A 144,179-nucleotide genomic window follows, 5' to 3' on the forward strand; every position below is an offset into this window, starting at 1 on the left:
GCAGCACGGGATTAGAGAAATATACACAGATTAAAGACAAACATCCAAACTGTTAAGATACGTAAGTGGGCTTGGCTGGAGCACATCACTAGCAGGTACGATGGCCGGTCGTCAAGAGTAATGACGGGGTGACAGCCGACCGATGGAATCCGTCTGGGAGGACGTACACAGAGGAGATGGAGCGATGACACCAGCTCGCGTGTAAGTGCTGGGTGGATTATTACATCTTAGGATCGCGAGAGGTGTTGACAACTTGGGGAGGGGGGATGTCTTCAGCCAGCGGTCGACTACTCATGGATAACCGATGATTAGCACGGTTTGGCTACGTATGATGCGAAACAGGTTCAAATATACATACATACAATATAATTCAGGATCTATGAGGTGCCACGGCTTTTGAGCGCCTGACTAATGCACATCCTTATTTCTGCAAGTCGCTTGCCCGATCCTTTCTTGAAATGCCTGGCATCCTCCACATGCACATATTTTCAAAGGTCAAAACATTATATATATATTTTAGTTGCTCTGTTAAAAGTCTGACTCCGTGACCCGTACGGTAACACGTGCATTACTGCTGCATCAAACACTCGTCTTTTAACGCCAACGGTGACCTCCTTTACTCCAAAGTAATGTTCACGTAGCCCGTCAACAAACAAAAAAACCTTCCCTGCGAACACACCCCACCCACCCCCCCCCCCCGGCATTACGTACATTGCCACCAAAACACTCACACGTAATCTTCTCTACACACCACCCCCACGTGGCAAAAAAAACGCAATAATATTATTGTAATGGGCGATTACAATCGGCCACGATTTATCCTCCGCTGGATGAAGGCCTCCCATCCCCACGCCGTCTCCATGTCTCGCGATCTTGCGATGACACAAACCCGTCCGTGCTGCTGCTCGCGAGCGGGTCTCATCGCCTCCATCTCTCACGGCCAACGTTGTCCTCGTGGGCGTGTTCACAGCGCACGTGAATTGAAAAACACACAAATGTTTCTCGCCAGGTAAGGTCCACAGAGCTGCTACGTAGTTCTTTTTCTAGAAGCGACCTAGGGCCCACAAACGATAGCTCTACGAAGTGACTTATCTTCTTGGTTCTTTCGGTAAAGTCACGTAGAAGGGAAGTAATAAAATAATAAAAATAAAACATAATAAAATAATTCTCACGACGTTTCGGCCACAACGCAAGCAGCTGCTTTTGTGTGTGTGTTATGATTTTATTACTTCCCTTCTACCGAAAGAAGCAAGAAGATGAATCCCTGCAGTCACGAAAGCTTTAAATGGAAAAAAAGAAGTGGCTTATCTTCACGTGAAAAATGTATTGTCAGCCAAATACGGAGGGAAATCCACGCGACTGACGGGTGGAGCGCATGCAAACTTCAAATATACAGCAGGCGTACAGGGTCGGGATCGAACCCACGACCTCATGCATACCAGGGCGAGGCAGTGAACATCTGACCACCACGGCGCCAATTGCTTTTTGTTTGTTACGACCCGTGTTTGGAGGGTAAGATCTGTGGACAATCACCCAACAGATCACACAATCAGAACGCTCTGTTTTTTTTTACATCGACTCCACCCGACAAGATATCATCCTCGAGTCGTTGAACCGTGTTGGCCGGATCGCCATTAAAAAAAAACGACCTCCCTGGTTGTGCCTTACCCAAAATAAACTGACCGCCTCACCGATGTGACTTGTATCCGATGTGACTTGTATCCCATGGATCGTTTGCATTGAAGGATTGCGGAGCATGGCGGCAACTTTGGGCAGGGCGTCGTCATTCAGCAGTTGATTTATGATGGCTGATTGTCATGATGATGATTAATAAAATGAATCGCCATACAGCAGCTGGATATAAGCACAACCTTTGGGAGCAAGGCCACGTGCGCTTGGATCAAGAGTCGGTTGCCCTTCAAATAGCATTGCAAAGACGCGTCGCTTATATCAGAACTGTGCGTATATCCAGCGACTACCGTAACTCCGCAAATCAAGCCCCGCTCGTTTTCGGGCGGTTGTTTAATGAAAGCTAAATCGTTACAAAACAAGCCGCGGTTTTTTGTTGTTTTTCCTGTCACAGGCAAGACGGGCAGAGGCGGGAGAGAAGCTTCCTGCCCGCGTGTATCTCTTAGAAGGTTTGTTTTGATGATGTCGCGGGATACCTGGTCGGGAGCAGAGCCCGTTGACAACTCAAAACACAGCAATCACACGGCCCCACCTCTCGTCGCACCTTTGCACGCGGGGGCTGCTGCTGATGCAGCGTGCGGCTGAGAATCTCACCCGTGTCACCCCCCCTCCACTCCACACCCCCAGCCACCTCCACCTGCAGTCCGCTTGACAGGAGAACCTTCAACCTGGCTGCTGCAGCAGCAGCGGCCGCGGCGGCAGCCCGCCTTTGAAGTCCTGCATCAGCCGGAATGCGCCCGATCTCGTCAGATCTCGTAAGCTAAGCAGGCGCTGAGCCTGGATAATAGTGCTTAAGGATGGGCGTAACAGGCATTGAGGGCAGTACAGCGCTCCCCCCTCCTCTCCCCCACCGCCGCCACCCAACAACCACTTTCACCAAACCGCATTGACTCGCGCGGTGAAGTATGTCCGGTCAAACATCCCGTACGGCCTGCAGGCGTGCATGGGGATGCCCTCACTCCAGCAGGGGGTTGCCAACGCGGGCTGGGTGGAGACGTCTGCGGGCTGCCTGCAGGGCCCGGGTACGTGTCCCCCCTCCCCCCCCCACTTAGGGCTGAACTATTTTGGGGAAATATCTAATTGCGATTTTTCTGGCAGATATTGCGATTTTATTTGCGATAAAAAATTTGAAGTCAAGCTTCAGTTCAATATTCACGGTGTAATAGATTTAAAACATGTGATGAAGCATTACCACATATGAACTGCTCTATATATTCTAATGCAAGGATGAGAACTTAAAAGATTAATTGCCTCCAACATGTATTTATTAAAAATTTTAATTGGAATAGAACAATCAAACATGGAACAATTAAGTTAAATAAATAAAGTTATAATAATACAAAATAAAACAATTACAATAAGTAACAGGCCTTTTCAAATCGCAAAAAATCGCAGCATGCTGAACAGAATCAGAATCTGTATTACACTGGAAGAATCCGATGTGCTCTCAAGCTCTTTCTTCACAGATGCCCAGTAACAGGGTAGAGAGGTGCAGCCCTGCAACTGCTCGCTCACAGACACTGTTTGCAGAAAGGCTTTCACCGGGGAAGGCGCTCCAGAGAGTATTTGGCCTCCTCTTCCACGCCGGCGAGACATCTGGGAAGAGGTGAGAGTACTCACGCTTTATCCCACCACACACGACCTGCTCATCGACTGTGGTTGTACCCAGTTACAGGATCGTGCTGAGTGGACGGAGGTGGTCCAATTGAAGAAACTAGACTTTTGGGAGACAAAGGTGATGTGGCTTTTAAGCAGAATTTTTGTCATTTTCTAGAAGTCTGCAGTGCCTTTGCTGTCGATTTAACGGATTAAGTGGACTTGTGCAGGTCTGTCGCCGTCACATTACCGGATAAGTTTAAAAGAAAAATCTTGTTTAGGCTGAACATTTCCAAAAGCTTCTAAAGAAGCGAGTGACCTGTGTATCGTATCCTGATGCACTCTGCAGATGCAAGCATGAAAAAACATGGAATGATTTTTTAAATGGTGACATTTAAACATTCGCTATATATATACGCTGTGCAGGTGCTCTATATTATTGTAGCAATTGTTTTTTCATTTTGAAGGGCATCTTTGAAACTGGAGCTCCAGCTTAAGAGACACACTTTGCGTGCCAGTTCAGCTGATGAGACTCAATATGCTTGACTTGACCTATCGTGGGATTTTAGACAGGGCACGTGGATTACGACTCGACGGACCTGTTATGTTCAAGAGACTGAAACGTTCCCGAGTAATATTTTGCCAGCATTTAGCGTTGAACTTTGACCCACGGGGTCACATTGTCTTGTACATAACAATACCGATTAGTCTCATGCGGCTTATGTAGGCGATTATTATTATTGGCACCTACGATTAGAACGGTTGACTATGTACGGTGCGAAAGAATTTCAGCGTACATACGAAAACCTTACGCAAGCAGGAAAAGAGCATTTGGGGCAGCGAAGTGCGACGGGGGAGAGAGGCCAACGGGACAGGGCCAAGCAGGCGACTTAACGACGCCATTTCGATTTAAAGTTTTCGTGACTGCAGGGATTCATCTTCTTGGTTCTTTCGGTAACGTCACGTAGAAGGAAAATAATAAAATAATATAAATAAAACATAAAATAATTCTCACGACGTTTCGGCCGTCCTCACCTGAGGACGGCTGCTTGCGTTGTGGCCGAAACGTCGTGAGAATTATTTTATTATGTTTTATTTGTATTATTTTCCTTCTACGTGACTTTACCGAAAGAACCATTGAAGATTAACGACGCCACTCAATTTCAGGAATTGTCCAAAAATCCAGATGCTGGATCCGCGTCGAAGCCTTCAGACTCAAGAGACGCTTTTCCGGTAAAACAAAATGACATTATTTTTCATTTTGTATCGTATTTACCATCTTGATGTATTGTCGAATATTTCACTGTTTGAATAGTTGTGGTTGCCGCATGAGCATTTCATGCGCACAGATCGTCAGAGCAGTAATCGATACTTACACGAACAACGCAATCGATACATTGTGTGCATAGTAATTGGCGAATCGATGCATCCTTGGATGACTCGCGAAAACTGGCCACAAACATGAGCAGAAAGTCAAGGATTTCACTTCACGATTAAATCAACTGGACACGTTATTTTTTTCAGTTCTTTATTAAATGCCTCATTCTTGAACACACAATCAGGACATCACTCCACTATGTCACTGCTAACAATAAAGGATCAGCATTCTGGTAAGCAGTTTGTCTCAAATTCTATCTAATGTGTTTACTCCAGTAACAAGTTTCCAAATAAACAAAAAATGGTAAATGGGAATATGGCCTCATAGAAATATAATTTCTATGGTAATTACACAAGGTTTCCAAGTTAGCTTTAACAGGTCGGTGGCTCAATACAACAGTGGGACAATACATTGTTAAAGCAAAACATCAAATTCTGTAAACACAAATATAAAAAAAAATGCAATTTGGTTCTTGCAGGATTGTACCAAACTATACCGTGTTACTGTTTCCTATGGTTGTTTGCCGTCTGCTGCACACACAACTGATCGGACACACGCGCCTGCTTCCACACGTACGCATGCAAGCATGCCCACTCTCATTCATCGCGCAGTCGCAAACAAAGACAAAGATCCCCCGTATAGCCTTAACAGACTGTTGGGGCAAGTGCTGTTAGCGAGCACCTATGAAGGCCAGCACGGCACACGAGGGGGTGGGTGGCCAGCACCACGCCCGACCACCTTTGTCTCCCAAGTGGCGATGTTTATGCATCGGACCAGGTACTCATTTGAGGCTGAGTCGACCTAGGGGAGGCCAAGGACCGGTTCATACATTCGTCACTGGTGTAGGCCGTGAGCGGGTAATCGAACCCGCTGGGTTCGTAGCGAAACGCGCTAACCACAGTGCCACCGCTCCCCACATGTTTGCAGTCACAAATACGCACGTACACACACACTTGAAAGAATGCTCACACACACACACGTGCAAACACACGACGTACCTACATACACACGCACACACGCACGCGCATTTCAAACCCGCGCTCTCACACTCGCTTGCACACTCGCTTGCACACTCACACTCGCTTGCCCATACCTGCAGACATGGCACGCGACGAGAAAAAAAAGAAATGAGTACAAATTTTTATCATCTTGTACAAATACACCTGGAAAGGCTACATCAATGTACATTTTTTACATTTCTCCCAAGTCAGCGTTACTGTGTCGACTTCCAACGAGTCTAAATCGCATAAGTATAAAAATACCGTCGGAGGGACATTTTAAAGTCTTCACCTAGTTTCAGCTCATGTACATACCCCAAGCGTATAACAGCAAACAGTGTGAAACGCTAAACTCGACGCGATATATGAACGGAGTTAATAATTAATTGCAATATCGACAAAAACACATGAGGTTTGCACAGGCGACTTGATCGAACCTATGCGAGCGGGCTTAGTCTGCCAGTATTTTTGTTTTTTTTACAATTTGAATTCTGGGAAGTATAATTTTAAGAGCTCGAATGTTAGCCTGACGTTTGCGACTCCATCGGGTGGGGTGCTCAGCGAGCCCACTGAACGACGTGTCTCACTCAATGCGCTCACTGCTTCGCGCGTTTTCAGATGCGCTTCTGCGGCCGTCTGGAACGCCTCTTGCTTCGGATATTAGAAAGCCACTATGGAGCTGCGCACTTTTAAATCATCTAGATTGAAAAACTAATTTCTCCAGAACTGCTGTTTGCGTTTAGTTTGTTGTCCTTCCCCTTGCAACCTCCAATGATCACGGTTGGCTACGTACGGTGCAAAAGAAGTTCAACATACACACTCCATACAATGCAATGCTGACATGGGCTACGGGAATGATATGCACGGTTGCTGTTTTGCACGTAAAATTTTACGACGTACGTTTTGTTCAACTGGTGGTAGCGGCTCATTGTGAACGCCCACACACACGCACTCAGTTACAGCCGGGAGGAGTTTCGCATCAACGATGCTTTATAGCGTTTACATCAAAATGACGGATGTCACCCAAAATGCCAAGGCCCCGAACGTGAAGCGAGCAGATGATGCGCTCATTGGTACACGGATCAATCTCTTTACGCTGAGAATGCAACAATTATCCAGATTAAGCGAACCATCTTTAAACGAGGTGTAACAGCCTGCATAATAATACAATAACAAGTAAATTTAGAGTCCTAACGTCCGCGCTAAATTATCTTATAACTGTAAACTGCTACCCGATGAGTGGTAGTACGTTATGCACCACTGAGAGAGCATACCTCTGCAACTGGATCTCTTAAGAAACCTATAATTAAAAATTTGAATAGTTTACTTGAAGGTGTAGATATATACATCTTAAATTTGTTTAACACTTTTTTTTCATTCATATAATACATTACTTTGCCAAAATTCTCAGTTTATCAGTTTTGGATAGTCACAAAAGATCATACTGCACTTCAAATCCAAACGTAAGTCGGCGAAATAAAGTTTATGTGCAGCAGCACATCTCCCACAAACGCCGTTGCTATCTCACATTATCGCGAAAGGCCAGCCAAAACAAATGTGACCCGGATGGAGACTCTGCGACAATTGCTTTTGTAAGATCCCTATCCGATGTTGATTCTATGGGGCCCAACAACAAAAGGGGGAGATAGGTCCCCACTGCTTATCTAATAATCCTGTCAGTGTTAAAGACACATCAAACTGTGAAATCAAACGCCCACCGAGGGGCTCTACGCTGTCCAGCAGGACAGCCGTGCGGCCTCCGAAGCTGCGTCGCGTCTGTGCGACTTGAAGACGTCATTCCATTCACAGAAGTTTGTCCACTTTTAAAAAAAAAATACAAAACCCCAGCGCCAAGTGTTCTGTATCCTTAGCATGTCGTCGTCGTACTAAAACGGCGTAGAGGTGGCAGCGAAAAGCTCGGGCACGGCTCCAGGAACCTGGCGACCTGAGTTGACTCCTGCCCCAGGCTAACCGCGAGTGGCCAGTGGACATCGGAACGGGTCCCGGACCCTCTCCCGTCAATTGACCAATCAGCACCGATCCTTAGCACGGTGAAATATGCTCAACCAATGCCCATAAAAGACGCGGCATGGGGACGCCTTCATCCGGCAGTGGATTGAATAAGAAATAACTACAATTACATTATCCCATTCAAAACATCACAAACCACATTATGCTGGGCGATGGTAATGGAGCTAACGTTGAACCTTTCCCATGAGGCTGAAGGCTTGTGTTTGTGCGTTAAAGCTGTTCGTTTGGCAGACGTGCTCCCCACTTGATTAAGGTTTGTAAGACAAAGTTGCACTCCATCAGCCAGCAACAACCCTCGAAGTTTGAGTTTAATTTTGGGAAGAGACTGCTCGCAGCTGAAATCCATGTCGGTGTTTGTATTGTCAGGCTTATTGACTCACCCATTCATCTGTTACGCCAGCCAATAGCCATTTGGTGAGCACACATTTTCCACTTATTTTAATTCGTATAGATGTATTCTCGAGCATAAGTGTGGTTCCAGATCAGGTGTTCATGGAGTGGAGCATCTTGTATTTCTCAAATGAGGAATGTCCTGGAAAATCTAGATAAACCCACCAAAACCTCATTGCCCAGGACACAGCCTTTTGTTGAGAGTAGGCAGATTAAGAGGATAAAAAGTGAAATATTAAGTTCACTGTGCAGATGTGACAATAAAACTATTACAGATGGCTTGTAAGGTGTTCCAATGAAGTCAGCATTGGTTATCTTGAAAATAAATGTGCTTTATAAACTTGTTAATGTACCTCTCAAAAGATAAAACAGAGGCTGCACTCACTAAACTGGGGGTGTCGACACGGCAGGTAGAGGGTACAAAGACAAAGATCCCCTGTGTAGCCCTTACAGACTGCAGGGGCAAGTGCTGTTAGCGAGCACCTATGAAGGCCGGCACAGCACCATGAGACGGTGGATGGCCAGGACCACGCCCGACCGTCTTTGTCTTCCCAGTGGTCGATGTTTACACACCGCACCAGGTACTCATTTGAGGCTGACTCGACCTAGTGGAGGCCCAAGACCGGTTCAGATAATCGTCACTGGTGTTGGCCGTGAGCGGGAATCTAACTCGGGTCGCCAGGTTCGTAGCATAGCGGCGCTAACCACTACACTACCGCTCTCCCAGTAGGTACACACACACACACACTCAAGCGCGTACATGAGAACTCATTCAGAGGGGGCTCGCGTGAACATATTATGCTGCCCGCTGACTTAATTAGGCCAACTTGTCCGCTTGGAACACATGGGCAAAACTAAAGTTGCACTTCTCTGAGATTTCGGGAATGATTCGGAGAATGCGAAAACAAGTGGGCTGCGTGCGTCCGCACCTAATGACCCAGCGTCGTGTGCTCCATGTGGGTGCCTTGCCAAAACAAGGCTCTCCCCTATACAGCGCATGCTGTGAACGCGTCCACGGGGGGAGACGGGACACTTGGCGCGCACGAGATATCGCATCGTTTTGTTTCCAAATCTCTTGAGCCGCTGGTTTGGCAGGCACGGCACCCGGAATCGTACCAAAAGAAAATATATCAAGTCGCCGCAACTTCTAAACTGAGCGTTTTTTTGTTTTGTTCGTGAATGCTGTTGATAGCAATTGATAAGTGTATTTACCGTCTGATTTTTTTTAAAAAGTCGAGTATCACCGCGGAGCTTTATTAGGGGGCGTGCAATGTGCATAATGCGGCAGTGAAAAAGACAAAGAGAGTAAAGAAAACACTGACATAGCAAATCTGTTCGGCATGGTTTCCTCCAGTAAAATGTTCGCATTGTCGATTGTCGCTTTTTGCTAGACTGTCGCCTTCCTTTAGTTTTTAATTCATGCTGAGATCGTTAAAAACAACAGTCAACTTCTCAGCCAAGCAGACTTCGCCCGGATGGCAAGCGGGTGGGTTGCTCATTTCTTCTCCACGAGCACATGGGTCCACTATGTAAGCTATGACAAAACACTGATAGACCTTGAAATAAATGTAGTTTTAAAATGACTGACACGAGCCTGTTTTTCCCCGACTCAATTCCATCACATGTGCACGGAGTGGCCAGCAAAATGGGGTTTCACAAGCCACCACACGCTGTTTGGTAAAAATTACACATCCGAGACTCTGGACGATCGGACAGGACCAACTGAGCCAAGAGACGCTGACGTTGTCATCACTCAGAACGAGACCAAGATGCTCACAAAATAAAAACAAAAACCACTCCACTTTGGTCCAGCATCAAAGGCTTGCCAATCAATGCAAAGGTGGGGGGGGGGGGCAACCGATGCACTAGAACTCATGAGATTACCAGGATCGCTTAAAGTTGTTTTCATCATTTATTTTTAGTGTCCTTTACAACTAGGCTTTCTGTATTGTTTGTCAGGGGGGGGCAGGTGACGAACTCTGGAAGCTTTGACTTGCTCGCTGAACGGCGGACCCCTGAGCTCAAACCAGGCCAAGAGGCTGAAAAAAGATTCCCCTAACACCCTCCTCCCTCCCACTTCCGCCCTTGCCCCCAAACCCAAAACCCGTGACAGTCAGTCACCCTTGTAGGCAGATGACCTCAGCTCATCATGTCCACACTGTTGGCTGCAAACGGTGACATAGATTTGAGCGAGTCGTTGACATCTCTCCTGAAGATGGCCAGGTTCTGCGTGAACCTGGGGACACAAGGACAGCAGCTGTTATCTTTAGATTCGTTTCACCCCGTATCTTTCAAACACTCCGTGTGCATCTTCTTGGTTCTTTCGGTAAAGTCACATAGAATGGAAATAATAAAATAACAAAAATAAAACATTATAAAATAATTCTCACGACGTTTCGGCCACAATGCAAGCAGCCGTCACATTCAGACTCTGTCTTCTCAACAGACCTGTTCTTCACCTGAGGAAGGCTGCTTGCGTTGTGGCTGAAACGTCGTGAGAATCATTTTATTATGTTTTAATTTTATTATTTTATTATTTCCATTCTACGTGACTTTACCGAAAGAACCAAGAAGATGAATCCCTGCAGTCACGAAAGCTTTAAATCGAAACTCCGTGTGCATACAAGTGTCCAGGTAAAGTAAGGGGTAATCAAGTCGTTTTGGGAGTGGATATAAGATTGCAAGTCATCAGAAAAGTCTTTTAGATAGGAAACTAATTTCTTTACAACTGCTTTTTGGGTTTAGTTTGTTGTCCTTCCTCGGCACCTCCGATTAGCACAGTTAGCTACGTATGGTGTGAAAGAAGTTCAACATACATCAATACATATGTAAATATGGCGAATACTGTTACATTTACCAACTACTGTACAATGTCTCGGTGGAAGAATTCACCTTCCTCAGCGATTGAATAAATTCTAACAATTGGGATTCATGATTCGAATCGAAAATTGATTCTATCTTTAACATTTCTGTGCATGGCAGTGTGCCTCTTAATAGCTGGTAAGGATGATGTGAACTCATTACATACAACATGGAAGAATTATAAAAACATCTGATTCTTAAAGAGACAACTTTATGCATGTATCTAATAATCGATGAATGAATGCATTGTTTGACTCCTTGTGCACAAATATTCTTTAAAATGTTGTAGCACTTCTGAATTAAATACAGACAAGTCTTGGGTTTTACATTTATATGAACTGTCAGAGCTGAGACCATGAAACTGGAGAGATATGGACTTGCTCGTGCATTATGGGACCATAATCCACGCAAACATGGGCTCAGCAGGATAACGTGCTGTATTAATGTCAAAAGACACATGCATGGTCGGGACGCATATCAAATGGTAAAATGTAACTTGTAATATGTAACAAATTTGTATAATTTTACACGTCGTTGTGCTAACAAAGTAAAATCACACGATGCACGAAAAGCAACTTTTCGGACGCGAAGTCACCTTGCAGTGATGGCAAATTTTCAGATCAATCGAAGACAATTATATTTACGAATTATCTGAAATTTCCTATTGGATTTTTCCCAATTAATCTGAATATGAAAAACAACGCCCCTAGTGTGCGCTATCGCCCTAACCCACACGGCTCTCCGTTCGTGCAGGATGCCGTGTTCACGCCATCGGTCGCACGTATGTATGTTGAACTTCTTTCGCACCGTACGTAGCCAACCGTGCCAATCGGAGGTGCGTCGCCACAGTGAAGGAAATGTTTAAACGTGGTAATTAAAAAAAAAAATATTATTTGTCCACGAACCATAACCCGATTGCGTAATCGTGCGCACGCAGGCCATATATGAACTTGGGTCACCTGAGTTCGATTCCCAGCCAGGGCTAAACATTGCCAGTGTTGAGGAGAACGTGCTGGGTCAGAGGCCCTCACCTGTCACGGTTCTTGGTGAGCAGGTTTCGTTCGATGGCCTCCATGAGGTTCTCAAAGCACAGGTGCATGGCCTGTTGCTTCTCCGGGGCCTGGCTGCTCACGATGTTGTTACGCAGCTCCGTAAAATACTGCACACGCCAAGACAGCATCGCACCAGGGGGGAGGGGGGGGGTACTAAGTTTTGCTGCAGATCTCCCCTCGAAATCGAAACTCCAATCCTCAGTGCAGCCTTATTTTTAAATCCTTTATATTAAGTTCACTTGCTTGCTTGCTTTCTTGCTTGCGCTTACGACCGTGCAAATCTTTCGGTCGTTTTTTAACCCACTTCCCGTGATCCAATCGAGCTGACATTTTGCACACAGACTCGTTGTGTGTGACAATTTATTTTCGAGAATTTTTTTTTCCAAAATGTTACACTTTTTAGGATTTTTTTTTTATATTTAATTACCAATTGCTTAATGGTGGCAGGCAATCATCTGACCCATAGGTGGCAGCCATCTCAAGCCAGAGGACGAAAGGACTCTAGCCACCACGCATATAAAGGATTTATAGTGAAAAACTTTGTTTTTACGGTTTAATTTTTTTACAGAGTCCTATGGTAATCCACTGCTGGAGTAAGCCCCCCTACCGCCCCCGATGCATTGTCCATCGTAGGGGGCTGTAAGAACATACTTTAAGCATGCTGTGGGCTGATGAACGGTGAGCAATCACTTACTTCTGAAGTTATCCATGGTGAGGAATCCCTTATACGTGGTCAAAATATCTATCTATCTAGAAACCTACCATTCCTTATGTTTTGCAATTTCTGGAATGCAATTATTTTCCCATGAACTTAAAATGCCGCACGAACCAAAGCCATTTTCTCAGTATTACTCATTTGCTGCGTCGGAAGAAGGTCCGGTGAAATCTCCCGCAGCGCTGCCACCCCCTTGCTTACCTTCTCGTTGAGGAGAATGAGGCCGAGTAGCGGGCGGGACATGGACCATTGGTTCCTGCAGTCCTCGAACATGATGATGTTCAGCACCGTGGAGAGCATCTGCGACGTGGAAAAGGCAGACGCGCGGTCCTATCATTCAAATGAGCACTTCCTCTGCAAGCGGAGCTTTTGCGAAGAACCCTTCTGACTGAGAGAAGTGCGTGGAAACTTCATCACATCGATACACACACACATGACAATCGATACAAAGCAAATCAATCGTATGTTAACAATTGTTCTGCTTCAAAAACCAAGGCCCTCCGGAAGGGTCATTCTCGTAAACCCGCGAAAAAAAATGCAATCAATTAAAAACAGGTTCAAGGAGAGAGTTTATGAATTGTAAATGTTAAATTATACTGCCGAGTGGTTTCAAGTATTTCGCATGTACATGTAGCAACCGGTTTGTGCACTGTTGAAGCATAATCAAGTATTAATGATGACATTATTAATGCTTAATATATGACCATAACACGTTTAAACAAATCCACTGCTGCTTCCTGACTGAGAGCTTTCATCTCATGTTTCAGCTTTTAGGAAACATCAAGAATATTTACCGTACATGCATTATACCCCAACATATTGTATATTTATGTTTGACTGAACATAGTTTCAATATGAACTTGCACGTTAAGTAACATATTTGACACTTGCAAATATGCATTATGTGCCAGAGTAGAGATTTGTGGGCAATGCATTAGTATAGACAATTCTGCGTGCAACAATAAAATATAAAATAACCATCCGGATGAAAACTGGGGCTGATGACCGAAACTGTTATTTTTGTGTGAAGAAACTTATTGCATTTACTAACATGGCAACTTATCAATAAAATAAACAGAAAAATAAATGTGTCATTTGCTTTGTTTTATATATACCGTATTTTGAACTATACACATGATTTTTGGAACTTGTAATTTAAGAGCCGACTTAATAATTGAATACCAAAACGCCTTATTCGCAAGCCGGCAGTTGAGTCCACGTCAGTTTAACATCATGTTCACAAACAAGTCAACTTCGATCATGCTCGCAGCGGCTTTTGGCGAGCCATCGAACAAATACGGTCACTGCATCGTGTGCTTTAAGATCCGCGCTTCTGCGGCGGTGTTGGACAACGCTTCCTTCCGATACCAGGAAACCACTCCAGCTATGCACTTTTAAATCTAGGTTGAAAACTAAACTTTTGTTTGGGTTTAGTTTGCTGTCCTTTCCCCTTCACACCTGCGATTAGCACGGTTGGCTATGTAAGGTGTGAGAGAAGTTCAACATACATAAGCACACGGTGCCCTAATGCATCACTACCGCAGCTTTCCTGTGGAAAAGGCCACACCTTCCAAACAAATGCTCTGACAACAGACTAAAGTGGGCCACCTGGATACATCCAAACATTTTCATTCTTAAAACGAGCAAGAAAGTTTAAGAGATGCGAAATATGAAACAAAAAAATATGTTGAGGGTACATTTGTACGAGGTTCAGTGGAAGAAAGTGCCACTTGGAAAATGTCGCTCGTTATTTTAGCCCTCAAACCAAACACAAAACAACATGCACAAACTGACTGAATCAAAGGACGAAAACGAGCATAAAGAGACAGGCACATGCGTGCGATAGGCACGAGCGTGGCTCAACAGATCCCACACACGGGGGACTAATCAGTCTGCGGAGGAGGATCTACCGAGTGGCCGAATCAGGGACACAGTGGTGCAACTGCAACAAATGACACTGGCGCCTTCCCCGAACAAACGTGTGCAAAGTATACGAATAATGAACAAAGCACACGTCGAGTCAGCGCAGTGATCCGACAAGAGTGGAGGGCGCGACCGCCCCAAACGCAGCCGAGTGCGCCTCTCAAACTCTCCCTCCTCTACCTGCGTGTCGAGGAGCAACGTCCGCATGGATCCCGTCAGTCGGCGACATGAGCGCCGCTTGCACGCACGTGTGCACGCGCGCTCCTGGTGGGGCTCTGATGAGCGTGAACTTTACTCGCCCTCTGAGTTACTGGCGGCGAAGTGGCTACTGTCAACGAAGCCCCCAAAAATTGTCAAGTAGAGAGAAATAAAAAACCCCACGGTGTGCGATTCACGTGTTGGCGGAGCCCCATCTCGTCCCGATCAATCTCTCCGTCTTGGCAGAACCAGTTTTGCAGATGGGCACCAGACAGAAGTCATCAGCCAGGCTTAAGGAGCGTTTTGTCAACTTGTGGCATAACAGCCACCCAGTCCTTAAATAAGGACAGACAATGAGATAAATATGTAAGAAATAACACACACCCCCACCTGCAACAAAATCCACTGGAATTGAAGATTCGCAAGGGAGGATGTTTTTCTGAATCTGCCAACGACAAGTTGACAATGTGCAAGGGGTGCGCAGTGCGGGAACGGAATGTTAAATGCTCCACAATGACAACTCACTTGACACCTGTCATGCAATCAGATGGGTGTGGTTCCCAATATAAGAAACAAACCTCAACTTTTCTCTCACAAGCGGGACAAATGCAGCCCTTCGCTCGTTAACGATGCGGCTACAGTCGGCGGAGCACTGACCCAGGTCAAATTGTAAGTGTGGTTATCAGTAACGTCAAACAAATGCCGCTGCCGCTGCGTGTCTACATTACTCGTTTAACCTGCAGCGAGGCCAATGTGCACGGGGGGTGTCGCGTTTGGACTGCGATCCGACTCGGCGGTAATAAGCGTAAAGAAACCGCACAAAACAAACGAGAGGAAGAAACAAATAAATAATTTAGCGGTGCAGGGGCGCGAGCGAGCCTTGCCGGTGCTGGTGTGGGTGAAACGGGGTGCGGGCCTGCTGGGAGGCAGGCAGCGTGGCGCCAGGCAAGTGAACTCCAGCATTCCGACACAGCGGTTCACGGCCGCCCTCTTTACCATCAACAAGACGCAGCTATCCGTCTCTTTCTGGGAACCGCGCTTTTGGAGGGGGTGGATGGCCGGGGAACTGGGGTGGGGGGCGCTTGCGAGGGCTCCCGCTCATCTTAGGGGGGGGGGGGTGGCAGTCCCGTGACGGTGATGACGAGGAAGGAGCTCTGACGAAGGCCAGCTGCCACTGCCCCAGGGATCAAAGGTCAGACACATTTAGGGTGAGGAGTCTCCTCGGCCTGTCTCTTTTGCTGCCAGCCCCTCCCCTTCCTCCATCTCCAAACCTCCTCCTTGCTCTCCCAAGTTCCTGCTAGCTGGCTCGCCGCCACGCGGGGACCCTGGCTGTACGTATCACCTCTGGCTTTCCTCACTCACAGCGACTCTGTCTCTTCACGCTCACACTGTCCCCTAGGTGCTGCCGCTCTTTGTGGGGTGAATGCTGAAGAAAAATTATTTGCCCAGGCTCCACGTGGCCTAAGTGCCCGCATACCAAAGAGCAGGTAAAATGTGTTGAACACAAGCCGCTAACAGATTGTGCAGAGTAATACACACGCGGACTTCATCATTTGCATTACCTTTCAAAATACCATTCCCTGCTGTAATATACCTCTTTGGCCAGAACACATCACATGCGCAATTGCACGTTAATTGTAAACCGCTGCACGGTTCACGGGAGGGAGTAATTTTATCAGCAGTCGAACCCTGGAAACACTGACGCTTATCTTCACTATAGGTTGGCAGGCAAGCCTGCAGCTGGTATAAGTCATAAGTAATTATATGCCGTGTGTGTGTGTGCATGTATCGAAGGTGCTCGCTAACAGCACTTGTCGCAACAGTCTGATAAGGCTGTACGGGGGACGTTTGTCTTTAAAATAATAATGATCTAGTTTTATAGTGCTGTACATTTTAACATGTCGTTTTGTGCACGCTACAACCAAAGTGCGGCGATACTTCATAAACTGTCTCTCTTGGCGTCTCCATTAGGCTGCGTGGTAAGGCACCAGCGTTTTTCATTTGCCGATTCCTTCCCAGCGGCGCATGCGGTCGCCGCAACTATGGGAAGGGGGGGGGGAGATGACACCGCCTCTGTCACGCAAACGCGGGCAGACCTGCGGTGTCGCAACCGGGTCAGGCGGCGGTCCCGACAAGCTCGCGCAACGACGGCAAACAAGCAGCGGCAGACGCACAAAGGCGCAAGCCAGGTGTCATGACCAGGTAAATCACGCTCTGCTCGCATACAAAGACCCGTTGATTTGTTGCAACAACTCCTCTGCTGAAAATCCCGCCATATCTCCCTTCAGCGATAGTTTACCCTCTAGAGGATAAGCAGGGGAAAAATTAAATCAACTTAAAACAACAAAAAACTGCCGCCAGTTCTAAAATGGCAAGGCAAGTCGGCCCTACGCCTGTCTGGCAGTGACGTTGAGGAAGGCTTCTTCCTCGCACCCTCCCCTTCGAATATTTGATAATCCCGGGTAGCCCTAATGGTTCGCTATCTCAAACGCCGCTGCCGTGCATCACAGTACGGGGAGACGGATAGGTCAAATGCAACCTGTCCCGTGGTTTAATCAGAGGCACCCAGGTCTGAGGACGCGGCACTTTGATCGGCCCGCCGAACCTGGCAGCAGCTGCCGCCCCAGCGGATCCAGAGACGGCGGAGCTGCAGATAACGATCTTGGGCGGTGAATTTCTTTTCTCATTCTAGCAGAACGAAAACCCCCCTCCCAACACCACCCCCACCTCCCTCCTCTCCCGGGAAATGGGCCAAAAGAGAGTTTTTCGAATTATTCTTGTGACTTGTAAGCCACGTATAGGTACATTACACTGTGATGGAAGCCCAAGGCATACACGGACAGGCCCTGGAACACGTGTGGCGTAGGAGTGGCTTGGTACTCATCACATCAAAGTGCTGCCCCCCTAGGGACTTTTCTGATAAGCAGTCCCTTTTTTTTCATTGCAAATTCCATATTCCTTAAAGAACATAGGTATAATGCAGCTCATGAACACTAAATGGCTCATTCCAAGTTTGATTATATATCGCGGTTTGGAAACATGGTGCAGAAGGCAAGACATTTCTTTATTCTGCTTTTTTACAATCGAGTCGCAAATATCGGTGCCTCACGTGAGCGCACGGACCACTTTCAATTCCGCAACAAAGGCTCGCCCAACGTTATTTGCCAATGCGCGCCGTGGGGAGTGGCGAAGACGCGAAGACGTGGCAATAATCCCGTGCCCTCCCCCTGTTCATCGGCTTAATAACGCCGACAAAACCGACCATTACGCGCCTCATTTGCCTCACTTACAGTAAGCAGCCCCCCAAAAGGCAAGCTGGGTGCCAGGGCCGCCGTCTTTCTCACACATTCCACGGTGCGCCGGCACACACACACACGCCTGTAACATGTATCCGATTCCAGCGCGCTGGATTCCTCGCTTCTGCTGTTTTTTTTGTCGTTGCACTCGGCGTGTGACGGCCGCTTCACCTGGCGCCCCCACACGTTCCCTCAATGTGAAAGTCTGCAAAACCAGTCCGACTTCATCAATAAGTTATCATTATCGCAAAAGGGTGCACGGCAAAAGGGGAGGGCGAGGAGGGTGGAGGTGGGGGTGGTTTCTGGTGGGGAAAGAGGAACAGGATTAGGGAGGGGGCGGCGGGGGGGGGGTGATGGGAGCTGCGCAGTGGGGAGATCGCTGGGACGTGTCGGGTGGGGGGGACGAGGGAGAAGAGGGGAGGGAGGGGGGCAGCGTCAAAGAGGAGGTGCTGTCTCCGTCCCCAGACAAGGCAGGCTCCAGTGCTGACAGCCACAGGGAACGAAGCCATTACTCAGCCACGTTATTGGACAGGAAACAAGCATTAATGCCAGCACAACAAACCATTAAAGAAGGGGCCCCAGTAATTCGATGGCCAACTTGTCTATACATCTGATACTCTTTGAGGGACATTTAAAAGTAATTCACCTTCCCGAAATGTTACCGTAAGGAGCGAAACGAGTCATATCGGCCAGACGGAGAGGCTCTGTGCGCGCGTGGAAAGGAAGCAGCTTTCAGAAGATGGGCTACCGTTCAGACGTGGAGCCGCGCGGGCATTAGTACTGCTTACCTAATTCCTTTATGAAAAACAGAGATGATAAAAGTAATTGATCTGGTTTAAACAGGCTCCACTGTCAATTGGACCTCCTATTTATCGTGATGCATTGTTCAGTTACTTACCAGTTAAGAGTTCATTATATTTTTTCGATATCGTTATTCACCAACGCAAGGAAAGAATGCCAACATCGTTGTACTGTAAACGTAAGGCATTTGTTTATAGCAACTAAGACGTATCTGTTTATAGCAACTGAAAAACCCGCAATAAAATAGCAGCTGGGTGGGCTTGCGTTTAGCGTGCTTTATTCTGAGCTGAGGGCTCACTGGATCCGATCTGATCACGTCCCCTGATAAAAACACTGCGGGGGACAAACTCAAGCGCACAGGTGATGGCCATTAAAACCCAACGGCAGGTCGGCGCGTGTCTATAAATTTACTACGTGCGAATAAAACTACCCCGTGCAATTGTTAAAATCACCGGCGCTGACCCCCCCCCCTCCTCCTTAACGAACGCATGCTGGCGGGGTTGACGCACCGGCCGTGGCGATTTGGTTGGGTGGAGAGCTAGGAGGCGCTGCTTTGCCTCGGCCACATTACCAAGGGCTAGCGCCAGGCGTGTGAGCGATGATGATATATTAACAAGCGCCATCGTCGCCGCTACCGTCGACGCCGCTGCGGGTATGCAACGTACAGTGCGACGTCGGCGCAGTTTAACCTCTAGGCCACAAGCCGTAAAGGGGTCGTGACCTCCGTTGCTGGGGGAAACTGTCAGCGCGTGGGCTCACAGGTAAGACGTGCCCATCTGACGGATGGCGAGGCGCTTTGCCGGAGGGAACGCGAGCGCAATCCAGGGCTTGCCGCCGTGTTTCTGTTTGTTTTATGGCGGGTTGGCGCTGCGTTGACCTGTCACCTGGCTCCAGGCTGGGACGCAAGTTGCCATTCCTTGTAAATAACTGCGAGGGCAAGCTATCAATGGCATTTCCAACTGTTCAAAAAAACCACAAGTGCCTGAGAATTCTTTTCACTGTAAGATACTCATCTGTGACAACAATTCACTTCTTGAGATATCCTTTTCCTGACAATTTCTTTCTGTTTGGTACAAACGACGGTGATCAGGTTATTTACAGAGTATGACACAAATTGATTGCTTACAAAGATAACCAACACCTTTAACAAAGTAACAAAAGAAAGAGACAGCAAGCATGACACATTGTAAAGGACAAGCGGTATTAACATAGTTTTCTGCCTCACCTTTACAGCCTCGCTTCTATTGAACTTCATCAAAGCGGCAAATGGTGACATCAGGAGGACTTCTTGTGTTGACAGGGTACAGCGATTAAGCATGAAGCCGTTTGTAAGGAAGCCAATGCGAGCTCAGTACATATATGGCACCTCTTGACAGATCCGATTTCTCCAGATCCGTCCACACCCACGCGTTAAAAATAACACCCTGCCGAAGGACTGCTTCCTTTCATAACGGTGCTGAATCGCAACAATCAGAAGGAATAATTTATTTTAACAAAGCTGCAGTTCAAAGGCCATCCCATTGTTACAGCGGGACTTTCCTCCTACATAAAAGGTGGCAGACACTTTCATTTTGAGCGCTGTCGGTGCTGCTCTCAACTGTCAGCCACGCGGATAAGAACGACCTGTTGACGGAACACCCACAGGTTACGGATTTCTGATCGACCGATACTGTTTATCAAAGGCCTCTCACCTGGTTCGAGACAAAACCCGCCCGAGTTCATTACCAAGTCTCCCAGTGCAAGCGATCTCACACCTCCCAAACAGAAACTCATTCATTACTAACCCATGCCTTGAGGGGATTAAGGAGCCCGCATGCATGAGTGTGTGCGTGCGTGCACACAAAAGTGCAGAACCTTTGCACCGATGTTTTGCACAACCAGATAAATCCCAGCGACCCGGAGTCAATACTTGGGCGGACAAACGTCAGTGGCAAGAGGCATCAAGGTCTGTCCCAGGCCTCCCGTAGGTTGATAAAAGAATAACACGAAGAATGTAAAACATATGTAAATTGAGCTTTGAAAAGATATTCTTACCTATGTAGAATGGGGGTGAAGATATGACATAATCTGTGTCCATTGTTCATCATCTCTGTTCATCGTGGATGTTTTTAAGTAATAACTTTTTCTGCTGGTATGGGTTGCGGTCACATGGGCACTGAGTCACTGACTGACTCTCGACGAGTGAGAAGCAGCTCATAATTAAGCCAGACCATGGTGAAGAACCAAAAGAGGATGGTTCATCTGCAACCATACGAATCGTGGATAATGATTGGATTTGTGGAAGACACAAATAACCAAAGCTAGGGCTTCATGAAGTCATTTGTTTAACTCTCCTATACTTTGCACTCTTATCGTGTTTTTGTATCGTTTACTGTTGTAACGTTCTGACCTGCCTCTACTGGACATCTGTGAAAAAGAACTTCATAACTCATCGGTTCCTCCAGCAAAAATAGAGCATTCTGTGATTCTGTTAATTGAGGTGGGTCTCTGTCCAGGCCAGCGACCTAGAAAACATTTCCACCTCTGACACACCACATCGAGAAAACCTTTCATTATGGCAGTGACAACTAGTCATGTGTCTACTCCATTCTACTCAAATATATTCAGGAAGAAAATGAAGCACTAACCATAGGTGCTTGCCACCCATAGCTCTCGTCTCCCCCCCCACAAAGCCCAAAAGGAGATTCAATTGAGGGCGCACCTGCTGCATGATGTCCGGCCGCTGCTGCAGGATGTGGAGGAGGCGGTCGCGATCCTGCGGCACGGCGGATGCGGGCCGCTTCTTGCCGTTGCGGGAGAGCTGCTTGAAGAGGTACGTGACCATGTGGTCGAGGCTTGCGCAGCAGCTGGTGCACACCATGGTGTCTGTGCGCGCCGACAGCAACAGCAAAAGCAACTGTTATCATCATCCTCCGCTAAAACGCGGGGCATCGCCGCGATTAAGATACCAGTGATGGCGTTTAAGAATGCTGCTATTATTTCACGCGACCTGGCTTATATTGGTTGCTTCGTATTTTGGCAATTTTACTTTTTTTTTTTAGATTCCGGCTCAAAGTACACAGTGACATCAAATGGCAACGCGCAATGCATATATGGACAACGTGCGGCGTTAAGCAAAGGCGCGGGGGGGACCAGCGTTTACAATAAATTTAAAAACCGAATACAAAAACATGCCACCGTAGAAACGAGCGGAGATCAAACAGTGAGCATAGCATGCGTACGCAAACAATCTTCCAAACACAAGACACTGAGACCCACAAATCTTGCAGAGGGCCCTTTTGCCTTGTGCCGCGAAACTGGTGGAGGCTGGAGGGGTCTAGGCCCCATCGGTCCACCTTCTAACGGAGCGGTCTTTTTTTTTGGTTTCAACCCTGGAGCCAGCCGCCAGTAAATATTCCAGAAAACTCAACAAAGCATGAACAAACACTGACAGAATCTTCTAGTTTTCCTTTTGTTGTTTTCTCTTTGTTCTTCTTTCAAGTCTCTCTAATGTCAGGACCTTGCCACTGACAATGTAATCATCCACCCCACTGTCCAAGCTTTAGGAAAGTCGAAATGCTGAGGCCACTCAATGCTGCACGTCCAAAGGGAGGGATTTACATTTTTATTCCCAGCTGAAAATGTCTCTTTCTTAAGGAGGCATGAAACAATGCACCATTTAACCAATTAAAATAGATTCAGATTCTGATGGAACGGTGCATTCCCGGATACGTATTTGCGATTTGTAAACGTTGTATGTCATGGGTTCATGTGACCCTGCGAAGCCACAATGACTGAAGCGATTCTTCAATTGAATTGTGACAATCACATTGCGAGCGAGGCGAATCGCTACATGTCTAGTTTTTGGCGTTCAAGTAGAACCCTACAACAAATCATAAAACCACTTTCAGAGCCCTCTTCTCAAAATTCGTGGGTTTGTGCAAAGCACTCCAGGAACCTCCAAAACACAAATGTGGCCCACTATCTCAAACAGCACCCGCATAAAAACATTTAATTAATATTTCTATATCCGATAATTATTCAACCAGGGTGGCACTTCACACCGGCTGTGTGATATCTATATTAATAAAATGCAATAAAGTCGGTAATGTTATTTAATGCATTTTAAATTACATTTTTTTACAAACATGTTCCACGGGTAGGGCTATTAATGTTTTTTTGTTGATAATTAATAGCGAGGAAGGGGATTTTTTATGGCTTTCTAAACGCTTTACAGCCGCCAAAGAAATCTTATAAGTTCTCAATTGATGCAATTCATCCGTGCATTACAGAGCAAATCCAATTAGGCTCCTGCCTTTTCCTATTAAAATCCAAGGCAGGCATCTCCCATTACAAGGAGCTCAGTGCAAAACTATCAGATAAAGAGCTGTCAAGTGAAGACTGTTTCTATTTTTGAAACAATGATCTGCGACAGCGATAAGAGTGACATGAAAACTCTACGGTACTTTAAAAAAGACGGAAAAGTAGTATTTGTCTGCAAGTTACAACACAATTTAAATTGCGTGATATATGGTTTTTTTCATTATGACTAAGACAGCTAACGGGAGGAGGCTTATACCTGCTGGGTCAGCGACTGGCAGGTCACACGCAATGATGCGCTCCGAATCAATTCAACCGCAGAGGCCGGGCCCCGGTAATTTACAATCGACTCCAAGGGACCGTTGCCACTGCTTTCTGCCGAGACCCATTGTCTACAACCCTCCTCCTTGCGACAAATTTCCGGCAAACTGGTTGCGCACAAGAGTAGTCGGCTGTGTCGAGGTGCTGCGTTTCTGGATGCTGTTACCCGTGATATTTAATTAATTGCTATTATGCGACCACTTTGCGAAGTGTATGTTTTAAGGGGGTTTAGTGCAATGAACCCAGCAATTTTGATTTCCGGCTAGACCTAACATCAGTGGCGAGCAATATTTGAACTGTATCTGAACTAACCATCCACCAACCCGCACTGACCGGTTTGTTCAAGTATGGTCAAAAGTTCCCAGGAGCGACACTGCGTGCCCAGGCCTTCATCCAGCAGTGGATTGCAAAGTGTTGTAATTTGTTTTTAATTAAATGTTTTAAAAAACGCAATGCACGTCAATAATTTTATTATGGATGAATCAATACACTCGCTAAATGAGAATGAAACAATTTCAAATGGAAAAGTATTGAAATGCAAATGGCAAAGCCAATGTCAAACCTAACCTCCCTACTCAGCAATTATTCCATTGATAATGCCCACGAGTGCACATTACAGCTCGCAGCTAAACTGAAATGTAAAATGCAAGCGAAAGCATCAAGTTTAAAATAAAAAAAAAACCGCTAAAGAAGGATCAGACAAATTCGTAAACTCAAGGGCCCTTTTTACAGCAGGGCACATCCAAGTCTCTCTCCGCGGAGAACAAGCGCGCAATTCTTGCAGCGTAGTTTCTGAAGGTCTCAGCGTGCCCACAGTTCTCCTCGGCCATGCTGGAAAGCCAGGCCCACCTGACCGCGCTAAGTGTGACAGATTGCATTTCGATGGGGCAGGGGATGTTTGGTGGAAAGTTGAAACTCCCGCCTTTCATCTGCCGTGATTAACGACGGCGGCATGAACGCTGTTTATACTGGCCGAAATCTGTTCCCTTTTCTCGTTTCTCCCTATTCCTCCGCTGTAACCCCCCAACCCACCGCCCCCGTCACCCCCACACCGTCTCCAAGCCACCACGGAAAAGAGACCTTTTTCAGCCACCGACTATGTTACAGCTGTCATAGCTGGCTGCACATTCCTGCGCTGTGTTCTACTTTAGATGCCTTGCTGCCTTGGGTAGCTGGCGGGCTTTTCAGCACGGAGCCCACAGCCGAGCCATCACACAGGATACAGTATGTCATCCCGCCTTCATGAGATTCGCTTAGACTAAACAGGTTTTTGTTACTCGCTCGTGCTCATGCAGGTAGGCCAGCTCTCAGGGGACTGTGGCTTCAAAGGAAAAAGAACTGTATCTTTTTTTCCCCATTTGTTTTTACAATCCTTTCACGTTCGTCTGCTGAATTTGTACCAAGGCTCACGTTTATATTTTGATTGCAGCTTCGCGCGAGCGTCAAACAAAAAATGGCGACTCTAGCGAGTTGTTCAACGGGTACACGACCGTCCATTATTCGTGTCAGAGTCCAAGGGTCAAGTTCAAATTTAATTGAGCGAGAAAAACTACACAAGCATACCACTTGAAATGAGTTATCTTCCATAAATGATGCCAACTCTGGTAAATATGTCCCCTTTACTGAAAATTAATTTTCGGAGGGCTTATTTTTTTTACTTCACCCTACCCACTGACAAGACGCTTAGCCTCACGTCATGCGCTCTCAAAACCGCGGAATAAATAACCGCAGCGCGAAATGGAATTTTCAACCTAATCCGTTATACTTTAACTACGACCAAGGACTGTAACTAAATATCAAAAACGTGGAGGGAATCAAATCGGCCTTGACATTCATCGCATATTCCATCACGTGGCGCTGTCACGTCTTGTTTTTTGGGGCGGTGGGCACAGCAACGATGCATCATCTTTACGACGCTATCGATTCGCTTCACTGCAGCCAGTGTTGCAGCCACGGGGCGACCGTAATTGCCGCACAGGGTGGTGTCCACTTTCAAGTTTGTTTAGCATCGGCTTGTTAGGCATGGGGCCAAATTGTCTGGCCCTCCCGCGACTGCTATCCACGAACAGTTTTCCCCGACGTGAACCCGATCCCGTTTGTAGGTAGTTTAGCCACGAGATGTCTGCCTCCACTTTGAACCCACAATCAGAGCGAGGGCTGACAAAGAGAACAGATTGGATGGGAGCAGGGAGGAATAATAACGAGTAAAAAAACTAGAGGATAAGGCAACTGTTAAAAGATTTTGAACAGGAGGCGGTACACCGAAGTGGGCTCGGATTCCTTAGATAGACTTCACAGGACGGGCACGCAAGTTGAGCAAGATGGCCTTTCGTAAGAGAGGTGGGATTGGTAAAATATCATCGATCGCAAGAGGGGTAACAACGAAACCTGTGGAAGCCACAGAGGTGGAAAAATGCTGTACACATGGGGGGAGGGGCAGAATAAAAAAAACATGAAAACTACCTCATTATAAATCCATTAATAATAAAAAATTTGATCACGAAACTAAGTAAGCTTTAATGTGTATACGGCGACCATTAATTATTTTAATCAAATCTGCATAAAAATTCCATTTTATTTAGGTAGGCGAATGTATTTCTCAAATGTAATTGCATCATAGCAGCTCTTTTGTCTGACCACAGGATATGAATTTTTTAATTGTAAATCATCAACGTTAAAATCCATTTACACAGCCCTGCTAATTTTATTGAAAGTTTAAAACTTCAACTTTGAAAATGTTAAAGATGTTATATTGCAATTGACTGAGATTGCATTTGGTATTTTAAAACACAGATGATTAAAGCAGACATTTACAGAAAAAATACATCTAACATTTAAGGGAAAAACAATGTTAAGTGGCTCCAATTTGGTTCAGGTAAAACATCATTACTTTGAACATTTAACCTCAGAATCGATTTAGAATATAATAATGCTTACTATATAACTTTTGTTCGAAGATTAAGCTACTCATTAATGTAGGATATTATTAGAAAAACTTTACAGTATTTAGAATTTACACCCCTTTGTCAATTCACCGCAGGATGAAAGCCGCACATTGTTGCTAATGGGGTTGTGTTGACCATATTTCACCACAATGGTCAGTGTAGGTTGCTGACGCGGGGGGGGGGGGGAGACGGCAGTGGGGAGCAAGTCAGGACCAGTTCACACGTCAGATCATTGGGTCCACAACACCATGTGCCAACACACTGCTCCAATTTTAAATATGTACATATTTGTGAAATAGACAAAGGGCACCCCCCCACCCTTCAACCCAAACTGGCACAGCACCACGCTGGGCCACCTTTTTCTCCCCAAATAATTATTTTTACAAGCTCAGGGAGCCCACCCCCCCCCCCCCCCCCAGCACTGGTTTAAATATTTACCACCGAGGTTGATTGTGAGTGGGAATCGAACTCAAGTTGCTGGGTTCGTAGAGCAGGTTATCCTGCGGCGTGACCGACGCCATTGAGCGACGCATGTCATTATTTCTGGCGAAGCTTTAAAACACGAAGGTACGCGCACAGACAGAGCTTCTGGTCACATATGAGCAAACTTAAGCACATTCAAAGACACATCAGCACGTGGAATTTGTACCCAGAATAAGAAGGAATGCTTCATAAAACAATTCTCCAGACTTTGGGTCAGGTGTTTGGTGCCAGGTAGCTTTGGGAAGGCCATAGGGCCGATTAGCCTCATTAACCCCCGGCAGGCCGCCTATTGCTGTGTTTTGCATACAAGGGATTGAGCCGCGACCAGCCGCTCTGCCCAACCGCACCATCGGACCTTTGTACTTGCCATGATGGCGCGCAGTAATGCACAGAGCCTGAAAGAGCGCAGGACTCAACTCAGCAGAGCAGTGAAGGCATCTCTCAGCAAATGTAATCTCTCCCAAGGCCGAATGACCTAACCTGCAAATCCCCCTGGCTAATCACGATGCCATTTCGCGGTATTTGGACTTGTGTGTGCGGGGTTTTTTTCCTTGTTTATAGTAAGGTTACAATTTCACTCTCGTGATTAGGTGGTACAGCTGCCCTGCCTTGGCCCCGATCAACAGAATCATAATTCTTGGCCACTGAGCTTGCAAACGATTCGCCGCCCTCGTGAATCAATGAATTGTGGTTTGATTCAGCACCACTAGTTTCTGCAGGTGGTGATGTAAACAAAATATGTACGATAGTAATAATATATACTACATATATATTGATCAATCAGGCTATATTGTTGTACTGTACTGTGCTCCAACATCTGTATCCCTCCTTCACCAACCGGCCCTGCCTAGCATGGTAACATAACCCCCATGACCCGCATGGCGTGGGCCAGGCATCTTATCCAGCAGTGGATTGATCAAATAGGCTGTACGTGTATTCATGAACTGCAAATACATTGTTATCACAAGTTTGATCTAATGCACATCGTATTAAAGTAAGAAATGGTGTTTCATCACTTCGCTCAAGACCCAGCAAGATGAAATGTGCATCTAACGCTGTACGGCTGCCACCCACGGGAGGAGATACCAATGCCAACCTCTGCGCAGCCACATCACATATTGAGCCACCGTGTTCTACAGGAATTGACCATTTTAATTACGTGTTGCATCTGCATGCAACATGTCATCATAGTTGTCCAAGCATATAGTTCCTTGCATCACCAAGTTCCTACCAGCCATTCACAAGAAGGCCTTAAAGGAACAGCCATTTATCAAGGTTGCACTCTACTTAGCTCAGATTGAGTTAAAGTGACAGGGCTGGCTTACCTCTGCAGCCAACAGCGCTCTATACTGGGGCAATTGATGAAAGTTTATGAAATAAGATCCCATCACATAATTCAGACAGAGGCCTTTATTTAAACCAGGTGAGAGCCCATTTACAGTGACACAACTGCATTGAATCCCACACACGTTTTTCAACCATGCTTACAAATAATAAAACATACGCATCTGGCCAGCATGAAAGAGAAGGCCAAAAAGCATTTGAGAGGGGCCTTCTAGAGCTCCCAGAAGTGGGCACTGTTCTGCCAGCAGTGAAGGAGGCAAGAAATTGGAGGACTGCATATTTTTAAATCCTTTATATTAAGTTCACTTGCTTGCTTGCTTGCGTGCTTACGACCGTGCAAATCTTTCGGTCGTTTTTTAACCCACTTCCTGTGATCCAATCGAGCTGACATTTTGCACACAGACTCGTTGTGCTGTGACAATTTATTTTCGTGAAAAAAAATTCCGTAACTTTACACTTTTTAGGAAAAAAAAAATTATATTTAATTACCAATTGCTTAATGGTGGCAGGCAATCATCTGACCCATAGGTGGCAGCCATCTCAAGCCAGAGGACGAGAGGACTCTAGCCGCCACGCATATAAAGGATTTATAGTGAAAGACTTTGTTTTTACGGGTAAATTTTTTCGGTATCCTTTCATATAGTGCTGCTTAGAGCACAAATGATTAACCTTATAAAACAACCTCAAATTAACATGATTCAGACCATACAATAATTGGGTGAGCAATGACTTTAAAGTGTACAGGGTGGCTGTAAATCAACTTTATTGTCTGACACTTGTAAAAGACTGACCACGAAGACGTTTAGGCGCCCACATCTAGGAAAATTGAGCGAGCGCTTTTCCTGCATGCGGTTTGACGTGAGAAGTTTACCAAGGGTCCTTTCTCAAGCAACGGTGGGTTTGTTATTGTACCATGGAAAACAACCTGACCAGCCAACGTAAAGGTTAAATGTTGTATTTTTAGAATATCCGATCAGGCGGAACAATAGTTAAGAATACCTACGCCAAAAATGGAACCATACTGCCTGCCTGCACTGACGATGGTCTTGGTCGTTTCTTACATTTTCTGGTAAATAAACATCACATTGCTAAGCAATGTGGAATTTCTGTCGTCGTCCGCCTTCTTTCCTGCTTGACGAATACCTGGCCAATGCTAACCGTGCAACGGCTCCGAAAACGTTAACGCGCTCGGAAACAATGAATTGTGCTACCGCGAGTTCCTTTTGTTTTTTTTGGAACCAGTGGCAGAAAAGGGGAAGCCACGCCATGTGAAGGTCCGCATCGTGAGCCACCTGCCCCCGTCCGCAGAGGTTTTTCAGGGAAAAGCTGTGGTTTGGCAAAACACCGAGCCATTCCCCGAAGTCTAGCGAGTGCGCAATACCCGCCTGGGCCTGGAAGAGGACGCCAGCTCCGCCTACATGAAATCGTTTCCCCATTTCCCAGGCTTCTCCGCACTTTGGCGATGACCCGACAACTGTCCTGGCATTTGGAGCCTTGCCTCGGAAAGCTGGCTTCTGCCAGGCGTAACACTCAGACTGTGCGTGCGAGAGTTCCCGCCGACGCTCATTTATTGCCACGTCTGTTCGTGGATGCGGTAATTGTGCGCAAATGTGCTCCTGCGTCTCAGGGCATTACATAAGTAGCAGGCATCCAACCTCGCAGTGCTATGTGGCAGCAGGTGCTATTCTTCACAAGGAATAATTCAACTATTTTAATGAGCAGCGTATGCTCAATGAAAACCATAACTTCTTTTTAACGAGAAGGGACATTACATGCAACACAACCATTCATTTTAGGAACCCTCTGCGAGAAAGCATTTGACAACAAAGAGCTTTAAGGTAACAAAAAAGCACAAACACACAATGGACAAGAGGTAGCAGATAACCCACAACTGCAGTGGCAGAGGAAGATGCTGCTAAGGAACTAGGGTTTCCAAGAATTCCTTTCCCTGCTGACAATGACATGTCCGCACAGCAGCCATCCCCACAGCGTGACCAACCACATGGCCAAACAGAGGAGCACGTGTCACCACAATGCTTAATATACCACCCCATGTTCGTTTTATGTGCGCGCAGATGCAGACACGTCGATTATTTATTTAGTTTACTTTGCCCGACTGCTCAAGTGACTTAATTTATTTCTCGAAAATGTATGTGTGTTTTTTATTTGAAATCCTTTGTCAAACCACGGTTCAACAAAGGACTTCGCATACTGGGTGGGTCATGGAGGTTGTTCCATAATACTTCACCATACTGGTGAAGAAGGGGGGGGGGTAGGTGGGGGGGGGCGAGTAGGACCAGTTGAAATATTACTCGCCACTGATGTTAGCCATCGTCAGGAGTCAAACTCGGCTGACCAAGCTCATAACGCAGTGTGTGAACCACCGCTCCCCAACCCCTAAATTTAGCTGCCAGTTTCGTTCACATTACACATCTGGCTAAAATGTAAGCCACTACAGTAATTTTTTTTCTTAATTTCCTGGTGAGGTTGGGCAATATGACCAAAAACTTCTTGTAAATTTAGATTCGCTACTAAAAAAATACAATGGTCTATTCTTGCCAGCGTCATGGGATCCCTGGCATGTACAAGGAGACGCAGCAGGGGGCTTAACAACCCAACCAAACAGGACATAATTATAATTATATATAGTTTCAAATCTATATAGTTTCCTAAGCTTCCGAAGCTTAACTGCTCCTGTTAAATTATGTGTACATCCTGTGCAAAAAAATAACGATGCAAAATAATCATGTACAGTCTTTCTGTCGTTTCACTGCTGGTCTGCCACGGGGACTGTTTGACCATATTTCACCAAGCCGACCAGTGTGGGTTGGTGAAGGGGGAGGTGTCCAATACCGTAACAGATATCACTCGCCACCGATGTTAGCCGTGGCCGGGAATCACTCGGGTAGCTGGTTTCATTGCACAGTACGCTAACGGCTTTGCTTCACCATGTGTACCGACACTGATGTACTTTATGTTCTTGATCATGCTTTTGTTGGATATTCATGATGATGATGGCATTATGCTCAAAGACATGGGACAAATCAAACTATTATATAAAGGTGTGTGACATTTATAATAGCTGTTTAGTTTTGTTTGTATATTTGTTCTTTGTTTGAAAACAGCTACAATGTTCATCTTTTGATCACTGAGATATTCCTGTCATATGTACTGCACATCCCGTGTCTCTTTTTCATAGAACACTTTTGACCGAATAAAAATGAAGTTCACGAATGATGAAGATCCACTACACGACAGCAAATTCAAATGATCACGGTCCGTTGAAACACTATGAACAATGCCGTTTATTTATCCATAAAAGCTTCACTCAGTCTTAAGACTCTTTCAGGAGGTTCCTGCATTAGGATGTTTGGGCAAATCCATTACTATTGGCCTTCTTGGCCCAGGGCCACACTATAATGTTGTTCTCTCTCCCCTCTCCCATGATCCGCTTGCCCTTACACCCACCACCCCCTTCCCATTCACCTTCCTCCCCAACTTTGCCCCCCACTTCTGCAAAGCGTCTACAGACACCGCTGCATTTTAGATGTATGCCGAACTTCTTTCGCACTGAACAAAGCCAACCGTGATAAACGGACACGCAACATACTTTGAAATTGTTGCTACTTTATCACGAATGCCTACTTTATCACGAATGCCTCACAGACCCAGGGGCCTTGGCGACACAGAGGTTGGGTCCTCGATGCCCCGGTTCATGCGAGCAACTCTCAACTCACCCAGCGCGGAGAGGCCCTCGGAGACGGAGGTGAGGATGTAGAGCAGCACCGAGGGCTCCAGGCCGACCAGGAAATTCATGTGGTCCTGAGTGAGGCACTCCAGCAGCGGGGAGTAGTACGACTGGCTCAGCTTCGGGTAGTTCTGCGAAGTGGGGGGGGGGGGGGGTACACGTGACCGCTTTTCCGATTACTACTACCGGTTTCACTTGCGGGAGAATGAGAAAATCACTTTGTCTTGATCGGCGCTAATACGCGAGCGACGACCGCAAAGTTAATTGGGAGCGACTAATGCACCATGCTGTAAACAAGGTGATGTTGCTCTGCGCTCGCTCACCAATTCCTGGAGGTAAAATATTTATAATGAATATTTAATCAAACGGCGAGACCTGGTATATTTTGAATGTACATAACATCTCGAATAAAGGTGTATATCCAAACACTGGGGGAATTAGTAGATTAATGGGTTTGAGAGAGGTGAAAAAAACTAAAACAACACAAGACACTATGGGATAAATGGACAACACAATGCCGACACGATAGCTTTCAAAAGTGATCGAGAACGGGACGTTGTTCTTTGCAGTGGCCATTACCACTGTAGTGTTTATCATGTAACACAAATTGGAATGGAAATGTTGCTTGCATTCATTTGCTTGAATGAATGAGTCGTGAGCGCAAAGGCAATGATGAAGTGAGTTCAAGAGAGATGGCCTCACTCTTGCTAACGTTAAACATTATTTGTATTGCCAACACCTGGGGAAAGCCCATTCATTATACACCACACGTAAACATAGTGCTCTAAGTAATGCTAATAATTACACACGAACCGGCACGGGAAAATAAACACGCACTCCAAGAGAAACGCGATACAAGCATTAGGCTCGCATCCAAATACAGTACATAATTAAAGGATTTAATTATTCTCCGGTTAACATAATGCACGCAAACAGTTTGGACTTACAAATTTAAAATGAAATTATCGGACAAAAGTGATCCTTCAGTTACATGACAAATAATGGAGAACTTTTAAAATGACAAGAAGCAGGCTACATGGGCAGGAGATGGCAAAAGAGTTATAAGAATGGGCAAAACACGCAAGTATGTATATTGAACTTCTTTCGCATCCTATGTAGCCAACTGCGCAAATCGGAGGTGCAGGGGAAGGACAACAAACTAAACACACACAAAAAACGCAACCAAGGGAGAGCAAAGCTGCAGAAGATGGAGCAGATGCAATTAAATCAAGGCTCATCTTCATGCATATGGTATATGAAAAGCAAGGGCGCAAGTTGAAAACTGCGTTGAGTTTGGGGAGGCCATTTTGTGGCATCTGGGATTGTCAGGCGGATGCCATTAATACCTCCTGCACTCGCGTGCAGTGTGCAATGGTCGGTGGGTGACGTGACGGACCGCACTTCACCGCAGTCGCAATCAGGCATCTCCTTTACTGCCCCACTTTACGGAGGAGGTAGCCGCACCTCGTACATGTTGATCAAGGCTCACATTGGCAGAGGACGGGTTGCAACGGGAAACACGTTGCACAAGCAAGGGGGAGGCCCTCAAGAAAACAGCGGTGAGTTTCTCGAATGCTCGACGACGAATCGCAAAAGGCGGTGGAAGCAACCCAGAGCAGAGCGTCGTCTGGACGTCGTGTGACCCAGCCACAGGACATCTCTGTGTACACACGCGGCGGGCCGGGTGGACGCCCCCATTGTGCGCCAGCATTCGGGAGGAAGGGCAGCGAGCCTCCCTCGGTGGGCTCGTCGCGTCGGCAGAGGAAGCCGCCGGCATTTTCGACGCGATTTTTGGCAAGGGAGGAGGGGGGGTCGGTGGTGGCCGAAGGCAGTCGGGGGTGGAGTAGTATAGTGGGAATGAGGATGGGCACGGGGGACCTGAGGGGCTAAACGCACAGGATGTGTACGGGCAAAGGTGCTGCACCCTCGGAAAACGCAGCGATGCAACGACGTGGGAGGGTCCTGGCTACGCGCCGCGCACTTAGAACCCAAGGTGTCCTACATTTAAGTAGGACACTTGTAAAAATGTAGTATATATTCCGCGTCGGTTTTTTTTATTAAACGCGGTTTTCGAGGTTGTGCTGAGCAGCCCTCTGATGCAACAATATGCGGTATGAACACTACTCAACATTGTAACTTCTTTTCGAGCAATGGTTTAGGTTTTGCTCTCCCTTCGTTTGAGTGAAATGGGTGAATCTTTAGGAAAATGTTTAATGCATTACCATGTTATTCTTATGTTAGCCTATGAAAGAACAAGACAAACTACATTCATAAGGCATGCATTCGTGATTTTCGTGAAAACGTGAATGTATTGATGTGGCTATTGATGCACAAATTGACATCTTAATGTCTTCCATGGACATATGTGCATGATGATTACATTAGTTTTTCTATCTAATCAGGATGCTATGATTCACCCCATACAGATGTTATGAATTATCAAGATTCATTGTCACAATTTAAAGATCGATTATTTTTGTCTCATTTTCACCATTTCATTGTTTGTTCCATCTCATTTGGACAGTTTTGTTCTCGATATTACCCTAAAATAAGTAAGTGGCATATCAATTGCACATCGTTTACCGAAATCGTAAACAATCTCCTCTCCCATTTATGATGCAACGCTTGTACCGCGAGCACGCGACTCCACTTTAATCAACGAATCGATGCCTTTAGTGATAAGATCTAACAAGGACGCAACAATTCACCGCCTGGGGAATCTGACAAATGAGCAAGAACTCATCATCAAAACTCAATTCACGCCCAATGTCTGACGGAAAAAAAACCCCGAGGCCAATTTGAATTTCACTTTAGATTTTTCTTCTCTTGTTTACATTTCTCAATAACTGCACCCACACCACCCCCCTCAAACACACACGCAAAAAAAACTGACGGCGCCGGTTTCTGTGGACCGGCATGGCGCCCCCCCCTTGGGCGAGACGGGAGGCCGGCCGTACGAACGGAGGGACGCCTCCACTCACCAGCAGGTCTGCGTGCGGGATGGTGAGGAGAAGCTTGACGGCCGTCTGCAGGGCGTTGTCCAGGGCGCTGTCGCCGTACAGGCGGAAGACGCCGAAGTTGACATAGTTGCCGCACAGCGCCGCTTTCAGGATCGAGAAGCAGATGGAGATCCCCTTGAGCTTGAGCGGGTAGAGCTGGTCCTTGGGAATCTCGCCCAGAGACAGAATCAGGTTCCCTGCAGGTTGGATAAGGATATGGAAAGAGACAGAGAGAGAGAAAGAGTTGTTGGGCAGCGTGGGGAAAAGTGGTGCACCCCGCACGTCACCGTGGTCATGTTGGGACTATTTGATCAACTGTTGAGGGAGGCACGAGTGTGCACTGGGACAGAAAATGTAAATACTTTATATGAAAACAGTTTATCGCAAGGACACATTAATTAATTCTAGATTTGAAGCTTTCGTGACTGCAAATGTCAACAATTACATGTTTTAAAAAGCAAGTGGTATACACGGCAATGTCTCATATCCGTGTTTCCAGTATCCGTGGCCCCGAAGCAATCCACAAAGATACTGTAATGTGTTTTTGGAAATACGAGGTGGTGCAGTGAATTCACCCAACTGCACATTTACCATGACTGACAATGATTCCGCACAGCCTAAATGGATCCTAGTCGCCACATGTTCCCGCATACAGTTATTTGCATGTATCCGTAGATAACCGCAGATATTAGGGGATATGCTATAGCATTCCCCCCATCATCAACTGGAAATGAGGCGTTTGGCTATACCTCCAACATTCTAGATTTGAAACTTTCGTGACTGCAAGGATTCATATTCTTAGGTTTTTTCGGTAAAGTCACGTATGTAAAAAATTAAAATTTAAATTAATAAAAGTAAAATAAAAATAAAAATCACGACGTTTCGGAGGCAACACAAGCTTCCGTCTTGATACAGCTATCGTGCTGTGACGGTTCCACCTGAAGAATTTTTTACCTACGTGACTTTACCGAAAAAACCTAAGAATATGACCTCCAACATTGTTTTCAACTGCGCAGCAATATGAATGACATACATGTTTATTAAATATGCAACCACGTGTGGATTCAACAATTAAAATAAGTTAAAATGCTCAACGCGTACAGGATATGATTGTGAAAAATTAGGGATTAGAGACTGAACAAAACGACAAAGGAGACCAAAGAGAAACCGCACAATGTCTAACATTTTCACAACAAATGTTGATTCGGAATAACTGAGGTCGAATCATTCGAGTTCTAATATTAAGCATCACTAATTATATGCAACCCACTGCGTTACTACCATCAGTTAAGACAACCTAGCAGCCTGCAGAAAGTTGGCACTAAAGTGTTATAGTTTACGTAAAGATTTACACGTGAATAGTGTTAAAAGCCCCCACCAATTGAGTATTTGAACCTTTAAGCAAATTCCCGCCGTGCAAAGTTATGAGATAATGAAGTGCCGGGCGCAACTACCGGACGACGAATCGTTGCGCGCGCGCGCACACGAGCGGGCAGATGAGAGAGTGGCTTTAAATTCGTTTCACCGCCTGTTTTGTCTGCTGGTCGCTGCAGACAACTCGCATTTTACGGGCGGACGCTGCGCAGTGGCGAAGGCCGAGCCCTGCCTTTGTCGACGTCCCTCCGAGAAAAGAAAAAAAACCTCACCCCCGAAACGGTGTGATGACACATGCACAAGGCGAATGACAGGTGATATGTTCTACTACCAGAGCTCAACGTGTAAACAAAGATCTAATGGAGCACCCTTTTTTTGTGTCGTGGGATTTTTTTTTTTTAAGCGCCAGAGATTCTCAACACGCACTGCCAAGTTACACATGTAGCTTGTCTAAATAAGAGTTGGTCAAAATGTTTCGCGAATGGAATGTTAGACGTGCACGTTGACTTGGTTTTCATGACTTCTCCTCATGATTACTTTTAACGCTTAGAACAAATTATTTTATTTGTGTGAAAAAAAAAATATTCACGGGACTTTTTGTCAAAAAAACTGCTGGATGAAGGTCTCCTCACCTCATGACGGACGTCAGGCTTATTTGACCATATTCTTAGGTTTTTTCGGTAAAGTCATGTAGGTAAAACATTAAAATTAATAAAAGTAAAATAAAATAAAAATCACGACGTTTCAGAGGCAACACAAGCTTCCGTCTTCAGGTGGAACCGTCACAGCCACGACAGCTGTATCAAGTAAATGAGAGATTGCAAGAGCTACCAGCTGTGACTGTTCCACCTGAAGATGGAAGCTTGTGTTGCCTCCGAAACGTCGTGATTTTTATTTTATTTTACTTATATTAATTTTAATGTTTTACCTACGTGACTTTACCGAAAAAACCTAAGAATATGAATCCTTGCAGTCACGAAAGCTTCAAATCTAGAATTATTTGACCATACTTCACCACACAGGTCAGTGTGGGTTGGTGAAGGGGCCCAGCAACGGCTCCCACCATCACTCACCGCTTACGTTAACCGTGGGCGGGAAGTGAACCCAGGTCGCCGGGTTGAGAGCGCAATGCGCTAAAAAAGCTGCGCTACCAACCCCCCCCCTTGTTTTAGAAGAGTTCATTGTATAAACATTGGTCTATGTGGTAGAAAGTCGAGCAATATGAATTTCTGTGCTGTACTTCTATGGTCCCAGATCTATACTCTCTATGGTCATCAAACAGCACTGACCAGTGTGGTGAAGTATGGCCAAATAACTCCACGACCTACATGGTGTGGGGAGGCCGTTATCCAGCAGTGGATCGAGAAAGGGCTGTACACGTGCAATATATATATGGGGCTTCAAAACAAGTCTAAAACAGGGTTGATAAAAATTGCGTTTCGTGTCAATCTCAATATAATTTATTTTACTTTCATTAATTTTTATTTTATTTTTTACCTACGTGACTTTACCAAAAAAACCTAAGAGTATGAATCCTTGCAGTCACGAAAGCTTCAAATCTAGAATCTCAATATAGTTTGGCTTCTCCTTGTGCATGCGTGTGTATATAGAAGTATTTTATTTTCACACCTCTGACAAATTCTCACCTACCTAAACCCAGTTTATAGATGGTCAACACTTGTATTGCTCCGGTGTACTATTGTTAATCTCGGGGCAGAATTCAAGAGGCTCTTGTTTTCCCACCGACTCATCGTTGGGCAGAAACACACGACGAGGCGGAATGATGGCTGGCGGTCAAGACTAACGGTGGAGTGGCAGCCAAGGGAGGAGACAGGCCTGAGAGGAAGTCCCCCGCAGATACGTGCAGGTGCTATGTTAATTGGAACATTGCAGTCGCAGAACCATGAGTAATGGTGACGGGCTTGGGGAGGGAGCCTTCCTACAGCAGTGAATTGATTCATCATTATTGGAATAAAAACCGTCTTTTGAATATAACTGCGGCCAATTTGCATCTTACTCTCGCACAGATACCGGAGCGGGAGTGTCGTGGTGACCGGGCGCCGCCCCCCTTCCCCCCCTCCACCCACACGACGCTCCCGAGTTCTCGCAGGTTTCCCCCGTCACAGCGGCCGTGAGCGATGGTCGTAAAGCGCCCATAAGCTGCGGGGCAGGCGGGGTCAGGCCGTGACAGACGAATGACTGGACATCGATCACCCGTGGCCGCCACCAGGCGGGTCACACAGGCCCCGCGGGTGAAAACTCCTTTCACCGACAGCAGGCGCGCTCCAAACGTACCACCGGGCTCCCGTTTTCACTTTGACCCCTTTTTCGTTTTTTTTTTCTTTTCTGCGTATGTATGTGTGTGTTACTGCTACCCTTCCTCCAATCACCACCCCCAATTTATTTAGCTTTTCCACACCACGTGCCCCCACCTATGGCGACGACCCGCGCACGCAGGCGGCCTGACCCTGGGATTTGTTACAGCTTCACTGTCTGTCGTCTCTCAGGTGTGGCAGAGCAGTAAGGCACTGTGTACAGATTTGTGGGTCATTCCTGAGTCTCTGGGTTGAGTCAATAGACCGTGACCAGTATGTATGCTTTGCACTCTCCGTAAAACCAAACTCTATACTGTGTGAGAGAGTGCCTGTGTAAAGATATGGTCATCATTCCCGTTAAGGCAAAAAAATTGCCCTGCGGCAGTATGGCAACAACTACATACCAAGCTTCACGTCTTCTTTGCTGCTCGTCTCATAATAATAAAGAGCTTTATTTTAGAATATTTATACCGTACGTAAACAGTTCCACTGGTTAATACAATCAAATTTTTACGTGAACGTCCTTTATACCCTCACGAGATGGACATCATCATCAGCCATGATCAATCTACTGCTGAATGATGGTCACCCCCACGCTATCACAATCCCACATACTTCCATGATGCCATACTCAATCGCGCTCTTGCACATGAGCAGATATCGTCCCTCCATCTGGACGGCGGTCATCCTCTTGGGCATGTTTCTCCTATCAGTCTCGACCACTGACCATCAACCCTTCTCGCGATGTGACCTGCCCAAGCCGGCTTACATTTCTAAACTGTCAATATGACGTCTCTTACTTGTGTTGGTTCGCATGGGTTCCTCCGTCTCCCTCAGTGAAAACTCCAAGCACGCACCTCTCCACGGTTCTTTGCGTACTTTTCAGATTTTTGTAAAATCTCCGTGAACATCAATGTTTCTTATTTACGTCTAGGTGGGTAATATGCACCGATTTAAAACTTTCTTCTTCAGGCACATATTGACATTGCTTGTTATCAAATTTTATTTTCTAAAAGGAATCCATCCCGATCTCTTTAACCTCTTCTTACGTCATCATTTTGATCACAATTCATCTTCATCAATTGCCCCAGCGATACACGGTCCGCACTGTTTTCAAACTGTGTTCCTCCAACAATTATTTTCACTTGATCAGCAAACGTGTTTTTTGTTTTGCTCATGTTGATCTTGAACAAAACTTTATAGTTCTCTTTAAGTTATTCAAAATTTCTCTACTTCATTTCAAACGGTTGCTATTACATTAACTCGGTCATCCGCAAATCAGAGGATTAATAATTGTTACATTCCTGTATACGGCTTTATTTCTTGCATACAATTTTCAGAAAGCATCTTCTAAAGTCGATGTGAATGTCTTCGGTTAGAGTATCTCATATATCCGACTCCTCTACTAATTTGTAGAAATTGCTGTTTCACTAATATTGATCCCAGTGTTTTTACTGTGTTTTGATTATAACACAAATACTTCCAAAGATCATTCTGGGCTCACGCGACCACAACAAATGGGCCACGTGGGACCGTGACGGACAGACGTTTAGCAAGTTAAAATGACAGCACACCTCATTTAAAAGAAGTCCAAGTGTGTTTAAACTAGAATGAAAACACCACTAAAGCCTTCTCTTCACGGTAAAGTGTCCTCGACGCAGACAGCTTTTGAAGAGCTCAGCCGCAACAGAGCAGAAGGCAGGGCCCACACGGTGGCATGAAAGGGGCAAGCAAAACAGATTCTCATTTTAAAGCACCTGGGCCCCAAGACCCCCTTTGATTATTTATTTAACGAGAGAAAAAACAACAAATCTCGGCACGGGCCACTCTTAAATGACCCCTTTGTGCTCCAGAAAGTGGCAACAACCGACAACGTGGGAGGGGGGGGGGCAGCTGAATCAAAACACGGCCCAATACCTGCATGCACGCGGCGTGGTCTCATGACCTCATCCATCCCCTCGCGATGCGCATCTGCGAGCAGGTGATGGTCCTGCGGAGTTTTTGCGTTTCACACAGCGCTGCTTAACAGTGGCTACCAGTTAACCGTGTGTGTGTGTGTTGTGAACCACGTTGCTCAACCCTGCCTCTGCTCGGCAAGGAAACCTGTGCGGACGCACGCGCGCATGTGTGTGTGTTTACGTGCCAACAGCACTTGCCCCTAATGTCCGATAAGGCTATACTGGGAGATATGTCTTTACGTGCTGTTGACTGACGGAGCCTCCCCACGCAGGTTCACTCCCTGACCGCTGTGCTCCCAGGGCCAGCACGCATGCCAACACGGTAAGTCCGCAGCGTTTCTGTACAATCTTTAATAAAAACCACGTTTCTTTAAGCCCATGCAGGTTTTTCTGCTGCAAATGGATTTGACACTGCAGCTACATGCAGAAGATTATTAATGTTCATTAATAAATGTAGCTAAGCGAGGAAGCTTTGATTTACAACGTGTTAATCTGACGGGTTTGCGAGCCAAAAAAGTAATAACTTATTTTACGATCGGGAGAACATTTATTTGTTTTTTTTTTACTCAAGTGCGGCGTCTACCCGGCGGGTGGTGCAATGCTTAGATGCGCGTGTCTCACAATACAAAGGTTGAGAGTTCAAATCCCAGTCAGGGGTCACTGCGCCCCTTTATCCCTTCAGGCTCTATGAGATGAGCACCACTTTGTGAAGATTCAAAACTTTATTATTTATGGATATACTTGCTCCTGCCATATGAATGTGGAATTTCCACCATTAGCTTAAGGGCTGTAAACATGACACGAGCCACCATGCTGTTTTCACTTGAACGGCAAATCACTTTTTTGACCGAGTAGGCACAGTTTGTATAAAATCTTGGACGTGCTCAATAAAGCTGCTTGTGGAAACGATGCACACACGAGTTTGAGATTTTAATTAAAACGGCATTATTCCACAAACAGCCACACACTATTAAATGATGCATCAAAGTGGACAGATGTACTGTGCATGGAGATGGAGACGAATGGGGCAGTGCGGACATGGAGACAAATTGATAGCACACGCTGATGGACGGATGTGAGCTGCCTGCATGGCTAAGTGCCAAGGCTCTCTCTCTCTCTCCCCATTCTCATCGCTAATTGCTGCAAACGTGAACATCAATATGTTTACATGCGTAGAGTGCTCCCCTTTGCACTGTATGCCACTTTTTAAAAGTTTTTTTTGCTAAAATAGTAAGCGTGTCGATGATCCTACAGTATTCTCTCCCGGAATACATATTTGTATGCCAGTGTCTTCGGCCTCATTCAAAGATATTTGCAATAAAATAACCACATTGTTGTACCTTATATGTACGGTGTTTCTGCCATGCCTGTTTACAGCACACTGCTCAGGTGCACCTATTTATTATGACGAAAACTCGCCAAGAATATTGCGAATACACTGGAACAAATTCAATCTGTGCATTAGGAGCAATAACGGCGCTACCGCCACCATCGCCGATGCAATGTTAAATTCAATAACATCTCAAATACAATACTCGCGCAATCGCCCCGCTATGCTTTTACATCCAGTGCCATCCTAATGGCATTTTCTCTATTTTCCAAACATGCGGCATATGTAGAAGATCAAATCGCGTAGTTCGCACGGATGGAAGCCAGCGCAAACGTTGAGATATTTATGGCAACCGTAGTCAAGTCGAGGTAATACATCTCGCTGTTCCACCTGTTTGAATATTTCAAACTCTCATTCGACCTGAAACTGCCACTTGTAACTCGATCGAAACCACTGCATCAAGCACACCTATGATCGGCTGTGATGTTCTCTTTAAATCCTCGTAAATAACAACCGACTTACCGTCGTAAAAACCGGACGTGCACAGGTGCCCGTAAACAACCGTTACGTTTGACGGATGATTATTTGCAAATAAACATGCACTGAAAATCAATTTAAGCAAAAACAATCGTTTCAACGTTTAGGGTTTTTTGTGTGTGCGTAGTGCGAGTTTGCTTTTATCTATCCACTCTTATTTGTATTGCTTTTGTTCTCACAATCAGAACAACACCTGGACCCCACCCCCCTCCCCACTTTGGTTAACCAGTGCGCGACAGGGACGGCAGGTAGTAGCACCACATACCACACACGTCTTATCAGACTGTCCTGCAATTTTCTCTGCATCTCCGCCATCATTGCGTGCTGCTCCCTCGACAGATGGCAGACACCCCTTCGATTAGGGCCGGGTATCTCCACGGACTATCAGCGTGTTCGCTTCCTGCCTCCCCCGCCCGGGCCTGCCCTGTACCCCCCACCCCCCCCACCACACTCCCCGTGCCGCAAAGACCCCTGCTGCCCCCCTCCCCTTCCTCTCTCCCGCTAGGGTCGTCCCAGCCGGCAGGCTCCTAATGGTAGGACATTAGGCCTGTCTAATTGACTCCGGCTGCCGCGCCCCATTGTCTGCACAGAGCAAACAGCCCCGGGCAGGTAAGGCGATCCGGGAGGCGAGGGACTGGTGGGGCGGGTGGCTGCCTGGTGGGGCGGGTGGCTGCCTGGTGGGGCGGTGAGCAGCAGCAGTGCTGGGGTTAGCCTCCTCTCGTCCCCAGGCGTAGGGATCCACCACCGACAGCGGCCGGATTAGCGGCGGAGAAACACTATCTGTTTGTTTTGGCAGCCGCGACCACGCTGGGAGCGCACACGGCAGCCTTCAGACAAGGGGGCCGCGCTGCCGTTTGTTTGCGTATTTACGCTTTTATCAGATGGTCCACACACCACCGGGCGATGGCGAGCAAAAACAGGAGAAGAAGCTTGACAACCTGGCTGCTTCTTCTCAGCGAGCAATTAAAGGAAGCCGTTACCCCCTCCTTCAGTTTGACCGCTACATTTTTTTTCTTGTTTTTGCACAAGCACCCGGGTAATTGCAGGCGATTAATCCAAGCGTGTGATACTTATACGACCTTTGGCTCGCCAGGCTCTGTGAATGTAGCTGTGAGTGGGGGGGGGGGGCTCTCCCTGAGAGAAGTCAAGTGCAGATGTGACGTCTAAAAGGTGCCTAGTTCCTTCCTACCACTGATCGCGCTGCTGATAGGCAATAATATTTAAGCACGGTTTGGCTCCCCCATTTCGACCCGCACTCAAATGGGTAAAACACATACCGGATGTTGTCTTAACGCATCACGTGTAATGGATGTCGGACAAAATCTCCAATCTAATGGCACCGACATAGGCAAACTAAATTATTATAGCAATAACATCTAAAGTTATCCAACATATTCATCCACTAGCAAGCACACCCACATGTACATAATAAGGCTTACGCACATATACAGCCACGCATAAGCCAAAATACCATAAAATTATATGGTACTCTTACAGCCAATGCAATGAACACATTTTAAAATGCAGTTATAACCGTGCAATGCAAACACGGTCCATTTGTGCACTATTTAATTTACCACCGCACGTTAATGTTCGCAACAAAATACAATAACTGCAATGGACTGTATGCAAGGGAGAAAATGTGTGCTGCAACGACTGCATGGTTTTCTGTGAGATAGATTTTTATGGGTAGCTCTAGACGGGCATCACCAAGTCAATTTCTGCAGCGCAAGTGTTCACATCCTTCCTGCCGTCGATGCACAAATTAAATTTTGATACTCATAACGCTGTAACCAGCACTCACAGTCACAGCCTTCCTCATAAGGTCACAGACAAACTGTGGCAAAAATGCTAAGAGCCCAAAGGGCTCTGCATAATAAACCCAGTTAGTTATTTATAACATTGCTTTAAAAAGAGAGAAAAAAAAACAGTTACTACATTCTTAATGGGTTTACTGGTAAGAGAGTGCAAAAGTGGCTGTAAAACTGCTTTCGGGACAATGTGGCCGGGTGCTGTTAGCTCAATTAAAGCAATTATAGCAGACTGGCGATTAGCAAAGGGTAGTATACGCGATGGCAACAAAAGCGCCGACGACATCTGTTCCTCCACGCAGCATCATGGGGTTATTTCTGTTTTTCTGGAGGGTATATTGGGCCAAGTGTGCCATCACTTGGTGGAAGTTAAGTGAAGGCCCGTGGCTGCTAAAATATCCCACGCGAGTTCTTGCAAAAGCCGGCCATTGTGTGTGCCCATGCCGGGGCAAAATTTATTACCTGCCCAGAGTTGAAATTGCTTGCGAATACAAAGAGTGGCTCTTTGTAAATAAGCTCTGGGACATTAACAGAGCTGCCTTGTTTGAACAAAAAACTAAACTCTACATGAATTAAAAGAAGTTTAATAAATTGAAAGCGACCATATTATTCACGTTGAGTATAAAAAGAAATCAAATATGCAGAAACATGACAATGTAATCAACTCAATTTTACTGCCAAAATGTAAATTATAATTATTTGTTTTCCCAAACGGACGCCTGTTGCAGGAAAATCGTCCCACGCTGTGGATTTTTGGAATGGATTGGCAATGAGAACTGAAAGGCTGCGCAAACATGCCAAGATCCACGCGGCCACCGCTTAGTCTGCTTTGAATACGGCAGAAACACAGTGAAATCCCTCCCCATTAATCAGCGTGGTGGTAATGAATTTCATATTAACCTTATGAAAACACTCCAATAGGCTTTTAAGTGAAGGGTTTAGTGTCCGCGATACAGGATAGCCACTGATGCACGAAGTCTGAAACCCAAAAGGCAATGCTGATTATAGATTTGTTCCTTGTATGGATTTCAAAGCAAATTAATGTCGAAGGTTCTACATCGGAAACTGTTTGCCTATACGAGTTATATTTGACGAGTGCGGAAAATGATTTTCTTTTAAATGAAATAGTGCTCCATATTTTGCTACCGGGCATGCATTTGCAGTGTTCTAACATTATTAATCAACTTAATGGATAATCATCATTTGATGAATCCATTAATGTGAAACTGCGCTGAAGATAAATGTCAGACCACCCATTTCTCATTAAGTTAACTTAATGGACAGAGTCCATGAGAAAGTAAAAAAAAAAACCCATAAAAAATGAAATCTGCTAAAAACAGAAACTGAATCCTCGGTGCAAAGGGGTTTGTGTCCATCTGCTCCCTTCGAAAGAGCATATGTCACGGACATTACGGCCAAAGGACAGCTCATCCTGCTGACACCAGACATCGGCACACAAGGTCATGTTACCACCATGGCAATCGGGACAGATTGTGCCAAAGTGCACTTCTGATTGCACGTACACTGAACATATAATTCGAATGTTTTTTATTTAATACATTTTGCATACGTTTTTAATGCATCAAATACCCTAAAATAATCCACACTAAATGTAATTTCTCCTTTTGTTTATACCTCCTCACTCTTCATGAATTATAAACTTAATGCGACACCATTATTGCATTCTCGCAAAATCATCAATTTGAGGAGGCACGCCCAGAGCCGTTAGAGGACGTTTATATATTTATTTTAAAACGTGAAATAATTTTTGCAATATCGGAAGCGAGCCGGACTACAATGGGGCACCGGTGAAAACCATCGTTTGTTTTAAAACGTCCCTCCACTCTTTTTCGCTCTTTCATTTCAAGAGCCCCGGATGAAACGCCCTGGGGCGGGATGGAATGGCCCTGAAAATCGTGTGAGCGCACGTGGATGTTATTCCTGTAAACGGTGCTCGCGTCCCTCCTGCACGGCACGCGCCGGCTTACCGTACGTGGTGATCATTTTGCTGGCCTCCCTGAAGAGCAAGATGCCGTTGGGCGAGATCACATCAAACTGTAACCTCTGGGACCTGCCGGAACACACGCCATTCGTTGGCGCAATTTATTGGACGCATTGATCATCAAAATTACTACTAAATGTCAATCTGTCCAGCTGTAAGCAACAAACGGCGTGAGCACACACACACACAGCCTGGCCCACCGGCAAACCAGAGCGCATCAGCAGCAATGGATGTGTATACCGGGGGAGGGGTGGAAAACATGCCATGACCAATGCATCGGATATTTCTTTTTAGTCTATTTTTTAATAAACTGCTTTTTTCTCACTGAAGTTAATCCATCATACTTTGGGCCCATGTGTCTGGAAGCCTTTTTTTTATCAGCCGTAACTTAAAACCTACATCGCATTAACGAACGCTGTACCTATGCTCAAAATACGAAACGCCAATGAATCTTTAATTCGTTCATTTATTTTTATTATTTTTCTTCTTTCCGAAGAAACATACAATCTCAACGCAAATCACTTCGCTTAATCACGCACCATTTTACTTCGGCCACAGCTTTACATTCAAACAACACGAGGGCACGCGTCTTAGGACGGACGGGCTTTCAACTGCCCTCCCTTCTCGGTGTCCTCTCTCATAACCCTGCCAAACACTGGGGCGCCCTACGACGCGCACGCATCGAGGCCTCTGCCCGCAACACTGAACGCCCCTTGCGGTGTGTGCACGCACGCGTGTGTGCCCGTGTGTTTTGAGGCCTCCAGTCCGTCTCCCCGCAGGAGGTCCCCCCCCCACCCCTTACCTGTTCTGCACAAGCTCGGCGACTAACTTGAGGATGGGGGTCGTGCAGGCCGGCTCCAGGTACCAGAGCTCGATGGCTCGCAGGAAAACGGGCATGTACGTCGGGTAGCTGCATGCGCGCGAGACAGCGTCGGGCTCCGCTAAGGAAATCAGCGTGGGGCACCGGCCACCTTACACCAAGACGTGCATGGGGACCAAGGCACGGGGAGGTACAATCCAACTAATGCAGGTTTCTGTGGACTACTCCAGCCCTGGATACTGTTATACCGCTTGCTTTTGGCAACCACAATAAAAGCTAAAAAAAAATATTACTAAAAGCGGCTCAGTTTACCCACTTCAATATACATTCCCTAATAGAGCAGAACCAGTCCAACAACGAGGCCAGAACCGCACGGTGCACACCACAATGTGTTTGGTTGTAAAGTGAGGGAGAATTAATTACGAATTTGTTTTTTAAAGCACGAGAAATTTTTAGAAATCGCATTACCAGCTGCAAAAGCAGCGCATTCATCAGAAAACGGATCAAATGAGGCTGCTGGGACCGCTTTTTTGAGGAGTTAAAACCGGCTGTAAAGAGCCAACGCCATTTCCTTACCAAATTGAATCAGGCCACATCAAGCACAACAGGACACCCTTTAATTAAGCAATATAAGGCCAAGCATGTGCACATTATAGGTAATTTGAGGATAGCTGCCGTGTTAGAGGTTGCCTGTGCCAAGAGCTGCAGTTGCAGCAGCTTTGCCCACATCACAATAACAGCCTTTTATTGCATTATTGCAAACACACATTACCCTTAAAATGCATTAAATAGCCATTTAGTGGGGCTCCTGTTCGTTGAAAGCCTAAAATCACGTCAAGTAATTAAAATCTTTCAAAATTAATAATGTACCCTATAAGTAAACCCTGAAGTGAATCAGATTTGCTAAGTAAAGGGCCTTTGCGCATCAAGCACATTCTTGCGTCATGTAAAAAAAAAAACCTATATGGAGTTTCACTGGGTTCCCTTTTTGCTACTGCGATTTAATCATCAATATTGGGCACAGCCTTTTTGGGACCAGGTTTCCGATGAAAATAAACTCTTAGGTAGCCAACCTAAACATTCGTAGATTCGTCTGGAAAACATTACGTCTGGCGCTGCTGCCTACTGTATTTTCCTGGCAGAGGGTATGCACAGTTGTCCGACCTGAAGGCCATAGGACCTGGGACATGGGGGAGTAGCCCACCATGTAAATGCTCTGTTTGGCATGTGTGGCGGGTCCAATCTTCAGACTTACGGTAGGCAATGCAAACTTGTGCTGGATATTAACGAAACAATGTAAATAACCTCAGACAATGCATTTCTTTGTAACTGCCGAAATCGCTAGATGTTAATTAATTGAAAATGTTTGCATTTCCGAGAGCATTGTACCTGCCATGAATCGGTGAGTAAAGAAATTATCGAAGTAAAATATCTCACTCAAAGACGCCCACTGACAATTGTTTGGCACGGCTTCTTGAGTGGCAACTACTGGACCAGCGCTAAAATCTTGAACCGTTACAGCATTGGCAGGGGGTCGCAATGAGCAGCTGCAACTCAGGGCATAGGCAGTTGGTGTTCAAGGCTCAATGTACACAGGTGTTGTGCTTGCTTCTATAGGTAAGCACCCACTCAGTCGCTTCAGCACAAAAACATGTTTTTGTCAAAGTACGCTCTCTACTGCCATCTTCTGCTGCATACTAAATTATCTACGTTGGCATAAGCCACCTTGAAACGCCTAATAATATTGCTGTTGCAGTCTTTGCTTTTTGCAAACTCATCTGAACAACACGTACAAGTTTTGATTGTTATACCTAAACAAAAAAATAGAACGTGTATCACGCAAAGGGTTAGTCTGCTGCGAAATGACACCTGGCGAAAATAACCTATCTGCACACATTAAGGCGATTAAGCATCCCGATTTTACTTTTTGATGTGGCATTTGTTACGCAAAGTCGAGACTCAACGCGGCGGACAGTGCAAACAAAAGCCAAGGCTGAGGGGAGGAGAGGCATAGAGCACCAGCAGCGTGTAATCCCCAGTAATCCCCATCACTGAATCAGTTAAACGCAGACGTGCGTTGTGTGCGCACCTCTGGCAAACAGAGGTGAGCGTCCCATTTCATTGGCGGGAGGAGCAGTGCGTTTACGTTGTGCGAAGGATACAGCCAGTCAAACAGCATCATGTAGCTGGTCTTGCTGTTGAAAGCGAACGCTATTCCTCTTAAGTCCCGCGCGAGTCCGACGAGTGTCCTCTGTTTAAATAGCACAGAACATGGGAACAAGTCAACAAATCAATTTTTTTTTTTTTACGAGTAAACGGTTAAACGCGGACTTTTTAAGTATACATTCGTCATGAGCCCTGTGCAAACTCTGTTACGGCATTAATCCAGTGATCGAGTGGTGATGCGTTGATTCGTCGGCCAAAATCGATTATTACGATCGCGATGAATGTATAAAATACATGTAAGAATCGTTTTGACCAATTAACACAAATTACATATACATGTTACACTAATGTTACATTTAAAACAAAGGCTTGAGCAACATTGTACACTCAAAACAGAACACGTCAGAAACAATACAAATGAGACGACAAAAATAATTGATTCTTTAATCAAATCGCTACCCTGAATCTTAACATTTCTCCAAATCCCTGGAGCAGTGGGGGGATGAACGATAAGACGCCCAATCATCAGACATTATCTACTGCTGCATACATTTGTTAGTTAATAGAGGCTCTTCAGCTCATGATACATCAGTCGAATTGTAAATGCAAGGTTGAATATTTTTGATTTGTATGTCTTATATGTAATGGGTTCACATCACTTCTGCAGCCATTTTCAGCAGTATATAAAACAATTGATCGATTCTGTGATTGAATCTGGAGTCTAAATAGCAACAATTCCTGAACTTGGTACTCAGCTGATAGTACCCTAGTTGGATTCTCTACAGACGAAGTGAGAATATTACATCTGTAAATGTTTAATGATTAATGCCGAAACAATCTATTGATGAAGTACAGCCTTGACATATCATTCAATCATCACTTACGTTTTCTGCTGCCATTGCATTGCAGTGCCATTGCTTGAGACTGTTAAATGTAAATACTGTGAGTGTTAGACTTCATTAACAATTTTTTTTTAGCTTGATATGCTTCTGCAATGGGTCCTAATTATCACGGTTGGCTACATACGGTGCGGAAGTTCAACATACATACAAAAAAATTGCGTTATTATATTATAATAACAATTGTGATTCCTTAGTACGCCGGCCCTGTTAGCTGAGGCAACAGGAGTTTGCCCATAGTTTCGTACGCGGCACCATGCGCTGAGCCATAATAAGGGACATTCCGCGCGATCCGGAATCGTTTGCTGCTCCGCACTTCAGCCAACTTGAAAGCAGTTGATGCATTGGCCATCGTCAATCAGTAGGAGCAGCAACCCGTGTCCTGGTGGCTGCGCTGCAGCGCGATGAGTGCGCCCTGACTAAGCGCTAAGAATGGATTGGTGGAACGTCATACATTTTCGGATGCTTTTTTTGTTTAACCCCGACCAGGTGTCATATATCATGGTAAAACAAGCAAAGTTCTGATGCTAACGCTGAATGAAATGCATTGCAAGGTCTGGCTTGAATGCCGGTGGCAATGACAGCTAAGCGAGATTGAAACGCTTCTCTAGGGTGTCGTGAGAAGGGGGGGTTCAGTGGTCGAGACGAGAGACGGAGCGGCAGCCGAAGGTAGGAACGTGCCGTAGGGGCTGTCCACCGCCTAAAACAGGTGATTACATTTGTGCAAGTGCACGGTGGATTTCTCCATCGCTAAACCATGAGATGGTGATGGCATCGAGATGTCTTCGTGCAGCATCGATCATGGCTGATGACGATGGCAGCAAATGGATGGATGGCAGGGTCTTGCCATTTCTTGTGTTCGGTTTGTTTTTTGGTATGTGGCAGTTACGTGGATTTTGACATAAATCTATCCAACTAGCATTGAGCCAGAAGTAAAAAAAAAACATTTTTGTAAAAAGGAACAAAAAAAAAGCATCGGACGAAAAAAAAAAACATCAAACAAAAAAAAGATGGATTGAAATTTGAGTCCGGTTAAGCATTTTGCAAAGTTGGCACTCAGTGTCGCGTGTAACGTTACCCGTCGCTTGTGCGCAAATCTCCGCACGAACGCACTTTCACCATTCCTCACCCCGCCGCACTGCGAGTGCACCTGGCTCCGTCAGGTGTACTCGGTCTGATGCTCCCGACATTGCTTTATTAGCATGTCTAACAACATTTAATTACCTGAATATTTACAACCCTTTTTGTTAGCCTATTAAAGAGAGCAGACCTCCAAGTCAATGGCGATGCGCTGACACACGCAGTAATTGACGCGCGGCTCCAAATAATAAATACAATAACGCCACCGCCAACCAAAATAAATAAATTATTCGGACAGGGCACGGGTGCAATGAAAGAAGGAAATTGCTGCGACTAGTTCTGCAAAAGAAAAGCACCGTGGAAACAGGTGAGGACCTGGCCTGTAATTAATCACACGGTGTAACAAAGGGGTCCGACAGGCCCGCGAGGCCTCCGACTCGGAATTTACACGCGCTTTTATTAACTGCAGCTAAAAGGGAGAGCGCAACAAATAAATTTCAAATACATTATTCATGCACGGCAGAGCCCGCGGGCCAGGCCTAGAGGGGCGGGTGCCCAATCAAACAGCTGCTCCTGCACGATACGCCTGCCAATCAAGCAAACAAACAAACAGCCGACGATGACGACGACAGCCCCCCCGAGCGCATCGCCACCAACGCGCACACACTGCCACACACACTGCGCGAAAAGCCGCGCGAGCCCACGAAGCCACACTGGGTGGCAGGCCCTCCATCAACTGGCGAGCCTGTGATGACGACATCTGCACAAAAGCGAGGCTACAGCAGGTCTCGTGGGCCGGGCAGGGTGCATCATCCCACATTAACCGATCGATGAATGGACACGATGGTTGTTGCACAATTTACAAATGAATGGGGATTGGTTCAACGTAGAAAAATGATCTGCGGCTGAAGCACGAGGCCTGATCTAAACACGCTTATTAATAATGATGCTTGACTTTTATTTAGAATGTCAAGAGAATGATCAAATGGTACTATATCATAGGCTCGGTTTCTTCACTCACATGACTGCTCGTATGGCCAGCTACAGTGATCTGCCATCTAAATTTCATCCGTTTATCAGGGTCAGCCTCGCTGAGTCTCAAAACTCTTCTTAAAGAGGGTCTTCCACTGCGATGCTCAGCCAATTAATTTTTTAAGCAGGCTTTACACTTGGGAAGAATATAAAGGACCCAGAAATTACCCACACATACCATGATGACATAATACTCAATAGTTCAACACAGATGAGTTCACAAACTCACTTACTCTACTGCCATCTCCTGACCAACTTGTAGGCCAGTTAATTTGAGAGTTTAACAAACCTACGGGATCCACCAAAAATTGCCTCCACTATGCGTGTGTGCCACCATGACCAGCACTTATGGCAGGGGTAAAAACCCTTATCCTTACCGATGGCCAAGAAGGACTTTAAATTACCATTAGCAGGCCACACATTAATCCACACCTTAGTCAGTGACTGAGCGCACTAATATTAGGAACATAGTGTTGCCAGGTTGAAAATAGTCCCGTCTAGTACACAATGAGTGCGGCTACGATACATGCAGTGATGGATTAATATCGTGTGCCTGTTCCAAGTGGCAGACCTCATGTGACCATGGCTCATGTGACATGATACTAAGTGGATGTGCTGGGTGGTAGGTTCCCACCCCTGGCTTATGGCATACACACCTTAACAAAGGTGGTTAGATGCCACTATGATGTGCAGGGAAAGCCATGGAGCAAGAGCCATTACCTTGGCCTCTTCCTGGTTGAAGTTGCTGGAGTTGAACATTCGTACCACGACTTCGAATGCTGCCGTCAGCGGGAGGATGAATTGTTCAAACTGGTCTTCGTCCTCGCCTGAGTGAAAAAACATTTTACGTTTCAACGAGAGGCAGAGACAGTGGTTCTGATTAACAGATACGCAGGGCCGTTAAAAAGACACGTGCGTACTTTTCAATTACCACAAAGTACGAATTTGTACCTGAAAATTGGTAATTGCTATGCAGATGAAAAAATAAGTTAATGATTGCAGCAATGAAATCCATGACAATTTCGCACCCCCCGCCGGTGATGAATTGTCACAATTCAGGATCGTGATTTAATTAAATAGATAATTTTTTTAACAGTGGTGTGTTGTAGCGCCTCTAGTGGCCGCACGGGTCATGTGAAACTATACCGTACAATCGCTGAAGTGGGCAATTGCTGAAGTGGGCAATTGTTTCTCACTGTGGTTGTCCCACCTGATGACGGACGCTTGTGTTGCGCCCGAAACGTCGTGATTTAATTTATTTTATACCTATGTGACTTTACAGAAAGAACCAAAGAGTATGGATCCCTGCAGTCACAAAAACTTCAAATCTAGATTATAACGTACAATGTATATCATGCATGTATTATATACGCTAAAATATTTTTAAGCGATGAATCATTACAACAATGTGGCTTTACTGGACCAACTTTCAAAATGTATAAAATATGAAGTCAAATATATTGAAATTACATTTGTCTATTGAAAAGCACATTGTATCGCCAGAGGTCGTATTTTCTTTAGCAACTCGTCTCACGGATGATTCCTCATGAGAGCAAACTGGTGCAAGCGGTGCCGTGGAAAGTTGGGACCAGCACTGGCGAGTAGACCATTCTAACTTACCCAGATCGACGATGAGCAATCGTCCCAGTGCAGTGTAGAAGGTGGTACGGCAGCGCATGTCGCTCAAGCTTGATTGGCTGTTGATACCCAAGAAAGGGAAGTGCTCGCTCTGCACACACACACACGCGCGCATACACACGGACGGTATCACCTTGCATGTGTAATAATACCATCGGAGGTGGATCAGAGGTGGATAATGCCACTAATGTTTGTCACAGCAACAATGAACAGCTAAGATGCTGGGTTTTAACACGGATTATAGCTGCCTGTGATTAAACTGGGCTCTGACAAGTATGAGTTGATAGTGTAAACATAGTTAGTGATGACTCGTGAAAAAATTACCACATGAACCCCACAATAAAGCCCTTAAAAACCATGCTTTTCCATTGGTTGGATCTGAAGACCTGTACAAGCATTGATGTGTAATTGCTCAGAAAAGATGGCTAACTCCCTTTGTGTAATATGATGTCTAGTATGAAGTCATACATGCACACATACCAAATATATGATGTCTAGTATGAAGTCATACATGCACACATACCAAATACTTGGTGCCTCCTAGAATAAGATGTGGTGTTCACTTAGTTTGGTTAATGATGGTCTGTGGGTGAAACGGTTTGGTTTGATTGCCACACAACACTCTTTGCAGGGTCTATAAAAAGTGCTCCAATAATGGTGATAATGGTAGCCGATTGAAGTAACTGCAGAAAGTTCTGTGCCAAGATTTTTGGAGATGCTATTTGACGCACGGATGTGCACTGCTATCTGCAAGACCGGCATATTTCCCATTCACATTTCTCATCGCATGCACCGAATACGAGCGTAGGAATATGAGAGAGAGAGAAAAAACACAGCGCGGGCAGTGGAAATTGTTAGTGATGAACGAGTGGCACAGCTGCTTTGTAACAAAACCTCTTTTAAGCTACGCAGGAGGCAGAGCACGTGTCACAATGTGTTTTGCACTCCGCGTGCGAGTACTCACCGTGTGGTTTTTCAGCATGAATTGTACGGCGGTGAGCTTGACCAGTTTCCGTACGCTGCTGTAGGTGAGCCGCATTAAGGAAATTGAAGGGCGATCGCACGTCAACATGCGTGACAAGCGTCAAACACTTATCAATGCCACGTCAAAATGTGGTCAGAGCGCCAACTTTTAAAAGTCAAACCGAAGCCGCTGTTCATTTGTTGGTAAAAATGTTTGGCAAACATTTCATGAACGAGGTGGCTAACATTGCCGACAGATGGTCTGCAACCAGTGGTGGGGGACATTGCGGCCATTTCGTACGGCGCGTGGCCACTTGAGGCTTCCACTTCGAAACGGCGCGCAAATTATATTTATCTGACGAAAAATTTTCATTCGATTTGATCACGCTCAGTCACTTTTATCGATCGAGGGGCATCTTATATTATAATCGTTGGCCACATACGTTATTTTTCCGGTCGTTAAGACATAATGCTACAGTGCGTATGTATGTTGAACTGCTTTCGCACCGTATGTAGTCAACCGTGCTAATCAGAGGTGCGGGGAAAAGACAACGAACTAAACACAAAAAGCAGTTCTAAAGAAATTCGTTTTCAATGTAGATTTAAAAGTGGCTTCCTAACACCGGGTGCTTCAAAAAAATGTGAACACATCTGAGAATTTGCAATAATAGCACAAGACATGTGCCTCCGGGCTCTGGAGACTACCTGAAGAAGATTCCAGGCATGTGCTGACAATGATGGCAAACAAGTATAAACTGACTTTGTGAAGCTATTAACATACATTTGTTATCATGTTACAGTGTATTATCCATTCTTTTTCCATTAAAAACGATAGTCCCATGTAAGTGTTAATATTTTTTTGAAGCATCCTGTATTGTTTGACCTGCAAATGGCATTGGGAAGTCCTATCAGGCTCTCACAATAAGGCGAAGGTTCTCCACCGCTGGTGTACAGGCAAAAGAATCGTGGCATTATCACGCACACAAAAGGATCCCATTAGAAATAGACGGATGTTCACCCAGGCGCTACGGCCTTCCAGTTTACAAACATAAATTTCACCACATCCGATCCAGCACTTGGACACGCATGTGGCGATCCGAGATGTTATCTCGCTCGAGACGTGCTTGTCAGACCGAATTCGGATGTGTTTTACGAGGAAGCTGGCCTCACTGACCTGCTACTTCCTCGCGCTGCGCCCTAACGTAAACACGGGTGGCACTCGCACAACGAGCCCAGGAAAAGGATATCCGACAGAGAGGTCGTTGAGCAGGTTGAGGGTCCTGGAGAGGATGGGCTCGCTCCGGCCCCAGTACTTCAAGTTCGTGATACTGCAGAACACAAAGACACTCGGCGCATTTAGGCTGTCGTGACCGCCTCAAGCAGGCCTCCATTCATTCACAGCGATGCTGTTTATTAACGACACTTCAGAAGCACTAAAACGTCCCGACAAAAAATTCATAACTTACGAGGAGCTGTCCAAAGTTTTGAGAACGGAATATTATATTCATGCAGACTTGTGTGTTTATTACTTTATTTTTCACTGTAGTCCTCTGTGTTAATACACTGCAATATCACACAGTGTATTATTATATGAACAGGGCAACAAAACGGGGCTTCAGAAAGATTGCTCCCCTGCTCCAGAGATAGCCCTTTCAATATGAAGCTATCTTGACATCGGTACAGTGGGATCTTTTTAAAGAATCATATGCATTGCCTTCTACCATAATAGGTTAAAAAAATAAGTGTGCGCATTTTACAAATCCAAACAAAATAAAAGTGAAATAATAACAGTCTGCACAGGATATGAATCTTATCTGGTTGAGTGCAATCGCTTGAACTCAACATCACCTGGAAAGAACTCTAATTGTAAAGACTAGTGTGATTCGTGTCTGAGACACGTACGTGTGTAATGAGCTATGTGGCACAACGCTTGATACTTACATTTTACCGATGAAGACACTCAACACCATCGTCTCATCGTTGAGCCCGAGAACCTCCGAAAGCCTTTTGTAAACCTGCGTACGCCAATGACATTTCGTAAGGTCACGGTGTTACAATGATACCTTACAGGAGCATGTTAAGTCCCACAACGTGGCATAACACATGTTATGGTCAGAGTTCTCGAGTGTGCTGATGTGACATGCGCCCAGACAGGGGCAAATTCTACGAATTTGCTCGTACATTTCAGACACGTGAAATGTGGACGTGGATATTTATTCGTACACTGAGCGGATTGTTTTTTTTTTTACTCATGCATAGTACATGAACAAATGAGGGACAGTAACTGAGATTTAACTCATTTGTCCACCTTTCTCAGCAAGAAAGACAAACTCAGAAACATACCATGGTATCGCACGTACTCAGGCAAACAGGCTTCATCCACGCCGAACTGGTGATGTCAGTTTCATGTACGAGTTAAACCAATTACTTATTAATTTTTCAGCATTCATTTATTTTTGAATGTGTATGTTTTATTTTTATTATTTTATTACTTCCCTTCTACGTGACTTTACCGAAAGAACCAAGAAGATGAATCCCTGCAGTCACGAAAGCTTTAAATCAAAATTTATGTGAGGCTGCTTAATTTGTGGAACTGTTCTTAGGTGAATGGATTGACCACTGGGTTTAATTTCCACTCATGTTGTATTAATGCTAACGGTTGACGGTAACGGAGGCACTCTGGAAAGCCCTGGCTGCTTCATTTATCCTCATGTTTATTGAACGACAAAGTGCTGCTTATATAGTTTGATATAATACTTCAACAATCATCAACACTACTGTTCACTTCCATTAACGTGCATTACATATTTATTTCCAATGAAAGACTCCCATTAACAATAATGTAACTTTACACCAGCTTGTTACCAGAACTTATGCCCCGACCCCACAAAACACATTTGAAATGCTAAAAGGATTTCTCCCCTTGCTTCAATAGAAGGCCCTTTCAATACAAAACCATTTCAATTAGCTTAAACTGGCGCATGCAATTACAGTTTGGCGGATGCGGGCAGTCATTCGGGCAGACTGGCGGGCTTGCATCTGTGCGGCAGTCTCCGTTTTTAAGATTTAAAGCTCAAGGGAAAGCGAGGCAGACACTGGGATTAAGCAGAAAAAGCAAACACAAACACAGGAAGGCTAAACAAACATCAACAAACACGCCTCCAGCGGGCTCCCAGTCACAGCGGCAGCCACTGCCATTCGGCTCGGCCTCATTCTCCCGACACCCCATCACTCCTCCGCTAGCCTTTATCTGGCATCGTGCCTCTGCCAGTCTACCTGATACCTCGCAGCCCTGCTTCGGAAACCACCCCCTCCAACCCCAACCCCACCACTGCCCCCTTTAGTCTTCATTCCACGGCGTAAATGGCACACACCAAATATGTACAAGACAAATGAACTGGTAGGAAATACACACCAGACCAGCCTCTGTGGCGCAGTCCCCAAGCAATGTCTCCAGGTTATCCCGAATGACCAAAGAGAACCATCTGCAGGCTCATTCCAGTCCAGCGGAATACGAAGGATTACCCTCGCGCTTTACTATAGATTCACACAAGCACTGCATGCAAAATTCTATAACAATGCAAAATTCTATAACAATAATAATGTCGTGTATTTACCCAGGGAAGACTTCTGAGCCCGGATACTCATTTTCTAAAGGTCCTGCATTAGGATGCCTGGCCAATTCCGATGTAAAGGATGTTGTTTCTGCTCTTAGAAAACTCAAGTACCCAGAGAAAATCTATGAAATGAGAAGACTAAAAGGTCTGAACCGACAGGTCCATGAACCACCTCGTGGTACTGCTATCTCCTGGCCACTCAGCAGTCCATTGGGTTTGGAAGTCCCACAGAGCAGTGTGATCGACTAATCCTCATCTCTAAAGCACTGGATGGTGGGGATATTGCCAGTAGACGCATATATTCTCTTTTAAGATATATATTTAAACTACAGCAATACTATTTTCATTTGTGACAAAAAATATGCTGAAAAATTACCCCAATTATTTTGAATTTTACGTCAGCTAGTAAATCAAGTCAGCTCTTAGTAACCTTCATTATAATTTCTAGTTTTAAATAAGATCATGCAGTAAAACCAATACGCAAGTTGTCTCAATCACAAATGTGTTAGAAGAATAACGCAATAAACAACCTATTTCACCATCTCGTGCCGACGAGCGAGGTGAAATATGGTGAAACCCGCACGCATGGCGCAACGTGGGGGGGGAGGCCTTCAACCAGCAGTGGATTGCCAACGGTCCATGCATTACATTATTTGATAGAGAAAAAACTACGCAGTAGGCTAAAAGTAAGCTTCACCTCCGGCATGTAAATATGCTGTTATTGACCTAAACCAGCAACGTCAATATCCACCAAATTAAGTAGCTGCGAGCTAAATAAGAGCACAAAACGTAATGAAAACGTAGAAGGTGTTAAGCAACAGCAATTAGAGAGGCAAACTTATTTCCTTGGGTCTTACTATTAATGAGCAATAAGCAGCACAGAGGCCCAATAGAGCCTTCAAACATGATTAATTGGCATAATATTCATCCGCGCCAATCAGGATAATTAATCTTTGTAAATCTAATAAAAGCCCATCGCCTAAAGTCAGCCGGGTCCCCGGTGAGCTGGGAGGAGAGCTCGGTCGTTGAGTTGCTGTCAGGAGCAATACAGGAGGCGTCTGAGGGGCGGTGGCTAAGCTGCACGGTGCTGGTTCTGGCAAATGTCACCGTAACACGGGCCCCATTGCAGATGCTTTCAGAGCCCGCAAGCTCAATTTCAAGCGTCAAGTTCTAAAGACAACCCAACCGCCCGGTCTCGCGTTTCAGCCAGCGCCCCAAAAACGACGCTCGCCACGGTTCCGAATGGCAAAGGGCGCTCCCGTGGAATTGAAGGTGATGTGTTTTGTGGAGGAGCGAGATACACTTTTTTAGATATTCCATCAATACAAAGTGGCGATTTGTCTTAATTTGGCATGAATTATTTGAAGGGTTGGCATTGTCTTAACCTAATAGACGTCAATCACTTTTGTAAGATTGGCAAAGATGCAACGTTGATACCTGCCAAAAAGAATCACCTGCTTGACATCGTATCGGAAGCAAATTATTTAAATGCACATTTGATCATTACGCGCACAGCGAAATTCGATAATGCACAGAGCATGCGCTTGCTTTTTAAATGCACGCCCACAAATCTGTGCAAGTCCTGCTAAATTACTAAACAACGTATTAGCCTCTTCTTGGTTCTTTCGGTAAAGTCACGTAGAAGGGAAGTAATAAAATAATAAAAATAAAACATAATAAGTGAGAATTGTTTTATTATGTTTTATTTTATTTTTATTATTTTATTACTTCCCTTCTACGTGACTTTACCGAAAGAACCAAGAAGATGAATCCCTGCAGTCACGAAAGCTTTAAATCGAAACGTATTAGCCTATACGGGTCAGAAGATTAATTGCTTTACAGCTGTTTAACATTCGGATTCAACGGTAATTTTCGGCACTAAAACCCGCAATTACTCTTCGGTATAAATCAGCACTTAATTACGCGTGCGAAATACCTCCACAATCGCGCGAAATGAAAAGAACCACGCATTGGCATGGACGAATCGGACAATGAAATTTGGGCGCCGCACTAGTTTAATTTAAAGCCAACAACTGGATGGCACTGCTGGAAAAGAACCTGAACCCGGTATGAAATGTTAATGACCAGGACAAGCCATCCGACTCAACAAGCGGCAATGTCACATTGAGCATGAGGCTCATAGCGTTTGTTTGGCAACTGTGGTGACAGTCGGGACATAATATCCGGTAAAAAGTTGGCAAATTCTAACCAACACTCATCCCAACTGGCAGTGGTTGATTGTCTTAATCGTGCCAGCTGTGTATACGGGCTGTGTGCCAGCGTTTTGTTTTCGAAGAGAAGAGACACACACTTAAGACCATTGAGTTTTATAATACGGAAGAAGGGTGGTCAGGTGTTAGTACAAGGACAATACGAGTTGTGAAAAGTGTCCCATCACATTATCATTACATCAGGATAATTTTCACATGAGAAATGTGTGCAAGTCCACACACATATACCGGGGATCGTATTCATTTGTCGCATTTACCAATGTGCAGACAATTAAGAACACTTTCCTACATTTCAGTTGTCACTGGAATTCTATTGTGTACAGCATCGAGGAGTAATGTGCATTTTTGCCAGGATATACTCACATGGCCCAGCCCGCCAATCACACGACATCAAGCAGCCTCACCATTACAAGCTCAGCAGCGCAATCGCACAAGCAATTAATATTTGACAAGCATGGCAAATAAAAGAGTTGTCGTGCCTTTGAGGTCTATATATACACACATTTCAACCATTAATTATCATTCATCAGTTTCACAACTTAACGAAAGCAGGGCACACCAAAATGAAAAAGAAGCTTCTTGCAGGCATCGAAGCATAACTTTTAGATTACCGAAGGCACACGCATATCTATGTTACTGCCCGACATCAGGGGCTCCCACAAAACAGCAAAAGTAAGGAAGCCATGTCCATTATGTGCATTCCTTGTATTCCTCTGTGCATAGGGTCATAAATCAAAATAGTCGCATAAAGACACGTGCAGTATAAATATTAAATAAAACAGTCATGCTGATAAGGGGGATATTATTTTAGGAGGCGCTTAAACTTGCGCCGTCGCTCAATGCTGGCAACTGAGTGACGTGCATATAATTACGGCGACAGTCGCCGGAATTACGTGATGTTTCGCTCCGTGACAGCGCCGTTATTAAACTCGCAGCTCAGCCGCGCTCTCGCCGCGCACAAGGTGAGAAAGGGGAACGGAGAGGGGGGGGGGGGAGAGGCGGAGGGGGTGGCGGCCTCCCGAACCGACGCACATCCCAAGCACGGACACAAAGAACGGGGCCGTCCGTAGCGCACTTCCAGCGCAAGGTGCAGAACGATTCAACGAGCGCTGCAGCAGCGACTGACCGAGCTGCGTTCTTTACACAGCAGCATTAGCCAGAAACATTTTTGAATGTAGCTTAACAGTGTAATTGGGCTGACTGAGAGCGACACGCGAAGACAATTAGAATGCACTCACTTTGAGCGAGCTGTTCCCTTTATAAATCAATAGCAAATTCCCTTTGCCCTTTAACCTTGAGTATTGACCCAACATCTGCCTACGAACTTAAATTTCAGCTTCTTAATGCGGAGCAAGAGGTCTATTTTTTCTGGAATAACCGACCTATGTGCTTTCCAGCAGACGTCATGATGATATATACTAATGCATAAACAGCTATTAATTTAAGGTGACACGACTACGGCTTCACCATTCAAAATGGCCATATTTGTACCCGACATTTTCTCACAGTATATATACACTTTATCATTTACGTGCACATCCAGTCAATGTACATTTGTTATTTTAATGTTTAACAACTTTGGGTGTCATTACCTTAAACTTTAAGGCAACACCTAAGTCCTACCGACGTAATTACTCGGAGAAAGGAGCAACGGTTCTTCACCAGGGCTCCCCGTTAGCCTCCCCGTATTTATTATTTTAACAACGTAACATCAGAACTGCTCCCTTGTCAAACATAACCCTTAATTTAGTTCCCCCTCATCACAAACTCCCACTTTATTACTGCGGAAAAAGAACAAGTCAATTCCTTCTTCCCTGAATCGAATTTAGACGCGACTCGGCTGGGGCGGCGGGAGAAGGCCCTGCTATTCCCAATAGAACTGCTCGGGGTTTATTGTTATTTAAAGAGAAGACATCCCCCCTTCTCTAGCACCTAATAACTAACAGTCCCACTTGACAGATCGCACCCCGAAGGCAAACCTGGCGTTATTACAACAGCCGGTCGGAGCTCCCCGGCCCCGCAGCGCACCAACCATCAATTCCTCATTATGCCCGTACTCCGACCGCTGCCCAAAATTTATTATGATTTATGAAACACAATCAGGGCAAGCTTCGGACAGATATTAAGAAATAGTGCTCGCCTTGATAGAATTCCAAATTGCGGCAAAGCCTTCGAGATGCGCGGTCCCCCCTGCCCTTTTGCTTGTTTTCTTCGTTGGCTATAATAAAGTTTAATTTCCCCAACACACAAGATAAATCTACACCGTCAGGGTTCTGGCAAATGAAGATAAAGCGTGGACAGGGACGGGGAATTGCGTACATTTTGGGGGGAAAGGATGCGCTCGCGTGGGTGAAGAGGGCTGTGAAGTTAAAATGCTTTCAAACACCTCGGACTGCAGGATGGGGGGGGACACATCATTGTTCAGGATGCGAGTGGTGGCAAGTATTCAGTTGTTCCTCTTCCATTTCCCAAAAAAAACACAAAATGGTCACACATAATTCCTTATCTGCAATTTCCTTTCAAATTTCGCCTACTATGCAATATTAATGGTTCCAGACGCACACACACAAAGAAATTCGCTAAGAACTTCAATATGTAAGGGAAATTACGGGAAGGGTAATAATTTTTCAAAAACCTCCAGCACACGTGGAATGATTATATGTAACGACGGTAAGGTTTATTACGGCTGGTGCCATGCGGCAGCGCCAGGGCGTCCAAGTGCCGTCACGGTTTCTTTTCGAGAAACGCACACTCCCTTTTCAGCGACATTTAAATCCCCATTTAATTGTCAATTAGTTCCCCTGCCTGCCAAGGCTGGTGGCCAACCGAGGAATCCATGCACCGATAGGATCCCACAAGGGCCAACTTAGGAATCCATGCACCGATAGGATCCCGCAAGGGGGCGGGGGGGTGGACGCTTGGACCGTTCGATGCATCACACCCTCCTCCCACCCGCGCCCCGCTCCCTCGAAATAACCAAGGTGCAGAATATTTTATCTGATACATTCTCAGAGGAGAATACATGTCCACGTGGGCCGCAGGGACGGACGCAACTGAAGGATACTTGCTTCTTCGCACAGATAAACACTGCAGTTAATTTGTTTGCCTTCCCAGGGGCTAAATAACAGAAATGTGTCTGAAATTACAGCGAATTTAGGCATTGGAGAGCCCGGGAGTAAACTCGGATTATGCCGGGTGGCAGCACAGTGTTGGTCGTGGAAACTGCATGACCAACACTCCACAAGACATCCCAAAGCATTGCAATCGCCATTACCCTCCGAGTAAGTGCAATGCAGCGTTGTGCCAGCACACGTTCTGGTAAGCCTTAACTATTGATGGGATCTCCGTGAATGGGCAACAGTGATTAAGATGTCCTAATCTTAATCACTTATTCATCAACAGCCTTCTCACAAAGGAAAATAAACACACGCAGCTAAAAGTTTGAGGCAGTCCTGACGAAAGCCAGCCTCTCCAACTGCTGGCTGAGCCTTTGAACTGAATTTCTGGCTCCAGCGAAAGAGCCAGCATCCTCTTAGGCAGACACTGCCATTACTCTTTAAATGAATTTGTCAGCATATTTATGCCTGCAAAGCTGCTTAAAAAATAGGAAAGGAAAAAAATATCACTATAATTTAAGCCATTAAATATTTTCCCCCATAAAATGTATGTGCACTTCAAATAGAGTTTTGTTTTTAAATACATTTTTTGTATGGACTTCAACCCAAAAAAGTAATTTATTAAGGGTTTTCCCTGTAGTGAAAGAGCTCCACTTTGTCAATGTTTGGATACTATAATGGTACTCATTTTAATTAATGTACCTGCCAAGAGGACATCATGAATACGAGTACGCTAGCAGAGAAGGCAGGCGGCAGATATAGGCAATTTAGTCATTCCCAGATTGATGTGCTGAAGTTAAGTATAGCTGCACATTTTCTTTATTCATCCTCGGAAGACCCACCGGCTAACACAGCAGGACGTACAATGCTTCACCCAGTGTCGTTTTAATTCGCCTGCATTTTTTATAACTATTAAGGAATGCTGGCAGCCCCATGTAGAGATAGCATGAACCATTAATCGCTTACTCTAAGAGTAAGGGCCTGCTAAAGCCCTACTGCCATTCTACACCACTTACTGAGCAGCTAATAATGATGCATTGATTAATCGATTATAATTTATTCTTGAGCTTGGAATGTATGCATCACATCAAAATATATTATTTCCGATTAATGCACAAAGTATGCAAGAATTACATTTAGGCTTGCGGTACAAACAATAATGTAACAACCTCACAGAAATATGAGAAAATGCAAGCGGTATGGTGAAAAACAGACAAAAAATCCATTCTGGAATGGAATTGCGACCAGAGATTGTGAAGCTAAATCCTGACAATTCACCAAAACATACCGCACCTTATGAAGCTCCACATTGGGCCGGAATGCTACAAAACATTTTCAGTATTCACTTGAAAGGCCTGAACAAAAATATTTTCCACCCAATCGTCTTCAGCAATGGAAGCTCCTGAAAGGTCGCGTGATGGCCATGTGCCCGGATTAATTAAGACTCGTTAAAACAGAACTAGCAAACTGGTGGCATGGCATCGTTAAGATGGGTCCTGGTGAACGGAACGGAATCGGGCCCTAGGTTGTCCAAATTTCCCCCCCTCCCCCATTCGTAGCCAGGCACCTCTGTCCTGTAGGCCCTGGTGCAGTTGCACCGCCTGGTGTGAGTGCCCGGTCATACAACTCTCCATCAATTTCCACCCCCCGCCCCCTTGCCCCCTCCCACCTCCCCAATCATGACAGTGAGGAGAACCAAAATCTCAAAATAGCATCAGTGCTAATGATGAGAGAGCGGGAGGCAGAAGAGGGGGATAGAGGGTGGTGGGAAGAAGAAAAAAAACTACGCCAAGCACCATGGACTTCCTGTTGCTGATGCTTACCAGAAAAGGCGCTTACAAGAAACAGAGGAGGACCTTGATGGCATCTCCCATGTCCGTTTATTACAAGTAAAGGTCAATAGTTGGCAAAGCGTGGCTTTTAGGCTTTGTAAACCCCAGGCCTATTAATTCTTTGCAGTCTAGACACACTTGACAGCGAAATCAATACTGTAGCCTCAACTCTGAACTCAGAATGTATTGTGCACATACAAAACAAGATAATAAAAGCTTTTTGTCATTTTCGGCAAAAGACAAATTGCATACGGTTTATGCAGCATTGTTTTCCATTTTTGTGGTTTGTATCGTAATACCAATTACTATATAATTAACTGTTAATACCACATTTCGCAAGCTGGACCTCGACTCAAATTTGACTACAAGGCCAAAGGCAATCTGTTGCAATGTGCGGCAAGCTATAGGTCATGTGCAAGGAGTCGCACGGGACTACAGGAGAAGCATTATTTATCTTGGACAAGCATATATGTAGGTCATTACAAATGTGCTTGTGTTTGTCTAAAGTTCACACACTTTTATATGCCATCACCGAAAGTTCATATACCTTGGTCTCGCTTCAAACATTTTGGGTCTCATTTTTCAGCCGGCATGCAAAGTGCAATTGTAAAGAATGCATGATTAAAAATGTCGTTTAATTGTAAGCCACGGCGTTATTGCATTCTTAAATTGCCCAACAAAATATGCGGTAAACGTACGGCACAAATATAACCGTTATTAAACTTTATTCAATTGTGATGCCACTAACGATGAAATTCTCCAACGATAATGGCTGTAATTTTTCAGAGAGGGGCCAATATTGTGTTGCAAGGTCACAAGCGAAATTAAAGCTCCGAGTAATTTGACTGGTGGCACAACAAAGGGGTTAACGGGTGAAGTGATCAGAGCAGCAGCGCCAGGAGCCTCACTTGCGAGAAAATGGGAGCCAGTCAGCGTGTGGCATTTATAAAACAGCCCGAGTATGTTCCCGGGGCTTTATCAGTCAAAAGAATACGGCAAGAGAACTGGCAAATCCTCCCCCCGGACTCATTCGCATGTCACCACAACACACTAACCGTCTGCAGGTTACGCCTCTGACAGTAACGAAGATAGATGCCTGTTAAAATTCAGACTTGCTCTCTCAGGCCACCACTCAGGCCAGCACTCGTTCTTTACTCAACAGCACTCCCTTCCCTGTTTAAAACCTCCACTAACAAAAATATAGCACCACCTTCGACAAACTTGACTGAGATAATTGAACTTCCCACGGGCTGAAAATTACAGCCCGAAAGCGGCTAAATAGAATTGAGTATATTCAGAACGGCATAAGAGCGGAATTATATGAAATTGCACACCTTCCAGTGGGAATTTTTTCAAATGGCACGCAGTAACAGCTGTCATTTAAGTCGGGAATCAAGCAAATATTTCTTGGCCATGAATTTCAAGCACAATAACATTTCTTAACGTAGAAAGGCGATGGAACAAAAGTCCAAACTATTTTTTAAGATGTTAGTAATACAGTTAAATAAACTGCTTTCAAAATAAAAAATAAAAATTCTTACACAGCAAGGCACGATGCTGACATTTGATCACAATCCCTTTTTTAACGCACACACTGAACTAAAAACGTATTTTATGCATTGGTCTGTATTCCCACGTTGATTTATAAAGTTTTTAAATAATATTATTCACGTTGAGAAACTTTTACAGATTCATAGATGGTCTTTCAAGGTCCCTAAAAATGAAATTACCCAAAAACACAAGACAAGTGGATATTGTGTATCGAGTCCAAGGGGAAAAGCTCCACCACGATTGCAATATAACATGTCTGGCTGTGCAGCAGAATGTTGTAAGAATATTAACCCATTTACAAAACATGCATATTTTTCATCCCAAACTTTTTCCCCAAATTAGTGGCAGTATACATCCGTAAAACGCAAATGTAGTGCGTGCGCGCCCCATTGGCAGGACCCACGTGTGTCGTGTGTGAGACTGCTCTCCTTACACACCGCCGAGCATTTCCCATAATCAACGTAAGCCAGCGACATAGTGCGTCTCATAGAATCCGAGGAGCGCGAGTTGTGACACGCACATCCGAGGGGAGCGTCAGCAGAGGGGTTAAACGTCGCGGGGATGCGTGTTTGTGACGCGTCCATTACAGTGGTTCGATCCTCAGCGTGGACCTCCATGTGGCACGCACGGGGTGGTACTGGCTACAGCTTTAAAAGATTTGATGAACGAATGAATGTACGCGTTTATTCGTTTTCAAACGTGCGGGTACCTTGGAGTACTTCTGGACCTGGTCGCCAATGTAAATCTTGCGGAAGTGCTCGAAGCAACTGAGGATGGCTAGTTCGAGTTTCTCGTTGCCAGCCTGTGCCAGCCGTGAGTCCGTGAGGTTCATGAGCTGCAGCACCCTGTGGAGAGAGAGCAGCGTCGGTGATATGCAAACAGACAGAGCAACCACGGGGGCACATCCTCTCACCAGGGCATGAGGTCAAAATAATTATCAAAAGAGCTCCTGACTTTTAAATGATTTCGCATGCAAATTCGGCATTGCGACGCAGCAGTCATCCTGGCCATGAGTGAAAATAAGAAGCCCTGCTTTTTAACTGCATGTACCTCAAAACATATTGTATAAACAACAAATATTTTAATAAACAAAATAAAAACGTGTGATACAAAAAACTTTGGTTCATTGTAAACATTTTAAGCACTTAGGATGACAATTTACAATAACATCATGAATATAATTGTTTCTTTTTATTTTCATTCTTATTTTATTTCTATTACCGAAAGAACCAATAATAAGTCTACATTATAGACTGCCTGTACGCTCACTCAGGTTAAGAACCAGGCTACATTCTACATTACAGACTGCCAGTACGCTCACCGAGGATAATAACCAGGTTACAGTCTACATTATAGACTACCAGTACAATCACCAATCTTAATAACCAGGCTACAGTCTACATTATAGACTGCCAGTACACTCACTCCGATTAAGAACCAGGCTAGAGTCTACATTTGTGTTTTTTTGTGTTTTTATTATTTTTATTTTATTTTTATTCACTTTTAAAAATTATTTTTCTATCTACGTGATTTTACCGAAAGAACCAAAGAATACTTTAAAAAATATATATTATTTAAAAGGATTATATTTATTCCAGAATTATGGAAATAATAATACAATTATTTAGAGTCCTTAGTCAATCCACTGCTAGATGCAGAGTTTTCTTTTACCATACTTCACCTCTCTAGTCAGTGGCAGTTGGTGAAGAGGGGGGGGGGGGGGTTCCCAGGATCGGCTCATTTACCACTCGCCACCTAATCGAAATTAGCTCACCGATTTTATGGCACAGTGCGCTAACCATCTACCACCAAAACTATGCACTCATATTGCAGGAATTAACTTGGACACACGCAGCACGTAAATGTTGACCTTTGCTATTTTTGCTCTGCACTGTGTGTGGCTCAAATGTACCATGGTATTATTTATGAAACAAACAAGGCATGAAGGAGCCTTCCAGTTTGCCTGCGTACTTCACCGCACGCCCTCTAAGCAGAATGTAGTCTGTTTATTAAAGCAACGCGAGCGAGCAGAAATACAGAGTTTAATTCCCAACAGAGCACTTGCCCACAAATCTAAAAAAGTAAAACGTGACATTAACTTACACTTAAAGTACATTCTCTAGAGTATATCGCTTTTGAAATTTCATCAAGCGAGATACAGTTGGCGTAGAAAACCTTCAGGGCATATATCAAAACATTGAGCTGATAAACATTATTAAGTGATGAGGTGCAATAAAATAGCCAAGATGAGAAAGTGGTGACTGTTACCAGGAAAAACGAAAAATGATCGCTCCTGCAAAAAAAATACACTGCCCAGTGGATGGAGGAGGCTGATATTCTCCTGACAGGGAGAATCAGCAAGGAAAATGAAAGTTCTTTAAAAATCAGCCCATTCCACATCCATAATGGCCTTTCTGTCAACAGAAGCCGCTAAAAGCCTCCAGCATATTTCAGAACCGCCAAACTGCTAAGAGCCGTGATGGACGCACAAATCAGGCAAGAGCTCAGCGGGACGGGAAGGAGGAGTCGATGAAAAGGTGTCGTCAAGCCCGCATATGCCAAAGGGAACCCCGAAAAACAAAACATACAAACAGACCGCGGCGGAACGCAGCAAGACTGTGAATTAATGAAAGGCTCGCTCAAAGCATTTTCATAATACGCAGTAAGTCATTTTAATTTGATAAATACGATTCCGGATTGCATCTAATATAGAATTCAGTTACTAAATTAAATTGTCCTAAAATTGTTTTAAATTGCCGACAGCTTATTTACAGGGAAGGCGATGTATTTTCACTTGTCGCACGCTTTTACCGCGGTTGCGTTTATCGCCGTTCGTTGTTTGTACGCTTCGAGAGGCAATTCCTGTCAAAAAGTCTCTGCTACGCAGAGGTCAAATTACCAAAGTGTCTCTGCCTACTTAGCAAGCGTGTCAAATTTCAATCTCCGTTTGTGCGAAAAGTACCCACTTGAATTTTAACGCTAGAATATAACTTTGGTACCTGTAAAAGTCTGCATGAAACACTGGATGTAGTCCACAACTCCAAAAACGCAGAGCTCGCCTGCACAATACTGCAGCAGCCAACACATATTGGATGCTTTTTTGCGTTGTCAAAAGCATAATCTACACACCGCAAAACTTGAATTCCCATTCTTCATACTTGTCTGCCATCTTGTCATTAGCAAGGATTCATACATTATTCAGGTAACTGTATTTACGTTATTTTTCTGTAGGTTTCACCAATATCTGGATTTTTAATTAAAATTACTAAAACAAGCGTTTGTAATAGAGTAGACAGAGGAAATAAATAAATAACTGACAAAATCGTCACCATATATTGCACAAACGTCATTTTCTTTTAGTAAATGCGAATATTTTATTTTAATAACCTCTATAATGTTCCACCATGTGACGGTGATAATAAAAATCCTAAACCTCTCTCTCAAGTACTAAACACGATGGCCAGTGTTGCCCAATAGTCGCAGAAACAACGTGGCCTACAGCACCCCCTAAAGGATACAACATCATTAAACCATTCGCTCAACCCAAAACAATCACCTGAAAAGCAGCACGACAGGGTGGACAATGGGGTTTGCCTGATACAAACGCATTCAACACTGAATTACCCAGGGTAATTGGGGGAGGATAGTGCTAAACGTTTGCAAATTAAACCATTTCCTTACACAGAAAGGGGATAGAAAGCACCATGCGCCATCTGTTTTTATTTCTTCCTACGGAAATCGGTTTACTTGCCGACATGTCTGCTGTCACATGTGAACCGAATCACTAAACCTCAATGAGGAGCAGCTGATAATTAAACTACCAACGCACATGTAAACATACTTTTTTTCGCAAACACGGTTAATCCCAACTTGGATAATCGAGAGTTTACTGTGCCGAAAGTGAACAGGGATCGCGCATGAACAAAAGTAACAAAAGTGACAAAAGGAAAGCAGTGCGCGATCAGATCAGGTATTAATTAAAATAAAAAAAATTGTTACCAGGTAAGGCCCACTGAACAAAGTGACCTGGCCACATATGATAGCTCAACTAAGTGACTTAACATGTGGAAATTTACAGCAGCCAAACACATGTTTCTAAATGTGGAGGGAAAAAACCGAAGGACCCAGAGAAAATTCTACGCGACCACGGGGAGAACATGCAAACTTCAAATATACAGGCGTCAGCGTTGGGATCGAACCCATAACCGCCTGCATACCAGGCAAGGTAGTTAACATCTCGCCACAGTGGCATCATCGATCCTAGGATGCTTGCGAGTCTGCTCTAACGGCATGTGGTGGCGGCGAGGCGCACAGGCTGTGCACGTACCGACAAATAAGCTCTCCATCCATGGCGTCATGCTCGTCCGTGCTGGCGAAAGATACCCGCCCCCCGATCACCGCTCCAATCATGTATACCAGCCACGTCAGGCGGCCTGTCAACAGGTGTCGAAGAAACAGAAAAATCACCAAATTAAACGCTGAAAATCCATAAAATGGGCGCATTTGTACAAAGATTGATCTGTTAATGTACGCATACATTGATAGGTTGATCTGGCAGAGGCTGTAGCTGTTATAGGATACATTTGGCTTATGTGGCTGCGGCCGTATAGTCCTTTGTCAATATTCTGCTGGAAGAGGGGGTCTCCCTCGTCCAGCAGAATATTACTCGTGGAGAGTAATTTGACAACACTTCACCACACTGGTCATTGCGGGTTGGTGAATGTGGGCAGCATAGATGTCGGAGCATAGCACAGCGCAATTTTGCCGCACTGCCCCCTGATCCCCTCAACGACACCCCACAGCAGCCTAGAAGACCTGTTGAACGCATGATGGTCGCACATCCAAGCACTATCCAGACTCAACCCTGCTTAGCTTCCGGAATCTTATGGAATTGGGTACATTCCAGTGATGTGATCATTGAAAATCTATCAATGTAAGGGTTGAAATTGAGCATGCAATAATTCAACTCCCTCGGAATCATGATTCAATTTAAGAATCAATTTGTTTTTCCTACATGGCATCTCGTTTGGTCTTTCTCAGCCATACCATTAGCATAAGTGTAAAATTTGCCTGATAATATAATGAACATACAACTTGGAATAAGCACCTAATTTGGATGTGGATATTTGTTGTAATTGAGGGGGGTGTTTCTTGGAAAAACGTGATAACCCACACAAGCTCATTGTCCAGTAAGTAGGGCTTTGTTGAGGGCAGGCTGATAAAGTGGATGCAGAAAGGCGACCGTTACGTTAATTGTGCGGCCAATTGTATAGCCATCATTACGTGTTAAGTGTGGCAGGTCTAGATGTGGGGAGCAAAGATGCTGCCACACTTAACACTGTTAGTGTTACGTTAGTGTTAAGTGTGTTGGTGTTAAGTGTGGCAGTGAAACCAAAGTGGGGGTTGCTTTAAAAAGTTGGTTGTCAAGATTTTGCAGGACACAACTCAACTCATGAATTGTTACATACCTAGTTAAAATATCACTTGAAATATAAACGAAGGAAAACAGAGGGACAAGGGCCTTGGTTCTAGGACCTATTTTTTGCCAATTGTTCCATCTACGCTCCAAAGTAACCTTTGATGTGTTTCCACCTCCCCGTAACATACAAAAAGACTTAGCTCAATGCCAGCTTTTAAAATGTTAAACATTAAGATATAAAATTCATGCACCTGCTCATTAAATACACGAACAACCCTAAGTCCAGGATCATATCAATAACTGACCCTCCGAAAAACAAACGTGAAAAGCACACAAACGACACTGTAAAGTGCATTTACTTAGCTTAGACTGTGACCTTTCTGTACTGTGCCTAACAGCCAGACCTTGGTTTAAGTGCAATTTGCACCGAATTGTAATTACAGTGTACTTGTAAAATCCACTAACAAAGTTCCTTTAATTACAATTGACTGCGGCCCTGCTATGAGCAAAACCAATTGCTCAAATAGGCTCATGCCTGAAAAAAACAAAAAACGCCCCGCAAGTACCTTCTTGAACGGCGATTTCCATGGGCTGTCCAGGGGAGGAGCGAAGCGTCTCCTGGTAGGCTTGCGCCGACTGATCGAAGAGCTGCACCAACAGCGCACAGGTCTTCTCGTACTCACAGCGCCCGATCGTGCTCAGCTGCTCCAGCTGCTGCATGATCAGCCCCGTGTCATCCAGCGGGTCCTCCAGCCCATCCCTGGTGCGCGCCCACACACGCACAGCAGCACACATTCACACGTGGACGGATGCAAGAACTATGACTAACATTCCACATTTTCATGGCAAGTAACTTGGACAAGTGCTGTTAATAAACACTTAATACGTGCAGCATTGCACAAAAGGCAAAGTGAGGAAACTATACACACCGGGCCAATTTGTTATCCCAAGTGTTGATGTTGAAGTGGCCAGGTGGCTCAGCGGTCACGGCATTGGGCCAGCACTTCTGAGGTTCTGGGTCTGAACCCCAAAGTTTGGGATTTTGACAAAACTTCAGCTCAGAGAATTGAAAAAAATATTTTTACTCCCATACTATGAAAATTTCTCAATAGCTGGGCATGTGGGTAATTCAGTGTCCCCTCCCCATGTTGTGTAGATAAAAAAGGTCATCTGAAGACATCTCGGAATTAATTATGCGATATCTCTTTCCACAGGTTATTCTCCGAGACACGGAGATGCGAACCACTAGAAAAATCTCACGATATACATGACTCCGATAAAACATTTACAGCAAAATTGACAAAGCTTCCAAAACAAAAACTAACACTGCAAGAACGACGAAGAGCACCTTAGGATGACGTGCACGGACTCGAGGCGTGACGTGATGTATGCCTTGGTGACCTCTGGCGTATACGTCTCCAGCATGTGTGGCTCCGTAGCCTTCACATAGGGCACCGACGCCGCCAGCCGTTGCCACAGGCTCAGCAGGTAGTGCACGCTGTTTGGTGCAAACGCCCAGTGCTACGGGGGTGGGAACCAGCAGGAGGCAAAGTGGATTCGTGCCGGTACAGCACGCATGGCAATGTCATCCTCGCAGCGGCTTCGGCATAACTATCGAAAGATGGTTACCACATAGCGCGCTTTCGGATGCGCTTCTGTGGCCGTCTGGAACGCTCTTCCTACCGATATTAGGAGGCCACTGGAGCTATGCACTTTTAAATCTAGATTTAAAACTAATTTCTTTAGGACTGCTTTTTGTGTTAAGTTTGTTGTCCTTCCCCGATTAGCACAGATGGCTATGCAAGGTGCAAAGGAAGTTCAACATACATGCATACATAGGAGCGGCAAGTCTTTTGCTGAGAGGAAAGCACCCGAACCACAACACCGAGCAATCGCTAAATGTGTAATTTGTCTTGGGAAAAAAATTCAATAAGGGATTTAAACCGGGAAGGCAGTTTGGATCGAATGACAAACACAAAACATTCACAAGAGAGTGATAATGCAGAGCAATCAGTTTTACGAAGTTATGCATATAAATGAGTGTTTTTCAGTTGGGAATAAAATGTCACTATTGTAGAAATTCATACACATTTAAAAGTGACTATAAAAGCAATGTTTTCTTTATAAAATGAAACATCGTACCCTTCATAAACGGAGCATTGCCAGGTTTCATTTAAATATTAACATTTTAAATGGTCCATTTTAAAAACCATTCAAAACAATAAATTGCTCGATAATGCTGATAGAAATTCCACATTCAAATTCATTCCATCACATTAAAGGAACATATTTCATGTGCTAGTTATAGTGATATTTCATATAATTTAAGCAACAAGGTCAAACAACTATTCAAAAAGGAGATGAGGGGGTTTTTACCGTTCTTAAATTAACTTCTTAAAATATATATATCACTGCAAAAGGCCGTGTAAAATCAAGACAATCGTTCAAAATGAAAAAACAACATTCAAAACAATCATAACATTTCAGCTTTACATTTTTTCAGTTTCATCATTTTAAAACTACATATCCAAACCGTACATGACAAAAAAAATTCATCTTATAGCCCCTTAGGTCCCATTAAAGCACGGGAGACAGACTGCATTTTAAACCGAGGTTCAGTTGATCCCCCCCCCCCTTCCTAACGACATATCGATCGCGCAGACACTTCAAGTGTAACTCGGTAACTGGCCGTGCCTTTAAAATCAATAGTGCGAGAGGGACCTCGTGCTGGCAGATTTTTGCATCCGACACCGCCGTATGGACCATGACAGGCACTCAGGCGTCTGCCGAGGGTCCCTAAGCATTAGAGGGCTCGGCACCCGGCTAATGCCGTTAGCGTGACTCCCGGGCGAGGCGCGCTTTCGCAAGCGTGCGCGCCGACGCCTCCTGCAGCAGCGTTCTGGCTGTGGCGGCGGCAAGGGCTGGGGAAAGCCACCAGTGGGACGACGGATATTAGCCGGAGCAATATTGCGATGCCGTTAGTGGAAGCATTTTTAAAATATATGACGGCGCGCATGATCATTATCGTTATTCCTCGCGCCGACGGTGCTTAAGCGATCCGTGAAAACGGAAGGGCGGTTACAATTAGATTGTAGCCGATGCATCATTGCAGATGAAAAAAATGCAATATTGGCATTACAGGCTGTGCTATGGATATGCATCTTTTAATTTAAAAAATATGCAGATAACACTGATAGAAAGATGCAGAGTGCATTATCGGCATTAGAGACACTCGAATATCAATTAGATTGTTTTTATATACAGCAGAACAAAAAGTGAAAAGTATCAGCTCGCGGCTTAGCCAATAAAAGGACCTGCCGCGTGTGTGCGTAATGCACATCACGCGGTCATATTTTCACGTGTAAAATAACTACTCGGCAGCACCCCCAACATTGCAGCAGTGCACTAGCATGTGGCTTGGCGATTGTGAATACAATCTTTACTGCCGTGAGCAAAGGACAAGCCGTAAAATCACGGCATTTTTGTCAGACAGCATGATTCCTTCTTCTGGCGCTCGAAAAGAAATGTTGCCCCCTTCTGCTTCTTTGCTGCAATAGCTCGCCCTTGCAGCCACCCACTACCTACCTAAAGCTTCGTCAAGCATGGGGCTAGATATGTAAATATTCAGCAAATTATGAAATTAGCGTCGCCAATCTTACAAACTGTCTAGTTGAAGTTGAGCAGCATGAGTTTATTGGAGAATTAAGTAGCTATATTAGATAGAGGTGCCAACATCAGTCAGCTACTCAGTGGGAGGTGAGACAAAATGTGCTCCCTTCACCAAGCCGCACTGAGCAACATGGCAAATTATGGTCAAATCCCCTCCCCGCCCGCCACCACTCCACCCATGCCCAACAACATGTAAACCACGACCTCACCAACCATGGTGTCGGATGGCTGGGTGAAGGGGCAGGTGGTGTTTAGAACCACTGGCTAATATATTGCAGGATCGTGAGAGGCAATGGCAGCTTTGGAAGGCCTTCATCTAAAAGTGGATTGATCATGTATATGGAAATATTATAATAATATATCTCTTAAATCACAGATTACTATTAACCCCCATGAATGAAAACATCTGTGCAATCCATCCACCTGGATGTAAAACATGTACATACACGGCATCATTATGTGTTTGCTACGTATGTGTCGAGTGACACCTTGAGGACACCTATCAGGGCAAACGAGTTGTTGCAACTCAAGGGATTTTGCAGGTGAAATAATTTAATTCAAGAAAAATAAATCCCACCGGGCATGGAACATTTGAACCCATGGAGGCACTCGGATGCGGCACCACCACACTTCAGTCAAGGGTTCGTGACGGTGCATGGTACGGTACCTGCAGGCTTGTAACGGTAAAGTTGGCGATCAGGCGGATTACGTCTGGGTAGCTCTCCACTCTCACCAGCTCGCCCAGCTGGTAGTTGCTCTTTAGCCTGGCAAGCAGCCGACAAAACTCGTGGTAGTTGTTTGGATCTGAAAGGCTCTGCGGAATAAATAGTGAAAAAATTTAATAATAATAATAATAAAGTAGGTTGGAAAAATATATAAAATAAACCTATATGCGAACTGAACCTATATGAGAATAAGATAACAGCATTTTCAGGGATGTAACTTAAGTGTACAAATGCATGGAAGGTTGACAAAAATAACTCAAAAGCAATGAGGTCAGTGAGTATATTTCAATTTTGTTCAATTTCACGAGACAAGGGGATCCAATTAGATCTCTCGGAGAACAGTGCAACTTTTTTTGTTAACAAACGGTCCACGTAAGCGAATATCACAGGGCTACCTCCGAGGTCCTTCTCCAGTGACTTCTGTTGCAGACAGTTGGGGACAGCACTTTCCATCCCACCCTTCAACCAGCAGTAAAGTTTGTCCCACAACAGTCAAACCAATATTTTTTAAGTCTCACTGCTGTCAAATGCCAAAATACATTTTCCGTAATGTTTTTTTTTTGGTGCAGTCACCAGAGACCTGACTGCGACCATATACGTGCTCCACTTGAGAATCCGGTTTAATCATAGGATACGGCCTGGATTCAAACCCTGGGCTTCAGCATTGACACCTCAGCTATCGACTTCCGAGCCGCACAGCCACCTCTCACCTGTGGGCTCTCGAGGATTCGCTTGACCCCGTCCACCAGATGTGACAAGAACTTGGCCCTCTCCGTGTTGTTGAATAGCGACCGCCGTACCGATGCCACTTGCACCAGGCAGGACAGCACCTGTGCGAACAGGAGACCAAAGCAGAGCAGACATTTAGAAAACAGCCGCCTCAATGCGCAGCAAGGTTGGCTATGTACGGCACGAAAGAAGTTCAACATACATACATACCATGTCTACATTAAGAGAGTCTGTCTATCCATAGAAGAAATTCTCAGGGCAGGTTAAATAAACAGGTATAATGCTCACAAGTTGTGATAGATCATGCTGGTTGATTTACAGCTGCTAGTCACTCTCCGACACACGTGCGCACACACACACCTGAGAAGCATAGATTGACCATTCAAACATTGGCAATGCAAAAATCCATCCACAGGGTGCTTACCAGTGGTGACAGTGTGGGAGGCAGGGAGCAGTACAGATCGAAGAAGAGCTGGAGAGTGGCCACATCCAGGAAGGCTGATGGTGAAACACACATGTCGTCAGCAGAGACGCACTACAATCCTTCCTACAGCATACACTTTAATCCGTACCACAAATCGACAAAGATAATTATTGCACTGCCCGATTCTTTCTGAATCCCAACACAAAGAATTATACTCACTTTGTAACCCAAGGTCTTATATAACTGAAAGAAAAAATATTAATATGACCCGTCTGGGGTGTAAACCTGATTACTACACTTGAATAAGATACGTGTTACCCCCATTTCAAAGTAGATCCTGTGGAACTGAAACAACACTCTTGCTCAGTCAGACTCAACTGTAATTTAAACAAGTTTCCCACTGATATATAATTGAAGTGGCTTGCTCTATTCGAGTAAACGGTTCTTGGGAATCTTTTATATTAAAGACAAATTTAAAATTGTAATTATTGGCTTCAGCAGTAGATGAACAGCTTTGGGGCTATCCTTTCCTATTTCATCCACCATATAAAATGTCATTAAGAGATAATCTTTCATATTCAGCATGTCAATGCTGCATTGCCTATGACCAAATCACCCGCAATGCAGCAAATGACGTTAGATATCATAAAATAAGCAGATTGGGTCCTGAATAGTTCTTAAACGGGTGACCATCATCCCCAACAGGCTGTGGGGGGCTATGTGGTGGGCAGATGGCAGTGCAGAAAATTCCATTGTTTTACTGTATTCTCATGCTTCCCGCCTTCACCCACATGCACTGATCATCATAAAGTATGGTCGAATAACCCCCATGATCCGCACGGCATTAGAACGATTTAATATTAGGCCCATTATATTCTAGAACAGCCGCGGTCTCTGCACGATTCGTTTGAAGCCTGGGGTGCGCAGTCGACGTGCGCTCATGTGTCGGCTCACGGCACCTGATCTCCAGCTGGTGGGGATCTGCACTGTGCACAGGTCTTCGAAGGACTCGTCACTGGAGGCTCCGATAAAGTCAAAGTTGAGGCAGTTGTAGGTGAGTTTAAGGAGATGGAGTAGCAGCCCATGCTGCCGCTCGTCGCTCAGATCTAGGTTCTTGCCCGATGCCTGTGGAGCACAAAGACAAAGATCCCCCGTATAGCCATTAAAACGACTGTTGGGGCAAGTGCTGTTAAGTGAGCACCAATGAAGCTGCCCGATAGATCACAACAGCCGCCATTCGCCAATAAGTGATGGTGATGTCACTACGGCACTTGTGCCAGGCCAGGTGCACTTTGCTAAAACTTTACACGGGGGTTAAATCTGTATCTACAGTGTAAGCCATATAAAACAGCGGCAGCATAAATTAGCCTTCATATTAATCAAATCTAAAGATATTGCCAGTTTTATGTAAGCAGCAAATGTGTTTTGTTAAAATGTTAATCTGCTCTCTGCAAGGCTGACGTAACGTGTTTACATTGTAAGTAAACTTGCTGCTGCTGCTATTTGCACAGCAACTTTTGTTTGCTCAACACTACAACAATCATCGAAAGTACTTTTGCTTGAGTGTGCTGCTCACGTGAAATAAAATCGAAGTCAATGAGCCACTAACTTCCACTTAAAGCCATTCTCATTTATCTATTTTTTACGGAGACGTTAACCACCACCGTTAAAGTTACAAAAAGCACTTTCACACAGCGATTTATTAATGTCGGCCAGAATTAAAACTGGGCAGTGTCGAGAACTGTGGCAGGGAAGTGCTTAACAGCAGTTAAAATTTTGATGAAGAGATCATTTTAAGTGTTAATATGTTACATTTATGAGTTTTATTCTTTCAAATCCATTCTGTCAGTAGAATAGTGTTCACCAATTCTGAAACATTTAAAAGTTTGGTTATTGCATTAAGGCTTCATCTGTACTGACTGGCTTTGTGAAGTATGGTCAAATAACCACCATGACCAACACCGCATGGGTGGAGGGGGGGAGACTTCATCCAGCAGTGGATTAACAAAGGGCACTAATTTATGGCAATATGCAAAATAGGAAATACAATTTTTTTCTTAATTACACTTTTTCATTCCATTTTTGCCAATTGTCAATATTATTAAAGGTTACACACATTTACTACTCACAACTGGCACCGTGGAAACAATGGCATTAATAACTACTCATCATCGTCCTCAGCCATTATCTATGGCTGGATGAAGGCTTCCCCATGTTCTTGCCATGCCTCGTGGCCGTGTGATGCCACAATCCATGTTGCTTCTTGAAAACTAGCCTTTTGCCTGTCCAAGGACGGGTGTATTGCAGTAAATTTGAAACTTGCAAGCGAAAAGCAGACCGCGGCGTGATATTCATTGCATCAATTCGTGTGCAATTTGTAAGGGCGCGGTGACACGGACCTATTTCATTTTAAAGGTTATAATCCCTTGTTCATCATGACGTCCTTTTTACTTCTATGTCTCAACAGCGTTACGGAGATCGCGTGACGTGAGGGTTCTGCTTTTGTAGTGAGGGTTGTAAGCTGACGCCGAGGAGGGGGGAGGGGCAGTGACGTCACCTGCTCATGATTATTAATGAGGCGCTGGTCACCGTGGAGTGACGTCACGAGCGTTACACACTGACATTCTTGGCTCATAGTAGGTACGATAATAATGGGGGGGATGTCCATTTGGATGACGTCACCTGCTCATGAATATTAATGTAGAGGGCTGGTCGATGTGGAGTGACGTCACGAGCGTTAAGGGTGATTATAGTAGGTATGAGCTGATCTCATTACTCCAGCTCGACGGTGTTCATCTGCTCAGGCATTTCCCCCCTTCTTTGCCGTTCTGGCACCAGTCTTACATATTAACCACGTGCCCTGCCCAAAGCCACTTCTCTCAATTCAATACAATGTCTAATTTGCATGAGTTCTCTGATTATATTAGCACTGCCCGTGCATTTGCACGCGATCCACGGTTCGAATAGATGGTGGGGGGCGGGGGGTGGGGCTTAATGTTGTGGTATGCTGTGGTGTCATCATGCAGATGTGCACGGTGACGTCACCACCAAAGACAAAGATCTCGCGTATAGCTTTATCAGACTGTTGGTATAAGTGCTGTTAGCGAGCATATATGAAGGCCAGAACGGCACACGAGGGGGTGGGTGGCCAGCTTCACGCCCGGCCACCTTTGAGTCTCTAGTGGCGATGTTCACACACCACACCAGGTACTCATTTGAAGCTGAGTCGACTTAGGGGAGGCCCAGGACCGGTTCAGATAATCGTCTCTGGTGTTGGCCGTGAGCGGGAATCGCCAGGTTCGTAGCGCAGCATGCTCACCGCTACACCACCGCTTCCCACGATGTCACCACAATGCATTTGCCCACCCTTGTGCTCGCCAGCCAGCAAAACTTTATATAATAGTGTGATACACGTGTTTATTTTTGTTTCTAGTTCCCAGCATGCATCTATCTGCGTCTTTGTGGACTGTTTAGCTTTTGTTTGGATATGCATTCTAGAGTATAGTTCGGAGTAAAGTCAGCATTTTCAGTGATTTGTGATTTTTTTTTCATAATTACCAAAAATTATTAAGACCAGAACCAGAATAATAATGGTGCTGTGTATACCTGTTTTCATCAATGCACACCAAATAAAAACATATAGCAGGTATTATGCTACATGTTTTAATAAACCTGTAGTGTAATCAAGGTCCGTTTAAACATCTGCTATTGCACACAGTATAAAAGAAGAGCAATTCGAATGTTTGTATGTTTTAGAACCTAATTGATTTTTACTGTTTGCAGTTCAAATTTAAATACAATAAACCTGCCAGATTACTGCACGTTATTGTTCTCGGCAAGTATGTAATTTTCTGTCACTCAAGTTCATGTTCTGTTATGAACACTTATCAAGCTATGGATGACAATCAAATTGCTTGTTTGGATATGCATTCTGTATATGTAGATATGTGAGTAACACAAGCAGTAAAACACTTTAATTAGAAATGTTAACTATAAAAGTAACATTATATTTTGAGCAAATATTATTTAATGCCTTATTAAAGACTTTCACAGCAAGGTTAAAAGAGATTACGCATAAGTTATGTTCGTCTGTAATGGAGGGTGGGGGTGAGTGGCTGCGGTTTGGACTCTCATAAAGATGATCCAATATTAATGAAACATTATTATAAAGTTGCCCTGTAATTAGGAACTATCCCAACTGAAATATAGCCAAATTGATTAAGAATCGCAATATATTAAAACATGCAAATACATACTGCCCTAACAGCAACCTGTCAGCTTCCTTCAATGTTAAATCAAATCCTTCCCAAGACAAAATAATGTTGGCATTCATTACATAATTCAGGCAGAGCCATGTTTCCTAACTTGTTTAAACATTCATTAGGTGTATTTTGCTACTAATTTTACCAGCAGCAGCAGCAACTGCAGCAGCAGCAGAAACTGCAGCAGCAGCAACTGCAGCAGCAGCAGTAACTGCAGCTCCCTTTGATGCTGTTAATCCTGCATAATGCACATGCATATGCAGTACTAATCACATTCCTGCATTTCCCATAAATATGCTAAATTCCTTTTGATATGCAAATTCCTTTGTCAATGCGCCCAGCTTATATATATGCTCCAAGCTCGTGTGCTGTTTCATTCAGACTCTGTCGCCTCGACGGACCTGGTTTTCACCTGAGGACGGCTGCTTGCGTTGTGGCCGAAACGTCGTGAGAATTGTTTTATTATGTTTTATTTTTATTATTTTATTACTTCCCTTCTACGTGACTTTACCGAAAGAACCAAGAAGAGGGCAGCAGAGTTGGGCTCAAGGTAAATATGAGAAAAACGAATAAGTTATGTTCATCAAGTTCACGAAATGATGGAATACATCGGTTTCAGGGAGAATGGAAAACACATCGCGGTACATATACCTAGAAACACGGCAAAATTGAGTCTTCCGCCGTTGCCGATCATTGCTACAACGCGGTGGGCTCTCATGATATTGTTTTCTCCGAGACTAAGGTGCTCTGCAAACCCTCTGGCTACCATCAAAGGTTTGTACACGAAGCCATTCAGATATACAAACAGACATAATTTCAACCGTGATGATGGGTACAAACTTAGTAATCATTGGAAAGATGTTATCAACCATGCAAAAAAGATTTAACTACACATTTTTGGACCATCTTATCTGACAGGCACTATTTTACTCTGCCGAGTGTTAACATCCCCAGCGTTTAACAGTACTCTCCTTTTTCGTATTTAATTAATTTACCCACCCAGCAGCATAACAAAAGGCGGCTTAATCGTATTTAATTATTTTACCCACCCAGCAGCATAACAAAAGGCGGCTTAATCCTAGCTGGCTTATCTACATATGCCATCTATATTACAAAGGCTCAGTTCCAGCAGCAGTACTGACCATCTCACAACTCCTCCTCTCCCGCGGCCCTTCCTGGTTCCTCCCCCCTTAACCAGTATATAAGGTCGTACCTCTTGGGACTTCTCTCCACTTGATACAGATTTTTTGCTGTGACAGTTTCACCTGAAGACGGAAGCTTGTGATGCCTCCGAAACGTCGTGATTTTATTGTTGTTATTTTTTATTAATTTTAATTTCATTTTTTACCTACGTGACTTTACCGAAAGAACTAAGAGTAAGTATACCTAGGGTAGTTATTGAAGGAGAACCAGGACTAACATGATGAAACAAAGGAAGTAGACAAGTGTAGGTTGGAGTGCATTTGAAAAAACTCAAAACATAAAGCAACACACCAATGTGAGGAAAGAAAAAATATATCAATAATTGCATTTCACCTGCCACGGAACTAGAGACATTGACAAAAACTCAAACATGAGCAAAGAAGCGTGGAGAAATGCATGCTTTAAATTACAAGTGAGAGACAGAAAGAGGAGCATGCAGATCAGAGATAAAATGCACATTAGACATCTTGATAATTGTAAAGAAAAGTATGTGGGTCCGAGCAGGACATGTCACGAGAAGGAATGGTGCCCGACAGTCAATGCTGATGGAGGGAAAGTAAAAGCAGATGGAGCAATTAAATACATGTGTGCAAAAGATGCTCGGTGGATAATTGCATCGGTAGCACGGGAAGGCCTTCATCCCCCAGTGGAAAGGTCGTGGCTGATGATTAACCAAATGTTGACTACCATAGCTTGAACAACTTTCCTATTAAACAAATAAAAGTGAAAGGGGTATCACCAACATGTAAACACCAGTCACTCACCTCTCTGAGCAGTGTGCAGGAGAGGGTGAAAATTTCATACAACGAAACGTCTCGAAACGAAGATGCAATTTTACGATGTTTCGTTATTGGTCGCGTTGTGTCCGCCTACAGAAAGAAAAACAATTAGGCTGAACAAATTTCCAATCACTCAATTTATGAAATATTCTATTGCAAATAAAACCGTTAACCAAGAGCATCATTACGTACTTGATTCATCTCGCTGACCAGTTCCGAAAGGATCATCGCTCCAATCATGCAGTGTTCTACACTGCCCTGTAACCAAGAAAAACATTTCTTTAAAACATTTTGATACATGCTGGTTCACGCACCACACACTCAAAAACGAAGCAGTTTGTAAATGCAGAACAACACACTGGGCATGCAACGAAAGTAAGGCGTTGTCTGCAGGAGGGCATCCCGGCTGCCCCATAAATTCCGCTCGGTCACCTGCAGGAATTTGGTGACGTCGGTGATGACGTTTCGCACAACGAACTCGTCCTTGTCGCAGTCGAACCAGCCCAGCTTAGTAATACGCGCGTACAGCTGGATGAGCGCCTGCGTCACGAAGGAGACAAGCTTGGGCCGCGACGCCAGGTACGACAGCACGTAGTTTCCTGCCACGCACAGCCAATGGGAGAGAGACGTCAGCGCCTTGAGACGATGCAATGGGCACGCGCAGTATTGTACACGTGTGTGTACAAAAAGTGTACATGTACGGCTTCATTGTCAGGGCCTCCCAACAGCCATGCACATCGTGAGGGTTATTTTACCATATTTCACCACACCCATATACAGGCTGCTGAAGGCTTGGAACATACTTTCATACAACAATGGAATTTGCTGCATTGCCCTCCACTGAAAAAGTAGCCCAGCAGCAGCCTACAACACCTGTTTTTTGTGCATGACTGTCACCCATCCAAGCTCTATGCAGGCTCGAACCTGCTTAGCTTCTCAGCTTAAAGAATAAATGGCATGTATTTGTTCAAGGAGAATTGGAAACCCAATATATTAGGAGCATGAAATCAAAATGTTAAAACAAATGTAAAGTCAGTAACATTTTAAGCAAATTCAAGATGTTATACAATTGGGTTATGCTACATACCACAATGTTAACTTTCAGGTTGACTTCAACTTACATCTATGAATAATAAATATTACAAAAGAACAACACTGACTTAAATCCACTGTGTTAATTTTTAACGTGAACTTAGCTTTTGGGGAAAGTCCAACATACTATGTAAGGTGTGAAAGTACAACATGCAAACATTCTCTGCACAGGTTTTAAGCAACATAACTCGCAGTTAGAACTTCTACGTCTACTTACGAATGTCGACTCTCTGTTCCAGGGGAAGGGGATTGTTTGTTCGCGAGATCAACTTGGAGAGACATGTAGCTGCGAGTAACTGGGCATATGAAGACTGGAGGAAAAAACACAAACACAAAAGCAAATCATTTAAACAGATAGAACAAAAAAAGGAATCAATACTTAGACACTTCATTTATTATCAAAAAATTTGCAACTCACGACCTCCGCTCTACACCAAGGCCCAGGTCCGTCACTGCTGGGTGTCATTCCTCTGTAGCAGCCCCCACCATCTGGAACGCCACCCCCACTGCACATTCACAGCAGCGTTTAATCTACACCGGCTTTTAAGAGACACTTAAAGGCCCAAGCGACATTGAGTTTGTCTCAAGAGTCAAGGACGCTTGTGTCTATCAAATATTGTGCATTTTATAAACTGCATTAACACATTCCTGCGGAGGGAGCTGGTAGGAACGTTGGGTTGCTCGGTCAATGGCCAGGGTCAACGGCGGCGTTGTGTATTCCGCAAATATGCCCGACTGTGAGGGCGGGCACAAGCCGGCGTGAGTAGGTTAAACGTTGAGTTTTATAAGGGCACCACGGGGTGACCAGCCCCTCCCCACCTGCCCCACCCCTTCCACCCAGCCCCTCCCCACCCTCCCCACCCAGCCCCTCTCCACTCAGCCCCACCCCTCCCATTTTTGGATGCACGACGGACGGACACAATAATCCCCTGTGGTCTGGTGTAACCAGGAGGTTCCTACCAGTATTATTACCAAGTCGGGAAGTTAGCATATCATATTGCACAACTCAAGAAGAAATTACCATGTTCGACTCAAGAGCTTTCTGGTGTTTTAAAATTTCCTGCTATTAAAATGTGCATGCGTGCATACATAACATATTCAACTTTGCGGTTAAAAAGGCCAAAGGCAAAAGCTATAGAATGTCAAACACGTAACGGGTAAATATTAAATTCACCACAGGAACCAAGGGCCCAAAAGGGCTGTAACATGAACAAACATGATTAAGAGTAAATAAAACATTTATTGATCGCATCAAGGGTGGATTATTTCAGAACCACTGCTCCTGTTGAAATTCATCGAACTAACATTGAACTAAGGGGCACCTTAGCCTTGCAGATAAGACAGCGTGCAGAAATTAACTCATGTGAATGCGCTATATTTTAACTAGAGAAACGTGAGAGGAAGTGGCATTTTTAGAGGTTTACCCCAAACGACTGCATTCTAAAACATTTAACTACTTCATTGATGCATTTAGATTGATATATGGACACATTTCAACACAAAATAAGGCTTTCCAAATATCTTTGACAAACAGAAGTCTTTTCTAAATGTTTCACAATTTTTAAAGCAGCCACACAAGCAGTGCTGGGGGATGAAAGTACTGCATCTTGCAAAAATGCGACCAGATTGAGCAACCAGCGCCTTCAATGTCGCAGCATCAGTGCGTTACTCCAGGCCAGTGATGTCAGTACTCGGTGACACAACAGTTGGAACTGCACACATCTGCTCAGAGATCTCGCAGTTTGTGTGGGGATACATACAAATTCAGCTCTTGTTTTCAGTGTTATAAACCACATCTCATTTGCAGTGTGCTCGTTGCGGTAATTTTCAGCATATTCTTGCAGAGTGGGTAAGGGACCCTCGTGAAAAGTGGGCTTAAAGCAACAAGACAACTAAGTAATTAGACATTCACACCCCTTGTAAATCCACTGCTGGATGAAGGGCTCCCTCCCTACACAACCGACTTCCAAATAGGGAGGGGATTATGCCTGACCAAGGGAGTTTTTTTAATACTTGACCATGCTGGTCAGCATGAGTTGGTGAAGGGGGGGTGGCGGCCCCAGTACTGGTTTAAATATCACTCGCCACTGATGTTAGCCGTGATCCTCACGGTTAGCAAAACGTAACTTTTTGGCTAAACACGTCATTAAATAGCAAGTGTATCATGCAGTGCCTCTTCATAAGCATTAAGGAACCATAAAGTAGGTGGAACAGAGACACATCACAGAGACGTCACTTGTAGGGACTTCGTGAGTAAGCAAAAAAAGAGTAACATACACTCCCTCTCTCCAGCAGCAGCTGGCACTGGCTGAGGCATTCAGGGCTGTTGGTGAGGTCCACCAAGGCTTTCTCGGCCTGCACACGCTGGGATGTGTCCGTAGTCTCGTATAGCTGCTTGCACAGCAGCTCCAGCTGTGCTAGGCTCTGTCGAGAAGACGGTATACAAGGGAGGAAAGCACCATGTCAATTACGAATTCTAATAATCACAGATCACAAAAATGCTTGCTTCTCTAAAACTGAACATTTACTGTAAAGGCTTAAGCTTAGCGTAATAAAGAGTTTTGAAATGTGTTTATTTTGCAAACAAAATGAACTATGCATTCGCGGTTTATGATTTTACAGTTACAATGCTATGTAGACCTTTCAGCCAAGCACAGGACATTTGCCAGTAACTTTGGCCATGATGGCCTCTTGACCAGGACCAGAGTAATGTACTAATCACAAACAAAGCTCTGAAAGCATCACAGCATCGGCACATATGACGTATGTTTTTCACATATTGCTGTTTATTTTTTTTATGAAACTTCCAGATTCTGCATTGAAACAATGGCACTTGGCACCTCCTTCAGATGAGAAGAACACAAGTTTATAAAGGACAGCACATCCATGACGAGAACGTGACTTTATAGAACATCTTCATTCATTGCTTATACTAAATTACCCTGTTAATTCTGAACACTTTTTACAGAATGTTATAAGGTGATTATTCCTACGTCCAGGGAATACAATACCGCTAAGGAAAACTTGCCGCAGCTTACCAGTATCCAATACTCAATCAATTGGGCAATGATTGCCATATGCTTTCGGGAAAAAAATAACACTATACATGGTTGTTAGTGCTTGCTTGTTACAATGCGAGTGAATGTGTGTAGGCACATGCACCTAACATGTGACCGTTGATACTGCATTTGCATATTTCTGCACACATTTCTTAGTACAGTTAAATTGTTTAACAAAATGGCCAATCCCTTATTTTATATTAGCATTCGTGCTTGTTTATTTGTTACATTTCATCCACTATATTACACAGCGCATGCATATTAGGTGCATAACATTTCGGCATGGGATATTGTTCATTATGTCTACAGCACTTCTTATGAGTAACCTTGTCCACAAGTGGCACATCATAACAGGCAATTTAACCACAATTTCCCCTGACAAACAATTTTCATTAAGCTGTATGGGACTAATGAGAAATGCATTAGTGTCTCGATTTTACCTGCAAGCCTCAAAACTATAAAAAAAAAACTGACCAATAATGATTAAATTTATCTTTCTCTGACAAGGAAGGATAAATCTGAAGCTGGGATGGTTGGTTATTCAATCATCCTTCTAATGTGAGTGAATTTACAAAGGAGACCATCAAAATCAAAGCTAACATGGTATAAAACATACGTGTTAACACGTAGGTGTGAATGTAAGTGTTTAGTGCAATAATAAGCTGTAACTTTACAAAATTCTAAACAAGCCTGATTATAAATGTAACAAAATTCAGACAGTTCAGATTCGTGGATATCTGTTTCACAGTAACTTTAATGTGAAATGTGCACCATTTAGAAAACACTTTAAAACATAAATAAGGTACAAACATTAAGCTGTATATAAAGGCATAAGATATTCAATACTTGCCACAATACTCGTTGAACATAAATGCATTAACTTTCTTAGAAGCAAAGCACCACTTGTTGAACGTTTATACTCTATATGCATTAGTAAACATGTCAACTCAGGTGAAAACACCCTCACGGATTTATCTGCATTGTGGCAATATATAAAAAAGCATACAAATACCCACAGGTATACAGTATCGTGTCTTTGACCAAAAATATCGGCGCTAAGCAGAGATGAGCCTGGATAGTGCTTAGATGGGTAACAGCCAAGCAAAACAGGTTGTTATAGGTTGCGGGGTAACATGATGTGTAAGAGGAGAGTGAAGCGAGGGACTACCATGCCTCATGTCTATGCTCCCAACCTTCACAAACCTCAACTGACCGAAACATTTGAAGTACGTTCAAATAACCCTACGACCTATATTGTGTGTGCCGGCCCTCATCCAGTACAGGACTGGAATAGGACTGTACATAGCGTACGTTTTCAAACAGGATTAAACATAATTTGCATGATAACCTTTGAACAATAAAAAAAAACGCCTCTAGAAACTATCGATGATAACCTTGTGCTTTCTAGAAATATAGGACCCGGAAGAAAACGACTTTACCGGATGCGCCATTGCAGCCAAAAGCACATGTAACGACGGAGCTGGGATTCCAATGACGGCCGGTCGTCGCTGACCTGACCGAGACTTCTCGACTCGTTGTATCGTAAACACTTTCGTGAGAACTGCTTACTGCCCCCGCTACGGCATGGATCAATGGTGCTGACGGTGGTTAACGTTGGAGGCCCTGGTTGCACAGCAGCCCCGCTGTCTGCTCAAGTTGTATCTGCCTCATGTTGTACAATTGCAAAACAACCTCTTCACCCACAACCTCCCCCCCCCCCTTATTCTCGAGTCGAATTGATATGAATCTGCAGATGCTGCTACTGACCGGGGTCTCACTGACATCCACGCAGGCAGTCGCGTACAAAACCAAAGGCCATAGTTTAACCTTGCAACGGCTAAGGTACAGATACCCGCAGAAGCGCACACATGAATGCTATACACACGAGCGTTCACATGCGCACGGGCACAACCATGGATATAAGCCAATAATGCACAAGCGCAAACAGACCTTCCATTACAATAATAGGCACATACAAGGACACACGGATAGATATATACACACGCCCGCATGAAAACGCATGCAGGCACATGCATACGAACACACACAAATGCACAAACTTGCAGCAACTGCAGTGAGGCGTGGAAGGGAGGCCCCACATCAGAGCTCATCGTGCACAGTTGTGCTCGAGTACCTGAGATTGGTTTTCTGTTGATCGAAGTTTAATAACTAGAAACCGACAATGCTATGCGGTTATTCTTGTTTTAGATCAATACTGTACAGTGTGGTGGTGGTGGCGGCACAGTACAGACACACGTGGATAGACTCAACCTCGCGGTTATCTTCCATCAGCTCCGGTCCACTGCTAACAACCACTGATCGCCGACCATTGCAAAGTTCAACGTAACAGCGTTAACTGTGACCGACTAAACGCTCGCAAAAACAACGACAACGAGCAACTAGTCATCGTCACCACAGCCAGTGTTGACATATACTGTACAGACCCCCCCAACCCACATTCACCGAAGGCTCCAGACACCGCCAATTACAACAGCGGCAATTGCACGCCGAGGCGCAATTGCAGCGGCGACTAGCACGACGAGAAGAATAAAGTCTGCTCACACACAATCGACCACCCTTATGACCATTGCACCCCCACTCCATCATCTTAGTAACAGCAACACATGGGGGGGGGGGAGGATAACCGCGGCCGGCGTCCGAGCCGCGCCGCCGAGGGCGGGCTCGCCGACTGCCGAGGCAAACGTACGAGGAGCGAAGGCGTCGCTCGCTCGGTTAATCGAGGCGGAGCGAGCGAGCGGGCGGGGGAAAGGATCTCGCCCAAGCCTCGCCGAACCCCACGGCGGCGGCGACGGCCGCGGCCCCCATTACCTGCTCGGGGTCGGCCATCTTTCCTCGCTCATGCCTGCGCGGGGACAAGCAATGCGCATGCGCGTGACGCCGCGTGTCACGTGGTGTTGGGTGACGTCTGGAGCTGCGGGTGGTTGGTTGGTTGGTGACGGTGGGGTGGGGGGTGTGTGGGGGGACTCGCGACGGACGCGATCGGCGTGGTGGGAGGGGGGGGGGTCCCAGTCCCTGCAAGCGGATTGGTGCAGAGCGCTGCGACGTTGAAGTCGCGCGCGTTGGCATTGGGGATGGTTGGGGGACCTCGAGGGGGTATCGTGAGCAACGCAAAGTTGTGTGCCGTTATCGTTTGTTGAAGTTGTCAATATTTTTCGGGGAAGTTGTGTGCACGGTGTATTGTGATATCAGCAGAAGGCACAAGACGCATTCGTCAATAACACTGCATTAAAGGGAAATATAAATTTCAAATAGACGACGTTTCGGGGAAAGGAAAATATTTAACATCTGACAATTAATTTTAGCCGCCGTTTCGGTCAATGGCCTTTCTGCAGAGCTGTGTGCTATTAAACGTCGCCGATTATGTTTTTATTTTGCAGTTTAAGGCAGCGTGATTGACGCATGTTTTGACTTGTTTGTTGTTTGTGCACCACTTGCCATAGCGGTATTACCGAATAGTTACACTCTTACACGTTGCGTCAAGAGGGCTTGGCTCGAGATTTCAGCATGGCTCTAGAATACTCATCAACCATGGGTTTATCCACTGCTGGATGAAGGCCGCCACCTCTCACGATACAGCGATGTCAATGATCCACCTCGTGCCTGCACACCAGCTGATTCTGTCGCTCCATCTCGATGTGTAGGCTCTCCCGGACGCACCATTGGAGAACCTCCTTTGCCAGTAGCAAAATATGATAATTGTTTTTTTACCCTTTTATCTGGCAACAAAACTGACACCTTTTTTTTACAAGGAGTCATGTTTGCATTGACCACAATACCTGCGGTCGGAATGCAAACAAAAAACACAACTCTGATAATGTCTGCACTGTCCTTGATGTTTTACTTACGTGACTTAACCGAAAAAACCTAAGAATATGAATCTTTGCAGTCACGAAAGCTTCAAATCTAGAATTACTGTCCTTGAAGTTGATTGGTCCACACCCGAGACAGCTTTTCTTAGAGCCAAGTCTCACATGGTGTTGGACCAGATGACGCCAAAAGGCGCCTTCCATTCCTTGACTTTCCAGCCACCTCTTGCCATTGGAGAGAGGAATAATGAGAACGAATATCAAATATAATTTCTCCCTTGCCAGTAATCGACTAGGAAAATCAATTTCTAGCCACTGGAAGTGAATGCACTCATAACAAGCTCTTGACTCGAGGTCTAAATACAAACGCTATTTAGAAACAGCAATAAGAATACCATTTGCCAAAACAGTTGAAATACGCGTGTTTAAGTGTAAGGGGAGTCGGTAAGGATACGGCTTTGGCCAAATGTATTAATCGTAACTTGAGAATATGTTGTATGTATATTTTTTTTAAAGATGACATTGAAATCGACCGTGTCGTTTTTAATTTGCCTTAATAACTATATTTTATTTTGTGCGTCTTCTTTCATAAGTCCCTGTAGGATGCAGTAAATGAGGTGACATTAAAAAAAAAAACATCAAATAAACAACGAATGTCCTCTTTATTGTCCTTGCAAAGCAATAGACATGGGGTGAAACTAAAGTGTCGTGATTGCTGTTATAGTCAGAGCGTGGAGTGTGTGTGTTAGGGTGTCACGTTTAAACTCAGGTCTCCCTTTGTAAAGAGACATTTGACCTCCACCTTGGCTCTCGTCTAGTTATAAATAAAGTGTATGAATGACAATCACGCGTTGCGTGTGTCAAGGCGCCACGAACCTGGCGACCCAAGTTCAATTCCTACTCGTGATCAATAACAGCGAATTTTTGAACGGGTCCTGGACCTCCCCTTGGTCGACTCAGCCTGAAATGGGTACCTGGTGCTGTGCGTAAACATCTCCACTAGGGAGACAACAAAAAAAAACAACGCTTCACAAATTTTTCGTGTCATCCTTTGCGCAGAGGCCATGCTTAATCTTCTCTGCATCATTCCAATTTTAGTAAAAATTTTAGTACATGTGTAGTGGCATAGCGCTGACTGCTGGCGGAAAAGGGTAACTGCGGTGTATTACTTTTTGTTTTTTTTCGGTATTGTCACGTAGGTAAAAAAAATTAATAAATTAAAATAAAAACAACTCAATTAAATCACGACGTCAGCAGGCCACGATAGACACGAGAGGGTGACATCTCGGGGGAAAGGTCACAGAGGGCAGCCCATCGGAAAGCCTCGGGAACCCGCTAGTAGGTTCCAGAGAGGGCTTTTGGCCACGCTGAGAGTGTAAGAGGGCCCCCCCCCCCCCCCCCCCCCGCTGTTGTTGGGGTGAGATCCACGTCGCGCTACTCAAGATCGTCGCCATCGTCGCTGTCGTCTTCACTCGACATTGCGCTGATAGATAGTTGTTGGCTGCCTCGGTTCAGCGCCGTCAGTGTTAGATGGTTAGTGTTGTGTATAGGTTATCAACAGTAACTGTGTGTACCCACGTGGTGTTGTGTATAGGTTAGCAACAGTAACTGTGTGTACCCACGTGGTATGTGTATTATACTGGTAGGAACCTCCTGGTTACACCAGCCCACAGGGGATTATTGTGTCCGTCCGTCCGTCGTACAGGGAGGGTCTGGGTAGGGAGGGGCTGGGTGGGGAGGGAAGGGTGGGGAGGGGAGGGTGGAGAAGGGCTAGGTGGGGAGGGGCTGGGTGGGGGTGGGGCTGGGTGGGGAGGGGCTGGGTGGGGAGGGTGGTGAGGGGCTGGGTGGGGCTGGGTGGGGAGGGTGGGGCTGGGTGGGGAGGGGCTGGTCACCCCGTGGTGCCCTTATTAAGCTCAACGTTTAACCTACTCACGCCGGCTTGTGCCCGCCCTCACAGTCGGGCATATTTGCGAAATACACCACGCCGCCGTTGACCCTGGCCATTGACCGAGCAACCCAACGTTCCTACCAGCTCCCTCCGCAGGAATGTGTTTCCGATGGTGTTCGTTAAATAAAAGAAGTTCCTCCTATTGCTGTCTCCGAGTTAAGTCACGAGGGAGAGTGTCATAGGTGCTCGCACACAGCATTTGCCCCAACAGTCTATTAAGGCTATTGGGGTAGACCTTTGCTTTTGGAGCAGTTTTATCATTCGGTTAACATGCCTCAATGTTCGCTGTCACCAAAGATTTGCGTGTTTACTTACTGTAGTAGTCAATATAAACTTGTAAGCGTTTCCCCATCGCATACCAGAACGGGCGTTGCGTTAACAGCTTCCCCACCCCCCATTGTATGTTACTGTTCAGAGATAAATTAACCGCATTCAGTAAATATTATGGCGAAATAATTACTCTCAGAAGAAAACACATTTCAAAGTTCGAGTAATTTTTATTGAGCCGTGTTAGTATTTTTGTATTCGTTACACCCACTCATTCGGAATCGCCACCTATTAAAATGTGTCTTCCGAACTTCTTATGCTCTTTCAATGTTTATTTGTTACACGCAAAAGCCTGTTTACCCAGTTACCCAGCCATTAACAGAGTTATTGTCGGGGTCGTGAGGAGCCCAGCCAGCAAACCCGAGGCATAGATTATTTTTAAGAGCAGTTTGATTCACCGAAATTAATGTAAAACGATGATGATTTTTGATTTAAAGCTTTCGTGACTGCAGGGATTCATCTTCTTGGTTCTTTCGGTAAAGTCACGTAGAAGGGAAGTAATAAAATAATAAAAATAAAACATAATAAAATTATTCTCACGACGTTTCGGCCACAACGCAAGCAGCCGTCCTCAGGTGAAAACCAGGTCCGTCGAGGCGACAGAGTCTGAATGAAACAGCTCGTGTGCTGTGAAACAGCTCGTGTGCGGCAGAAGAAAAATTATTAAATAAATGTGGATATCTACATAAAATGATATTATAAACTTACTATCCTAAAAATACAGTACCATATTTTAACACTAAAGCAGTTACTGACTCGCAACAACTTGCAATCATAAGTGACAGAGTTAATTTCGGGTAAAATCAATGAAAATGGGGTATGCCGATAGCATAAAAAATGAGGTGCGATAGAGCAAATCTGAGATCAGATTTGGAATCAGCACCCTGAAATTAGTCTAAAACAGCTGCAAAAGTCCAGGCCAGAAAAAATATTTTTTTTTTGTTGACCAGTATTATCTGAGGTAGCTCTGTGACATTCCACTTCACTGCATGGGTGGAAAAAAACCCGATTTTTCCAGCGGCAGGCATCGGGTTTTTTCTTTAATACAATTAAACCCTATTTCGGGGAATTAAAACCTGGTTTAATGAATACGAAACTCTGATCCAAGGCTTAGGCTGCTTCTTCGTCGGTGCTGCTATCGTACTCGGGGGGCCGTCGAGCACGGGCTAGTCGTAGAATGCGGCGGGCAGGTTGGTCTTGATGAACACGAGCTTCTCCTCCACAATCGTGGGCGCCAGTGAGCTCCTTAGCTTGGAATGGATGAAGCCCATCGTTGAGAAGTTGGCGAAATGCGGTTCTGCAATTAGATAATCTCAGTTGATCGGGTTTAATATAAAAAGACAATTAAACCCGATTGTAAAAAAAACCCGACTGTGCCACCCTTGCTTCACTGGACTGTTCTCCAATTTAAATAATGGCACTTGCTAGAGAGGTCCGATTGGATGCTTCGTCGACTCTTCTGTTAATGCGAATTAATTCAGACCCAAGTTCTTCAAGTAGTAAGCAACATTTCTAGAGATGAGTGATGAGATTGTATAATGTATTAAGATTATAAAACATCTTAATGGGATATGGCTTGCATATATATGAATTTGCTGAGTTTAATTATACATGGAACCTGAATTAAGCAATTCACATTTTCATCTTTGTTTCTGTTAAAACAGGTTATGCATTGTTCATTAAAATATTAACCTAAATGTGTTGCTATTAAAACACATGCTTTTTATCCAGCGACGTTAAACAAATAATTACCAACAAAAGACATCATGATTACGTGAACAGAGCGCATGCCCCACTAAGCAGCAGCGAACCACTCTGGGGTAGAAGTTGCCACAACACAATTTATAATTTACATGAAACTGACAACTTAAGTACACACAGCCACATGTCCTCTTCTCTGGCAATTTGCTAATGAGTCATAATTTAAAGCTTCCCTTTCATTAAGCAATGTTAAGCACGCAATTAGAATACAAAATTGGTACGATAGGGTTTCAAAGCCCCCCCCCCCCCCCAAAAAAAAATGGATGGCACGTGTCAGTTATAGAGCTCCGACAGAGGGCATTTGGCCTTCCCTTCCACGCTAGTAATACGTCTCGGAAGACGTGGGAGTATGCACGCTGTACCCCACCACACATGACCTGCCGATCGATTAACTGTGGTGAACCCATGTACTCTACAGAGTGGACAGAGGCAGGGAGATTTAAGAAATTATTGTTTTAACTGCCTGCACCGGCAGGCCGAACCGGCAATCTCTGGTTTGCAAGTCCAGTTGTGCTAACCCTTCTCAACTGGATCCTGTAGTTGACACAGATGTGCCAATTCTCTTGGTAAATGTATCTGCAACCATAGGGGCGAGCGTTCAGTCTCATGAGCGACACGTTTCCGAGGCCACGTTTTAGGAGAAATCCGAGCTCAACTAATAAAACATTCAACCCATTCCACAACCAAAATGCTCGATAAAAACGCATGACATGCCTCTTGCATTTTTCAAAGTTGTTGCAAAACCACGTTTGCTTTCATTGGGGTGAAGGATAAAGGCCTTTTCGTGGTCCACCCTATTATGTTGAAATGAACGTCATCAAAAAACGGCGAACGTCATTCATCGACTTCCCCGATCAGAAGAGCAGCTTTTGTAAAAAGTTTATTTTGGGGTAGATTGTGCAAACGTTTCAATACATTTGAATGCAATGTCTAGCACCATAAGAAAAACCGATATTTTTTTAAAGCTACAATCTGATCGTCCAGTTTATTGCTTTTAGGTTTGTAAAAATACATGTTAGCGTTAGTGGTCTCACAGTATTTGCGTACACTGGCTACAGTTTCACGGTCTGGAAAAGTATAATGCAGCCAATGTCCTGCATTCGATGATGGGCAAGTGAGCCTGTGCGAATGATTCGTGAGACAAATTGATAAGTGGCGAGTGCCGTATCAGCATTATAACAGATTCAATAAGCAAACATATATTGATTCCCATTAATCACACAAAAGCCACCTTGCATGATACACACACAAAATACAAAAACAATTACTTGGTCTAATATTTCAAGCAATACCCTCGTAGAGAAAATGATCTTGAGACTTAGTAAGGCTTTCATGGGTAAAGAAAGTTGTGCATGTACATTATGGCACCACTCAATATGCAACATGGAACATTTAACTTGCAGTTTTTCTCCCCTCTCATCCTCCTCTCAATTTGTTAGTTTTGCTGGAGGAGTCAACTGCTGAGAATGTCGTTCTACTCTTTCCATAGTCACAGGTTTCTCAGGATCCCCTCTGATTCTCTGCGATTATACTCGTCAACGATCACTATGTGTATTGCCTGTAATGCAGTTTTCAACTCCGTTGAGAAATTGTCTTTAAACTTGCTGTGGATTTAGTTTTACAGTCAAATGAATGAAACCAGAGGTGTGGCTTTGAAAAGAACAAACTTGAATTTTGAGTGGCACCATAACAGCCCTTTTTGCCAATCCACTGCTGGATGAAGGCTTCCCCACACTGTGTGAGTTATTTGATCATACTTGGCACTGGTCAGTGCGGGGTAGAGACAGTAGGGGGGGAGCATAGCTGTGGGAGCCGAAAGCAGTACAACAGATGTATCTGTACTTGCCCCGTGCTGCACACAATGTAGCTCCACAGCAGGCCCACAACACCCTTTTTATGCACTGTGATAAGCCACCCAAAAGCGCCAATCAAGCTCAAATATGCTGTTTGAAATCTGATAACATCAGGTGCATTCTGGGTGACTTGTGAAATGTATCTCGTAGAGTTACATTCAAGCAAGGCTGATTTGTGTAAGAGCTTTGTAAAGATTATAAATAGTGCATAAAGCAGTTTAAAAGTATTCGAAAATTACATTATTACAACTTTACAAAATTGTACCCTTATAATGGCCATTTTATGCATTATACTTTATCACTGTAACACACACACACACACATTTCAAAGGAATTAGAGTGAATAATATTAGGCAGAAATTGTGCCAGACTATTTATAATCGTGGAAGAAGTAATATTTCTTTTTTACTTTTATAATTATAAGCAGCTGGTAAATGCACTCTCTGAACAGTGCCGTACGTGTATCTTTGAGGTATTCTCAAGTATCTAATAATCGTCATCTTCTTCATCATCATAGACTGGGAAATCGAGGACGGATGGATTGTGAAGAATCTCTTCGGCCTCCGGAGAATCTGTGTGCGTGGAGCGAAGGGAAGCCATCAAGAAGGTTTATTAACTTTTGCATTCCATAAAAGAATAAATCATTTCAACTCCTATTGACCTACGTTCTTCAATTAACCAGGTGACAATCCATTTACCAGCCAGGTGCCTCAGCGCTAGAGCGAGCGGCTCGCAGTCAGTAGGTTGCAAGTTCAACTCCCAGTTGGTAAACACCGTTAGAACACTGTTGGAATTTCCCATAAACACTGAACTCTAATATCCAAACATTTCAAGCTGGCTAAACACAGCACATACTGCCACCAGGATGTCTTCAATGAATCAACAAAACTATTGGTCACATGCGTGAATATATATACTCTTAGTTCTTTCGGGAAAGTCACGTAGGTAAAAAAATGAAATTAATAAAAAAATAAAAAAATAAATCACGACGTTTCGGAGGCAACACAAGTCTCCGTCATCAGGTGGGACCGTGAATGATATAGTGTTAATTAACATTTCATTTGCATCTAAGTGCAGAACTTAATTATACGTCATGCTTTTTGCTCTATTTACGTAAATATTATTACGTAAATATTAATGTGTTCTTGGGCAACTCTTCATATGCCATTTTAAACATTGTTCACTAGAAAACTGATGGAAAAAAAGTAATTCTCAACATGCCCCATGGTGTGAAGTGCAATCTCCAACTCGTATCCTCTCTGGTGATCTGTGAAAAAGAGCTTCATGGCTCATCAGATTCCTCCAGTATAAATACATATCAAGGTCTGATTCATGTGCCATGAAAAAGGGCCATTGCCCTAAAACGTCACCTGTTATAAATATTTTGTTCCTTTGAAAGCAGCGTTATTGACAAATTTGAGTAAAAAAAAAAATATTATTTGTCTGAGTGCACCACTGCCAACACAGTATCACCAAATAATGATTAGTTTCATCATGTATTAGGCATGCGCCAATTTACGCTCCGCACTCTTCAATCCAAGAATCAATTATCCTTTCTCCTGTTGACACTGTTTGATAAAAATCGTATTTCTCATCCATCTCATTTGTTTTGCCCAGTTTGATCCAGTTCAGATATCAAACGCAGGTTTCTGGGTTTATAGCGGTGTGCGATAACTACTGCATGCCAAACTCATCGTCACACTTGGGCAGTGATTCATCGATGAACAGTAGCGTAACTAGCGAGTGGGCAGGAGGTGCTTTGCCCTCCCCCATCCCCTGGTGGGCAAAGCTACGAGTTGGAGCCCGCTTGACAACATCCATGAGGTATGTTTTCAACAGTGTTAAAGAATAAAAGTGTTAAAGAATAGAAACGTATTTAAAACGCGGTAACATTTTTTTTTAATGAAAATGCTTTTATTTACGTTTCATTTTTTATCTTAAATTAGAGTAGTAACTTATGGCTCCCACAAATTGCGCTAATTAAATATAGGGGCCCCACCTGACCGATTGCCGCACCCCCTGAGCCGATAGTGTAGTTACGCCACTGGTCATACACCTTGGAAGTATCGAGCTTAGGCAATGATTCTATGATAAAAAAAAAACATCTGATGAGGTGTTCACAAAACGTTGGCATGGATTCACCACTACATTACCGCTTTCGCTGCACTGTGCTGCATGGGTAATGAGGGTGGGGGGGGGGTGCACACCTGGGCTAATGATGATAAGACGCGCGGTGGCGTAGGCTTCCCCGAGGCGGTTGCGCGCGTAGCACACGTACACGCCGCTGTCGCTGGGGCGCACGTTGTGGATCTGCAGCCAGCCCGTCATCTGGTAGCGCTGGGGGCCTCCCCGCGCCTGCAGCACCGGCCATGAGCGGGTTTAGGAGCACACACGCAACGCACGCACACCATGCCAAAGCCGAATCTTGGCCGCTAAAAAACTTTGCGATGAGGCAGGGGTCAGGGGTTTTCTGTCGCCCATGATTAAACTGCGTTGTCAAGTATTATGAGTTGATCATCTCTGCCAACGTTGTTGTAACGTTTGGACCAGCCCCTACTGGACATCTGTGTTAAAATAGCTTCATAGCTCATTGGATTCCTCCTGCAGTATAAATAAATATTCTGATTCTGACTGCACACCCAAAAATCCAACACGTGACATTCGTTATTTTCCCCTGCTTATTTTGGCGACGCTTCAGCTCTGAGAATAAAAATTATTGTTTAGACTGCAATGTGAGAAAACACACCTCCTAGTGTTTGGATAAAAGGTCATTGGAAGGGATCTCGTTCGAAGGGAAGTATGTGCTTCTGTGCAATCTGTTTCTGCGGACTTTTTCTCGAACACACGGGAGTGATGCGCCGTAACGCAAGACTTCCGAATGGGATCCGTGCCTCGTGACACCGTGCCGCGGTGGCGTAGCTATCGAATGTGAAGTTGTGGCTTTACTGCATTCACAGCCCCACAGGCAGGAGGGGCCCACGTGCAGCATATTTGGAGTTTGCGCGTCTCTCTCTTTTTCTCTCCCCATGGTGGCGTGGATTTTCTCGCCGGGTCCTCCCGTTTTTCCCTTCACATTTAGAATCAACATCACGCGTTTGGAACATTTGGCTGCTTTGAATTTCCACGCAATATGCCACTTGGTTGAGCTTATCATTTGTGGCCAGGTCGCTTGTAATAAAAAAAAAATTAACCCGTAAAAACAAAGTTTTTCACTATAAATCCTTTATATGCGTGACATCGGTTTTATATTATTATTCATTTTTGTTTTTCTTGAGTAAGAGTTTCATTTTTATCACATTGGTATTTTAAATGAAATATGAATAATTTTTTGTTCCTAAAAATAAATTGTCACGCACAACGAGTCTGCGTGCAAAATGTCAGCTCGATTGGATCACGGGAAGTGGGTTGAAAAAACGACCGAAAGATTTGCACGGTCGTAAGCGCGCAAGCAAGCAAGCAAGCGAACTTAATATAAAGGATTTAACAACTAAATAGCTCAGTGGGCCTTACCCGGTAAAATAAAAAATAAAACATCTTAGCAGCAGGGAAGAGATAAGAAATTGGACGTGCGGCCCCACGAGTCGGCCCGCACCTGCACGGCGAGGTGAGCGTCGTCAGCCGGGAGGAGCTCGTCCACGCCCTCCTTCCTCCACTCGACGAACGCCATGGGGAAGCCCGACACCTCGCAGCCGAACACCACGTCGCTGCCGCTCACGTTCACGATGTCCTTCGGCGGCATCGCGATCCATGGGGCTGGGGCCACGGGTGCAAGCAAAGGTCGAGTTGTCCAAGTTCAAGTTCAGCCACATAAGACGACAGCATCTACCCTTCAATACCAACGCCCAGGGTCCCTGTTGGGAAAGTCTCCAAGCGAGCCCCCTTGCCAGGGGTCCCTTCTGGCCCCAAGGCCCTCCAAGCGAGCCTCCTTCCCAGGAATTCCTGCAGGGAAAGTCCCCAAACGAGTCCCCTTTCCAGAGGTCCCTCGTGGCCCCAAGGCCCCCCTTGTGAGCCTCCTTCCCAGGAGTCCCTGTAGGGGAAGTCCCCAAACGAGTCCCCTTTCCAGAGGTCCCTCCTGGCCCCAAGGCCCCCCAAGTGAGCCCCCTTCCTATTCCCAAGTCTAAAGCCGTAACGGTCGATGGAATACAAACACGAGGCCTGTGGGCCAACCCCTCCGCCTGCTCCTCCTCCTCCACTCACGAACTTCTCTCGCTCAATTTCGATTTAAAGCTTTCGTGACTGCAGGGATTCATCTTCTTGGTTCTTTCGGTAAAGTCACGTAGAATGGAAATAATAAAATAGTAAAAATAAAACATAATAAAATAATAAGACAGAGTCAGACTCTGTCTTCTCGACAGACCTGTTCTCCACCTGAGGACGGCTGCTTGCGTTGTGGCCGAAACGTCGTGAGAATTATTTTATTATGTTTTATTTTTATTATTTTATTATTTCCATTCTACGTGACTTTACCGAAAGAACCAAGAAGATGATTCTCTAGCTCAGACAACCTGGTGGGCAGGGGTAACGAGGTGCCACATGCCATCATTTGCCTTCCCGTGTTGTGTAGGTAACAATGCTCGTGTTAGTTTATTCTTATTATTTAGATTACTGGTAATAATAATATGTAAGTAATAATGGTAATTCTCAGCCACTGTGTCAATCCTCTGCTGGACGAAGGCATACCCACACCATTTGGATCTTGGGGGTTGTTTGACTTGACTTCACCATGCTACTGGTGACTATGGAAAGGTAGGTTTTGATGGGGCATGACAAATTGAGCTCTTTAAACCCTGGCTTAAGGGGTTCGTGCAATTGTCAGATGAGAAAGAAACACACATAGAATCCTGGCTGCACGTGCCACGCTACATAGTTGATGAAAACAATGCTCTCGTTTGTAGAACGTATGATAATCTCAGGCCAGATGTGAGTGATTATATAAAATTCCATATGTGTACGGGATAGTTCTTGAATTGGAAACCACCGTGCATATAAGTGTAATAAGATTATGTGGCGCTAATATGTGAGCAGCAGAGGAGAGTCTGTTGGACTGTACTCCTACGCTCCCGCATCTAAGCTTGCCGGCCTTCACCAACACGCAATGACCAGTACGGTGAAGTACGGCAAAATAATCCCCACGGCCAGCATGGCATGGAGAGGCCCTCATCCAGCAGTGTATTGACAGAAGGGGGGCTGCACATGTACCTGGGTTTGGGTTCGAGTTTCGAGCTTAATTCAGTGGTGCTCAGCTTTAAGAACGTAAGGAAAAAAAACAAGGTGCCAGAGACTGAGTGAAACACGCAATCTCTCGCACAGCTGGAAAACACCTTATGTTTGGGCGGCTGGGGGGGGGGCTGGGGGGAGGGCTAGTGGCTGGTGGGCAACAGAGGTGCATTGATATAATCCCTGCGATGCTTCATTGCAGGGCTGCTCGTGGCCTGGAACTGTCACTCTGCTCTCAGCAGGCGGTTTATGGTGATGGAAGAGCAGCTCCGCTCTATAAATTATGCTGGTGGCACAATTGTGAAATATGAAACCTCTGTGCCCAAACAAAGCATCCAATACTGAATTGTGCAGTGTCCCTGGTGAGAGAGGTGGAGGTTATTGGCAGGAGACGTTGAGGTTACTGGCAAGAAAGTTTGAGGTTACTGGCGGCAGCGGTTGAGGTTACTGGAATCCAGTGAAGACTGCACAACGGCTTCTAGGCTTTCGCCCCCTCCATCCTGTCACTTGCTCTCTGAAGTGTCCTCAGGTTGTACCAAGTATTATTCACCGTGAAGTCTGACGTTTCGCTCCACATGCTGGAAGCTTCTTCAGGAGTTATACAGCACAAACAAACAAAAACCTACACGGTAGTATCATGTCAACTATTTACACAGGAAAGTCTGAGTTTCCACCACACTTGTTCATCAGGATTCCTTCAGACGCTGTCTCCCCGACAGACCTGGTCTTCACCTGAGGACAGCTGCTTGCGTTGTGGCCGAAACGTCGTGAGATTTATTTTATTAAGTTTTATTTTTATTATTTTATTACTTCCATTCTACGTGACTTTACCGAAACAAGCAAGAAGATGAATCCCTGCAGTCACGAAAGCTTAAAATCGAGAGTCTTACTGCTTCCCGTGGTGTGCACTTCGCTCTCAACCTGACGCACCAAGTTCCATTTCCGTGGCGAATGATACCACTCACACGCCCCCCCCCTCACCACCCACCACATCAACAACCGACATGGCTGGGGAGGACTTCATCCAGCAGCGGATTGAGTTATTCTTATTATTATTGTTTACCAACAGGAGCTCGTGTGTGACCCCATCCCATGGAATGCGCCCAATCCCATCAGCTAAGCCGAGGTGAGCCTGGATACTTATTGGATGGGTGACCACCATGAAAAGCAGGCGCTATAGCCTGCAGGGCTACGTTATAGACAACAGAGGGCATTGCAACAACATCCATTGTTGTACTGTACATCTATTCCCCCACCCCCATGTCTATGCTCCGCACCTTCAATGGCGCATTGACCAGCGTGGTAAAATGTGGTCAAATTAACTCCCATAAAACGTTTGGCGTGCAGAGGCCCTCATCCAGCGGTGGATTGGAAAAAAAACACTGTCCATGTACCAATCTTCCGATTGAGCAGTTTGAGTGCATCGGGATGTTCAACTAACGGTCATGGGTGAAGGAGGACTTTACAAGATTACCGGGGACTGACACAACACAGGTCTGAGCCAAATCCAGGGTCAAGAGGTCAGGGAAGGCATGTGGCTGGCCGGCTTCCCGCCTGGGCACTTATAGCCCAGGCGGTGAATAGGACAGGGAGGCTAATCAGCGAACAGCTCAGAGACCGTGTTTATCAGCCAAACAAATTCCCTGCTTTATTGCCTTCGACCGCACAAGGTCACGGTAAGCACGACGACGTCTGAAATTGTAATTCAACGCAGGCGGCAATTGAGTCGAGAATAACGTCATTGGAGCGCTGCTTGAAATTGCGAATGCGAACTTTGTTTTACGTTATTTCAATAAATCTGCAAAATAATTCGGGCAGATTTGCAGTCACGAATCTTAAACGCAATGTTTAGCTACTGACTGAGCTGCGGGGTAAAATTCTGCAGTGGCTATATATTTATATTTTGTATGACCGATTTGCTTGTACAACGTAGTCTATTCTAAGTCAGCCTAAATTTACACCCCAATGGTGCCATATCCCTGATCATGCTCACCAGCCATGCTCTATAGTCTATCCACTGCTGGATGAGAGCCTCCCCCAAGCCGTCGTCGTCTCTGACAGTCTCGCGATGCAACAGTCCATGTGTAACGAGCTGATGAGATCGGTCGCATCTGCGGTGTACGTGCCCTCGTGTTTGTGTCTTCCCTTCTTCGGCTGCCACTCTGTCATTAGTCTCAGCCACCGACCATCGTCGTCAATTCCTGTGACGTTCCCCGCCCAAGCTGACCTCCTTTTCTTAACAGTCAAAATGTATGTCAATAGCTTTCGTATGTTCTCTGCTCTGTGCGTTCCTCTCCCGGTCTCTTCCTCTCCCCGGTGTGGGATACAATTGCATCATTCCATGAGTGCGTGCCAAATGGGGCATGTAAGAGATTCATCAATTCATGTAGTCGTCTTCTTGGTTCTTTCGGTGAAGTCACGTAGAAGGAAAATAATAAAATAATAAAAATAAACATAAAATAATTCTCATGACGTTTTGGCCACAACGCAAGCAGCCGTCTTCAGGTGGAGAACAGATCTCTGCTTTCTCGACAGACCTGTTCTCCACCTGAAGACGGCTGCTTGCGTTGTGGCCGAAACGTCGTGAGAATTATTTTATTATGTTTTATGAGAATTATTTTATTATGTTTTATTTTTATTATTTTATTATTTTCCTTCTACGTGACTTTACCGAAAGAACCAAGAAGATGAATCCCTGCAGTCACGACAGATTTAAATCATGTAGTCATATCGATGGATTCACTCAAGATACATGCATAACATTGCGTGCAAGAAAATAAAAAAAATTAGTTTCACATGCAATGTATGCGAGTATTTCACGTAAACTCTGCAACCACTAGAGGCACTGCATTCACGACTAATGGCAAAAAATGATAAATTCTTCATTCGAATCACTCCCACGACTTTTGGCAATTCATTACATTGTTATGGTGGGGCTCCATTCATCATCGTCAGCAGCAGCAGCAGCCGAGCTCTATCTACTGCTGGATGAAGGACTTTCCAAGCTGTCACCCGTCACTAATGGCTTCGCGATGCATTGTTACGCTGCTGCATATCGCGAGTAGACACGCATCACCACCGCCGCAGCCACTCGCACGTGTAATGCAGGAAAGAGCCATCCGACTGGGAAATGGAAACTCATTGCGAAAATTCCTTCCACAGGTGGCAATACATCTCCTGCAATAGCTCGTTATTTCTCACCGCTATTCCTCTATGGCACGGCAGCTTCCCATAGACATTGCACGAGGAATGCATCCATTTGCCCAGTTATAAGTTGAGCAGGTGGGATATTTAAGTACAATAATTCGTGTTATTTTCACTGTCACTTGTATGCATTTCTTACCATTTCGGGCCAACTGGCCTTCCTTCAGGAAATATTGAGGATTACACAGGGTCTTAAATATACTGGAGAGGGTTTGGCGATCGGTGATATCAGATGATGAACTTACTGAGGTGCACTTGTGTTTTGAATGCATTGCAGAAGTTAATATAGGTAGTGCTAAGTAGATTTCACAAGCAGTTGATGAGGTCAGCCTTCAATTAGAGGTATTTCTAATTACTGTATTAAAACTTCAAGTAAAACAACCACCACAACCATGTGTATGGGAAGGGCTGTTAAGGTCAATGCCAGTCCTCTTCTCTCTTTCGTAAGGCTGATGTAGATGCAGAGCAACAGCTCCAATTTCACATTCACGTGATCAAGCCAGACAACCGCGTCAAGAGCAGCGTCATTCCATGAGCGCGTGCCAAATGGGGCATGTAAGAGATGCATCAATTCATGTATTCATATCGATGGATTCACTCAAGATACATGCGTAACATTGCGTGCAAGAAAATAGTGTCATCGCTGCGACGTCTCCTTCGTATCTGTGGATTGGAGCATTGCGTCGTTATATGTTGTACGGTCTATTCTGGATGACCACAGTCGCACACTGGAGAGTTTTTCATTTTCCATTTGTGCATCAGGTGTTTGCATCTGCCATGGTTTGTGCGGATGCATATGAAGGTGTACCATGAGCTTCGTGGAAGATCACAACCAGGGACCTTCTGCGTTGGGTCTTTCACAAAGTGTTTGTTTGTGAGTTCTTTTGAACTCCATTCAGCTTTTCAAGCTTAATTGGGGTTGAATATCGCATTGTTTAAGGTTAAGCACGTGGGTCAAAGAGGGCTCTGGGTGACTTCAAACTATGACGAGGGACGTTATTGAGGTGGCATGCATGTCAGCGACATGCATTCATGGAGCGCCTCTGAGAGAACGTCCACCGCAGATACGAATCGAATTAATCGTCTCGTGTGCGCGCGTACCAGATGGACTGCTGCTTCGCAAGACTGTCAGAGACAGCGACGGTTTGGGGGAGGCCTTCATCCAGCAGTAGACAGAGCATGGATGGTGACCACGACGGCGACGACGATGATAATGACGTGCAATTAGCAGGTAAATAAGAACCACGGGTAAAAAAGGAATGTGGCGTTTAAAAAAAGTATAATTGTAAAGTTAGTCAATGATGCGGCTTGCTCCAGCTCATTCAATTTGTATGTTACAGTGTCCATTTAAGAGTCTTGAGATGCAGTCGTATTGAGATACTACTGGTAATACAAATGTATGATAGTGGTGTAAAATTTGTACATGAACTCCACAACAGAGTAAGTAACTATTTACAAAATAAGGTAGCATTAGGCACAGGCTGCATGTCTTCTGCAGGATGTCACATATGATGCTACTCAACTTTGCAGATGAATGTGGAGTTATTCAACTTAAGCATGCAATCGTTAATTATATTTAGCCCATTATGTGGTTTGTGGGTCAGTTTAGAGTCAGTAGTGATCACATAACGATTCTCTTGAGGCTGTGTGCTTCACTGCCCTCTAAACTTGAGTCGTATGCGGTCAGATGAAAACTATAACTCATCACATGTATTTAAGAGGTCGCACGTGACCTATGAACTCCATTAGAGCCGGTGAAACACGAGGGTGGCTGGGGGAGATAGTAACTTTTCTCAGGCCCCTGGATATTGAAAATTATTTTAGAGCCCAAAAAAAAAAACTTTGAGACAAAAGGCCCCACTACTCAATCTTGCAAGGAGCTGGCAGGCCAGTGTGGCGAGCTAAGAATACGTCCAGTAGCTGGGAGAGAACCGCACAATCGAGTATGACAGACATCAGCCGGCGGGCCTTGGACTAGTCTCCGGCAGGCCCTTTGCCATCTGCCTCGCGTTAACGTGCGAGTCCGTCACGCCAGGTGCCATCGCTTAGAGCGAGTCCCAGGTGTAATCGCGACCGATACGGCGCCTGCCAAGGGGCCACACCTGGCCAGAGGAATTCGGACAACCCCACGGGACACCAAAGGGGCACAAACCTAAAAGTCACATTTCCGGCCGGGGGGACCCGAGTTCACGTTAGCATCAGTCAAGATATTTTAAGTCAGCTGATTGTTTCTAGATTTGAAGCTTTCGTGACTGCAAGGATTCATACTCTTAGTTCTCTCGGTAAAGTCACGTAGCTACGTGACTTTACCGAAAGAACTAAGAGTATCAGCTGATTGTGCCATCAGCTCGTGCAAATTGTCACCAAGCCACAGTGGTGGCGTTCCTACGATCCTTTCGGTTTCAGGGCATCCAATGTCACCCGCCACCGCACCGCAAACGGCGTACATGACATGCAAAGGAGGTGGCAGTTTTATTTTCACTTTTTTCCCCCGCTCAGAGAAAAATCCTTCCAGCTGCCCGCGAGCGAGCGCTTTTTGTGCGCAGTGTCTGGGAGGGAGAGAGGCAGCCTTACTCCGGTTTCTCAAAGAAGTAGTGGTGGGGTACAAACGGTTGCTGTAACAGAAAATCAGTGGACGCTCCACTGTTTTCCTCGCCCAGCATTCCTTTCACTCTTGAAGTATTAACTCTTGAGTGCTTTACTCTGATGTGAGCCGGGAGGGTTGCTCAACAAGCAGTTGGCAGGCGTTACCGTTACATCTCTCACACACAGAAGCACAGGGCATTTGTATGTGCATCACGTGACAGCTATGATACTACGAATACTACTACAGGTATGAGTAACGCTACTACTACCTGTACGAAGGTGTTCGTGGTTGCGCTGTACAGCTCTCCCGATGTGTTTTCAGGTTGTACCACGTGCCGTTAGGCGTGATGTCCGAGATTTCGCTCCAATTGCTGGGAGCTTTTTCAGGAACAGAATTGAGCAGGTCACGCTGTTGTATAATCGAGGGATAAAGTAATGCCGGTGATGCGCTTGAGCCACGGCTACACAGCGCTGGCTGCCCATGCTGCAAGTCAGGACTTCAGTACACGTCGCAAGGGCCTAGCTGTGTACCCAGCGTCAAGGAACTGCTTATATGTTTAACACATTTATTCATTACTGAGCATCTGGTGCAGCACTGGTCAAGAGTAATTAAAATAATAAATTCACACTAATGTTGCGAAACTCTCTGTCGAGGTGCCATAACCTGCCTTACCAGGAGAAGGCGGTACAGGCGGTGTGGACTAAGCTCCATTTGTTCAATCTGTATGGGATACAGTGTTGCCCCCTTACACGTGTGACTTTTCTCCAGGTGTTCCGGCTTCCGCCCACATTGTTGAAGTTGGCTAAACATCCCCATTTAGGGCCACAGAGGTTGGGCAATAGTTGGTAGGACCTGCTCTGGCGCTACCAACAACAACTGTGCATGTTACAAACTTGTAACTATTAAACATTGTGTGTTATGTGTGGATTTACAGTAGTTACGGGTTCTAGTTGAACAGCTCGTGGAAAGATATCATTGAAAGGATTTTGTTTTCTTTTCTTTTATACGAATAGAGAGCGCCTTGCCTTAAGATGCTTAACACAACAAAAAAAAACTGTGACAAAATAAAATGATTTAGATCGCAGGGGCGTGCAAAGGTTGAGGAACGCGTGACCTCAATAGAGGGGTGCTGAGGGGTCACCAAAGGGGTAGGGTAGGGGAAGGGGTGGAGGGACGAGGGAAGGGAAGAGAATGGGCAACAGGAAAGAGGCGGGAATTATGTAAATGACAGTGCATTGTGTGAAGAAAGCAAAAGAAACTGGGACTTTCTTGATCGCTTCTCGCTTTCGTGTGCACGCTGAGAATCGCCCTGACCTAGGCAGGGTCACCGCACGCTTGCGAGCTGGGCTCCTCGTGACTTTTCACGCACAGGAAGCTCCGAGGCAGCCGAAAACGTCGTTCGAAAACTGGAGAAGAAGCCGGCGCCGCCCGAAATACCCTCGGCCGCGTTCCATCCCCGGCCTTTACGCGGAGAAACCCGCGGCCCGTGAGGCTTTCTGCTGTGAGACGAACGCTTTTCTTGAAGAGCCTTTAAAGTGAACGTGACGAGGCTACGGAGACTGCTTCCGCAAACCACACGCTCGCTGGCAGCGGTGATCGGTCAAGTGCCTTGAATGGGACGCGCGTTAGGAACCCATCGCTGAACGAGAACAGACAAACACAAATTCTTTCCCGAACACCCCCTTGGCTGGGACGTATTTGTCTCGACTCGAGGGTCTGTGGCCACGGCAAGCTTTTCTACACCGTAGGCCGTGGTTTAGAAAGTACTAGTCAAACCCTAACCTACAACAACAGTGGTTCGTTATCCACTGGCGATGGGTATAAGCTTACTGTTTATGTTAAATATACAGGTAGAGTGCATACACGTGCGCGTGACCGCACATAAATTAAACGCAACATTCGCGCGCGGATCGTGTTGCCTGCTTCTTTTTTTTAAACGCCCGTTTGATTGATACCCTTGTTTGAGCTGGAATTTCCTTTCATTTTTCTGCGGACTTTTACTCGAGCCGTCCGCTGTATTGGGGGAGCGCCTGTCACAATATTGCCCCACAAGCACTTCTCCATCGCAGTGTTTAAAACCCCCCCAAAAACATGAGCGTATATTTTTTATTTGGTTTCGTTTCTTTGAGAACGTCACACAATTTACGCCTCTGCACCATCGACGGACAAAAGCTGCCCACCTCCTGGTGAACTAAACGTGCACAAAAAATATATCGATTCTATTTCGACGACCGCTACACACACCTTGGCGTGGTTCATGTGTAATACATTATTAGAAGCCCTGGTGTAATTGGATACTATGTGAGCTCGAAGGCACCTGCAGTGTTTAAATCAACAACTGGGCTGAATTCATAACTATTTCATGAATACTATGTTAATGCTATTTATTTAGCCTGTCGTAATCTTAAGACTTTTTTTACATAGGTCTATAATCAAGGTTTTTGGGTTTGGATCGCGTAAATATAAATGTGTCGTTAAACCCGCCACCACCCGACACAGCCAATTAGTAAGGATTGTCACGTAAGCAAAACGTGCCAATTAGCTACTAGTTCAGCAAACCGGTGTATTGGAGGGTTAAACCCACAGCATTTACAATTCGAGTACGATGTTGGATAATATTGGTCACGAAAGCCTACGTGTTAAACTATATAACGGGTATACGCGCTAGGATCATTGACCCATTCTAATGCACGTGGTGTTTAGCATGTGTAGTGACGAAAATGAAGTCACTATAGTGGTTAGCGCCAGCTACTGTCATAAGAGTTGAATTGCAAGTCTTGAGCTTCTCTCTGGCACGGGAGCAGCCATGCCATGGAAGCAGGCCCTAGAGTGCATGGTTCAGAGAACGATCAAAAGAGAGGCATGTGAGGACATGACAGTCTGGGTGACCCCGAGAGGGCACGTGACTGGCGCAAGGTAGCCAGGGGGGTCAAAGGGGGCTCGAGGGACATGTCATGCTTGGACGAGAACCTTCTGGTGAGTTCCAGAACGCTCGGCAGCACAGAGCACAGGTCCCAAGAGCAATCGTGGCTGTCTCTTGGAATCAACCCGCCGGGATACGTCTCGTCGGTCGTCACGTTCGGCATCGTGGGTCAGGCAGTACGTTCCTGTCTGATCCGGTTATGTAGTTACATTGTTGAGGTCTAGTTAACTAAGCGTGTGTTATGCATCTTCTTGGTTCTTTCGGTAAAGTCACGTAGAAGGGAAATAATAAAATAATAAAAATAAAACATAATAAAATAATTCTCAGAATTATTCTCAGAATTATTTTATTTTCATTATTTTATTATTTCCCTTCTACGTGACTGAAAATTATTTTATTATGTTTTATTTGTATTATTTTATTATTTCTCTTCTACGTGACTTTACCGAAAGAACCAAGAAGATGAATCCCTGCAGTCACGAAAGCTTTAAATCGAAATGTGTTATGCAGTTACCCTGTTGGGGTGTTATAATAAACGTGTTGCCTCCCAGTTCAAGTGTGTGCCTCCGTGGAACTCACTACACATGCACAAAAGGAAAACTGCACAAACGGGTGCACAAGTCCACTTGCTGTACTGCCACACATTTCTGGCCACCTCTCAACCCGTTTGGGAGTGTGTCAATGATTTCACTTGATCTATCAAAATGGATCTGATGTCGATCAAAAACCAGCAGCATTAACTTGACGTTTTTTATTTTACGGCCAGGAGCAGTTTTGCTGTTCGTAAATTCAACTTGTAACACGCGCAGTGTTCGCTGACTCTTGAAGACAGAGAAACGAGGTCGGAGGTGCGATGGATCGCTGACGAGTGGACAAGGCAAGCATGTAGCCGGTGCCAACAATTGCCCAAACCTCTGCGGTCCCCCATGTATTCGGATGTTTGCAGCCAATTCATGAGTGTTAACATGCCGGAGAAGAATCGAGCACCCAGAGAAAACCCACGTGTCAGAAGAGGCAACACTCTATCCCACACAGACGGAACAGGTGGAGGCCACGTTCGCTGTAACGCTTTCTCAACTTTTTTCTATACCAGGTAAGGCCCACTGAGCTATATAGCTCTTTTTCAGAAGCGACCTGGCCACAAATGATAACTGAACGAAGTCGGCTTATTATGCGGAAATTTATAGCAGCCAAATACTCTAAATGCATGTTGATTCTAAACGTGGAGGGAAAAACCGAAGTACCCGGATAAAAATCCTCGCGACCACGGGGAGACTGTGTAAACTCCAAATATACAGCAGCAGGCGTCAGGCTCGGGATTAGAGGTCGCAAACGGGTTTTGATTCCTTACCCGTACCCGTACCCGGCCGCACCAGGGTCGCAAATGGGTACCCGTACCCGGCCGGGTACGAGTTCCCGTTCCCTACCCGTACCCTACCTGAAATGAGTGACAAACGGTTACTCACCAGTGACTCACGGCCTACCCGTACACGTACCCGTACACACCAGGGTCGCAAACGGCTACCCGTACCCATTCCCGGCCGGGTACGGGTAGCCGGGTATCGGGTAGGGTACGGGTATCGGGTACCCGGTTGCGACCTCTGCTCGGGATTGAGCCCACGACCTCCTGTATACCAAGCGAGGTAGTTAACATTTCTATACCACGGCGCCCCATTCTCCTGGCGAGCCAGGACACGGCACCTCGGCGCCCACGGGAAGGAAGTTTCACAACAGCTGCTTGATCCACCGACCCTCGCTACCCTCCACAGTGCTGGATTACATGCCACGTGCGTGGCCCCACACCACCTGAGGAACAGCAACCACTCGATATTCCCCATCTCAGCGGGCGGTGCTCCCCGGGTCCTCCGATGTTTAAACCTCCACATTTAGAAACGTGCCTTTCGACCATTCAGATGATGTTGCCGCTATAAATCTTTAAATAATGGGCTACTTTATCTTCTTGGTTCTTTCGGCAAAGTCACGTAGAATGGAAATAATAAAATAATAAAATAAAACATAATAACATAATTCTCACGACGTTTCGGCCACAACGCAAGTAGCCGTCCTCAGGTGAAGACCAGGTCTGTCGGGGAGACAGCGTCTGAATGGCCTGGTCTTCACCTGAGGACGGCTACTTGCGTTGTGGCCGAAACGTCGTGAGAATTATTTTATTATGTTTTATTTTATTATTTTATTATTTTCCTTCTACGTGACTTTACCGAAAGAATCAAGAAGATTAATCCCTGCAGTCACGAAAGCTTTAATCGAAAAATGGGCTACTTTGTTGAGCAATCATTTGTGACCAGGTCGCTTGTGAAAAGTAAGTTAATATCTCAGTGGGCTGTGTATAGTAGGATGGGGATGGTTGAGTGTTGTATTTGTATGTGTTTGCGTGATTTGTTTTCCTATTCTTGTACTTTGTTTGTTGTTGTAACGTTCTAACCCGCCCAGACTGACATCTGTGAAAAGGAGCTTGAGAGCTCATCGGGTTTCTCCAGTGTAAATAAATACTCTGATTCTGATCATCAGCCATGGCGGGATGGCAAGATAATGTTGATGATGATGGTGGTGGGACCTTGGTGGGATTTTAACTCAAAATCTCATGATTGGGAACCCTTCTGCTTTATCAACTGAGCAACGTTCTACCCAGCACATGTCAACATGTTAATGATGACAGCATCGTATAGTGATAATAAAGCAGATCTTGTGCAAGTGCTCGATGGATTATTACACTGCAAGATTGTGAGAGGTGGTTATGTGAATTGATCATTACTGACACTGATAATAGTCATACGATGTATCCACAACATGTGTGTGTATACATATAACAAGTACACTTACTATAACTGCATCGATCCTCTGCATTGCACTGCGCATAGCACGTGTTTTAAATCCATCCCGGTCACAATTTGTGAAACTTCCCATTCGCATGCAAAAATTACGCAATCGACACGTGTGCCGTGACATGTGGAGCAGAAACATGGACGATGGCGAATAACGCGCAACACAAGCTGGAAAGTGCACAAATCTGCGGCCGTCTGGAATGCTCTTCCCTCTGATATTAGGAAGCCACTACAGCTGTGCACTTTTAAATCATCTATATTGACAAACGAGTAGATCGACCATGGCTATGAATGTGATGAGACGCACACGATATCTAGGAAATAATCATCTGCCAGTGCTGGTCTTGGTCATTAAATACCACGCTCAAAACCTCAAGCGTAATTGCACGTTTCTAATAAGATATTTGACGTTTGAACAATCCATCAAACTCCCAGATTTACAAACGCTCAGCAGTGTAGCTGTTATGATGCGCAGTAACCATCCACAGCAGTGGCAACATCTGGGCGACTGCGTTGTCTGTGCCACGTGATATGGCCGAGCAGTGCAGGTGGACCACCAATCGGAGCTCGGTCTCATTATCTGTGACCCTGGTCACCACCTGTCAATCACGTGCTCTCAAGACGGAATTGTCTCCCAAACTGCATTCGTTCCAGCCTGTACATGTCGTAACATTATGATCGAGCGACTGGGATAACTTACTCAGTCAAGCCACTGTGCTCATGAGTTCAGGCCCGGACTGGGGTCAATGACATCAGAATGCCTCCGTGGTAAGTGAAAGTGAACGTGTTGAATATATTCTGGGGCCCGCCATAGGAACGTGGAATTCTCAATATTGGATTTGAATAAACAATGGAAAATCCTTAATTGGTACATGGGACACTTTATATATGTATTTATTTTTAAATTATATATGTAGTCCAGTCACCACGTCTCCCATATCTCCATTGAAAATAAGACCGTTGTCACAAATGGGCTCTAAGGTGCTAAAAATGTGAAATATTCATCTATCAACATCATCACGACTAGGGTTCATCAGTATCATCACCATGTCTAGGGCTCCTCTATATCATCATCATCATCATGTCTCGGGCTCAGCAGTACCTCCAGCATCATCATAATGTCTAGGGCCCATCACCAGCATCATCATCATGTCTAGGGCTCGGCAGTACCTCCAGCATCATCATAATGTCTAGGGTTCATCAGTATCATTATCACAATGTCTAGGGCTCAGCAGTACCTCCAGCATCATCATAATGTCTAGGGTTCATCAGTATCATCATCACAATGTCTAGGGCTCAGCAGTACCTCCAGCATCATCATAATGTCTAGGGTTCATCAGTATCATCATCACAATGTCTAGGGCTCAGCAGTACCTCCAGCATCATCATAATGTCTAGGGTTCATCAGTATCATCATCATAATGTCTAGGGCTCAGCAGTACCTCCAGCATCATCATAATGTCTAGGGCCCATCACCAGCATCATCATCACAATGTCTAGGGCTCAGCAGTACCTCCAGCATCATCATAATGTCTAGGGCTCCTTCGCATCATCACCACCGCCCCGCTCGCTGCCGACCCCGGGCCCCGTGTGAGCACACACACACACAGTGCTGTCACCTGTCTCGCAGGCCCCCGTGTGAGCACACACACACAGTGCTGTCACCTGTCTCGCAGGGCCACGTGTGAGCACACACACACACAGTGCTGTCACCTGTCTCACAGGGCCACGTGTGAGCACACACACACAGTGCTGTCACCTGTCTTGTAGGGCCCCGTGTGAGCACACACACACACAGTGCTGTCACCTCTCTCGCAGGGCCCCGTGTGAGCACACACACACAGTGCTGTCACCTGTCTCGCAGGGCCCCGTGTGAGCACACACACACAGTGCTGTCACCTGTCTTGTAGGGCCCCGTGTGAGCACACACACACACACAGTGCTGTCACCTGTCTCGCAGGGCCCCGTGTGAGCACACACACACAGTGCTGTCACCTGTCTTGTAGGGCCCCGTGTGAACACACACACACACAGTGCTGTTACCTGTCTCGCAGGGCCACGTGTGAGCACACAAACAGTGCTGTCACCTGTCTTGTAGGGCCACGTGTGAGCACACACACACAGTGCTGTCACCTGTCTTGTAGGGCCACGTGTGAGCACACACACACACAGTGCTGTCACCTCTCTCGCAGGGCCCCGTGTGAGTACACACACACAAAGTGCTGTCACCTGTCTCGCAGGGCCCCGTGTGAGCACACACACACACACACAGTGCTGTCACCTGTCTCGCAGGGCCCCGTGTGAGCACACACACACACAGTGCTGTCACCTCTCTCGCAGGGCCACGTGTGAGCACACACACACACAGTGCTGTCACCTGTCTCGCAGGGCCACGTGTGAGCACACACACACACACACAGTGCTGTCACCTGTCTTGCAGGGCCCCGTGTGAGCACACACACACACAGTGCTGTCACCTCTCTCGCAGGGCCACGTGTGAGCACACACACACACACTGCTGTCACCTGTCTCGCAGGGCCCCTCGTGCGCCACGCTCAAGTTCCGAGCTTGTGCTCCGAGTCTGTGCGCCGCCTCGGACAGCCTGCACACGTTGGGGTACGTGCTGCCGTCGGTGCCGCACAGCGTCTGCTCCGACACGCACACGCACTGCGGCTCGGGTATGCCGTACTCGCCGTCGCCGCCGTCGCCACCGCCTCCTCCTCCTCGTTCGGCACCGTCCGCGGCACTCCCTCCGTCGAGCACGCAGGAGAGGTGATCCCCGCAGCGACCGTAGAAGTGCGCCGTCTCGTCCAGGTCGCAGATCTGCCCCTCCGCGTTGGCGCACTCGCGGCAGCAGTCGCAGTGGTCGGGCACGGTGCCGGCCGGGCAGCCGGCAGGCAGCGGGCACAGCTCCGGGTCGCAGTCGCCGCAGCCTTCGCCCTCCGCCAAGAGTCGGAGCCAGCCGCGATGCGCGAAGCCGCGGGGTACTCCTCGGCTCTCCGGAGCTCCGAGGCACGGCGCGGTGATCATCATCAGCAGCGGCAGCAGCAGCAGCAGCATCGTCGCCGTCAGACGTAGCTGCGTCAACGGCGGCGGCGGCATCATTGACGGGGCACAAAGAGGCTCTCGGCCACCCTCGTAGCTGCCGGCGAAGCTGCTCGGTTGGGACCTGTGCTCTCTTACCTGCACACACCTTTCGAGCCTACTCACACCTGTCCGGCACACCTGTACCAAGGTCGTCTGCGACGCCTGTAATAAGATGATGTTATCGCTGCTGCTGCTGTTGTTGTTGTTTTTGTTATCGCTGCTGTTGTTGTTGGCTGGGGGGGAGAGGGCTGCGCGTATCCGAAGCGGCTGTTTCACGAACAAATGACGTCGCTCCGTCGGACTTTTAGCTGCGGTGCTCGCCGCGTTGTTGCGACATCAGCAAGAAGAACGGCTGCCGATCTCGGCGTGCTTTGCGGGAATCCCAGATCCGACCGGTGTCAATAATAACCCAACAGCGTTCAAAAAAGTAGCAAGCTTCGGCACTCGGCTGGCTGTGTCCTCGATCTGCGTGCGGGCCCCCCCTCTCACCCCACCCGCCGGAACGCCCTCGCAGCCTGCCTGGTCCCCGGCACGCGGCTGCGCTGGTGACTCTTCAGCGGAGGAGAGCGACGAGCGGTGCTCGGAGCGAACGCTTAAATAATTAATAAAATACAAAGCAATTGGCAAGGGGTGGAAGGTCCCTCCTTCTCTCCCCCTGCCTCCCTGCTCTCCTCTCCTCCCCCCTCTCTCTCCCTTCCCCTCTCTCATTCTCTCTCCAGCTCTCGGCGTTCAGTGTTGGAATTCGCGAGCGAGCGATCGAAGAGAGAGCGAGAAAGAGAGCCCACTCGTTCCCGAAGCGCTGTAAGAATGAAATATGAATATTGTGTTTAGTTTTTTTCCTCGGCGCGGCTCAATGTCGTCAATAGCCCGGAGAGGGGTGACGCTTAACAGATTGTTTTTATCTTCTTGGTTCTTTCGGCAAAGTCACATAGAAGGGAAATAATAAAATAATAAAAATAAAACATAATAAAATTAATCTCATTATTCTTTCGGTAAAGTCACGTAGAAGGGAAAAAAAAACATAATAAAACAATTCTCATTATGTTTTATTTTTATTATTTTATTATTTCCCTTCTACGTGACTTTACCGAAAGAACCAAGAAGATGAATCCCTGCAGTCACGAAAGCTTTAAATCGAGATTGTTTTTAATTTTCCGCGTTTGCGGTTAATTCCGTTTTTTGCGTGGCCACAGGACGGACCAAATAAAGTTGCGCGTACGTATTTATTTTTCGGTAAAAAAAAAAAATCCACGTATAAAACTTGCTTTAAATGTGTTAAACATTTACAAGCGAGCGGTGCGAGCGTTAATAACTCAACTGGGTTGGTGTATGTCCGTGCCAATGGCTGGCCGGGTTTGCGTCGTAAGAATCGGCACGCGTTCATCAAACACAACAAGATGTGATTTTATTTGGGAACCCGTTGAAAGAGAAAGTTTCCATTTCTGGAAATCTACAATGAGCCCTACATTTCACGTTGGAGTTATACACTTGTAGACTATAGTCTATATATATATGTCAGGGCTGGAGAGGTCGCGCAGTAGCTATAGAGTTCGATTCCTGACTGTGTTTTAAGAGCCAGCAGCGAGTGATACCTGCAACCCACCACCCTGACCCAGCTCTTCCCGAACGCGTACTGAGCAGCGTGGTGAAGTATGGTCAACCGTCCTCCATGACTTGCGTGGCGTGGGGAGGCCTTATTCCAGCAGTGGGTAGACAAAGGGCTGTAGAAACCACGAGCTTTATAAAACATTTACAGGCAGATTTTTTTGCAGGAGCTCAAGGAATTTTTTTTTAGGTTTTTTTGCTAATTCTGGCCAACTTTACTCCAAAATAATTCGCAAGCTTTCACTCAATGCAACGCAACCTTGGCTTTATTTCCTAATCAGCTGAAACGAAAGTTTCCATTCTATAATGAGCAGTGTGAGTTCGTAGCCTATTTATATACATGTACAGCCATTTGTCAAAACCACTGCTTCATGAAGGGATCCCGAAGCTGTTAGTCATAAGGAAAGTTTGTCCATAAATCAGCACAACGGGCAGTACGTTTTGCTGAATTAAATGGAAGGGGGCCAGTACCGGTTCAGATATCACTCGTCACTTGCGTAAGCCATGGCCAGGAATTGAACTTAAGTCACCGGATTCATAGTAAAGTGCACTAACCACTGTGCCACCCCTGCCTGCAAGTGTGTATGCACTGCATATATATGTTGAACTTCGTTTGCACCGTACGTAGCCAACTGTGCTGATCGATATGGGGAGTAGTGTAGCGGTTCGCGCACGGCGCTAACTAACCAGGCGACCCGAGTTCAATTCCCGCTCACGGCCACCAACATCAGTGACGATAATCTGAACCAGTCATCTGCCGCCCCTAGGTCGACTCAGCATCAAGTGAGTACCTGGTGCGATGTGTACACATCATTACGAGGGAGACAAAGACGGCCGGTTGTGGTTCTTGCCACCCACCCCCTAGTGTGCCGTGCCGGCCTTCATAGGTGCTCGCCAACAGCACTTGCCCCAACAGTATGTTAAGGCTATACGGGGGATCTTTGTCTTTTGTTTACGTACACACTTACATTTTGTGCCTTCACATCGACCCTTACAGTATTGGCCAAAGTAATAGCGTGCGGTTTGTGGGATGGATTCTGGAAGAGACAGCAAAGGGCAGGGGGCCCAACTTTCCATTCATCGGGCTTTGTCAAAGGGCGGATAAGGAGGCCCTCTCGGCCTCAACGAGGACTGGAAGGGAACCCCCCCACCCCACCCACCCACCCGGCAGATGCTGCGGCTGGCTCGATTTCACTCTAGCGAAGCCTGCTGCCATTTGCTCAATCGCAGAGGCACATGTTTGAACCGAAGGGCATGAGGGTCTGGTCTAAAGAGCACTCTCTGGGGGTGAGGGCAGTCGGCGGCCAAAGGGCAGCTTGCCCGTGCCCTTATCACCCACCACGCCCACCCTTACCCCCAGGTCCCACCCACCCAACCAACCGCCACACGCTCTTATTTTGTTCCACAAAGCAAGCGCACGTTTTGTTTCGAGACGGGAAATGAACCACACAGGGACTGTGCCCAGGGAAAGTGGCCTTGTTTACTCAGCCACGTCTGGGCACCGGACTCAAAATGTAAACCACCGTTGCCTCGAACGATGGTGAGAGAGCCATTTCAAAACAAACTCTCTTCAGGACAGAGCGAGATAGGATTTCTGCTAAACACTTAGCACGGCCCGGCTTGACAGCATAAGCGTTGGGAGGCGTCCTGCCTCTCAGAGGCAACAATAGATTGTAAATAGGCATCAGCGGTCATTAACACAACTCGATATACAATACAAGTTTGCCTCATATTGTCTAAATACAACCCGCATCGCAAGACGCTGTACAGAAATAGTATTTTTTGTAGCGTTTTTGTTTCCGAATTGAGTTTGCCTATTCTCCCCCCTGTTCTGCACGGGTTTTCTCCCACTTCTCCGGTTTCCTCCCATAGCTCACACAAAACTGGTATTAGCCAAACGTCCCATTGCTAAAACATAACGTGCACATTATTCACCAGGGATGACTGCAAACATCGCCCCCTACTGAAATAAAAACCGTGTGAGGAGCCTGCTGAAAGAGAGTTTTGAGGATCAGTGAGGCTTTCCTGGGTAAACAAAGAGGGTTTGGTACACCACGGGGTAGAGTGCACTCTTTATAACATACAAAATCCAAATAGATGTTTTTTATGTAAATGTTTAAATGGCACGTTGAGGCAGGTATTCATCTGCAGGCCTCTAATGAGGACCCGCACCATCTTACAACGCGCCATGACTAAAGGGGAATATGTTTAAGGAAAACAAATCGTGAGATGCACATTTACACACGTGTTTGAAAGTGGCCTAATTCATATCGTGAAATCCTTTTTAGCAAGACAGGATTATCTTGTTTTTCTCACAGTTTATTTAAGCTTGACCTTTGTAACCCCCACACGTCACTGCATTTTGACCAGCGCCGTAATACAACAACATCGGACACCCGAAGAAATCACCGGCCAGAGATCTTGCCATCATATGGACGAACATAGCCGTGGCATTGCCCGAAGGAGCGTGTCTGTGCCCATTATATTTTCTTGTGGATCACGGATCGAGGTTAATTGTATCGATTCTGCTCCGTTTTTTTTGTTTACCGCATTACAGCGCCATTGCCTCCTCCAATTTGCCTCCAATTGTTTCAGTTACGAACAAAAGTCGAAATTTCCCAGTCACGTTCAAGCATTCTGTGATGTAAGATGCAAATAATAACGGGTGCTCCGATGCATAATTTCTTCCGTTAACATCGAATCTTAAACGTACAATGCACGCGACAACTCACGTGTATGAGAACTCGTCGTGTCTAAGAACTCGCGTGTGTAAGAACGTTTGTCGACTAATATATTGTACATTTTCGGTTCATACGACACCATGCAGCCGCGAGAAGCAGGTACATTAACCCCCAATGTAAAACAACAACAACAACTGAATATTGAATCAAATCATGACTTTGAATTGTGATTTAGTTCATCGCATCGACTTTGGTGGCGGTCTTTGAGGAAGGGGGGGGGATAGTGAATGATGTTGTACCCCCAGTAATAATACCGCTGGCACGGAAATCAGAGGTAGGCTTCTGGAACAACATTTGGTGTCTCGATGCGCACTGTGCACTAGCCGAGACCACCCAAACTCTGAAAATCCAGCCTGAAGAATGGAGGGAGTGTAGTCGTCTGGAGGGACCGGCTGATTGGTTTAACAAAACCCATACCTCCACACTCAGGTTTGGCCTGGTCCATAGGGAGAGTGCTGTTAGTGTACCGCCCGTGTATCGGGTAACAACGCGTTTTTTTTTAGAATGCCATCAGTAACACAACGATTACGGGCGGTGTCAAGAAATGCAACAGACGTCCGTTTGTGTGGCGCGGTGAAAAAAAACACGTCGCTCAACAAACATGCAAACAAACATGCGTTTCGCACTTATTCTATACGCGCAGGATGCTCCCACTTGTGTTTGTAATGCTCATTACTGAAAACGGATTTTACATGCAAATAAATGACGTAGAGCAATTAACTTCTGCAAAGGCATTGTCTCTAAAATGATAATGGAAATAATTATGTATAGCCCCCAATTCAATCAAATCAACTGTTGGACGAAGGCCTGGCAAGGCGTCTGGGTTGTGGGGTTTGTTTGACCATACTTCCCCACGAGTCGGTGAAGCGGGGGTCCCAGGATCCGTTCAGATCTCACTCACCAATGCATGTATGCATGTTGAACTTCTTTCGCACCGTACATAGCCAACCGTGCCAATCGGAGGTGCGGGGGAAAGACAACAAAATAAACACAAAAAAGCAGTTCGAAAGAAATTAGTTTGCAATCTGGATTGAAAAGTGCATCGCTCCGGTGGCTTCCTAATATCGGAAGGAAGAACGTTCCAGACGGCCGCAGAAACGCGTCTGAAAGCGCGCGATGCAGTGAGCGTCTTTGGTCGATGGCCAGCCAATGCATATGTTTTTTAATCCGTGGCCGTAATCAAACGGAAATCGCCCGATGCGTTTAGTGCACGAACCACTGCACCAGCGACACATCACGAGGCAGCGATAACGCGCAGACACAGAGGCGCCTTCAATGCATCGCGTTAATGCGCAATGATGCATCGATTAACCTCCAGTCTGCTACATCATCTTCATCATCCCCCCCCCCCCGCCGCCGCCACCCCCACCTTTATCTATCACCCTGCATGGTGGAGACGACTGACGGCTTGCCACCATTGATTTTAGCGTTTTGTGTCATAATGGTCAACACCTTTAATAGCCACGAAATATGCCCCAACGGGCGCTCGGGGAGTATGAGAATTTGAGCCCGACGATGCCAACGCGTCCTGTCGAGTTTTTCACTTATTCATATTTATGAGTTCGCTCCCTTCACCTCGGCGGCGTCTCACGTTGCTGACGCGTCAGTTTTGACGATGCATTAGCCGGCGTTCCCGTGCAAGTCGAGCCGTTATTGAGCTCGCCCGCAACAAACTCTCTGCCTTTCAATTTCGATAATGCCCGAAGCCCAACATGTTTACGAAAGACATTTCGTTTCAATTTCGCCTGGTTATCTTCAAGGGCTCCTGTGCTGCGTTTTCAACGGCCGTGCAATCGTCGCAGCGTTCTTCACCACGATTATCTTGCGCTGATTATAATCAAGTGCCCGTTGAGTTGAGGGGTAGAGATTGATGTCAAAGACAAATATCCCCCATATGGCCTTTAACAGACTGTTGGGGCAAGTGCTGTTAGCCAGCACCTTTGGAGGCTGGCACGGTACACGAAGTGGGTGATTGAGCAGCACCACGCCAGGCCGCCTTTGTCTCCCTAGTGGCGATGTCAACACACCGCACCAGGTACTCATTTGAGGCTGAGTCGACCTAAGGGAGGCCCAGGACCGATTAAAATAATCGTCACTGGTGTTGGCCGTGAGCTGGAAATAGATGAATATCTCGTACACAAGCATATGCTCCCTACTTTCACCAACAACCTTACCATGAATGTTGCCTTAATCAAGTCAATATACCATTTAAACAAATTATGATAATATAATCCTTTGCCAACCCACTGTTCAGTCATCGGGATTGTTTGACCGTACTTCATGCTGGTAGGTGTAGGTTGGTGTAAGGGAGGGCACCCAGGAGTTGACTGGCCACACTAATGTAACCCTGGCCAAGAATCGAACTCGGGTTGCTGGGTTCATAGCGCAGTGCAGGAACAACTACTGTGGGCTAGCGTCCTCCCCTATCACCCCCCATCCCCGACACAGCCAAATGTGAAAATCGCACACGAGGTGGAAAAATAATTGGTGCATATTGAATGTAGGTCAGCTGCGGAAGAAATGTGGGGTTTTTTTTCGTTCCAACATGAAGCTGTTGGTGGAGCGAGCGGTATGAAGTTATCATTTTGAAGCCGCCGACATCTGAAAACATAATTAGCGACCCAATTGGCACCTAATGAACCAGTGAACTCGCGCATTCCTCGTGAGCCAATTTGTTCATTACAACTCGTTGAGAGGAGGGAGCGAGGGAGGGGGGAGGAAGAGTAAAACAACCGCGTGGAGTATCGCGTATACATGGAACGCCAAGAAGGCATTTGCAATGTAATGGGGCTTTATACACCGAGGCGTTGCACCGTACAGGGGCGGCTGAGAGTGAAACCACCTGTGATGTCATGTGAGCCATTCTGTGTGGACGGAAGGAAATGAGAGATTAACAGCGGTGCGAGGTAGCCGCGGGTTCTCATCGTCGAGCTCGCGTTTTAACCATTATGACCACAGCCCTGTCAGCAGTGGCCAAGCTTAGGAAATTTCCATTCGGAAAATTTGCAACGAGCAGTGCATCGCCCTTGCGTCAGTCAACAGCCTCGTAAGGTAGAGTCGCGTAAATGCTTCTAAAGTCACGTCTGACGGTCTCTTTATCAACACGGTAAGTGTATGATTATTTCCCCCCCCCTCCCTGCAAATATCTTTCATGACTTAACATTGTTTTAAAGTCTCAGACATGCAATAAGCCAGTGTGAAGAAGAAAAAAAAAATCTGATTTCGCGTGATGGCATTTTATGCCATCATTGTGTGACCAGCCTGAGACCAAGAGTTTTGCACACTTGAGAACAGAATTTAATCACAGCTGGTAAGTAAAAAAAAAAAACAAACCCATGTTCTCAGCAGTGCTGTGTTCTGGCTCCTAGCCCATGTGGTCACCTCACAGTTTGGATTAAGTACCACGTCTAGAGGTGACCACATGTCAAGATGCTGAAGACTACAGGAGGCTTCCACACCGGTGAAGCTTGAAATGGAAGATGATTATTTGAATTATTGAATTCAATATTACGACAAAACATATGATGGCACACGCCACCAACATGATTGTGAAAAGCAAAAACCAAAGTATGAATTAACGGAGGCAGATCACAGAGCCCTTTGCTGCTCCGAAAGAAGGAAGTATGAGTGGCAAGGCAGCAGTGGTGTCGCGTGGATTGCATAGGCCCTGGTGCAAGAAATGTAATAATCAGGCCTCCTGTGCCATCGCCCTTCTCAGCTTGGCACCTGGGCTGCTGTGATCCCGCGAACCCCCCGGTGCAGCTGCACCGCCTGCGTCTGTAAATGGAGACGAGGTCAGTCCACTTGGTGCGGTAATCGGCTCGCAAGACGTCACCGCAGCTAATTCTGATGACGGCAGCTCCCTCCTCGCAAGAGGGGGCTGAGACGAGGCACAGAACGAGGCTCTGTTCTCCCTCCTGCCGCGCTCACGCACGGAGCCACTCGACTTGCACGAAACGTGCCGAACCGGCTTTGAAGGCCCCAACCAGAAACAAATATATATATGTTAGTGTCGCCCTCACCTATCAATGAATAAACTCCCAGGTGAGATATAGACAACAGATACAGCTGTAGTGAGGTAAAGGGGATTCAGACCGAGATGTCGCGAGTTTAAAGAACAGAGATGAATGACCAGACATAATGAAGAGATTATTTGGCTTCTACGTTAATTCGCTTGTTATGTTTTCATGAGGATTTCATTTTGAGCTGACATTTGATGAGCCCCTGTGTTTTCTTTTCTATGACTTCTGGGGCCGTTGAGCTGCTGGGTTTGCTAATGCCGAGCGCCGCCGTCTGCATTCCAGTCAACATCAAAATAAGCCGACGGCCCAATGCGTACTTCCCTGCCCTCGCGCCCTCCAAGAAGCCTCATTGGTCCTTGCGAGACATCGGCGAACGACCACGGCTCGCGAGCTGTCGGGTGTCGTGCTGCGTCTGGAGGTGGGTAGATCTTTCTTCTCCTTCTGATTCGAGCCAGGCCGAGCGCGAGCCTCTGGCAAGCGTGGCCAATTGAGGCGGAATTGTTGGAGCAGACGAGGCTAAAGGTGGCTGCGTAGGGCTTCTGGCAGCGAGATGGATCGGAGAGTCAAAATTTATGGCCTCCCCCCCCTCCCCTCCGCTCCGCTCCCCACATCGTGTCTTCCCACGACGTGGGGTCAGGAACGCTGCGCACGTGCGGGCAGCACGCTGATCGTGCTCCAGCTCTCGGCGAGCCGAGACTTGCGTCCGAGGGAGCAGAGGTGGTCCGCTCCGTGTTTTCCGAGTTTCTCGGTCGTGGCTATAGCTGAGCACGCACACGGCTCGATGTCAGACGGGTCTTTTCCAGGTCGGTGACCCGGAAGAAAAAAAATTAACCCGTAAAAACTAAGTTTTTTCACTATAAATCCTTTATATGCGTGGCGGCTAGAGTCCTCTCGTCCTCTGGCTTGAGATGGCTGCCACCTATGGGTCAGATGATTGCCTGCCATCATTAAGCAATTGGTAATTAAGTATAATTTATTTTTTCCTAAGAAGTGTTAAATTTTGGAAAAAAAATTTCACGAAAATAAATTGTCACGCACAACGAGTCTGTGTGCAAAATGTCAGCTCGATTGGATCACGGGAAGTGGGTTAAAAAACGACCGAAAGATTTGCACGGTCGAAAGAAGTCCAACGTACATAAAAGACATAAAACACGTTCGTAAATCGTGCGCTCTCCAGTTTATGAGCAACCCGTAAAATATGCAGTGAGAAATTAAGCCCTGCATACACCTAAACAGAGTATTTTTAATTTCGTTATTCATTATACACCAATTTGGTGACTGATAATACATGGAACAATCAGCGGTCTTGTAAAAATGGTCTATGACCTCAATGAGCTTGTTTAAAAATGTACCTTTATTAACCTAGATGGCACATTCTCTGTCTCGGATTTTACATTATCCATCATCATCATCATCGGCAATAATCAATTCATTGCTGGATGAAGGCCTCCTCAAGCTGACGCCAATTCTCAACATTCTGTGATGTAATAATCCACCGTAGAATATGTACACGAACTGAATTCATCACTCCATCTCCTCCGTGGACGTGATTTTGGACGCGTACCAGAATACTATGTATACATGAGGCTTAAAGATCGACTTTTCATCGCAATTCCTACAGGACGTAGGTTTTTTGTTGTTACCGTTGTTGAGGTTCTTACTACAAACCGCAGCTCACAGTCATAAAAAGACCCTCTCCTCGGAAGGCCCATTAACAATAACCTCAGTGCCCCGTCTGCAAGCATGTGGACCTATATATCCCACATCATTCAAATCGACTGGGTCATTATGTATTGACACCATGACCGGCTTAACCTCCTTTAAAAATACCCCAAGACAGAGAGGGCTCTGCACATCAACGCTGTACACGTGCAACTGCGTTAAATTTAAACCACGTCTCTTCGCCATTCCTGCGGTAGACTTTTGATGAGTTCAAGGAACCCACAAATTGTCCTTGTCACAGCAGGATAGAATTGTGAGTTGTTTTTATTGTATCCTGAATAAAGTCAGCACAAGTCAAACCACCGATCTCAGCCAAAAGATAAACAGTGTATATACAATGACAAAACGAAAATTATTCGCAAATCTCCACCATACATCTCAGCGGCCGTAGCAGCTCCAAGGCATCTGTGCTGCGATATTTATCTGTGCAACACAGCGGCACGGCAAGCACCCTAGCCGTCACTATTGATCTCAGTTCAGGGATAAATTATGGACTTGTGTGGAAGGGTGTAATTGGGATGAACGCAGAACCACCCGCAGGAGATCGTGCGTTCACCCGTGGCTCGCGCTGCGTCCACCACGTTGGAGACCGTTCCACTCGTAGTCGTGGTGGTTAGTGCAGTGCGCGCTGAATACGGTCACCAGAGTTAGACTCCCAGCCACGGTCTACCATCAGTGGCGAGTGATATCCGAACCGGTATTCGTAAGGCGCTTGGATGAGCGATGGCCCTGTCCAAAAACAGGTGTGGTAGGCTACTGCAAGGGCTACACCGTTAGCAAAGTGGAGTCCAGAAAATGTTTTGTTGTACTATACTAGGCTCCATTGGCTATGCTTCCAGCTTTCACTTACCGGTACTGAGCAGTGTGGTGAAGCATGCTCATCCAGCCCCGATGACCGAAAAGGCATGGGGAGGCCTTCATCCAGCAGTGGATTTATGAAGGGTCGTACTCACGCTACGTGATTTAATTGCACGCTGTGTGCCCGATACGTTGTGGCATCTGGCAGTCGCAATTAAACCTCAATCCTGGTGCAATGACGCTGCCAATGGAGCCGTAAAATGTCCACGTGACCCTACGGAATACTAATTTAAAAACATCTAAAATATAGTTTTCAAATAAATAACAAACACGCATTACAAAGCTTAACTACACACGGACATTCTTGGTTAACTGTTCAGTCATAAGTAAGGCACGGCTATCATCTTCCATTGGAAAGGGAAATCAGCAATGGGCGAACAGAAAATAAACAATGGGATGCACTGCTGCGTGTTATTAAGGCTCCCTGATGTCACAAGTCATAAATGATGCAGCCAACAGCTTGCAGTGGGGCTGATCTGTGAGTTTGCTATTGATTCGTATACCTCTCCCCTGTCGTCTCACTTTACTCGCCTCCACGCACCCTCTCTCCTCTCTCATCTGCCTCTGCTGCCTTTCCGCACACTCTCCTACCTCTCCCCCTACCATCTCACTCTATCCCCCCTCCACTCACTCTCTGCCCCCCAGCAACCAAGGCTTGTTTATCAAAGTCCTCAGTCAAGCTTCAATCAATCTCGTTCTGCTCGGAACTCCCTTCCCACCAGCCACTCATGCTGTCAACTCACTGCCTCTCTTCGAGTTCAGCTTCAAGACATTACTTTCTCCATCTGCCTATGATTGGCCGCCCTTTTTATCTCTGTAAAAATAAATGTGCCCACTGTTTCTGTAAAGCCTCTGGAGTTGCCTCCGTATGTGGATGATGCATGAATGGCGTGTGAATGTAGATCGTGGCGTAATTGTGCTGGAATCCGTGCATCCCTGTCTTCTGAAAAAAAGTCACAAAACACGGAGAAGCATTCGTGGATAAATATATTTTAAAAAGTATATTTTTTCACTACAGTATATAAAAACGTATCTTGGCAAGCATGTCATCACGGACGTGAAAATATTTTCAAATATATATTTGCTTGAAGCCAATAATAGCGTAAAAAAATTTGACTGCATTGCATCAACATGGCAAACCTGGAATCGATTCCTAGCCATTGCTAATGTGAGTGGCGAGGGATATTGAACTGGCCCTGGGCCCTCACCATTTCCCCTCTTTTCACCAAACTCCAGCGAAATATCTTCAAGCAACCCACGCGACCGACAAACGTTTGCGTGGGGAGACTTTCATCCAGCAGTGGATTGACAAAGGGCTGCAAATGATGAATGTGCCAGGAATTATGATTAACATCACCTCCAACAGTATGCCAGGTTCTTGGTGATTGTGGAATGATGTTTAAGAGGAAACACATCTGTGGCATATACAACTCTTGGCTCTCGGAGTAGTTTTGTAAAACACTCAGTAAGCCAACTCATAAACAAAACCACATTGGTTTTTTTATCGTTTATAAAATCCAGCACTTGGTATCTTGAATCCGTTTTAAAGCACTCAAAATGTTTTTGTTATTACGCGGGTTTTGTTTCAAGTTTAGCTTGAATTATCTCAATGTTGTGGCGACAAGCATTCGTTGCTGTTTTCGTTTGAAATTTGCCAGGCAAGTTCACATGAAATGTATCTGAAATAAAAGTGGCACGAAGTGTAAGTGCGATTCAGAGAGAGGCGTTCTCAAGTATATTTCAGATAAAGCCAGCAGCATTTTCTGCAGAACTCAGCACCTGTTTGACATTACACATTGCCCGCTTCTTTGCGACTGTGATGCATGGTTTTGTAAATATTAAAAGTATTTACAATTGTATATTTTTCTGAGACAAAACTTCGTAGTATTGCGGTGTTAGCAATCTGGTGTCAGTACAAACGGGAACATAAAAATAATGTTTGTGGAGTGGAGTGGTGAAGCCCTGAGCAATGAGCCTGGTGACCTACAGTAAGTTTGAGTCCTGGCCACGACTAACATCAGCAGTGAGTGATACCTGAATGTTTCCTCATCTTGACTCACACGATGAGGAGACATTCATCCAGCAATGAATTTACAAAGTACTTTCAATGATTATTATGATCGCATACATCCATATATCTCATGAATATGACTGTCAGATGTCAACAAATAATATACACAATCTGATTATTTTAAAGGCCTTGGTACATCGCACGCACAAAAGGCCTGGCTGTTGAGAAGCAGTACAATGGTACAGTATTTTTGCTGTTGTTGCTAAATATTCCCTCTTCTCCCTACAGCGATTATATTACTTTGCAAGGCCATTTTCCACTCCACTGCAGGTTTGTGCACTGACCCAATCATCCGGTACTGGGCAGAGTAACTCAAAACTCTCGAAACCTCCCCGGTAACCACAATTAATCACGGCAGTCTGCAAGTCATGTGACTAATATTGACCAATCGTGGATGATGATGATGATCAGGCTCACATCTCAAGTCCGAAGCTCGTTTGTGTCGGTGACGCCTACAGAAGTAGCAGTTGACTTCTCTCAGCCCATATCCAAGTGGCACCGATGCACGCGTGCCACTGCACAGCCAAGCGCACACACTTGCCACACCGATTCCTGCCGACGAGCTTCAAGCCACTCACCCACGGGAACAGCCAAGAAACACTTAAATATAAACCACCACTTATGTCCACAGCGTTGAATTACCGTTATTTTTGTATCTCAGTTGCTAAGCGATTCACAGATGGATCTTCCGGATAGTGACAAAGTGAACAAAATGTGTTCTTCCTAAATCACAAATCCTTTCGGAATCTCTCGGTGTGACTGGGTCACACGGGTGCGGAAAAACGTGGCTTTGACACCCAGTAGCTGTGATTTAATATCCCACATTGAGCCCCAACGGCTACGAGTTTCAGGTAGAGAAACTCTACGTTTACAATGTTTCAGATCCTATGCGTCAACAACGCATTTTGTGAAGACACTGAAGCGTTTGGTGTTGTACTCATCACACTTGCTGGACACGGCCCCAAAGGCCCAGAAGAACCAAGCGATCGGTAACAAACAGCGCTGTTAACGGTGGAACAGATAAAGAGTTTTCAAACGTTTCTTGAATTCGAGCGAGGGTTACACAAAAGAAATTGGAATAAGAGACGATGGGAGGGACCTTCGAAAAGTGGGAGCAGTGCGAACAAAGAAGAGGGGATAGGAGTGTTGTGACCTCCGGTTGATGTGGTTGGTGGTGGCGGCTGGGCACAGTGTGTACGGGATCGAAAGGATCGAGGCTAGAAACACGTGTGGGATTTTTGCACACAGCGTTGGTGTACGGTGTTTTTTTTCTGCAATATTTTGCTGTCTTTTCTTGGATTTTCTGTTTGCACTTAGTCACATATTCACTTTAAGATGTTTTTTGTTCATGTTTATGTTTTTTGTTTGTTGCGGTTGCACCCGATTCAAGAGCTGAACGGCTCACAGGCCTATACCTGATACATGAACTTGAACTTGAGATCGCGAGCGAGCGTCAGGGCCACGCAACGTCCGTGTTGTGGCCGGCCGCAGGCACCGGGTGTGCAATGCACGCGAGGCTGCACCTGCTGTGCTTGATGAAAACAACACGATAATCCAACTTCGTTGAGCTATCATTTGCGGCCAGGTCGTTTCTGAAAAAGAAGATAATTAGCACAGTGGGCTTTACCTGGTAAGATTAAAACAACAACAAAATACTATGGGAACCTCATTTGCCAGTAAAAATATGATGATTGGTTTTTTACCCTTCTATCTGGCAACAAAACTGACACCTTTTTATAAAGTTATGTCTTTTTTACGAAGTTATGTCTTTTGTTTGCATTATGACTGCAGGTATTGCGGTCTATGCAAACATGACTCCTTGTAAAAAGGTGTCAGTTTTGTTGCCAGATAGAAGGGTAAAAAACAACAAAATAGTTTCGTTTTGTTTGTTTCAGTGATGTGTTTACCGTTCCTATACCTTGCACTCCGATCGTGTGTATGTGTTGTTGTGGAAACGTTCTGACCCGCGCCTACTGGGCATCTGTGGAAAATAATAGCCTCTTAGCTCATCGCGTTCCTCCACTATAGATGAATATTCTCATTCTCACCGAGGGCTCAACATCGGCAGAGGAGTCAATGAGCCACGTTTTGCTTTCATAATCAACGTTTTTGGGTTTAGATCACGTTATTTATAAATGTGTCGTAACCCTCCACCACCCGACACGACCAATCAGCAAAAAAAGTGTCACGTTGACAAAAGACAAATAGTTCACTGCTTTAGCCCACCGGTGTGTTGAAGCGTGAAACCACAACATTTAAAAAAAAAATTACAAAAAATTATAAATAGTGCGATCTAACCCAAAAACGTTGATTATGAATAATATTGATCGCGAAAGCCTGCTACGAGTTAACACGTTTTGCTTTGTTGATGACACAACACGCTGCCCGAGCAGTGGGCCAGGTGCCACATCAGAGTCCAAATTCCTGTCGAGTGGACGAGACAGGCCTGACGACCCACTGGATTTACTTTTACGAAGAAGGATAAATGACTCGGCTCATTCGAACCGAAATTGACGTGTTGTGTGTTTTCTTTTTAAATATTTTGTTACATTACGTGACTGACAGTTTTCCAAAACGTAGTTGTTGTTATTTGACAACGGCCTATACCGGCATCCCGTATCCCGTTACGGTATTTATACATTGTCATTGCATTGCAAGTACGTTCTTCCTTATGACTGTTGGTGATTGTATGGAAACCCATCATGTGTAACTTATTGAAAGTTAAAACGTATTTACTGTGTCACAATGAGCATCAATTACACGTACGACGCGTTTATTGACCGATCATTTTTTTTCCAAATAACTTTAATTCACGTAACAAATACAAGAAACCGAGCAACCGTGTCTGCATAAAGCATTACACAATCGCCTATTTCGATTAAAATGGCAATTACGAGATGCAATTCATGAGCGAAGATGCTCTATCGATGATTATCGAACGTTTGGGTCCTATCTATGCACGTTTAATTGTGTGATGTATTTCCCCACGTTTGTGTCGTTTGACATTATTGCATCTGCGCTTCGTTTGGTGAACATTTGGAAGGCAACTGTTGAAAGGAATTGTCCATTTTGAAGCGACAGCACAGACAGTTTGGAGAGTTATTCACGACCAACGATGTACCACATTGCTCCTCTCTCTAAACAACGCCAAGGTTAGATTCCTCAGCACGGACCTAGAGGGAATTCATTCAGGCCAAGCGGCCACAACACAATACAGCTCTCGGGTATACACGGCGGTGTACGATGGTGCGTGTTTTTTTTTACAATGACATCATGATTTAACATCACGGGAACTGTTTAGCCCGTGTTGACATAGCGGCAGCGTAAACACGATCATCGCCGACATTCTTAACCCGATCCAAGTTCACCAGAAAACCGATAGGCAAATTTACAGCTCACATCACCGCGTTGTCGCCCCAACTCCGTTCCAAGTTTACACTCGAAGCGGCCTTCTTTAAGGGCAAGCAGATGAGCTTGTTTTCGAAGCGTGCATTCTTCTGTTTGGACTGTGTCATTGCGTAAAGCCCCCCCTGAGTTCGTTCTGTCTAATTATTAACAAATGTGAGCCAAATCGCCCTTCGTCGGGGTGGTTTGGGGGGTGGAGGAGGAGAGCCGAGGAAACTAAGTGCGAGGGGGGCAGGGTGGGAACCGGCGATGCCTTTGAAACACGTCAGCAATTGTAATGGGGGAGTGGGTGGGTGAGGGGGTGTTTCTTTGAAGGAGAATTGCAGGCAGATCGCTCAAAGGAAAATGAGCACAGACAATCAATAGAGCATTTGTAGTGCCCCCCGGTAAGATGTGAATTGGAGCTCCGTGGTCGTACGAGTTTAAAGAAGAACGCTTGATTGGTGGAGTGGAGATGGTAGGGTGGTGGTGGTGGTGGTTGGTGGTGGTAGTGGTGGCGGTTGGTGGTGGTAATGGCGGTGGTTGGTGGTGGTAGTGGTGGCGGTTGGTGGTGGTAGTAGTGGTGGTTGATGGTGGTTGGTGGTGGTAGTGGTGGTGGTTGGTGGTGGTAGTGGCGGTGGTTGTTGGGGTTTGTGGTGGTTGGTGGTGTTAGTGGCGGTGGTTGTGGTAGTGGTGGTTGGTGGTAGTGGTGGTTGGTGGTGGTGGCGGTGGTGGTGACGCAGCGGCGGGTCGCTCAGCTGCGCTATGAATCTGGCCACCTGAGTTCGGCTACCGGACGCGGCTCACATCAGTGGCGAGCCACATCTGAACCGGACCTGACGGCAACGCCTCCATTCCCCCCCTTCATGAACCTGCACGGACTGGCGTGGTGGAGTCCGGGCGAAAGGGAAACTAACACGACTGGCACAGCGTGGGGAAGCCTTCACCCCACGATGGCTTGCACAAAGGAAGTGCACTTCGAGTTAAAGCTTTTGTGACTGCAGGGATTCATCTTCTTGGTTCTTTCAGTAAATAGACGCTCCAAGCCTGGGGTGTGTCATTCAGACTCTGTCTTCTCGACAGACCTGTTCTTCACCTGAGGACGGCTGCTTGCGTTGTGACCGAAACGTCGTGAGAATGATTTTATAATGTTTTATTGTTATTATTTTATTATTTCCATTCTACGTGACTTTACCGAAATAACCAAGAAGAAGAGCACTTCATTGTTACTATACGCATCGTCCTCTACACTGAAACTCTGCACTCTCTGCTCGACGCTGAAATTCGTACTCGCACTTGTTGAACGCATTAGCATTAATTGTAAGGAAAATACATTTAGAGTGCGGTATATACACAGCCTGTTTCTATTCAATCTTTTGACACTAAGTAATGTTTCAAGTATTTACTCAGCTAATGCTTTACACGTGGCGTAGTGTAAAACGGAGAGCACAACGGTACAATAATAGCCACATGTTTCAACAATTAAACAATACGTAAGTTGATCAGCAGCAGGAGCAGCCATGATCGGTCCACCGCTGAACGAATGCTCTCCCTTCGCCGCGGCTATCTCTCACTGTGCTTCGATGGTGACCTTTGGAACCGGAATCGACTTGACCCTAACAAGCAAATACCGCAGAAGGCCAGTGACGCCCTCGTCCTCAACAAATCCATCACGGGAGGTGACCACACGCACTCCGGTCGGCGTGATGCCACCAAGTTGCACTTCAACGCAGCCAAGAGAAGGGAACGCGTCAATTGCGGGCAAATGAGTTAATGACCGTCAAACAACCGACAGCCACGTGATCACACCCACAGCACAACATGGCACGATCTTTAAAAATAAAAATGTTGAAGAATGTAAAACCACAAGTTGTTCAATTAAAGACGCGATGCTGAATGACTCTCTAGCTGTTGACCTCTGACCCACATCGCTGTCGACCCGAGGTGAGGCGCTCTGATCGCGGCGTGGGTGTATATCCCTGTATGTGGGACTTCTTTCGCACCGTACGTAGCCAACCATGCTCTTCGGAGGTGTATAGTCATTTCACCCCATTCATGCCTCGGTGCTCAGTGTCAATGATGATAGGTTTGGAGGTGGTTGAAAGAGGAGCGACGGTGATGGTGGTGGCAGAGATTGGTAGTGGTGGTGACGGTGGTGGAGGTCGAGTGATGGTCGTGGTGGTGGTGACAGTGCTGGTGGTGTCAATGGTGGCAGAGATTGGGTGATGGTGACGGTGGTGGTGGTGGTGGCGGTGTTGGAGATTGGTTGGTGGAGGCAATGGTTGGTGGGGGTAGTAGCATCATTGTCCCTTCGTACACCACGATTATTGGTTCCACGTGTGCTACCTCGTTCAGGATTTTCTTCCATTTCCTGGCACTCACGCGCACATTGCGAAACTCCCTCAAGCGCCATCACCCAGGGAGGGACTCTGATCGTGCCTTGCCCGTGGAGCGTCACAATCGCAACGTGGCTCTGGGTTTTGTTCCCGAGTGGGCCCTCCGCATCGTAGCGTTAGAAGGACTGGGGCTGGGGGAGACTGAGCGCCCCCCCCCCATTCCCCAGATTAAGGCTCAGCCCCCCCCCCCCACCACCCCTTCCAAATTCTTATCGTGAAGTCCAAAAATGTTGGCGTAATATTTCACACGATTGTGGCTCGCTTTAAAAATTCCCCAGTTTGGCGAACACAGCCTTTCGCCGTCCACACACAGGGGGAGAGAGCTGATGCGGAATGCGTGATAGACAAGGGAGGATTATTAACCTTGCTCTGCTTAGCATTTAAAATTGGGAGCACTGGAGGGGGCTGCCCTCCCACCCCCCCTGTTTGGAGCCTCAGATACCCCCCTTATAAATATTTTTTATTGTAAAAAAAAATATTGGGACGACAGTTTGTTTAACATTGGCAGTGTAGTGCCCCTCCTGAGATTCGGCATGGCCACACACTTTAACCGAGGTCAACGCTTCAGGCCTGGGCTCTCCGAGGAGGAGCGGTGGCCTTGTGGTTGTGCTCTCTCACGGTGGCAAGATGTTCACTACCTCGCCTGGTGCATAACGAGCACGTGGGTTCGAACCGGACCCGGATGCCTGCTGCATATTTGGAGTTTTTAATGTTCTTTCCCCGTGGTCTCGTGGATTTTCTCCGTGTCCTCCGGTTTTTCCCCTCCCCATTTAGAATCAACACCACGCCTTTAGAGTGTTTGTCTGCCGTAGCCATTTCGTTGAACTGTCATTTGTGGCCCAAATCGCTTCTGAAAAAGAGCTATACAGCTCAGTGGGCCTTATCTGGTAAAAAAATAAATTAAACATTGTTTAGTTTTAGTTCAACTCTAACGAGCGTCGCTGGATGGACTCCTCGTGGTGGCACGAGCGATGGAGTTCCCACGGAGGCATGGAGAAGCCCTCGGTTGGAGGCCGTCAGCTGGGGCGAGGTGATGGTAACCAGATGTCACCTGAACGGGGAGGTCACAGCGGTTGTTGATTAAGAAGATGTGAATAAATGTAAGGGGGCAGTTGACGATTCATCATCAACGCGTTCTGTATGAAAACGGCAGCGCAACGAACCGTTGCGGAGGTGTCAAATGCGTAATGTCGCATTTTCAGAACGTAAACAGTCACGGCCGGAGATTGTGTTCACTGCGTTAAAGTGCTCGTACTCAATTTCAGTTTGGGGTTAATGGTTTTTCTTTTTTTGTCGTAAAACTGCTGCCCTAGACAATTGTTCACTGTTAGCAATTTTTTTTGTAAAATTGTAGATTGATGTATATCATATGTTACAGAGTTATGCCAAAGAAAACACACACCATGATTTTAACTCAGAATCATTAATTTTAGCCCAAGTTCCTTTTCCAAACACTTCATTTTATATATGTATAGTATGAGTGGATTAAGAAAATATTTGAGAGTGGGAAAGTACAATAAAGACAAAGTTCCCCCGTACAGCTTTCACAGACTGTTGGGAACAAGTGCTGTTAGCGAGCACCTATGAAGGCCAGCATGGCACACTAGGGGTTTGGTTGGCCAGCACCACATCCGGCCGCCTTTGTCTCCCCAATTGGCGATGTTTACTAGTTTGAGGCTGAGTCGACCTAGGGGGATGGCCAGGACTGGTTCATATCGATACTGTTGTTGGCCGTGAGCGAGACTCGAACTTGGGTCAATGGGTTCATAGCGCAGCGCACTCAGCGTTGCGCTATCCGCTCCCTACACAGAACAAAATGCATGAACCCACACACTCCAAATTACTATTTAAATTGACCATCACCATCATAAATATTATTCAACCTATAGATGGGATGTGTGATGCGTACAAACATTTGGTTGGTGCGACTGTCTTTAAATTAACTATTATTATTGTTTTACCTTTTCTCAAAGTTTTTGAAGTGCAGGCATTATGTAATATACAAACGGATATGCATACACGCAGAAAAAAAATCGTGTATTTACATGCAATTAACCGGTTCCACTGAGAGGAAGAGAAACACATTCATTGGAGAAGATGCACGAGTTGGAAGCGTCATATTGTTGTTGAGAAAAGAAGGGATGCTGGCCGGGCGGTCAAGATTAGCGACAGAGTGGCAGGTAAAGGAAGGAATAAGCCCAGAGGGAAGTTCGCCATGGAGATGGAGCGATGAAATCAGCACATTTGCAGGAACTAGACGGATTGTTGCACCCCGAATGGGAAATGGCAACAGCTTAAAAAGGTCTTCAACCATCAGAGGATATATCATACATTACTAAAACTAGACTATATTTTATTTTACCAGGTAAGGCCCACTGAGCTATGTAGCTCTTTTTCAGAAACGATCTGGGCACAAACGATGGCTCAACGAACTGGCTTATCACGTGGAAATGTATAAAAAGTGAAATACTCTAAAAGCGTGTTTCTAAATGTGGAGGGAAAACCCGTAGGTCCCGGAGAAAAATCCACGCGAACTCCAAATGTAGGCGTCAGGATCGAGATCGACCCCACGCCCTCGTGTATACCAGGCGAGGGAGTTAACGTCTCGCCACCGTGGCGCGTACTGCCATCAGTCATGGTTTGGTAATAAACAGCAAGTTTGATTTCAATTGCGAACACATTTGACTTCTCCCTTTTACCGGAGGAAGCCATCGCTTGCCATTCATCACCTCGGTCACAGGACAGCTTTTGTCTCTGCGCAGCGATCGTTCCGTGCATATTTCTCCGCTCACCCGTCGATGGAAGCTCCTCTTTTTCCGGTGGCGGCGGCGGCTCCAGGGATGGCCCAGATAGTTTTTTTCGGGTCGGTATGTCCATGTGGTCACCAGAAACCTGCGCTCAGTCGCCCTCGGCGGCATGCCCCCCCCCCCCACAACGAGACGCTCCACCACTTTTTGTAAAAAATAACAAACACCACAAAACGCTCAGTGAAAGAAAATAACAAACGAAAGTTCACACAGGAGCCGTCGGCGTTGCGCCAACACATGAAAGTTCAAACGCTCATTTGAATAGAATTGGCCAAACGTCCCCCAATGTGCAAGGGGACCTCCTGAAAGAAGAGCACTGGGAATCGGAGACGCTTTCCTGGGTAATTAAATGGGCATTGCGAGGAGAGAGTACAAGGCAATGCGACGCGTCCTTTAAAGAAACGTACAAGTGAGACGTGTTTGGGCTGGACTTCTGGACTTTGATTGGACCTCCGTCTCGATGAGGCATGCTCTTTCTTCCTCTGTGTTTATTCGGGGAGGTATAAATCGTGTTTATTTGACCAGGGGAAGAATGTGTAACCTGCAGACCGTGGCTCCCTCATTTTACATCTTTAAACATATCACGCTTGGATATACCGAGCACACAGAGACGCGTGTGCACTGGGAGAGCTGTAAATCAAGGGATACGTTCTGAATCCAGAAAGCAAATGGTCTGTTGAAAAGTTCAAATAAACATCGGTTGGTGTTGTAATGTCCTTCTCTCGGATGCCGTGTTTTAAACGGTGCTAAGGAATTGCTCGCTGCAGTACTCTGAACGTGTCCTGGTGCTTTACAGGCTACGGCCGCATTGTGCCGCACGGCTAATGCATGGCCACTGTCTAGTGTTCGTATCCAACACTTTCTATCAACGATGATAACCCACCCCCCCCACAATCACAACAGGAAAATACGCGCAGGCTGGACACGAGTTTGGTAGTACATGTTGTTCACGTCGTTTATTGTGAAAATTCGGTCACAGTTCCTATTACCACTGACTGTTTCATTGCTTTTATGGCTTTATTTTGGTGATTTTCGATAAGTTTTTTTGGTTTGGCCATGTTTGTTTGTTGTAGTACAGAGTTAGACTGGTGGCCTTAATCTAATTGGTTTTGTGGTTGTTGTTGTTTGACTTGCATCCCATTGGGATTTTTGCACATTTTTGTGTACAATGTTTTTCTGCAATATTTTGCTGTCTTTTCTTGGATTTTCTGTTTGCACTCAGTCACATTATTCACTTTAAGATGTTTTTTGTTCATGTTTTTGTTTTTTTGTTTGTTGCAGTTGCACCCGATTCAAGAGCCGAATGGCTCACAGGGCTATACCTAATAAATGAACTTGAACTTGAACAGATTGAACGACACGCGGCGGTGTGCTGCTCGCAAGTAGCAGGAAGGCACAGCCCGGTGAACATGCTGCGTTGTGCCCACGTTGGCAACTTGCGTTGGAGCCGTCCGACCAATGCTGTGGCCAAACGTTGGTTCAAACGTTCCATGTTTACCGGGAACACCCATCATGCCTTGCGTGCATGTCATGTACAACGCTCTCAGTTTTATGCAGACCTGTTGGTGGGGTGGTCACATTTTCCCAGCGCTTTGAGTTGGTGGTCTGGGCAAGGCTGAGAGCGTTGTACAGACAATGCGTTACCTGTACTCAAGTGATGTGCAGGAAATGCACAATGAGAGCTGCGCCTGCCTGCGGGTTGCGGGCACGCATATTTGTGCTGTCAATTCGATTGTGAGTGAAATCGAAAGTGCATTGCTGCAGAATGGTTAACGTCCCTAAAATGCAAATGCAGGAGACACCCGATTTGTATTTCTCCTTCATCCCCTCGTGCATGAATTGCTAAAAGCAAAACCAAAAACTGTTTTTGGTTGATCTAATGCGACGTTATGAGTCAAAGTAATCCACCAGATGTGTCGATAAATAGTTACAGAATCACATAGCAGTCATATACGGCGCATCATAGCGGTCCACCACAGTGCACACGCTGCGTGAGAAATCAGTGGTTACGCAATTCATGGGGTCGCTGGCAGAAAAGTAAACACTTCATACGTCAACAAGTCAACATCTAAACACAAGCCAGCACTCAAACACGCTCTCTGGTGTCACATCCTGTGCTTTCAAATGCCCTTGGGCTCGGCAATTGTTAGAAATGCTTTGTGTGAGTACTAAAGGAGGGAAAGCCATGACATGTCATGAAATCATCAGGTGAACGATTGACATTTTCACAAACAGTGGAATATGTTTACGTTTAACGCGTAGGAGGCTTTCGCGACCAATATCCATAATATAGGTTTTTGGGTCAGATTGTGTAAATATAAATGTGTCTCGATTTAAAGCTTTCGTGACTGCAGGGATCCATCTTCTTGGTTCGGTAAAGTCACGTCTTCAGGTGAAGACGGCTGCTTGCGTTGTAGCCGAAACGTCGTGAGAATTATTTTATTATGTTTTATTTTTATTATTTTATTACTTCCCTTCTACGTGACTTTACCGAAAGAACCAAGAATATATAAATGTGTCGTTAAACCCACCACCATCCGACACAGCCAATTAGTAAGGTTTGTCACGTAAATAAAACATTTCAATTCGTTACTAGTTCAAGTCACCGGTGTGTTAGAGAGTAAACCCACAACATTTACAATTCGAGTACGACGTTTTGCTGGTTAATTACAACCAGCATCATCAGGCGATAGCCATAATTGTGGAGAAATCCTCCTGTCTCGAAGGAGGATTTATCCACACCTTTATATTGACCCTAGCTAGCCCAAAAAAAATCTATTATTGATGTTCACGTTATTACAATGAAGAGTAAAATAAACATTGGCAAGAATTGACTCAACGTGTAAACAAACAATTACTCGTGTCAAACCTTTTTCTTTATATTTTTGCTGAGCGTAATTACGAACGAGAAAAAAAACAATGATCGAGGGGCGACGTTAACGAAATTGTAACAACAAAATCTCATGCTCGACATGAAGATGACGCTGCTGTTGCAAACGTGCGGCATCGTGCCAGATGTTCTAAATTGGTTGCGCCCAATACACGGAAGTTTAATCTGCGTGGGAGTGCGAAGAGGCCCTCGATGGAACTTGATCCATCCAAGTCAGCCGGGCTCGCCAGCCTCGCGAAAGAAATAAAAAATAACCCCACCAGCCAGTCGCGTCCACAAAGCCCTCTCTCCAGACACCGCAGTCGGCTCTCCGCGTGCCACGCGGTTGGCCAGCTGATACGCAATTATTTTAAGGGCGTTGATGAAGTGGTGAGTGCGCGTGTTGCACCCCTTAGGTGCATTTCCAAACCTCTGCCCCCATCTCGCCGACAGAAAAGGAGAAGTGGTCACGCTCCAGCGCAATGAGCGACCGCGCATGGCTCGAAAGAAAACAACAAAACACTGCGAGCACGTGGAAAGGGAAGCGTCAGATGACGCCGTTGGCTTTGTCTGCGTGTGATTACCACGTGACGTTCGTTGGTACACGTGGGCTGCGCGTGTTCAAAATGTTACCAGTGAACACACATATCGAGAGGAAGATCTCCTGCCCTGTGTAAGCCGTAGAGACTATTGAGGCACGTGCTGCTTAGCAAGTCACGTTTACGCGCCGCGCCAGGTACTCGTTTGAGGCTCACTCATCATTAGGGGAGGGCCCATGGTGGGCTCAGATGTTCGCCGTTGGCGGGTAGAGAACTCACGTACATCGCTGGGCTCATGGTGCAGTGCTCTGACCACCAATCCACCGCTCGACCACCCTAAACACATACATGCACGACCACAACAACATACAAAGATTCCCCGTATAACCTTAACAAACTGTTGGGGCAAGTGCTGTTAACGAGCACCTATGAAGGCCGGCACGGTAAACGAGAGGGTGGGGTTGCCAGCACCACGCCCGGCCGCCTTTATCTCCCCAGTGGCGATGATTTTACACCCCGCACCAGGTACTCAAATGAGGCTGACTAGACCAAGGGGCGGCCGAGGACCGGTTCAGATAATCGTCACCGGTGTTGGCCGTGAGCGGGAATCGAAGTCGGGTCGACGGGTTCCTAGCGCAGCGCGCTAACCACTACTATACCACACGACGTACACACACACACAGCATGTGCTTCCAAATGAAACCTCTTGACTCTAAATGCGCATCCTGATGTCACCCCTCCTCCCGCCTTGGAAGTAGCAATCAGCATGAAAGTCCGTTGATCGGCATCTGGAATGTGGTGTTCCTTGGGTCACATTGGAAATTGAGCTGTACAGATAACTAACGACCTTGTTCCACCCCCTCGCCAAACCCCCCCCCCCCCCGCTT

The 144,179-nt window shown here is 45.6% G+C and overlaps 2 protein-coding genes, 1 long non-coding RNA gene and 1 other non-coding gene across 6 annotated transcripts; all 4 read right to left on the minus strand.

Annotated features, from left to right (window-relative positions):
- Window positions 1-4,794: 4,794 nt before the first annotated feature.
- XPO7 (exportin 7) lies at window positions 4,795-91,647 on the minus strand. 3 transcript variants are annotated; one of them, XM_061552931.1, is made up of 28 exons: window positions 91,531-91,647; window positions 87,920-88,066; window positions 85,860-85,953; window positions 84,983-85,149; window positions 84,743-84,808; window positions 84,536-84,640; window positions 79,266-79,431; window positions 78,307-78,380; window positions 77,864-77,983; window positions 77,096-77,242; window positions 74,108-74,280; window positions 73,326-73,519; window positions 71,668-71,773; window positions 68,050-68,185; window positions 56,935-57,008; window positions 56,241-56,321; window positions 54,995-55,058; window positions 54,013-54,121; window positions 53,113-53,219; window positions 49,378-49,466; window positions 47,198-47,305; window positions 46,382-46,464; window positions 35,051-35,265; window positions 32,059-32,200; window positions 21,631-21,794; window positions 12,913-13,011; window positions 11,976-12,103; window positions 4,795-10,318 (listed from the first exon to the last, which is right to left on the minus strand). In XM_061552931.1, the coding sequence occupies exons 1-28, from the start codon at window positions 91,546-91,548 to the stop codon at window positions 10,222-10,224; spliced, it is 3,273 nt and encodes a 1,090-aa protein (XP_061408915.1). In that variant the 5' UTR covers window positions 91,549-91,647; the 3' UTR covers window positions 4,795-10,221. The 3 variants fall into 3 exon arrangements, with proteins under 3 accessions (XP_061408915.1, XP_061408913.1, XP_061408914.1); XM_061552929.1 differs by having other exon boundaries at window positions 12,913-13,041; XM_061552930.1 differs by lacking the exon at window positions 91,531-91,647 and adding an exon at window positions 90,141-90,250 and having other exon boundaries at window positions 12,913-13,041.
- A 1,893-nt stretch (window positions 91,648-93,540) lies between these two features.
- Window positions 93,541-93,643, minus strand: LOC133343566 (U6 spliceosomal RNA). The gene has a single exon (XR_009755257.1). It is a non-coding gene; the product is annotated as a U6 spliceosomal RNA (small nuclear RNA).
- Window positions 93,644-97,428: 3,785 nt separating this feature from the next.
- On the minus strand, window positions 97,429-118,858 carry KAZALD1 (Kazal type serine peptidase inhibitor domain 1). The gene is made up of 4 exons (XM_061552972.1): window positions 117,717-118,858; window positions 102,010-102,170; window positions 100,625-100,772; window positions 97,429-98,989 (listed from the first exon to the last, which is right to left on the minus strand). Exons 1-4 carry the CDS (start codon window positions 118,294-118,296, stop codon window positions 98,904-98,906), a joined length of 975 nt encoding a protein of 324 aa, XP_061408956.1. The 5' UTR covers window positions 118,297-118,858; the 3' UTR covers window positions 97,429-98,903.
- Window positions 118,859-132,320: 13,462 nt separating this feature from the next.
- LOC133343400 (uncharacterized) lies at window positions 132,321-137,197 on the minus strand. The gene is made up of 3 exons (XR_009755247.1): window positions 134,697-137,197; window positions 133,216-133,278; window positions 132,321-132,889 (listed from the first exon to the last, which is right to left on the minus strand). It is a non-coding gene; the product is annotated as an uncharacterized LOC133343400 (long non-coding RNA).
- Between the last annotated feature and the right edge of the window lie 6,982 nt (window positions 137,198-144,179).

Source organism: Lethenteron reissneri, chromosome 17, assembly GCF_015708825.2.
Source record: "Lethenteron reissneri isolate LAM-NWPU_2019-01 chromosome 17, ASM1570882v1, whole genome shotgun sequence".
NCBI classification, from domain to species: domain Eukaryota; kingdom Metazoa; phylum Chordata; class Hyperoartia; order Petromyzontiformes; family Petromyzontidae; genus Lethenteron; species Lethenteron reissneri.

Coding starts and splice junctions, on each gene's coding strand:
- KAZALD1 (XM_061552972.1), bottom strand. CDS start 118,296: ATGATGCCGCCGCCGCCGTTGACGCAGCTACGTCTGACGGCGACGATG. Junction 102,171..117,716: donor CGAGGGGCCCTGCGAGACAG/GTGACAGCAGTG, acceptor CCGTGGCCCCAG/CCCCATGGATCGCGATGCCG. Junction 98,990..100,624: donor TCTTATCATCATTAGCCCAG/GTGTGCACCCCC, acceptor CCACGCACACAG/ATTCTCCGGAGGCCGAAGAG.
- XPO7 (XM_061552929.1), bottom strand. Junction 77,984..78,306: donor CTCCCACACTGTCACCACTG/GTAAGCACCCTG, acceptor CTGTTCGCACAG/GTGCTGTCCTGCCTGGTGCA. Junction 35,266..46,381: donor CAAAATGATCACCACGTACG/GTAAGCCGGCGC, acceptor TCCAACCTGCAG/GGAACCTGATTCTGTCTCTG.